Source organism: Pagrus pagrus (assembly GCF_965226575.1).
Source record: "Pagrus pagrus genome assembly, contig: HAP1_SCAFFOLD_47, whole genome shotgun sequence".
NCBI lineage: Eukaryota > Metazoa > Chordata > Actinopteri > Spariformes > Sparidae > Pagrus > Pagrus pagrus.
In genome coordinates, this window is record NW_028175416.1 from 268,968 (window position 1) to 395,000 (window position 126,033).

The following is a 126,033-nucleotide window of genomic DNA, read 5'->3' on the forward strand; positions in this document are numbered from 1 at the left end:
TGCTTCACAGGGGGGATGGTATGTTTGTGGTGATGTTCAGTGTTTGGTGTCTGCAAAACATAGCATCTAGTCTGATTCATTTTGGTCTCATCAGACCAAAGAAACTTCTTCCAGTTGACCTTGGAGTCTCCCGCATGCCTTTGGGTGAACACTAGTTGGGGTTTAATGGAGGATGTAACTACAGGTGTGTATCTATCGCGAGTCTCGTTGATTTTGTTCGGCACGGCTTCCGTAGTGCAAACGCTGTGAGGGAGACTCGCGTGAACGCGGGAGCATGCCTCCAAACAAATATAGTATAGTGACTGTTTAGGCTAGAAAAATGTACTAAATGACGTTGTTTTGAGTAAACTCTGGATGTCACCACTTCAGGACACTTGGATTGCAGCGGAAGAGCAGTATGGAGGAATATTACAAAGTTTTTCTGTAGTTTTATGGACCTTTTCATTTTAGACGCCATTAACGCTCGTTATATGGATTATTGCTGCCGGAGGGTACCCCCGCGGGTCTCCAGCTGCACTTTGAGGAATAAGAAACTACACCGGACTTAGAGTGAACTTTTCCTTTAAAGGTTTCAGTAAAAAGAAAGGAATATTTTTATCATCTCCCTAGTTTGTCAATGGACACACCATAATTAATAACTCATTAAACTGCTAGTATGGATATACGTTTGATTTTGTGATTTTCTCCCTAAATCTCCTAAAAAAGTTGGAAAATGGAAAATAACCGCAGAGTCTGACACTTAATTGCTCGACAATCTGCTCTAGGATTGTTGGACAAATGAAGACGAGCATACTGTGTATTTAACACTGAAACCATGCTTAACTGTAGCCATCATCCTTTGCAAAGTGTTGTGGTGCTCACATCACATGAGGCACCATAATATAGTGCTTCATGCAAGAGTTTTGGGTTAAATTTGGCTATCAATAATAATTAATGATTATCAGGGACAATTATTAATTATGATTACTAATAAGATCCAATTAACATTAGATCACCTTGGGGCACCACCCTTGAAGAAGGGAAAATATAGCCAATTCACCAAATCAGTCTCAGGAAAGGTACTAAACTGTTTGTAACTCTGATTAATAATTAATTTAATAACTACAACCAATATCACCATAACAGCTAGTAATGGTCGAAGGATTTTGGAGCTCTTGACAGAGTAGAGGTTGGCAACATTCACTCTTGTACAATATTAAATAGACAACATGTGGGTTAAAAAGTCTTTTATTCAACACAAAGATGAAAACACACTAACTAACATGTACTATATACAGGTGTGTGTGTATGTGTATGTGTGTGTGTGAGTGTGTGTCTGGCAGAACAAAGAAACAATGGTGGTCACTGATATCACATGTGGGTGTGATATGCTCCAGGCTTAAGGAATGTGTGTGTGTGTGTGTGTGTGTGTGTGTGTGTGTGTGTGTGTGTGTGTGTGTGTGTGTGTGTGACGTGATGCCAGGTTATAGAAGATGGTTTGTTGCATGCAAAGACCCTGAGTCTGTGTGAAGCATCATTCGACTAATGTCAAATTAGCCGTCTAGGAAAGCAAACTACCAATAACCTGACCTGAGATCACAATAGCACTCAAACAGTGGACACACATAAATTGCATTACATCAACCAGAGTTTAAAGTCCTGTGCTTAGCCGTGCTATGCTATGCTATCTAAGCCCAGTTCAACGTTACCAGTCTTTGAAGAAAAGGTGCTGGTGGTTGCAGGAGAACGTTGGGATTCCATTGTTGAATGTTGTTCTTGCTGTGCAAGGACTGATGAAAGTCGGCAGAGGAGGAAACGGTTCGCTCCTTTCCTTTGCAGGGATAGCGGCTCAGTGCTAACTTGCTTGATGTTCCTCAGATTGTGAAGTTAGCTGGCAAGCTTTGCGTCGCAGCTGCTGGTGCTAACTGATCAGGAATACTGGCAGGACCTCGTGTCGCTGCAGTGAGGAGAAGTTCTTTGGGCCTGCTGCAAATGAAGCTTGCAGCTCTCCGCAGCTGTTAGGCCCAGAAGAGATCTTGAGGGCAGGCAGCCCCGTGGGGGGGGGGGAGATGGAGAGGAGCCCTTGAGGATAAGAAGTTGGAGGAGAAGAGAGGCGCGAGGAGAAGAGAGCTTGTGGAGAAGAGAGAGAACAAAGGAAGGCGCTGGAGTTTTGACTCTCTGATCAGAGGGGGGTCTGTCACCCTGACCAATAGTAGCTCAAAGCTGAATTTTGCACCTAGGTGTGAAGAATGGGGAATTCTGGGACACTGAGTTCAGTTCAGAGTCCATTTTGAAATCCACAATGAATGACTTCATCTGTGGGTCCCAACAGTGTTTATGCAAGTATCTGTGCATTCTTAACTAAATTTGTTATTGCTGTTAAACATAAACATAGCATAAACATATAATTGTTCATGTAATGGGTCATATAGTCTTACTACGCCTCCTGCCCCCCTCTCTCTCTTCATAATACCTAACACCCTGTTGATGATACTGCACAAACTAACAAAGTCAAGCCTGTGCTTAATATGCTTAATACGAAGTGACAATAGAGAGGATTTCTTTTCCTCCTTATTCATCCTATCTCACCACCTCTCTCTCCAGAGCTTCCTGAAAATCCTTCTCTCTCCGCTCCTGGTACAGCTGCTTTCTGAACAGGCGTCACAGCCCTGACTGCTGCCAGAAAGAGCAAAGTCTCCAGGCAAGGGCTGACCACTGGAATAAAAAAGATTCTAATCAAACATAATGTCATGTTTCTAATGTATGATTGTAAATATTGCTATAAAACTCCTTAAACTAAATTAAAAAAATACATAATTCTACTTAAATGTTAACATGGAAATGTTTTTTTCTCTTTCGCCTTGATGAGGAAGCAAAGCCATAAGTAACCAGTTTCTTCCTGTTCATCTCAAACTGGGCTATTTAAGTCTGGACCATCTGCATGGACAAAGTGGACAGACTTTACAATAATAACAGCAAGACAAACAAACTCATGTCACTCATTTGTTTTCTTCTTTGTTTGACATGTGAAACAACTGTGCTGGGAGAAAAGTTTGTTAAACTTTAGTCAAATTAATCAATTTAGAGGGCCATCAGTTGGAATTCCAATTACATCCTGACAGAGAAAGTGACTCAGAAACAAAATCCCCTCTGTGAACAATGACAGGTGTTGAGCAATAACAAACTTGAACTTCTGCTTGCCTAGATTTAAGGTCCAATGTCAGTGAGCATTAGCCTACAAAACACCGTATATCTCTGTCATCAAGGCAAAAAATATAAACGATCAATATTTAATGTGGATCACACCTGAGCTTCTTGTGCTAAGCGTTGCTTCTGATGGTGACGCCTCTCTCGGTTGAGCTGTGAGGTGTACAGAGGAGGCTTGGGAACCTGGACAAGAGTGGCCTGGTTACAAGTCATGATGTCATTGTGCTTCCAGTGGCACACCTGCAGCTGCAACATACACACTTTCCAATTGTTGGTATGAGCTTTACTAATTCCATCATCATTATCTGTGGTTCAAGTGTAGGTTTATCACTCAGTACTGGTCCAGTATTATTATACTGGTTATACTTATTATTATTTTATTTTATCAATTACTGTATACAGATATCTTTCTCTAGGAAATTACAATTTCAAGGCCTTTCGGCATTCTGAGCACAACGTCATATGAAATATAATGACTAACAGGAATACACTACAAAACTCCACTTGTAGAAAAAGTAAAGAAAAACAACAACACAGTAGTCAATTGATCTTCTACACTCTGTGCTACACTAAAACTTTCAGGGTGATGTTCAGTTGAATAAATAACAATGTGGGATATAACAGTATATTTGAATTTAGATTATTTATATCAAACAGTTTATGATACCATGGAGTTATAAACTATGTTAGTGACAGAGGAGCAGCTTCAGGCTTTACAACTAAATAATACTGTTTGGGGAAACAAAACAACCTTTCCATAGAAGAATGGCACAACACAGGAGGGCCAACTCCTCAGGTCCAGACTCTGCTGTCCACTTACATCTGAAGGAGAAAAATCATTCCTTTGAGGACAACAATGTAAACATCCTGTCCAGAGAAGACAGATGTTTTGAAAGAGGAGTAAAAGAGTCCATCTATGTCAAACTGGAACAACCATCTTTGAACAGAGGAGGTGGTCTACGACATTACCTATCACCCACCTACAATGCAGTTCTGAGTTCCCTCCCTAGACAGCTTAACAACCGTTCACAGCAGAAGTGCATCCCATTTCACCTAAATTGCCAGCGCCGCCCCTCCCTAAACGCAGAACACGCGCTGTGCGTAGGGCCCCATGATCCGTGGGGGGCCCCATTTTGCACAAGGGGGCGCATTCTCTGCAAATGTGCAAAGGATGCGCATCGCTGCCATGAGGCACATAGAGCACCGAGTCAGCCCGAGGCAGGAGAGAAAAAAAAGAGACGAGTAATCTGACATGGCGCACGTTGCCGCAACGATTGACAGCACGCAGCATCTTACCAATCAGCGGTCAGATGCTCCAACAGGCAGTTGTATGCAGGTGGAGAGATGGCCTCCAAATGGCAATATGAATCGGGAGCAAGCAAAAGAAAGACAAAGTCTAAACAAGAGGAGGCTCGTGCTTCACTTGAAGGTGGGTATGTTGTTGAAATAAAAAAGAAAACTTTGTGGCATAAACACCCCAGCTGCTAGCATGCTAATCATGAGACAGAAGAGAGGATAATTCAAATCAAATCAAATCAAATCAAATCAAATTTTATTTGTATAGCCCAAATTCACAAATCACAGTTTGCCTCAGAGGGCTTTACAATCTGTACAGAGACGACACCCTCTGTCCTTCGACCCTCGATTCGAGTGAGGAAAAACTTGCCCCAAAAAAAGGCCCTTTTAACAGGGAAAAAAAATGCGGAAGAAACCTCAGGGAGAGCCACAGAGGAGGGATCCCTCTCCCAGGACGGACAGACGTGCAATAGATGTCGCATGTACAGAGCAGATCAACGAGATCACAATGTATTCAATTATAAGCGATGGTTGACAGGAGTGAAAGTACACAAAGATGTATTACAGCAATAATGATGAAATGCACATGGAAATGTGATTACTAGTGATAACAGTAGTAGTGATCAATGGCAAGGATGGTATGTAGCAATGCAGTACGATAATAGTAGTGTAATGTATGTAACAGAGATGTGACTAATATTAGCGACAGTAGTGGTGGGTGTCAGGCAGGGTCATGGCAGTAGGTGCATCCACGATCAGGCAGGGCCATAGCAGTTGGCGCGTCCACGATCAGGCAGGGCCATGGCAGTGGGCGCATCCACGATCAGGCAGGGCCATAGCAGTGGGCGCATCCATGATCCACGACCCGGGCGCGGCCAGGATCCAAGGGAGCCTGTAGGACTAGAAAGCACAAGGACTCCGGGGAAGAAGTAAGTCAGTGACATGCAGAGATGGGGCATGTATACAGGCATAATGTATACAGATGGAGAGGAGAGGAGAGGGGAGGAGAGAGAAGCTCAGTGTGTCATTGTCCCCCGGACTAGGCCTATAGCAGCATAACTAAGAGCTGGTCCAGGACAGGCCTGGGCCTGTCCTGGACCAGCCCTTACTATAAGCTCTATCGAAGAGGAAAGTCTTAAGTCTACTCTTAAAGGTAGAGAGGGTGTCCGCCTCCCGGACCAAAACAGGAAGATGGTTCCACATCTGTCTAGATGTGGACTGGAGATTAAATTTTCCAGCGGCCCTGATTATCATTCATTGAATGTCTTGTTAACTGCATCTACATTCACCTCTGTTGAAAAAGGAGCGGTTAATTGACCAGTTGGTGGTCATATGTTGGCTCAGGTTTATAGCCTATCAATCTATGCTATCAGTAGAAGTTTTGGGCTGTTTTTATGGAGGTAAAATGTCGCCATCTCTTGGTGAATTTAATTCATAACAGTATAAGATTAGATAAAATAAGATAAATTAAGATAATCCTTTATTTGACCCACAATGGAGAAATTTAAAGCGTTACAGCAGCAAACAGCAGTGTGAATATAGAACCTAATTACTAAATGTATAAATAAGTACATAAAAATATTTAAATATAGAAATATCATCAAATCAAATCATAATGCATATTATTATTAGTTGTAGTCGTATTTGCATTAATTGCATTTGGCTAGCACCATTGCAGTAACTCTCCCTGTTACAGTTGCCTTTGCTGAGCAAAAACTGAAGCTCATCAATGGCGCAAGAACGCTTGAGTGGCCTGGCTATCATAAGCATCAACTCAGAAGTGGCACAGCAGCTGTCATATGATGACCTCATTGATGACTTTGCATCCAGAAAATGCAGACGTGTGCATCTGTAAAAGGCTTGTTCCATTGTTGAAAGAGTCATTTTGTAATGGGGAGGGGGGGCCTCAAAATAAAATTCTGCTTAGGGCCCCAATTTGGCCAGTAAATTGCATCCACGTTTCACTCACTTGCGTCCTTTCTTGCGTCCTTTCCTTGTGTCTTAGTCCAGCCCCCAAGGATTCAGGGAGAGACCCGAGGAAACCACAGGAGGAGAGAGGACCAAAGAAATCTGTTTGAATACAAGTGAGACGTCCTTTCATCTGCAGCGTCACGTGAAGCAATGTCCGTTTCTGATGACGGCTGTTTTATGACCTCGACAGCCCAACACCGATTTCCTGCGGTGTCCATGGATATGGCCTACCTGTGATCAAATAGTAGTGACAATAGTGATAAAAGCAAACACGTGTCTGCAATTTAAGTGTAATCAGTTCAGACATTTATGTGATTAAATATATAGTGAATATAGTTTAGGCCTACTGTTGTGACCCTGAGTCATGATTGTGTTTTGTTTTTTTTTCATTTGCTGCTGATCTTAATCTCCTCCTCAGTGTTGTGTGTGAGCAGTCTCTGTGTGATTGTGTGTGTTTCTGATTGAGAGCAGGTTGGACCTGCTGATTGGCTTGCTCAGCTTGATTGCTGACATGGGATTGGTCAGAGGGAGGAGAGCAGCCCTTTTTAAACCACCGGCTTACTGCAATCTCCCTTTCCACCAATCTTCCACTTCCAACATGGACCAGTGTCTGGTTTGACCAGTGTTTTGTTTGTGACGTAAACCAGTTGTAAGTAACTCGGCTGCACTACAATCTGGCATTTCAGGGTGAAAACTGGCTTATGTCAATTTTGAGCGTTTCAGAGCAAGAGAAGCCTCTTTTTGCACTGTACAGTAGCATAAGCTGCATTTGACTGAAAAAAGGTTTTTCAAGCAAGTGGCCTGAACTGGCCTGAACTGGTTGAATTTGGATCCATTTCATGACAAACAAGGTTTTACCTGTCCTTTAATTCATTAAGGGTGAAAACTGGCTTATGTCAATTTTGAGCGTTTCAGAGCAAGAGAAGTCTCTTTTTGCACTGTACAGTAGCATAAGCTGTATTTGACTGAAAAAAGGTTTTTCAAGCAAGTTTCCTGGCATGAACTGGTTGAATTTGGATCTTTCATTGCAAACAAGGTTTTACCTGTCCTTTAATTCATTAAGGGTGAAAACAGGCTTATGTCAATTTTGAGTGATTCAGAGCGAGAGAAGTCTTTTTGCACTGTTCAGTAGCATAAGCTGCATTTGACTGAAAAAAGGTTTTTCAAGCAAGTTTCCTGGCCTGAATGTTGAATTTGGATCCATTTCATGACAAACAAGGTTTTACTTGTCCTTTAATTCATTAAGGGTGAAAACTGGCTTATGTCAATTTTGAGCGAGAGAAGTCTCTTTTTGCACTGTACAGTAGCATAAGCTGTATTTGACTGAAAAAAGGTTTTTCAAGGTTTTTCAAGGTGTTTCATAGCCTGAACTGGTTGAATTTGGTTTTACCTGTCCTTTTTAATTCATTAATAGACTACTTGTGTGTTAGCATAGTAGGAGGGAGAAGCCTTTTTCTTTTGATAACCCATTTTTCTCCTGTTTATACTGATTTAGGAGTGAGGGAAGATTTTGTCTTTATATTTTTGATTTGAGGCAGGAAGTTAGGGTAAACGGATTTTGTTTGTTGTATTAGCCTTGTTCTCCCTCTGAAGCAAAATAAATGCTTCTTTAATGTGACTCCTCTGTGACACTGACTTTTGGAGTGAAAAGAATGGGTAGATTCCCATCCAGTTATGTCCTGGGTTCCCCTAGACCAGGGGCATAACATTGCACTTGGAAATCAACTTGATTCAGGGATGGCTTAAAATATGATTTATTTTCCAGTTAGTACTTTGCATTATTTCAGCTACTGTCCTACATTACAATCCTGTTCTTTATACCCGTTTTTAAAAATCTTTGAAAAGACGACAAAGTTTTGCTTGACTGTTGTGCTTGCTGTGTATTTTGTGCTGCAGTCTGCATATTGTGTGCTATGTGCTGTGGGCTGTGTATTTTGTGCTGTGGACTTAATAGCAGCATAAGCTGTATTTGACTGAAAAAAAGGTTTTTCAAGCAAGTTTCCTGGCATGAATGTTGAATTTGGATCAATTTCATGACAAACAAGGTTTTACCTGTCCTTTAATTCATTAAGGGTGAAAACTGGCTTATGTCAATTTTGAGTGAGAAGTCTCTTTTTGCACTGTACAGTAGCATAAGCTGTATTTGACTGAAAAAAGGTTTTTCAAGCAAGTTTCCTGGCATGAACTGGTTGAATTTGGATCTTTCATTGCAAACAAGGTTTTACCTGTCCTTTAATTCATTAAGGGTGAAAACTGGCTTATGTCAATTTTGAGTGTTTCAGAGCGAGAGAAGTCTTTTTCCACTGTTCAGTAGCATAAGCTGCATTGGACTGAAAAAAGGTTTTTCAAGCAAGTTTCCTGGCCTGAATGTTGAATTTGGATCAATTTCATAACAAACAAGGTTTTACCTGTCCTTTAATTCATTAAGGGTGAAAACTGGCTTATGTCAATTTTGAGCATTTCAGAGCAAGAGAAGTCTCTTTTTGCACTGTACAGTAGCATAAGCTGCATTTGACTGAAAAAAGGTTTTTCAAGCAAGTTTCCTGGCATGAATGTTGGATTTGGATCAATTTCATGACAAACAAGGTTTTACCTGTCCTTTAATTCATTAAGGGTGAAAACTGGCTTATGTCAATTTTGAGTGAGAAGTCTCTTTTTGCACTGTACAGTAGCATAAGCTGTATTTGACTGAAAAAAAGGTTTTTCAAGCAAGTTTCCTGGCATGAACTGGTTGAATTTGGATCTTTCATTGCAACCAAGGTTTTACCTGTCCTTTAATTCATTAAGGGTGAAAACAGGCTTATGTCAATTTTGAGTGATTCAGAGCGAGAGAAGTCTTTTTGCACTGTTCAGTAGCATAAGCTGCATTTGACTGAAAAAAGGTTTTTCAAGCAAGTTTCCTGGCCTGAATGTTGAATTTGGATCCATTTCATGACAAACAAGGTTTTACCTGTCCTTTAATTCATTAAGGGTGAAAACTGGCTTATGTCAATTTTGAGCGAGAGAAGTCTCTTTTTGCACTGTACAGTAGCATAAGCTGTATTTGACTGAAAAAAGGTTTTTCAAGGTGTTTCATAGCCTGAACTGGTTGAATTTGGTTTTACCTGTCCTTTTTAATTCATTAATAGACTACTTGTGTGTTAGCATAGTAGGAGGGAGAAGCCTTTTTCTTTTGATAACCCATTTTTCTCCTGTTTATACTGATTTAGGAGTGAGGGAAGATTTTGTCTTTTATATTTTTGATTTGAGGCAGGAAGTTTGTTTTGTTTGTTGTGTTAGCCTTGTTCTCCCTCTGAAGCAAAATAAATGCTTCTTTAATGTGACTCCTCTGTGACACTGACTTTTGGAGTGAAAAGAATGGGTAGATTCCCATCCAGTTATGTCCTGGGTTCCCCTAGACCAGGGGCATAACATTGCACTTGGAAATCAACTTGATTCAGGGATGGCTTAAAATATGATTTATTTTCCAGTTAGTACTTTGCATTATTTCAGCTACTGTCCTACATTACAATCCTGTTCTTTATACCCGTTTTTAAAAATCTTTGAAAAGACGACAAAGTTTTGCTTGACTGTTGTGCTTGCTGTGTATTTTGTGCTGCAGTCTGCATATTGTGTGCTATGTGCTGTGGACAGCACCTGTGATTTTCTGTCTGTTACCTGTTTAACAAACAGCTGCACATGAAGAACAAGCTGCAGTCTGTGTTTATGCTGTGTACTCTGTCTTTATGCTGTGTATTTCGTAATGTGGTCCGCATACTGTGTATTTTGTGCTGTGATCTGCGTGCTGTGTACTCTTACTGTATATTTGTACTTTGGTCTGTCTACTGTGGTCCCTGGTCTGTGTATTTCGTGCTGTGGACTGTGTACTCGGTACTGTGTATTCGATATTCATACTGTGTACTAGTTCTTTGGTCTGTGTACTCGGTATTTGTACCGTGTACTTGTTCTGTGGTCTGAGGTATGTACACTGTGGTATGCGGTGTACTGTTTACTGTGGTTGGTGTACTCCTTCTGTGGTAGGTTTACTTGTACTGCGATTTGGTGTTCGTACCCGTGTACTCGGTCTGTGTAGTCATACTGTGGCCTGTGCATTTTTATTGTGGTGTGTATACTATGTTCTGTGGTATATAGACTGCATGTACTGTGGTCTGTGTACTCCTACTATGGTCTGCGTGTATGCTGTGTACTCGTACTGTGGTCTGTATGTATGCTGTGTACTCTTACTGTGTATTCCAGAGGCTCCGAGCCTTTGCCGCTGGCCTCCAGTGGGTTCCTGCCGGTTTCGAGAGGGTCCGCGCCTTCGCTGCCGGCTTCCAGAGGATTCGATCCTTTTTACTGTGGTATGTATACTATGTTCCGTGGCATGTATACTGTATGTGGACTGCATGTACTGTGGTCTGTGTGCTCGTACTGTGGTCTGTATGTATGCTGTATACTCGTACTGTGCTCTGCATGTATGCTGTGAACTCATACTGTGGTCTGTGAACTTGGTATTGTGTATTTGCACTGTGTACTCAGCATTCGTTCTATGCATTTCCTGCTGTGTATTTTGTGCTGTGGACTCGTACTGTGTATTTGTTGTTTGTACCGTGGTCTGCGTGTTGTCTCCTCTGTATTCGTACTGTATACTTGTTCTGTGATCTGTGTACTCATACTGTGGTCTGTATGTATGCTGTGTACTCATACTGTGTATTCCAGAGGTTCCGAGCCTTCCCAGCTGGCCTCCAGTGGGTTCCTGCCGGTTTCGCCGCCGGCTTCCAGAGGGTCCACGCCTTCGCTGCGGGCTTCCAGAGGATTCAATCCTTTTTACTGTGGTATGTATACTATGTTCCGTGGTATGTATACTGTGGTATGTAGACTGCATGTACTGTGGTCTGTGTACTCGTACTGTGGTCTGTATGTATGCTGTATACTCGTACTGTGCTCTGCATGTATGCTGTGAACTCATACTGTGGTCTGTGAACTTGGTATTGTGTATTTGCACTGTGTACTCAGCATTCGTTCTATGCATTTCCTGCTGTGTATTTTGTGCTGTGGACTCGTACTGTGTATTTGTTGTTTGTACCGTGGTCTGCGTGTTGTCTCCTCTGTATTCGTACTGTATACTTGTTCTGTGATCTGTGTACTCATACTGTGGTCTGTATTTATGCTGTGTACTCATACTGTGTATTCCAGAGGTTCCGAGCCTTCCCAGCTGGCCTCCAGTGGGTTCCTGCCGGTTTCGCCGCCGGCTTCCAGAGGGTCCGCGCCTTCGCTGCGGGCTTCCAGAGGATTCAATCCTTTTTACTGTGGTATGTATACTATGTTCCGTGGTATGTATACTGTGGTATGTAGACTGCATGTACTGTGGTCTGTGTACTCGTACTGTGGTCTGTATGTATGCTATGTACTTGTTGTATCTACTCTGGTTAAAGGAATCACTACTCTTACTGATGTGCACAACCAATTTATTTTCTCTCTTTGAAAGTTACGGAGCACTGTGAAAACTGCAACAAAACACATTTTACATACATCACTTTCAGAAATTATTTTCCCAAACAAAACGTACACAAATGTATAGAATAATTACCGTGTGCACCTGATTAGCCAGTAGTAGACAGTTTTCTCTCGTCTTTCTCTCTTCCCCAATTCTCACTCACAACTTCCAGCTCACATCTTATGTTAGTCCGACAGGAAGTAATCTCTCACCACTATTTTAACTTAAACATTTCATACATTTCAAGTCTGACAGCAGAACCATGAATTAAACTGCATTTAGGTTTCATCATATAATAATAATAATAATAATAATAATAATAATAATAATAATAATAATAATAATAATAATAATAATAATAATTCAGAAGTCAAATGTGATATCAACCCAACTTCGGTGTTGCCATGGTAACACATAGATGCTATGGCGAGCGTCAGCTACACTCCCACCAAATTACCTTTGATTAGCACAAATGGAGATGTGAAATACACTTACACTCTTCATTAGATGATTAATGGTGATTTCTGAGTACTGTTCTGTTGTGTCCTTTAAAGGTGACTAAATGGTCTAAATGAAATGATAGTAACATGCTTTGGTTGAAAAAAACGTAGGATTAAGCACAGCAGGGTTCTTTACACACCAGTTTCACAGCCCTGCTCTAAGCGGCCGGTTTGAGTGCCTTTCCCTACTGCATGCGCCTCCCACCTCTTCCTGCCAGGAGGAAGACGTGAGGATGGCATCGCATGACCATGGCAACGAGCAATACACAACGCAAAGCAACTTTTCTGTGTCCGTGCCTGCATATAACTGATAGTAGCACAGCAGACATGTAGCAGGTGTAACCCCTGTCTCCGGCTCCAAAACAAAGTAGTGATTGCTTTACTGCAGATAACGTTTTGGTGCTCTCAGGTCTGGTCTCTCATGCCAGCAGCTAAGATTACACACTATGCCAATTACCTTACAAGTAAGCGAGTAAGGTAGCTGGCATAGTGTGGGAGGAGATACCCAGCGCGAGGGCTGGAGTATTCAAATCAGTCCGGGTCGTTTAGAGACTCAATTCCTGACTCCGATAGGAAGGTAGGAAAGTCCCGTCCGGGCATGTAGGTTCACCAGAACCCACACGCCTTGTTGAGAACAGTCTGTCAATCGCATTCAGTGACCAGCTTAGCAACTCCATCATGGACCAATTGATTCTCCTTAGTGTCTCGATTTACAGGAGTCAGCCGAGTTCTTCACACAAGTTGACATTTGTGCTTTCAATGTCAGCTATTGTTTGGGTACAATTGGTTTATTAAATCATATAATTTGAGTATTTTTGATTTGATAAATAATTGATTTGTATGTTCCCTGTAATTGGCATAATGTAGAATTCTCAAAGCTCTTTTTTGGAGTATTAGCAGGGCATGTGTGTTGCCTTTATAAGTGTGTCCCCAAACCTCTGTACAGTATTGTAGGTGTGGAGAGACTAGTGCGCAATACAACAGATAAAGTGCTTTCTGATTTAGTAGTTTTTGTGCCTTCCAAAGTATGGACACACTCCTGGCCAGCTTACTTTTTAAGTGTCTTATGTATGGCTTCCAACTTAACATGTCATCGATAATCACTCCCAGCACTTTGTTCTCACTAACCCTTTCAATATTCACTCCATTAACTTGAATGTTAATACTCTTCTTGTAGCCTTTTTTCCCATACAGCATGTATTTAGTTTTCTCTAGATTTAGTGATAGTTTATTTATATTAAACCACATATGAAGCTTGGCCATTTCATTATTGACTGTTTCCACTAATTGGTTCAAGTCATCCCCAGAACAGAAAATATTAGTATCATCTACGAATAATATTAATTTCAGAATATTGGATACTTTGCATATGTCATTTATATATAGTATAAACAGCTTTGGACCCATAACTGACCCCTGTGGGACCCCACAAACTATGTCCAAGCAAGTTATTGTGTTATCACCCATTTTAACATATTGGGATCTCTTGTGTAGGTAGCTCTTGACCCATTCCAGTACTATACCTCTAATACCATATCTCTCCAGTTTAGCTATCAAAATATCGTGGTTAATGTTGTCAAATGCTTTTTTCAGATCTATGAAAATTCCTATTGAATGTAGTTTTTGGTCAGCAGCATCAGTAATGATTTCCACAGACTCAGTTAAAGCTAGAGCAGTCGAGTGGTTTCTTCTGAATCCATATTGGCTATCGTATAGCAGATTGTGTTTGTTGATGTAGTTGTCTAGCCTATTGTTAAATAGTTTCTCTAGAGTTTTTGACAGTTGTGGCAGTATTGAGACTGGTCTGTAATTAGTAATTTCGTGTATGTCACCTTTCTTGAACAGTGGCACAACTTTTGCAACTTCATTTTGGTGGGAAATGTCCCAGTTTGAAATGACAGGTTGCAGATGTGTTAGAGGTGAAATGATTCCATCTAATACTTTCTTAATTAGCTTCATGTCGAGGTCATTGACATCAGTGGATGTTTTTGCTACGCATTTGTTGACCAGGTGTCTAATCTCTATGTCCTTCACTGGTATGAGAAACATTGTGCTGGGATTTCTGCCTCTGTCCTTATCAAAGTGGTCCCAGTGTAGGGATGAGTCAGGAATGTCCTTGGCTAGATCTGGCCCCACATTAACAAAGAAGTTGTTGAATCTTTCTGCTATGATTCTCATGTTATCTTCCTTCATGGTATTATCCTTGAAGTAGGGAGGGTAGCTAGGTTTTGTATTTTTATTCTTGATCACATCGTTTAGAGTATCCCATAGATTTTTGGTATAGTTCCTGTTTTCTGCTAGTAGATTACTGTAGTATTCTTTCTTGTGATCATTTAGGATGCTATTTAGTTTGTTTCTATATCGTTTGTATCTCGTTTCTGACTGGTCCGTCCTTAATTTTATGTACTGTCCGTACAGGGTGTTTTTCTTCCTGCAGGCATTTAGCAATGTTTGTTAGCCATGGTTTCCCCTCCTTATTTTGATTTGTCTTTTTTTCACAGGACAGTGTCTGTTATACAGCGTTTTAAATACTTGCAAAAAGGAATCATATGCACCATTCACATCTGTTTCATTGTAAACATTGTTCCAGTTTTGCCTCAGTAGTTCATTTTTCAGTGTATTCATTCCTTCTTCAGTCCTGACCCTTCTATATGTGTTTTTGTTCAGTGTCTGTCTCACAGTGTGTTTCCAGTCATAGATGGCAAAGATTGGTAGGTGGTCACTTGTATCATTTATCAGTAGTCCTCTTATTATGTCATTCCCTATAATATAATATAATATAATATAATATAATATTAGTGAAAATATTATCGATTAGAGTAGCACTGTGTGTTGTGATCCTGCTTGGTCGTGTAATGAGAGGTTGTAAGCCCATCGTATACATCATATTAGTGAACTCATCAATCACTGTATTTTGTTTTGGGTTGAGTAAGTAAATATTTACATCACCACAGATAAAAACCCTCTTTTGGCTAGTTTCTGAGATTATTCCTCCCACACATTCATTGATATCTTCTATTTTTGAATCTGCTTACCACTATATTTCTACCTTTTGTCACAGATTTCAATTGTCACACATTCCATTAAGTGCTCAACAGCTTTAGACATATTTTGTACAGTCTCATACTTGATGTTATTGTCAATGAACAGGGCCACTCCTCCTCCACCTTTTGTTTCTTCTGTTAACACAAACAAGTTTATATCCATCCAGGCAAAAATCTGTGCCTTCGTCTTCATTAATCCATGTTTCCGACACCGCAATGATGAAAGGATTTTTGAAGTGATGTTAGGTATTCCTTGATGTGGTTGAAGTTGGTCTATAGACTCCTGCTATTAAAGTGAATTAGACAGTTTCCCATCCATCTCAATGCTCTCGTTGTATTGATCTTCAGTGTAGCACTGGCATTTCTCAGTCATGTTAAAGTAGAAGTGATTATCTGGGTCAATTCCTTCATTCGGGTCTGTTAAGGTGTGGTTCACATGTTGATTTGTAATCAGCTCCTCACTTTCATGCTCAGCAATCCTCTGATATTTCCATCATCTTTTTAGTCTGTGTAAAAACCCTTGACCTTTGCTGTGCTGTAGTTATGGAGTGTTCGTGAGCCATACCTTAATTGTTGAATTTCTCCAGTTCGTCCTCACTCCTGATTTGTATTATTATGACTTCTTCTGCTGAAGATCCATTTGTTTTGATGTGGATTCTGCAGTTTGCCGTCCAGGTGTGGTGAATCTTGCCCCCTTTCTTCAGTTGGCGAGCTTTTCTGGCGATGTCGGCATTCTTTTTGATGAGATTCTCGTTGATGTAGACATCCGAGCCTTTGAGCTTCCTGCCCTGCTTCAGCAGTGCTGTCTTGTATTTTCTATTGGTGAATCTCAGCACGACAGCTCGCGTTCCAGACTCTTTCCTCCGGGGTAAGAGGTGACATACTTCCACATTGTTGAAATCCACATCGATGTCTTCGTCAGCCAGGAACTCAGACACCTGCTTCTCCACAGATTTGGTATCCGATTCATCAGGCTCCGACGACCGGTTGGCCGCAGTCGCAGCCACCCTTGCGTATGTCTGATGCTTAATTTTGAGGCCAGTCACAATCACCTCATTGAGTCTTCCCTGCTGTTCCAGCTCCTCCACTCTGTTCCCCAGCTCCTTTAGCAGCTGGTCTTTTTTTGCATTCTCTTCCTGGAGCTGTTTGATTTCAGCTATCACCTTTTGGAGAGGTTCCATCTTCTTCATGATTTCGGTCATGCTTTCCTTAAGCTCCTCTCTCATCGCCGCCAGGCTTTCATTCATAGCGTCCAACATTGACTCAGCTTCGGCGCTATTCTCCGACCTGGTGTTTGTTCTAGGTTTCCCCATTTCCTCTCACTTGTCTTTTTCTCCTTTTTTCACTTTCCTTGTAGTGCAAGTTATCTCAAACTTGGCTCTGCTGCGCTCTGTTGCTGCTTGCAGCTCAGCCGCTTCAAGGGGACGTCCCTTGAAGCGGCTAATGACCACTTTTAGCTTAAAGGAGACATTTAATCAATGACTAATCTTTCCCCCTTTTAGCTTCTGAATGGGTCTTTGAACGATGGATGGCTGGTTGAGGCGTTCACCCCCTTTTCCTAACTTTCGTTCTCCAACTTGCACTGTCACTTTTTGTACCAGTCCACCATCATCTTCACGTGCTTCAACAACCTTAGCAATTTTCGATTCATTGCGAGGGACGTCCTCTTCTTTGATGATTACAATATCACCCACATCCATGTTACGGCTTGGCGCATGCCATCGCTGTCATAGAGCAATGTTTGATAGGTATTCCTTCCTCCATCCGTGCCAAAATTGCTCTGACAGGTATCGAACCCTTCTCCACCGTTTTTTAGTGTACAGGTCTTCCTTGATGAACTTTCCCGATGGAGGGAGTGGAACAGAAGATTTCATTGTGATCAAGCGATTTGGCGTGAGTGCCTCCAAACTTGTGGGATCACTGATGTTGTCGACAGTGAGTGGGCGGTTGTTTACAATGGACATAGCTTCATAAAGGAATGTCCTTAAGGATGTATCGTCCACCCTTCCAGCACTGCTGGCAAGGACTGTGCTCAGTACACTTCTCGCTGTCCTGATTTGGCGCTCCCAGGCGCCTCCAGCATGACTTGAGTGCGGCGTATTCATCTGCAAGTCACACTGATTGTCTGCCAGGTATGCAGCCACTCTTTCCTTATTGCGTTCTTTCAGAGCCTTTGCCATTTCCTTTCTTGCTCCCACGAAATTAGTGCCCTGGTCCGATCTAATGTGTCTAACAGTTCCACGGATAGCGACAAAGCATCGGAAGGCATTGATGAACGCATCGGTCGTCATATCCTCCAACATTTCTATATGCACTGCTCTGGAACAAAGACATGTGAAGAGGAGGCCGTACCGTTTTTGTTCCTTACGACCTTGCTTGGTATGGAAGGGACCGAAGCAGTCCATGCCACAGTAAGTGAACGGTGGTGTAGGATCAACACGGTCACTCGGTAAGTCCACCATCCGTTGTTCCTCTGGCGGTGCAAGCACCCTCCTGCACCATACACACTGCCTGATGTATTAGGCTACAGCTTTACTTCCACGCACTATCCAGTAACCGTTGGCTCTTAGTCCATTGAGAGTTTGTCCTCTGCCTTGGTGTTGTATTTTATCATGATGATGTGCAATGATGAGGTTTGTGACAGCGCCATCTTTAGGAAGGATTACTGGGTGTCTCAACTCAAAAGGCGCAGATGCCTTTCTCAGTCTTCCTCCCACTCATTATACTATCTTGGAGAAACGGGTCAAGCTGAGTTGGTGGTTGCAAGGCAGCTTTCCTGATTTCTCACTGAGCATGTCCAACTCCTCCTGGAAGGCATCTTGTTGCGCAAGCTTAATGAGTCAGTGCGGCTTGCCTTCTCTCTTCCACCTTTTTAAAGGTTCCGTGGTCTTGATTCTCTTAGCCAACCGCTAGATACAAGCAATGACATTGAGCGCTGTGGTCCATCTTGAGAACCTTGACAGGTGTCCTTGGATGTCAAACTGCCTTATAGCCTCAGTTTTCAGCACCTGTGTAATCCTCACCTCCGGATCTCCCACCAACAGCTCTGATGTGACCTGGTTTGTGGTTATCTCTCTCCCATAAAATCTTAGGACCAGAGAGCCAATTTGAGTTGATGAGGTCGGCCACCTTGAGGCCTCTGGAGGGGTCGTCAGCCGGATTCTCTCCTGTGTCGACGTAGTGCCACTGTCTTGTTAGTGGTTTCTCGAATTCTCTGGACACGGTTCGCAACAAAAGCATGAAACCTTTGTGCTTCATTGATGTAGCCAAGAACCACTTGAGAATCTGTCCAATAATATTCCTCATCGATTGTGAGCTCCAGCTCCTCCCTTAACATGTTGCTTACGGCTGCTGAGGTTACTGCGGCAGTTAGCTCCAACCTTGGTATTGTGACTATTTTGGTTGGCGCGACTCGCTTTGCCCATGACCAAGGAGCAGTGCACTTTCTCTTTGCTCAACAACCTGATGTAAGAGCACTGGCTATATCCTTGACTGCTCGCATCAGAAAAATGATGCAGTTCTCTCTGGACCTCACCAAAGCTATCCGGTATGAAGCATCTTGGAATCTTGATCTTCTCAAGGTTGTCCAAATCCTTCATCCAGTAGTGAATCGTCCCACCCCATACCTCTCCGACACATCTCCTGCAGCACTCTTTTTTTCCTTCAAGGATAAATGGAGCTAGAAACCCCAAAGGGTTGTATAAAGAGGCCACGATTGAGAGAATCCCTCATCATGTCGCTGATTTCTCATCAAGTATCACCTTAAAGGAGAAGCTGTCGCTTTCAATGTTCCATCTTACACCTAGCACTCTTTGCACTGGTAAGTCATCATGGTTGAGATCAACATTTTTTATCTCCACAGCGCGTTCTGCAATGTCAATGGAATCTAGTACCTCTCGGCTATTTGAAAGGAATTGTGAAGGTGCAACTGTCCTTTAGCACACACAACTTGGGCTTCCTTCACTAACTCAATTGCCTCACCAACCGATTTCACGCTTATGAGGCCATCATCGACGTAGAAATGCTTCCTGATGAAGCTAGCTGCAGAGGGGTACTCTCTCATTTTGACTAGTGAGGTGTTTCATGCCATAATTGGCGCAGCCAGGGGAAGATGATGCTCCAAATAGGTGCACCTTCATACGGTATTCTGTGGGTTCTGAGTTTGTATCCCCGTTTTCCCACCAGAGAAACCGCAAATAGTCTCTATCTTCTTTGCTGACATGAAACCTGTGGAACATTTTTTCCACATCGCACATGACTGCAATGGGATGTTTACGGAAACGGCACAGTACAGCTGTGAGACCGTTTGTAAGATCGGGTCCTGTTAGCAGATGATCATTTAATGAGGTGCCTTTTGTACTTTGCAGAGCAGTCGAAAACCACCCGAATCTTGTCTGGTTTCCTGGGGTGGTAAACCCCTTGATGTGGGATATACCAGATTTTCCCAGGCTCTGGTTGGGTGTCTACTTTCTCTGCATCCTCATCCTTAAACGCCTTCCATAAACCTCACATAGTAGTTTTTGAACTTGGGATCCCTGTCCAGCTTCCTTTTGAGGTGCTTCAGCCGAGCCAAAGCCAGCTTCTTATTGTCTGGGCGGTGAGGACGTACCTTTTAAAGGTAAGAGGCATCTCAAGGTGACCATGCTTGTTTTGCTTGATTCTTCCCTTTTAAAATCTGCAGGAAGCAAATATTCAGAAGATGGTGTTATAGGTGGTAGCTCTCTGACAGATACTCGATGACAAAGACCAGTCACCTCTTTAGCAGTCGCACGCTGTGGTGCGCGTCCCACAATGTTGCAACCAAGGTCAGTTTTAATAGCGTAGGGCTCATAGTCACCCCCAGTGATGACCTTCCTTGGAATTAGTGCTCTGGAGCAGTCACAGCCAATCAATAATCTGACACCACAGTCCTTTAATGGGGGTATCTCTTGGGCTATGTTGACCAGGTGTTTCCATTTGTTGGCTGTTTGACAAGTGGGGATATGTGCGCGGTCAAGAGGAATGAAGTCTCTCGTGTAGGCTGGAGGTAAGTTGATGGAAATGTTTGAGGAGAGACCTCTGACTTTGAGATCACATACTCTTTGACTCTGCACAATTGAATCTTTCCCCATCATGGTGGAGAGCTTTAGCTTTACTGGTTCCATTGCTGCCTTTAGCTTTTTAACACACCTCTTGATCAACAAATGTGTGACTGCTTTGTGTGTCCAGTAGGGCGTATAAAAGGGTTTCATTATCGGGAGTGTTAGGTGCTGAAATCCACACTGGCACAATCATAGATGTGCTCCCACCTTCTCATCCATTCACACAGCATGATAATGAGGATGTACTTTCTTTAACTGCACTTTGCTTTGATTCTGCTGTGAAACGATCTTCATGCAATGGAGTTGGGTGGCCCTTTCCGCATTTTCCACACATGGCTCTGTTTCTACAGTCTTTAGAATTGTGACCTTTTCTCAGACACGCAAATCACAGCTTATTTTCATGTATAATTTTTTTCTTTTCCTGCAGACATTTGTTAGCTTTTTGCATCTATGTATGGAGTGGTTTTCTCCACAGCAAATACACTTGCTTATGTTTGAGTTTTGTAGTGGTGTGCTCCATTTCTTTGATTTTCCAGCATCTTTCAACCGGATTTCATTGAGGTCTGGTTTGGATGTGGAGCTCGATGAAACTGGGGCCTTCACATTTGTTGCAAACTTATTCGCTTTTGAGCGCTTCATCTCTCTTGCTGGTGTCTCTGCAGAGTGCCTTTAAGCATGTAAGGATGACACTGGATTACATGCAATATGTGGCTTGGATAGTCACGGCCTTGATCCAGCTGCTCTGTGACGCGATTCCACCTGGATGTCACCCATTCAGGAAGCTTGACCAGCATTTTCTGGTTCTCCTCGCAGTCGTTCAGAACCTGTAAACTCTACATGGGACATGGCATTACTACATGTTTGGAGAAAATCACAGAATTCTCTCAGCTTGACACTCTTTTTCCACCGATCCTTGGCTTCTCTCTGAAAGCCCGTTGCACTGCAAAGGAATGGCCATATCTGGCGTTCGACCTATTCCATGCTTGTTGATAGGCTTCTTTGTCTTTTCTGTAGAAGCTGCCCTCAAGAAAAGATTTAGCTTCCCCTGCTATGTACTTTTGCAGGTAGAACAGCCTATCTGCAGGATTAGAGCATCGTCTTTCTATAAGAGCTTTAAAGCTTGTACTCAATTCTGTGAACATCAAAGGATCACCTGAGAATACGGTAGGTTTGGGGTTGGAAGGCGAGTGAGAGCTAATGACTCTTGTAATGCCTGGACTAGGGATGTCTCATTTTTTTACAGCTTGCTGTTCTTGGCCTGGGATGGAGTGAGTGAGTGGGTTCGTATCATTAACTTTGCTGCATACAGGACTGCATGATCCATCCTTTCCTTTTGTCTCTTCTTCAGTGTAAACATTTAGTTTTGCTTGAATAACATCAATGTCTCTCTGATTTTCACTTTTTTTCAACTGCTTCAATGGCAGCTTCCATATCAATTTCAGCTCTCTTTGCAGCCAACTGAGCAGCTGTTTCTGCCCTCTTAGCCGAAATGCTAGGTGACTCTGAGAGATGGTCAGAATGGTGGCAGCTGCGTGCAGTAACTCTGGAGGCTGCGGATCCATATATGGACCTAGCATAGTCATTATCAAGTAGCATGCGTAACCTTGATCTTTCTGCCTGAGCATCAAACTCATCTCCTCCTCCAGTGAGGCGTACTCATTAATTGCGGTAAGTCTGCTGTCACAGCTGAGCATGCATCAACTTTCCTCCAAATTTCTTGACTTGGTGTAGTTTGGAGTCGGATGGCATCGTACAGCTCCTTTAATTGGGAACCAAGCTTCTCAGCTCTATCCAACATATCACACATGGCGCCCTCAGAGCACTCTTGCTTCAACCTTGTACGAGTAATAATAATTTTATTTATATACCGCCTTTCATACATGAAATGCATCTCAAGGTGCTTTAAACAAATCATCAAACAATTAAAAACAGTATTAATCAACAGTCAGGCAGTAAAAATACACAGTGACAACAAAACAATAGCAGTGATAAAACAAAAAAACAATCATACAAATAAAATTAGGCCAAGTTAAAAACAAATCAAGTTAAGGAAAAAATAAAAAGATAAAAGATACCATACTCAGATCCCTAATTATATGCTCTATTAAAAAGGAATGTTTTAAGTCAATTTTTGAAAATAGAGTATCTGCCCCACGAATTTGAATTGGGAGTTGATTCCAGAGAAGTGGGGCCCGATAGCAAAAAGCCCTGCCTCCCATACTACTTTTTAATACTCTAGGCACAGCCAGCAAGCCTGCTTTTTGGGATCGCAGAGTCTTATTTGGGTGGTAGGGAACTATAAGGTCCTAAAGATATGAGGGTGCCTGACCATGTCGTGCTTTATATGTTAGGAGGAGAACTTTAAAATCTATTCTAGCAGTTACTGGGAGCCAGTGTAGAGAAGCCAAGACAGGAGAGATATGGTCTCTTTTTCTCGTCCCAGTCAGGACACGGGCAGCAGTGTTTTTGAACTAATTGGAGTGTCCTTAGTGACTTACTCGGACAACCCGACAATAAAGAGTTACAGTAGTCAAGTCGTGAAGTCACAAATGCATGAATTAATTTTTCAGCATCCTTTAGAGATGGAAGGGATCTGATTTTGGAAATGTTACGCAGATGAAAAAAGGCAGTTCTTGAGATTTCTTTAATGTGAGAGTCAAATGATAAATTCTGATCAAAAGTAACACCAAGATTTCTGACCGTGAGGGCTGAAGTTAAAGAGATGTCATTTAAAATAACAATATCATTGACTAGATGTTTTCTAAGATGTTTAGGACCCAGTGCAATAACTTCAGTCTTATCTGAGTTGAGCAGCAGAAAGTTACAAGTCATCCATATTTTAATATCCTGCGGACAAGCTTGAAGTTTAGAAATTTTGTTGGTTTCGTTAAGTATAACTGAACATCGTCCGCATAACAATGAAAATTAATGTCATATTTTTTAATAACGCTACCAAGAGGAAGCAGATATAAAATGAATAGAATTGGACCAAGTACTGATCCTTGTGGAACGCAATAGCTCACTTTGGTGTACAAAGAGGATTCATCGTTAACATGTACAAACTGAGTTCTGTTAGATAGGTAGGATCTAAACCAGCTTAATACCTCCTTTATATTTTTCCATTTCTCATGTTACTTTAAATTTCTTATTTTGAATTAACTGTTACTCTTTCAGTTCTTGCATTTTAGGTGTTAATCGTCTTTCACGAGAGGATTTTCCTTTTTTCCTCATCTAACTCTCCTGCATCTTGCCCTTGTGACATGACATTAGACTATCACCATTTTGAGACATTTTGAACTTTCACTCAAAAGTGACACCTTAATATTTAGTTAGTACCTGAAATTAACTTTCCCAACTTGATGAAATCAAGTAATATTGAGCAGTCTTTTCGGCAAAACAATAGCAGTTATTTTTAAAGCATTCAATAGACCCCTTTTTTTTTTCTTGATTTTCAGGATCCCTTTACTCCTGTTTGTCGAGATTAAACGGTAGTTTATGTTCTATCCATCGATTTCCTGAGGCATAATAATTGCAGTCTGACCTGAGGACTCACGTTGTAGCCCGAAACTGGTCCACGGAGTGTCCGCTGAAACCTGCAGCTGCTGCTGGATGTGTAGCAACAATGCCTGTAGCTCGCTGCAGGATGAGAAACACTGCCGCCCGCCAAAACCTGTAGCTTGCTGCAGGATGAGAAGCACTGCTGCCCACCGAAACCTGTAGCTTGCTGCAGGATGTGTAGCACCACTGCTCCTAGCTTGCTGCAGCCTGTAGCTTGCTGCAGCCTGTAGCTTGCTGCAGCCTGTAGCTTGCTGCAGCCTGTAGCTTGCTGCAGGATGTAAGCACTGCCACTCGTCGTAGCCGTAGTCGGATGAGAAACTCTGAAGCCTTGTGATGGATTAGGACACATTTTCACTGTATCTACTCTGGTTAAAGGAATCAATCAATTTATTTTCTCTCTTTGAAAGCTACGGAGCACTGTGAAAACTGCAACAAACACAATTCACATACATCACTCTCAAAAATTATTTACCATACAAAACGTACACAAATATACAGAATAATTAACGTGTGTGCCTGATTAGCCAGTAGTTTCTCTCGTCTCTTTTTCTCTTCCTCAATTCTCACTCACAACTTCCGGCTCACGTCTTACATTAGTCCGACAGGAAGTAATCTCTCACCACTATTTTAACTTAAACATTTCAATAAAGTCTGATGGCAGAACCATGAATTAAACTGCATTTAGGTTTCATCATAAACTTATGTAATAATAATTTGTTTTTTGTGCTGTGTACTTGTTCTGTGGTCTGTGTGTATGCTGTGTACTTGTACTGTGGTCTGTATGTATGATGTGTACTCGTGCTGTGTATTCGTACTGTGGTCTGTATTTATGCTGTGTACTCATACTGTGTATTCCAAAGGTTCCGAGCCTTCGCCGCTGGCCTCCAGTGGGTTCCTGCCGGTTTCCAGAGGGTCCACGCCTTTGCTGCCGGCTTCCAAAGTATTCAATCCTTTTTATGTGGTATGTATACTATGTTCTGTGGTATGTGGACTGCATGTACTGTGGTCTATGTACTCGTACTGTGTATTCTTTGTTGGTACTGGGGTCTGCCTGTCTACTCTGTATTCGTACTGTGTAGTTTTTCTTTGATCTGTGTACTAGTTTTGTGGTCTGTGTACTTGTACTGTAGTCTGCGTGAATGCTGTGTACTCGTACTGTGTTTTCCAGAGGTTCCGAGCTTTCCCAGCTGGCCTCCAGTGGGTTCCTGCCAGTTTTGCCGCCGGCTTCCAGAGGATTCAATCCTTTTTTACTGTGGTATGTATACTATGTTCTGTGGTATGTGGACTGCATGTATGCTATGTATTCGTACTGTGTATTGATACTGCAGTCTGTATGTATGCTGTATACTCATACTGTGGTCTGTGTGTATGCTGTATACTCATACTGTGGTCTGTGTGTATGCTGTGTACTCGTACTGTGTATTCCAGAGGTTCCAAGCTTTCGCCGCTGGCCTCCAGTGGGTTCCTGCCAGTTTCGCCGCTGGCCTCCAGAGGGTCTGTGTACTTGGTACTGTGTATTTGCACTGTGTACTCAGCATTCGTTCTATGTATTTCCTGCTGTGGTCTGCATGCTGTGTACTCATACTTTGGTCTGTGTATTCCAGAGGTTTCGAGCCTTCGCCACTGGCCTCCAGTGAGTTCCTACCGGCTTCCAAAGTGTCCGAGCCTCCGCTGCCAGCTTCCAGATGGTCCCTGCTTTCACCGCCGGCTTCCGGATGGTCCAAGCCCTCACCGCCGGCTTCCAGAGGGTCCGAGCCTCCGCTGCCAGCTTCCAGATGGTCCCTGCTTTCACCGCTGGCTTCCGGATGGTCCAAGCCCTCACCGTCGGCCCCCAGTGGGTTCCAGCCGGGTTCCAGAGGGTCCAAGCCTTCGCTGCTGGCCTCCAATGGGTTCCAGCCAGCTTTGCTGCCGGCTTCCAGTGGGTTCCTCCCGGCTTCGCCACCGGCTTCCAGAGGGTCTGTGACTTCGCCACCGGCTTCAGGATGGTCCGTGCCTTTGCCGCCGGCTTCCAGATGGTTCCTGCTGGCTTCCAGAGGGTTCCTGCTGGCTTTGCCGCTGGCTTCCAGAGGGGTTCCAGCCGCCTTCACCGCAGGCTTCCAGAAGATCCTCGTACTGTGGTATGTATACTATGGTCGGTGGTATGTAGACTGTGCTATGTCTATTGTGGTCTGTAGACTGTATGTGGACTGGACTGTTCTGTATACAACTTATGTAGACTATATGTATACTGTGGACTGTTATGTATACTTTGTATTCCTACTGTGAACTATTATGTGGACTGTTGTGTGCACTGTGGACTGTTGTGTGGACTGTTATGTATGCCGTGTGTGCACTGTGGACTATTATGTGGACTGTGTGTGGACTGTTATGTATATTGTGGATTTATACCGTGGACTGTTATGTATACTTTGTATTCATACTGTGAACTATTATGTAGACTGTTGTGTGCACGGTTATGTATGCGGACTGTTGTGTATACTTTGTATTAATACTGTGGACTCTGTTTACACTGTGGACTGTTATGTGTACCGTGGATTCATACCGTGGACTGTTATTTATATACCTTGTATTCATACCGTGGACTGTTGTGTATACTTTGTATTCATACTGTGGACTGTTGAGTGCACTGTTGTGTATACTTTGTATTCATACTGTGGACTGTTATGTATAATGTGGATTTATACCGTGGACTGTTGTGTATACTTTGTATTCATACTGTGAACTATTATGTGGACTGTTGTGTGCACTGTGGACTGTTATGTATGCCATGTGTGTGGACTGTTGTGTGCACTGTTATGTATGCCATGTGTGTATACTGTGGACTGTTGTGTATATTGTGGATTTACACCGTGGACTTACACCGTGGACTGTTATGTATGCCATGTATGTGGACTGTTGTGTATACTTTGTATTCATACTGTGGACTGTTGTGTGCACTGTGGACTATTATGTGGACTGTGTGTGGACTGTTATGTATATTGTGGATTTATACCGTGGACTGTTATGTATACTTTGTATTCATACTGTGAACTATTATGTAGACTGTTGTGTGCACGGCTATGTATGCGGACTGTTGTGTATACTTTGTATTAATACTGTGGACTCTGTTTACACTGTGGACTGTTATGTGTACCGTGGATTCATACCGTGGACTGTTATGTATATACCTTGTATTCATACCGTGGACTGTTGTGTATACTTTGTATTCATACTGTGGACTGTTGAGTGCACTGTTGTGTATACTTTGTATTCATACTGTGAACTATTATGTGGACTGTTGTGTGCACTGTGGACTGTTATGTATGCCATGTGTGTATACTGTGGACTATTGTGTGGACTGTTGTGTATACTGTGGACTATTGTGTGGACTGTTGTGTATACTGTGGACTATTGTGTGGACTGTTGTGTATATTGTGGATTTATACCGTGGACTGTTATGTATGCCATGTATGTCCACTCGGGACTGTTGTGTATACTTTGTATTCATACTGTGGACTGTTGTGTGCACTGTGGACTGTGTGTGGACTGTTATGTGGACTGTTGTTTATACTGTGGACTATTATGTGGGCTGTTGTGTATGCCATGTATGTGCACTGTGGACTGTTGTGTATACTTTGTATTCATACTGTGGACTGTTGTGTGCACTGTGGACTATTATGTGGACTGTGTGTGGACTGTTGTGTATACTGTGGACTATTATGTGGACTGTTGTTTATACTGTGGACTATTATGTGGGCTGTTGTGTATACTGTTATGTATGCCATGTATGTGCACTGTGGACTGTTGTGTATACTTTGTATTCATACTGTGGACTGTTGTGTGCACTGTGGACTATTATGTGCACTGTTGTGTATACCTTGTATTCATACTGTGAACTATTATGTGGACTGTTGTGTGCACTGTGGACTGTTATGTATGCCGTGTGTGGACTGTTGTGTGCACTGTTATGTATGCCATGTATGTGCACTGTGGACTGTTGTGTATACTTTGTATTCATACTGTGGACTATTATGTGGACTGTTATGTATAATGTGTTTTTATACCGTGGACTGTTGTGTGCACTGTTATGTATGCCATGTATGTGCACTGTGGACTGTTGTGTATACTTTGTATTCATACTGTGGACTGTTGTGTGCACTGTTATGTATGCGCACTGTTGTGTATACTTTGTATTCATACTATGGACTATTATGTGGACTGTTATGTATAATGTGGATTTATACCGTAGACTGTTATGTATATACCTTGTATTAATACTGTGAACTATTGTGTGGACTGTTGTGTGCACTGTTGTGTATACTGTTGTGTATACTGTGAACTATTATGTGGACTGTTGTGTGCACTGTTGTGTATACTGTGGACTATTATGTGCACTGTTGTGTATACTGTGGACTATTATGTGGACTGTTGTGTATACTGTGGACTATTATGTGGACTGTGTGTGGACTGTTGTGTGCACTGTTATGTATGCCATGTATGTGCACTGTTGTGTATACTTTGTATTAATACTGTGAACTGTTGTGTGCACTGTTGTGTATACTTTATATTCATACTGTGAACTATTATGTGGACTGTTGTGTATACTTTGTATTCCTACTGTGAACTATTATGTGGACTGTTGCGTGCACTGTTATGTATGCCATGTGTGTGCACTGTGGACTATTATGTAGACTGTGTGTGGACTATTATGTGGACTGTGGACTGTTGTGTATACTGTGGACTGTGTGTGGACTGTTGTGTATATTGTGGATTTATACCGCGGACTGTTGTGTGCACTGTTATGTATGCCATGTATGTGCACTGTGGACTGTTGTGTATACTTTGTATTCATACTGTGGACTGTTGTGTGCACTGTGGACTATTATGTGGACTGTGTGTGGACTGTTGTGTATACTGTGGACTATTATGTGGACTGTTGTTTATACTGTGGACTATTATGTGGACTGTGTATACTGTGGACTATTGTGTGGACTGTTGTGTATACTGTGGACTATTGTGTGGACTGTTGTGTATACTGTGGACTATTGTGTGGACTGTTGTGTATATTGTGGATTTATACCGTGGACTGTTATGTATGCCATGTATGTCCACTCGGGACTGTTGTGTATACTTTGTATTCATACTGTGGACTGTTGTGTGCACTGTGGACTATTATGTGCACTGTTGTGTATACCTTGTATTCATACTGTGAACTATTATGTGGACTGTTGTGTGCACTGTGGACTGTTGTGTATGCCGTGTGTGGACTGTTGTGTGCACTGTTATGTATGCCATGTATGTGGACTGTTGTGTATACTTTGTATTCATACTGTGGACTATTATGTGGACTGTTATGTATAATGTGGATTTATACCGTGGACTGTTGTGTGCACTGTTATGTATGCCATGTATGTGCACTGTGGACTGTTGTGTATACTTTGTATTCATACTGTGGACTGTTGTGTGCACTGTTATGTATGCGCACTGTTGTGTATACTTTGTATTCATACTATGGACTATTATGTGGACTGTTATGTATAATGTGGATTTATACCGTGGACTGTTATGTATATACCTTGTATTAATACTGTGAACTATTATGTGGACTGTTGTGTGCACTGTTGTGTGCACTGTTGTGTATACTGTGAACTATTATGTGGACTGTTGTGTGCACTGTTGTGTGCACTGTTGTGTATACTGTGAACTATTATGTGGACTGTTGTGTGCACTGTTGTGTATACTGTGGACTATTATGTGCACTGTTGTGTATACTGTGGACTATTATGTGGACTGTTGTGTATACTGTGGACTATTATGTGGACTGTTGTGTATACTGTGGACTATTATGTGGACTGTTGTGTATACTGTGGACTATTATGTGGACTGTGTGTGGACTGTTGTGTGCACTGTTATGTATGCCATGTATGTGCACTGTTGTGTATACTTTGTATTAATACTGTGAACTATTATGTGGACTGTTGTGTGCACTGTTGTGTATACTTTATATTCATACTGTGAACTATTATGTGGACTGTTGTGTATACTTTGTATTCCTACTGTGAACTATTATGTGGACTGTTGCGTGCACTGTTATGTATGCCATGTGTGTGCACTGTGGACTATTATGTAGACTGTGTGTGGACTATTATGTGGACTGTTGTGTATACTGTGGACTGTGTGTGGACTGTTGTGTATATTGTGGATTTATACCGCGGACTGTTATGTAGACTGTTGTGTGCACTGTTATGTATGCCATGTATGTGCACTGTGGACTGTTGTGTATACTTTGTATTCATACTGTGGACTATTATGTGGACTGTGTGTGGACTGTTATGTATAATGTGGATTTATACCGTGGACTGTTATGTATATACCTTGTATTCATACTGTGGACTATTATGTCGACTGTTGTGTGCACTGTTATGCCATGTACGTGGACTGTTGTGTATACTTTGTATTCATACTGTGGACTATTATGTGGACTGTGTGTACCGGGGATTCATATTGTGGACTGTTATTTATATACCTTGTATTCATACCGTGGACTGTTATGTATTGTGGATTTATACCGTGGACTGTTATGTGGACTGCTGTGTGCACTGTTGTGAATACTTTGTATTCATACTGTGGACTATTGTGTGGACTGTTATGTATATCGTATGTGGACTGTTATGTATACCCTGTATGTGGATTTATACCGTGGACTGTTATGTATATACCTTGTATTCATACTGTGGACTGTTATGAATACCGTGTATTCATACTATGGACTATTATGTGGACTGTGTGTACTGTGGATTCATATTGTGGACTGTTATGTATATACCTTGTATTCATACTGTGGACTGTTATGTGGACTGTTGTGTGCACGGTTATGTGTACCGTGTCTGTGCACTGTGGACTCTTGTGTATACCGTGGACTGTTATGTATATTGTGGATTTATACCGTGGACTGTTATGTATACTTTGTATTCATACTGTGGACTATTATGTGGACTGTATGTATTCTGTGGGCTGTTGTGTATACCGTGTATGTGGACTGTTATGTATATACCTTGTATTCATTCTGTGGACTGTTATGTATATTTTGTATTCATACTGTGGACTATTATGTGGACTGTATGTATACCGTGGACTTTTTTGTATACAGTGTATGTGCACTTCGGACTGTTTTGTATACCGTGGATTTTTACTGTGGTCTGTGTGTATGCTGTATACTATGTACTGTGGTCTGTGTACTCTACTCTGTGTATTCGGTGTACATACTGTGGTCTGTGTATGCGGCATTTGTACTGGGTACTCGTTCTGTGGTCTGTGTATTTCACGCTGCAGGTCGTACTTTCGTCGCCGGCTTCCAGAGGGTCCGTGTCTTGGCCGCCGGCCTCCAGTGGGTTCCAGAGAGTTCTAGCCTTGGCCGCTGGCTTCCAGAGGTTTCTAGCCGCCCTCGCCGCCGGCTTCCATTGGGTTCCAGAGAGTCCGATCATTGGCCGCCGGCTTCCAGAGGGTTCTAGCCGCCCTTGCCGCCAGCTTCCAGTGGGTTCCAGCCGCCCTTGCTGCCAGCTTCCATTGGGTTCCAGCCCCCTTCACCGCCGGCTTCCAGAGGGTCCAGGCCTTCGCCGTCGGCCTCCAGTGGGTTCCAGCCGCCTTTCGCCGCCGGCCTCCAGTGGGTTCCAGAGAGTTCTAGCCTTGGCCGCTGGCTTCCAGAGGTTTCTAGCCGCCCTCGCCGCCGGCTTCCATTGGGTTCCAGAGAGTCCGATCATTGGCCGCCGGCTTCCAGAGGGTTCTAGCCGCCCTTGCCGCCAGCTTCCAGTGGGTTCCAGCCGCCCTTGCTGCCAGCTTCCAGTGGGTTCCAGCCGCCTTTCGCTGCCGGCTTCCAGAGGGTTCCAGCCACCTTCGCCTCCGGCTTCAGAGGGTCCGAGCCTTCGCCGCCGGCGGTCGGTGCCTTTGCCGGGGGCTTCCAGATGGTCAAAGCCTTCGCTATTATTTCTGTTGTTTATTTCCTTTTATAGGAAAACCACACCTAATTAAGTTTGCAATCATGCTCAATCATCAATAAAGAATTTAATTGAAACTGAAATACTGTGTGTGTGTGTGTGTGTGTGTGTGTGTGTGTGTGACACATCAGTGACCATCTGCCAGTTTTTACAGTGTATGACAATGACTACAAATCAAATCAAATTTTATTTGTATAGCCCAAATTCACAAATCACAGTTTGCCTCAGAGGGCTTTACAATCTGTACAGAGACGACACCCTCTGTCCTTCGACCCTCGATTCGAGTGAGGAAAAACTTGCCCCAAAAAAAGGCCCTTTTAACAGGGAAAAAAAATGCGGAAGAAACCTCAGGGAGAGCCACAGAGGAGGGATCCCTCTCCCAGGACGGACAGACGTGCAATAGATGTCGCATGTACAGAGCAGATCAACGAGATCACAATGTATTCAATTATAAGCGATGGTTGACAGGAGTGAAAGTACACAAAGATGTATTACAGCGATAATGATGAAATGCACATGGAAATGTGATTACTAGTGATAACAGTAGTAATGATCAATGGCAAGGATGGTATGTAGCAATGCAGTACGATAATAGTAGTGGAACGTATGTAACAGAGATGTGACTAATATTAGCGACAGTAGTGGTGGGTGTCAGGCAGGGTCATGGCAGTAGGTGCATCCACGATCAGGCAGGGCCATAGCAGTAGGCGCATCCACGATCAGGCAGGGCCATAGCAGTGGGCGCATCCACGATCAGGCAGGGCCATAGCAGTGGGCGCATCCACGATCCACGACCCGGGCGCGGCCAGGATCCAAGGGAGCCTGTAGGACTAGAAAGCACAAGGACTCCGGGGAAGAAGCAAGTCAGTGACATGCAGAGATGGGGCATGTATACAGGCATAATGTATACAGATGGAGAGGAGAGGAGAGGAGAGGGGAGGAGAGAGAAGCTCAGTGTGTCATTGTCCCCCGGACTAGGCCTATAGCAGCATAACTAAGAGCTGGTCTAAGACAGGCCTGGGCCTGTCCTGGACCAGCCCTAACTATAAGCTCTATCGAAGAGGAAGGTCTTAAGTCTACTCTTAAAGGTAGAGAGGGTGTCCGCCTCCCGGACCAAAACAGGAAGATGGTTCCACAGAAGAGGAGCTTGATAACTGAAGGCTCTGGCTCCCATTCTACTTTTGGAGACTTTAGGAACTACAAGTAATCCTGCGTTCTGGGAGCGTAATGCTCTAGTTGGGTGATAGGGTAATATGAGCTCCTGGAGATATGATGGTGCCTGACCATTAACAGCTTTGTAAGTGAGGAGAAGGATTTTAAACTCTATTCTTGATTTTACAGGGAGCCAGTGCAGAGAGGCCAGTACAGGAGTAATATGATCTCTTTTCTTAGTTCCTGTCAGTACACGTGCTGCAGCATTCTGGACCAGCTGGAGACTCTTTAGAGACTTGTTAGGGCAGCCTGATAATAGAGAATTACAATAGTCCAGTCTGGAAGTAACAAATGCATGGACTAGCTTTTCTGCGTCTTTTTGAGACGGGATGGGCCTGATTTTTGCAATGTTACGTAGATGAAAAAATGCAGACCTTGAAATTTGTTTTATGTGGGAGTTGAAGGACATATCTTGATCAAAGATAACTCCCAGATTCCTGACGGTGGTGCTGGAGGCCAAGTTAATGCCATCCAAACTCGCTATATCATTAGATAATGCATCTCTAAGGTGTTTAGGACCAAGTACTATAACTTCGGTTTTATCTGAGTTTAACAGCAGAAAATTGCAGGTCATCCAGGTCTTAATGTCCTTGAGACATGCATGGAGTTTAGTAAGCTGATTAGTTTCATTTGGCTTTATTGATAGGTATAACTGTGTATCATCTGCATAACAATGAAAGTTTATGGAGTGTTTCCGAATTATATTTCCTAGAGGGAGCATATATAAGGTGAATAGTATGGGTCCAAGCACGGAGCCTTGAGGAACACCATGACTAACCTTGGTATACAGGGATGACTCATCATTAACATGTACAAACTGAAATCGATCCGATAAATAGGACTTAAACCAGTTTAATGCGGGTCCTTTAATGCCAATTAAGTGTTCCAGTCTCTGTAGTAGAATATGATGATCAATGGTATCAAATGCAGCACTAAGATCTAGTAAGACCAGGACAGAGACAAGTCCTTTGTCAGAAGCGATTAGGAGGTCATTTGTAACTTTCACCAGTGCCGTCTCTGTGCTATGATGTGCTCTAAAACCTGATTGAAAATCCTCATATAAACTATTTTTATGAAGAAAGTCACATAGCTGGTTGGCGACTGCTTTCTCAAGGATCTTGGAGAGGAAAGGGAGGTTGGATATAGGTCTATAGTTGGCTAAAGTTTCTGGATCAAGATTAGGCTTTTTAAGGAGCGGTCTAATTACAGCTAGTTTAAAGGATTGTGGTACGTATCCTGTTAATAGAGACAGGTTGATCATTTCTAGTAAAGATGTGCTAATTAAAGGTAAAGTTTCTTTCAGCAACCTAGTTGGGATGGGGTCTAGGAGACAAGTTGTTGGTCTAGATGAAGAAACCATCGAAGTTAGTTGGTGGAGGTCGATGGGAGAGAAGCAGTCTAAATATAAGTCAGAATTTACAACTGTTTCTGAGGTTCCTGTGTTTAAAGATACAATAGTGCCAGTTGAGGGCAAGCGATGATGGATTTTGTCTCTAATAGTTAAAATTTTATCATTGAAGAAGCTCATGAAGTCATTACTACTGAGCGTTGTAGGAATACATGGTTCAGTAGAGCTGTGACTTTCTGTCAGCCTGGCTACAGTGCTGAAAAGAAACCTGGTGTTGTTTTTGTTTTCCTCTATTAATGACGAGTAATAGCTTGCTCTGGCATTGCGGAGGGCCTTCCTATATGTTTTAAGGCTATCTTTCCAGGCTAAGCGGGATTCTTCCAAGTTGGTGGAACGCCATTTCCTTTCAAATTTCCGTGATGTTTGCTTCAATTTGCGGGTATCCGAGTTATACCAGGGTGCTAACCTCCTGTGCTTTATAGGTTTCCTTTTCAGGGGGGCAATAGAGTCCAGTGTTGTTCGCAATGAGCCTGCAGTGCTATCAACAAGATGATCGATTTGTGAGGAACTGAGGTTAGTGGAGGAGTCCTCTATTATATTGAGACATGGCATTGAGTTTAGTGCCAGCGGTATAATTTCCTTAAATTTAGCTGCAGCACCATCAGATAGACATCTAGTGAAGGAGTTTTTGCCTAATGGTGTGTAGTCCAGTAATAGAACTTCAAAAGTTATTAAGTGATGGTCTGATAAAAGAGGATTCTGTGGAGAAACTGTTAGATTTTCAATCTCGATACCATAAGCTAGAACAAGGTCAAGGGTGTGGTCAAAACAGTGAGTTGGTTTATGTACACACTGAGAGAAGCCAATAGATTCTAATAATGAGATAAATGCAGTACTAAGGCTATCATTAACGACATCCACATGAATATTAAAATCACCTACAATAATTACTTTATCTGATTTGAGGACTAGACTTGATAAAAACTCAGAGAATTCAGATAAAAATTCTGAGTAAGGACCAGGTGCTCGATACACTACAACAAATAGAACTGGCTGTAAAGTTTTCCACGTTGGATGTGAAAGACTCAGAACAAGGCTTTCAAATGAGTTATAATTTAATTTAGGTTTAGGAATGATTGACAGACTTAAGTCATAAATAGCTGCAACACCACCTCCTCGGCCGGAGCCTCGAGGAATGTGAGTATTAATGTGACTGGGTGGAGTGGATTCATTCAGGCTGACATATTCTTCAGGATGCAGCCAAGTTTCAGTAAGACAGAATAAATCAATATTACAGTCTGAAATTAAGTCATTTACTAGTACAGCTTTCGATGACAGGGATCTGATATTTAGGAGTCCACATTTAATTCTCTTGTCTTGTTTTGAGATTGCAGAGTTGCTGTTAATTTTTATTAGATTTTCATGCACAACTCCTCTTCTGTGGACTTTTGATTTGATTAATTTAATTAATTTAGGTGGTCGGGGGGCAGACACAGTCTCAATGAAGTTTTGGGTGTGCAACTGATCTAATGGAAGCTCAGAGAAGCGTGTAAGACTGCAGCTCTGCCTCCTGGTCTCAACTCTGGGTTGTCAGGCTGGTTGTTGGCTAATGAAATGGGTTAAATTTCTAGAGATGAGAGCCGCTCCGTCCAAAGTGGGATGGATGCCGTCTCTCCTAATGAGACCAGGTTTTCCCCAGAAAGTCCGCCAATTATCAACAAAGCCCACATCGTTTGCTGGACACCACCTCGACAGCCAGCGGTTGAATGATGACATGCGGCTGAACATGTCATCACTGGTTAGGTTTGGCAGGGGCCCAGAGAAAACTACGGAGTCCGACATTGTTTTGGCATAGTTACACACCGACTCAATATTAATCTTAGTGACTTCCGACTGGCGTCGCCGGCAGTCATTACCGCCGACATGTATTATGATCTTACTATATTTACGTTTAGCTTTAGCCAGCAGTTTCAAATTTGATTCGATGTCGCCCGCTCTGGCCCCTGGGATGCATTTCACTATGGTCGCTGGTGCCGCTAACTTCACGTTTCGTACTATGGAGCTGCCAATAACCAGAGTTTGTTTCTCAGCGGGTGTGTCGCTGAGTGGGGAAAATTTGTTTGAAACGTGAAGCGGCTGGTGGTGTAACGTGGGCTTTGGTTTGGTATTATGCTTCCTTCGTTCAGTCACCCAGCCGCCCTGCTGTCCCGGCTGCTCGGGAGTTGCCGAGGGACGGCTAGCTGAAGCTACGGTCGCTCGGTCCGCACTAGCTAAGTGGCTAGCTGCAGCAGTTACAGTCGGAGTTTCCATGCTGCGGAGCCGAGCCTCCAACTCACTGAGCCTCGCCTCCAACACTACAAATAAACTACACTTAATACATGTACCAGTATCACTAAGGGAGGCAGAGGTGTAACTGAACATCTGGCACACTGAGCAAGAGAAAAGAGGAGAGCGAGAGGGAGAGAGAGAAGCCATCGCTAGCTGATAGTGGCTAAGCTAGGACACGATAGATTAGCCAGCAGAGCTAAGAGAGCTACAAACAGCAGCAAGCCCGGCGACCAAGCTATAAACACAGAGTATTGTTGAATGCCTTAGTGGACCAGCAAGTGCCCGATCACAAGCGGGATCTCGGTCGCTGCAGAAGAAATACAACAATAATCTGCTTGGACGAGCCGGAGCAGCACAGTTACGCTATCAGTCAGTAACACAACAACAGGAAATGACGCAATGACGCAACACGCTTACCGTAGTACGTAGACTAATCTACCTGTGTGCTGTGGTCTACCGTCCGCCTCGGTTCAATAAGGATTTTATTAGCGACTTTGTGGCAGGACTGTCAGTGAACTATGACCAATTTGTAATTGTTGGGGACTTTAATATCCACGTCTGCTGCGAATTGCATCCCTTAGTACAAGACTTTCTGAACCTCATTGACTCTTTTAATATTACTCAGTCTGTATCTGACCCAACACATGAAAAGGGACACACACTGGACCTCATATTGTCATTCGGTCTGGAGTTAAATGTCATTGAGATTGTTGACACACACATCTCCGACCACTTTGCTGTTTTATTCAATATCACACTGCCTCATCCCCCGGTTAAATTGTGCGCCACGGAGCTCCGTGTGCGCACAATTAACCCTTCAACTGCCTGCGAATTCTCTGCAGCCTTTTGCGACTCTGTACTGCAGGATCACGACTGTGGTCTCACTCTTAATGAGCTCTTGGACATGTTTAATGGTACCTGTATTGACATATTAGAGTCAGTGGCTCCCTTTAGGTGCAAACGCTCTAAGCGAGTAGGAGAGCCTTGGCTTAATGACACCACTCGCACGTTAAGACGCACATGCAGACCTGCTGAGAGAAAGTGGAAAAAAGATCTACAAGTTTCCATAGAAATCTTAAATGAGTGTCTGATCAAATATCAAAATGCTGTCAAATTTGCTAAAAGTCAGTTTTTGTATCCAATCTTGTGTCAGCTAACAACCATAAGCCTCAGTTTCTCTTTAGTACTTTGAATAATATTTTGAACCCCTGTGATCACAGTGCTATTATTCCCTCATCCAAACTGTGTGAAGATTTCTTGAATTTCTTTATTGATCAAATTTCTGTTATTAGGTCCTCTCTTTTGCCGTCTGCATCAGATCCTGCTGTCCCTCCTATATGCCCTGCTGTCTTTGAGAATTTTGAGCAAGTCTCCCTCCCATCTTTAACTGATATTGTACAGCACCTCAGGCCTTTCTATTGTCCTCTTGACAGCATCCCCCCCCGCCTTTTTAAGGAGGTTTTCCATATCATTGGCCCTCGTGTTATGGACCTGATGAATTTATCTTTGATGACCGGCTGTGTTCCAGCTGCTTTAAAACATGCTGTGGTCCAGCCCCTCATCAAAAAGCATAACCTTGACCAAACAGTTTTATCAAACTTTAGGGCCCATCTCCAAGCTTCCTTTTCTTTCTAAGGTCTTGGAGAAGGTGGTATATGAACAGCTTCAGTCTTTTATTGATCAAAATGGTATCTCAGAGAAGTTCCAGTCTGGGTTTAAGTCACGCCACAGCACAGAAACAGCGCTTTTAAAAATGTTTAATGACCTTCTTTTGACAGCTGACTCTGGTAACTCTGCTGTCCTGGTCCTTTTAGATCTGACAGCTGCCTTTGACACAGTGGATCATAAAATTCTTCTGTCACGTTTGAACACCTGTGTGGGCATTAGGGGCACTGTTTTTAAGTGGTTTCAGTCCTACCTCTCAGACCGGAGCTTCTCTGTTCAGCTTGGCCAGCATTTTTCAGCCACTTCCCCTCTAAGATGTGGAGTGCCCCAAGGTTCTGTTTTGGACCCACTCCTTTTCTCGATATATATGTTGCCTCTGGGATCCATATTTAGAAATTACAACATCTCTTTTCATTGTTTTGCCAATGATGTACAAATCTATTTACCCCTAAAGATAAATGGGCAAGCCTCTGTTCAGACTCTACTAGACTGCCTTAAAGATATCCAAACTTGGATGGAAGTTAATTTTCTGTCTTTCAACAAAAACAAAACTGAAATCATTTTATTTGGTCAACAAAATCTGCTTGATGGATGTGACAGCGCCATTGGCTCCCTTAAGTTTTACTGTCATCCTTTTGCAAGGAACCTTGGTGTTATTTTAGAGAGTGACTTTAGGTTTGACAAGCAGATATCCTCCATAGTCAAAACAAGCTTCTTCCAACTAAGGCTGTTGGCAAAAGCAAATGTTTATCTCCCAAAAAATGTATTTGAGAGATTAATTCACACCTTTATTACATCACGTTTAGATTATTGTAATTCCTTGTTTGTTGGCCTTGACCAGAAAGCACTGCACCGCTTGCAGGTTGTTCAAAATGCGGCTGCCCGCCTGCTGACTGGAAAGAAAAAACGCGAGCGCATTACTCCTGTCCTTGCATCTTTGCACTGGCTGCCTATTAATTTTAGGATTCAGTTTAAAATGTTATTAATTGCTTTTAAATGTATGAATGGTCTGGCACCACCTTATTTATCTGAGCTTTTACAGTTGCACACCACTGCTAGGGCACTTAGGTGCTCCTGGCAGTACCCAGGTCCAGACTCTCCGCTCGTGGAGACAGAGCCTTCTCAGTCGCGGCTCCTAAACTGTGGAACAGCCTACCTCTCCATGTTAGAGCTGCACAGTCTGTTGAACATTTTAGAACACTCCTAAAAACGTATCTTTTCTCCTTGGCGTTCACTCCCAGCTAAGCAAGCAATCTTGGCTCTCTCTTTTTCTTTCCCTCTCTCTCTCTTTTTTACTCCTTTTTTATTCTCTCTTTTTAATCTAAATTTGTTTTAAATTGACTACTATCCCTTGTGTTGTTTTAATTATTTGTTGTAGTGTTTGTGATTAACTTTGTTGTGCTTTTGCAATTGTACAGCACTTTGGTCAACTGAGGTTGTTTTAAATGTGCTTTATAAATAAATTGTGACTTGTCTTGTGACTTGACTTGACAATAAAACTGTGTACAGGAGAGTGAGAACAGAAGTATCGATAACAGCATTCAAAAATGACCTAATGGTGCAAAACTGGGATATTGTATACAATAGCAATAATATAAATAGTGCATTTGATGAATTCTTAAAAATATTTAAAACACTATGATAAAAATTAATAGGAAACTAAAATATGCTGATCATCCTTGGATCACAAAGGGTTTGCAGAATGCCTGCAAAAAGAGAAATACACTGTACAGAGAAAGTATGAGACAGAGAATCAAGGAGGCAGAAAAAAAATATAATATTAGTTAACTTGTTTTTATATTTTTTATAAGAATAGCTCGGAAAGAATAGTATACAAACTATTAGATGATAAGAATAACATTAAAGGTATATGGAACATACTGAAGACTGTAATAAAAAATAGCTCTAAACAATTAAGTTATCCTAAGTATTTTATTATCAATAACACTGAAAAGTACGATATGAATGAAGTAGTTAACAGCTTTAATAAATTTTTTGTTAGTGTTGGACCTGACCTAGCAGAACAAATCTTGACCCAGTGCAGGTGGTGGGAGACAGCAGGATGATGGCCAAGCTATCATCGCTGCTGGTGAAGGAGTCCCACCCCCTACAGGCCACTATCACAGCACTGGTCAGCTCCTTCAGTGACAGGCTGATACACCCCAAGTGTGTGAAGGAGAGGTATCGCAGGTCCTTCCTTCCTGCTGCTGTCAGAGTCTACAACCAGCACTGCTCCCAGTAGACCTCACTGTGCACTGTACAATAAAAAACTCTGCACATATCCACACACTTTCTGGTTTGCACAAATTGGACAATTTTTAATATCCATATTTATTATTTATTGTTTGTAAATAAAAATACCAACTGTTTAAACTTACACTGTCCATATTATAAATAATAAATACTATGTCATATTGTAAATACCAATTTCATATTATAGATATTATGTATATACCAGTTAAATTCTATTTCTTATGTCTTATTATATTGTTTATTTTTTACTTTTATTACTGTTTAAGTGTGATACTGTCCTTTGGCTGCTGTGACAAAGAAATTTCCCCATTTGCGGGACAAATAAAGGAATTCTGATTCTGATTCTGATTCTGATTCTGAAATCCCAGATCCAGACATTTCCAGACAAAATGACAATAGCAAAGATCATACCTCTGTACAAAACTGGGAACAAACACCAATTCACAAACTACAGACCTGTGTCATTACTATAGATTCTCTTAAATTCTAGAAAAACATTTCAATAACCAACTGGACAGTTTCATAAATAACACAAATTACTCACTAAAAGTCAATATGGATTTAGATCGAACAGAGCAACATCACTGGCATTAATCGATTCAGTTGAGGAACTAACAAATTCAATAGACCAAAAAGAGTATACAGTTGAGATATTCATAGACCTAAAAAAAAAAAAGCTTTTGACACAATAAACCATGATATATTATTCAAGAAACTAGAACGGTATGGAACAGTCTGGAGGGGACGCTCAGGGAATGTCCAAACATAAACCAGTTTTTTAAAAAAAATGAGATGATTTTTACAAGGTACAGAAATGAGGCAGGTGTTTGATAATCAATAGGGGTATATTGTTTTTAAGTATTTCAGTGGTATTATTTATTAAAAGGGGGTGGAATAAAATAAGTTTATCCTTCCTCCCATTCCTTTTCGGATATGTAAACAGAATTTATAGTTTTCAGTTTATGTTTACTTTGTACATGATAATTTTGGTTTTTACATGTTCGAAATAAACTATCTATCTACACGGTACACTGTGGTCTGTGTGTGTATGCTGTGTACTGTATACTGTGCTCTCGTTCTGTGGTCTGTCCACTCGTACTGTGGTCTGTGTATTTCGTGCTGCGTGCTTGGTGCTGTGGTCCGTGCCTTCAAACGTAAATAAGTGTACATCATGCATGGTGTTACGGCCCCGCATGTGTGTGTATGTTATGTCTTTTTTTTGGTCTCCCTCTCCTGCTCAGTCGCTCCCCGGCCCCGGATCAGGCTCCTCCGTTCTCCCCGGTTTCAATTCATATTCGTACAGCTGCCATTCCGTCAAATTAATATCCGAGTAATTATAATGTAAACTAACGTCAGTTCAAGAGATTATACTTAGCCTAGCCAAATGTTTAACGACCTGTATTTTGGTTGATTTTTGTATTGTTTTAACTTCAATCAAGGGACAACTGACAAAACCGCGGCTCTCATAAAATGGAGAGCCGCTAACGAAGCTCTCTTCACCGGATGGAGGAATTCGTCTAAAACCGGATGGGAGTGAGTAAGCTTTTTATGTGTTTTTATACGAGGAGCAGTGGTCCGGTGGTGTGTTTGTTTGTGCCAGACTTCACAGCCTCTTAAAATAGTTTGATGCAACCTAAATAAATAAAAGAAAAATATAGTATAAAGCTAAACTAAATGTTTATAATACTACAAATCAAATAAGTAGTGTGAATTGTAACCTGGTGAACAAAAATGACTTAAAGTGCCACAAAGTACAAGTGAAGGGCAACAGCAATGGTACAGGTGTAGTTATCAACCTAAGTGATATACTAGTTTGTACTAACAATATTAACTATATATTATCAATATAACTATTGATGAAGTATTTGTATTTACACAGACATTCACTATATAATATGATTGCACTTACATGCATGCAAGGAAGAGAATAGTGATTCTCTATTCTCTTCCTTGCATGCATGTAAGTGCAATCATCCTAACTACATCACATTCAGTAGTCTCTGTCAGCTTGTGTGTTAGTCACTGTAATATCTTTGTTAACGTGTTCTCAATGTGTAATAATATGTTTAAGTTGTCCTTTTTTGTGTGAATGTGTGTGCTTTATCCAGAGTCTTTGTGAGAGACAGTGCTGTGCCTGTCACCCCCAAACAGGCGCAAAAGAGGTGGAATAACCTGAAAGAAAAGTACAAGGTACCACCATTCTATCTACTTTTCAGTAAACAAGTTGGACATGGCAACATTCATTCAGTGAATTGTTATTTTTTTAGGAGCTTAGGGACCCACCAACGGGGAAAGGGGTGGAGGCAGGAGGGGTGACAGCTGCCACCTGGCCATGGTATGGTCAGATGGATGCCGCACTCCAGGGGCAGCACTCCATTAGTCCGCCCCTGGTAGTTGCGGCCAATCTGACCCCCGCTACAGGTGGTGTTGTCACCCTCCCGTCCTCTGCCCCTCCCAGAGAAGGGGAAAAGCCACCAGGGCCCAAGAGGGCCATGGCCAGTGGGCAGCTGATGGACTTTCTGAGAGAGCAGGCAGAAAAAGAGGGAGAGAGGGAGAAGAGGGCAGAGGCGAGGGAAGAAGAGAGGGAGAGGGCAGCAAGTCAGAGAGCTGACAAGTATTTGTCTTTCTTTGAGAGGCTTGTGGAGAAAATGTAAATAGTGTATATACGTAGTAGTTGTAGGTAATTTTTAAATGTAGTTCTTTGTTGTTGTTTTATTGTTATTCTGTCAATTAAATAGTGTGAGTATTGAGTTGTGAATGAAGTGGTCTCAAAGAAATTCGAAACGCAACTGGACTTGGTTATCTGTCAAATCAAATCAAATCAAATTTTATTTGTATAGCCCAAATTCACAAATCACAGTTTGCCTCAGAGGGCTTTACAATCTGTACAGAGACGACACCCTCTGTCCTTCGACCCTCGATTCAAGTGAGGAAAAACTTGCCCCAAAAAAAAGCCCTTTTAACAGGGAAAAAAAAAATGCGGAAGAAACCTCAGGAAGAGCCACAGAGGAGGGATCCCTCTCCCAGGACGGACAGACGTGCAATAGATGTCGCATGTACAGAGCAGATCAACAAGATCACAATGTATACAATTATAATGGATGGTTGACAGGAATGAAAGCACATAAAGAGGCATCACAGCAACAACAATGAAATGCACATGGAAATGTGATTACTAGTGATAACAGTAGTAGTGGTTAACGGTAAGGATAGTATGTAGTAATGCATTACAATGATAGTAGTGGAACGTATGTAACAGAGATATGACTAATATTAGCGACAGTAGTGGTGGGTGTCAGGCAGGGTCATGGCAGTAGGCGCATCCACGATCAGGCAGGGCCATAGCAGTAGGTGCATCCACGATCCACGACCAGGGTGCGGCCAGGATCCATGGGAGCCTGTAGGACTAGAAAGCACAAGGACTTCGGGGAAGAAGTGAAGTCAGTGACATGCAGAGATGGGGCATGTATACAGGCATAATGTATACAGATGGAGAGGAGAGGAGGAGAGAGAAGCTCAGCGTGTCATTTGTCCCCCGGACTAGGCCTATAGCAGCATAACTAAGAGCTGGTCCAAGACAGGCCTGGGCCAGCCCTAACTATAAGCTCTATCGAAAAGGAAGGTCTTAAGTCTACTCTTAAAGGTAGAGAGGGTGTCCGCCTCCCGGACCAAAACAGGAAGATGGTTCCACAGAAGAGGAGCTTGATAACTGAAGGCTCTGGCTCCCATTCTGCTTTTGGAGACTTTAGGAACTACAAGTAATCCTGCGTTCTGGGAGCGTAGTGCTCTAGTTGGGTGATAGGGTAGTATGAGCTCCTGGAGATATGATGATGCCTGACCATTAACAGCTTTGTAAGTGAGGAGAAGGATTTTAAACTCTATTCTTGATTTTACAGGGAGCCAGTGCAGAGAGGCCAATACAGGAGTAATATGATCTCTTTTCTTAGTTCCTGTCAGTACACGTGCTGCAGCATTCTGGACCAGCTGGAGACTCTTTAGAGACTTGTTAGGGCAGCCTGATAATAGAGAATTACAATAGTCAAGCCTGGAAGTAACAAATGCATGGACTAGCTTTTCTGCGTCTTTTTGAGACAGGATGGGCCTGATTTTTGCAATGTTACGTAGATGAAAAAATGCAGACCTTGAAATTTGTTTTATGTGGGAGTTGAAGGACATATCTTGATCAAAGATAACTCCCAGATTCCTGACGGTGGTGCTGGAGGCCAAGTTAATGCCATCCAAACTAGCTATATCATTAGATAATGCATCTCTAAGGTGTTTAGGACCAAGTACTATAACTTCGGTTTTATCTGAATTTAACAGCAGAAAATTGCAGGTCATCCAGGTCTTAATGTCCTTGAGACATGCATGGAGTTTAGTAAGCTGATTAGTTTCATCTGGCTTTATTGATGGGTATAACTGGGTATCATCTGCGTAACAATGAAAGTTTATGGAGTGTTTCTGAATTATATTTCCTAGAGGGAGCATATATAAGGTGAATAGTATGGGTCCGAGCACGGAGCCTTGAGGAACACCATGACTAACCTTGGTATACAGGGATGACTCATCATTAACATGTACAAACTGAAATCGATCCGATAAATAGGACTTAAACCAGTTTAATGCGGGTCCTTTAATGCCAATTAAGTGTTCCAGTCTCTGTAGTAGAATGTGATGATCAATGGTATCAAATGCAGCACTAAGATCTAGTAAGACCAGGACAGAGACAAGTCCTTTGTCAGAAGCGATTAGGAGGTCATTTGTAACTTTCACCAGTGCCGTCTCTGTGCTATGATGTGCTCTAAAACCTGATTGAAAATCCTCATATAAACTATTGTTATGAAGAAAGTCACATAGCTGGTTGGCGACTGCTTTCTCAAGGATCTTGGAGAGGAAAGGGAGGTTGGATATAGGTCTATAGTTGGCTAAAGCTTCTGGATCAAGATTAGGCTTTTTAAGGAGCGGTCTAATTACAGCTAGTTTAAAGGACTGTGGTACGTATCCTGTTAATAGAGACACGTTGATCATTTCTAGTAGAGATGAGCTAATTAAAGGTAAAGTTTCTTTCAGCAACCTAGTTGGGATGGGGTCTAGGAGACAAGTTGTTGGTCTAGATGAAGAAACCATCGAAGTTAGTTGGTGGAGGTCAATGGGAGAGAAGCAGTCTAAATGTAAGTCAGAATTTACAACTGTTTCTGAGGTTCCTGTGTTTAAAGATACAATAGTGCCAGATGAGGGCAAGCGATGATGGATTTTGTCTCTAATAGTTAAAATTTTATCATTAAAGAAGCTCATGAAGTCATTACTACTGAGCGTTGTAAGAATACATGGTTCAGTAGAGCTGTCACTTTCTGTCAGCCTGGCTACAGTGCTGAAAAGAAACCTGGTGTTGTTTTTGTTTTCCTCTATTAATGACGAGTAATAGCTTGCTCTGGCATTGCGGAGGGCCTTCCTATATATTTTAAGGCTATCTTTCCAGGCTAAGCGGGATTCTTCCAAATTAGTGGAACGCCATTTCCTTTCAAATTTCCGTGATGTTTGCTTCAATTTGCGGGTATCCGAGTTATACCAGGGTGCTAACCTCCTGTGCTTTATAGGTTTCTTTGTCAGTTATATGCCAGTTCATGTTCGCATCTGACCAGGCTGAGACTGGTCCTCGGACCTTGGACCAGTCTCAGCCTGGTCAGCGAACATGAACTGATGAAGCCTCTTGGATGAGAGGTAAAACGTCTTCCTAGACAAATCGAGGCACCAAGGCTTGTAATTGTGGTCACAACAAAGAATGCTTCTGAAACTGAAATCTGATTGGGAGGTTGACTTTACTTACAGGTGTTTTTTTCTAACCATTGTTGTTTTTTTCTAACCACACACAATATAATCATTTTTAATTGAGATAAACTATACAATCATTTTTAATTAATCAACAAAACAATATTTACAATTAACCATTATGTTTAATTAATCAACAAAACAATATTTACAATTAACATTAATTAACATTACAAATAATTATTGAACTGATTATGAATTTGGGGTTTTTCCTTTAGTAATCATGCTCCCTCAGAAATGCCGGGAGCTCTTGAGGGGCAGCAATTCTGCCTCTCAATTCTGACTCCCGACAGCTCCTGACCTTGGGCAGCATTCCCCCCAGCTTCCTCATCCTCCCAGTCATCCTCCTCTGCCTCCTCCTCTTCCTGGATGTCACCAGCTAACAGGCAAAGGTTGTGGAGGATGCAGCATGCTCCAACAACCTTGGGGGCGAACAGAGCCCGGATCTCCAAAGCCCGGAGGAAGATGGCTCTCCAGCGGGTTTTGAGCAACCCGAAGGTGCGCTCAATAATGTTGCGGGCCTTGGCGTGATGCCTGTTGAAACGGGCCTCAACTTGGCCTGTTGATTAAAATACAGGTAATGTAGAATACATCCAGGAATTCAAATTCAAAGTAACAACTGTAATAAATAATTTATTCTCTCACCTGCTACAGGTTGACGGTAGGGAGTCCTGTGAGACGGTACCCCCCGTCTCACAGGAGGAAGAAGCCAGCTGGTGGGTAGAGGGACTGTTTGTACATAGGAGACCTCTGGAGGACAAGGGCATCGTGGACTGACCCCGTGTTGCCGATGTAAACATCCAAAAATGCAAAAATCCTCTTCTGCTCCGCAGGTGGGACAAGCCGGATGTGGCATCCATCTATGGCTCCAACTGCACGCCGGAAAAGCCTCATGCCCAGCCAGCCGAGCAAAACCTGCTCCCACCTCCTCCATCTCCTCAGGCTTGGGGAAATGGATAGCCTTGTGGAGGATGCCCATCATGGCCTCCAAATATGTCTGCCGTGACCCTGTAGGAAGTGCCACATGCCAGCCAGTACAGAGAGACAGCCACCTCAATTTCGTGGCTCCAGCCATGTGCCTTTAGCCGGGGCAACATCTGGACCAACAGATTGATGGTCTCCCTTGACAGCCTGAAGGCTGGTTTGAGGTCAGCCTCCTCAGAGAAGAAGGCGCAGAGGATGGGCACAGTGTTGTTAACTTGTGCATACATTCGAGGAGAATGATCCTGTAGTAAAATAAAAAATATTTTTTAATTAGTAAAACTATGAAATAATATTTGAATGTATTTATTTATTTATTACTTTATGAAATAATATTTGAATGTATTTATTTATTTATTTATGACTTGCTTTTAACTATCAACTATGAATATTTGACTAGACTGATGAATTTAAACACATGCTGTAAAAATGTATTTATAGTTCTTTTCTCAGCTCAGCTCTGAAACTTAATGTATGTTTTGTGTTCTTTACAAATGAGCTTCACTTGATTCATTACACAAGACTTATCAGACTTGTATCAGATATCAGAAATAAAGAAATTATACAACTTAATATGCTCCTCTATTTCACCTGTAATTGCTGGGTCCCCACATGATTTCACCAGTAGGTGGTGCTAGGTATCACATATCAAATGTCAGATGTCAAATTGTATGAATGAGTAGTAGGAAATTTATGAATGAAAGGGGTGGGTCTATAGCGTTACTATTACTAAACAGTTTGGGGCGGACCCTGTTAATCCTGTTTCATACATTAATATTTATAATAATACTTCTAAACCGTACCATATTTATTTTGTTAACTTTAATATGAATGGAAAACCAAGTGCTCCCGAAGAAAAGATAACTTACGAATCCAGCAAAGGCTAGGATAGCGCGACGTCTCTCCAGACTCCTCCTCCTCATCCTGGCTCATCCCCGCTGAAGACGCCCCCTCAGCTCGGCAGCTTCCTCCTCAGCCTCCCGGTAAAGAATACCGACCGCGACAGCTAGCAACACTTGCCGGTCCATATTTAACGGTGGTAATACTCTACTAACTACACAATCCACAAATCCACAATGGCGATCATCTACAAACAACAGCCTTTTCGCAGGGGTTTTTTCCCGCTGTTGGCTCGTGAGATTTAGAAGCACTTAAAAATAAAATAAATAACATACTTATGTACAACGAATGAAGGTTGTTGCTGCTTTATGTACGTGTGTATTTATTTATTTATTTATTTACATGTCACATACACAGGAGAGAGAGAGAGAGAGAGAGAGAGAGCACTTGTTTTGGATGATAACGCCCAGCTGTTTAATCAGTGCAGGCTGCATCTGGCACCACAAGAACGCATCGTCTCAAAACTGAAAACAGAGCATTCTGTATTCTTGTGATCTCCGGAGTTCATTCTTCGGAGAACGACTAGCAAGAACATTCTCCTCAAGAACACAAGTCCGTTCTTTGCATTCTTGGTATTGAGAAACGCTCATAGTCTGTTAGAAAAGAATGTTACAACAAAACTGTTAATAATGAAGTACACTGCTCTTAGTATCTGCTACTAGGGATGTACATTTTAAACAATTTCTTTAATTGATACTTTGCTGATTATCAATTAATCATTAATAATATATGAAATATGTTTAAAGTGTTTTCCATAAAACAATGTTCATAAGTGTTGTGCTCACAACACACGAGGCACCATAATGTAGTGCTTCATGCAACAGTAATAGGGAGTTTGGGGTTAAATTTGGCTATCAATAATAATTAATGATTATCAGGGATAATTATAAATTATGATTACTAATAAGATCCAATTTACATTAGATCACCTCGGGGCACCACCCTTGAAGAAGGGGAAAAAAAGCCAATTCACCAAATCAGTCTCAGAAAAGGTACTAAACTGTTTGTAACTCTGATTAATAATTAACTTAATAACTACAACCAATTACCATAACAGCTAGTAATGGTTGAAGGATTTTGGAGCTCTTGACAAAGTAGAGGTTGGCAACAATCACTCTTGTACAATATTAAATAGACAACATGTGGGTTCAAAAGTCTTTTATTTACAAAGATGAAACACACTAACTTCCATGTACTATATACAGGTTTGTATGTGTGTGTGTGTGTGTGTGTGAGTGTGTGTCTGGCAGAACAAAGAAACAATGGTGGTCACTGATATCACATGTGGGTGGGATATGCTCCAGGCTCAAGGAGTGAGTGAGTGTGTGTGTGTGTGTGTGTGTGTGTGTGTGTGACAGGATGTCAGGTTATAGAAGATGGTTAGTTGCATGCAAAGACCCTGAGTCTGTGTGAAGCATCAATCGACTAATGTAGAATTAGCCGTCTAGGAAAGCAAACTACCAATAACCTGACCTGAGATTACAATAACACTCAAACAGTGGACACACATAAATTGAACACACATGCATTACATCAATCAGAGTTTAAAGTCCTGTGCTTAGCCGTGCTATGCTATGCTATCTAAGCCCAGTTCAATGCTACCAGTCTTTGAAGAAAAGGTGTTGGTGGTTGCAGGAGAACGTTGGGATTCCAATGAATGCTGTTCTTGCTGTGCAAGGACCGATGAAAGTCAGCAGAGGAGGAAACGGTTCGCTCCTGTCCTTTGCGAGGGTAGCAGCTCAGTGCTAACCTGCTTGGTGTTCCTCAGATGGTGAAGTTAGCTGGCAAGCTTTGTGTCGCAGCTGCTGGTGCTAACTGATCAGGAATACTGGCAGGACCTCGTGCCGCTGCAGTGAGGAGAAGTTCTTTGGGCCTGCTGCAAATGAAGCTTGCAGCTCTCCGCAGCTGTTAAGCCCGGAAGAAGAGATCTTGAGGGCAGGCAGCCCGGTGGGGGGGACATGGAGAGGAGCCCTTGAGGATAAGAAGTCAAAGGAGTGGAGAGGCTTGAGGAGAAGAGAGAGAACAAAGGAAGGCGCTGGAGTTTTGACTCTCTGATCAGAGGGGGGTTTGTCACCCTGACCAATAGTAGCTCAAAGCTAAATATTGCACCTAGGTGTGAAGAATGGGGAATTCTGGGACACTGAGTTCAGTTCAGAGTCCATTTTGAAATCCACAATGAATGACTTCATCTGTGGGTCACAACATAAGGCTACATTATGAGTTAAAGGAACAGACAAGGTATACACCAAGTTACATGAAAAATAAACTAAATACGACAAAAAATTCTTAACGGTGTTTCGATCAGTGATTGATAATCAGCATCCCTATCTGCTATCCTACCGCTCAATATCCCTTGCTAGCCTACTGTATGTTGGTAAGGTAATTGTTTGTGTATCAACTTTAGCATGTAACCACCTTCTCAAATAGCTCTTACGTTGTCAGTTGTAAATTCAAAGCTGGGAGTTTTTCATTATCCAAATCAAGGGTCTGCGGACAGACGGTGTCCTTGACTGTATCTTGAGGGAAATTGTGATTTGTGTATTTTGAGCACATCTATTAGGGCAATCATCAGACTGTTAATGAAATTTCTTGTCACGATCCTGTGATTTTAGTTTTATTGTGTTTTTATGTTTTTTAAACCATATTTATTTACTGTGAATTACCTTCACAGCCCACCAGGGGCCACAGCCTGCTGCTGCCCACACTTTGGGAATCACTGTACAATGGGATAGAGGGGTAACTACAGTGTCATACTCAGAAGCATAGGACAACTGACCAGGCTGCTGTATTTGACTCACTAGTAGAGACAACGGCACAACATACCTGGAATATATCAAACTTAGAAAAGTATCAGTAAAATATCTTTATTTACTTTTAGCTAGCCCTAATTTCAAAAATTATTTTGGTCACTACTATTATATTATATTATATTATATTATTTAGACTATTATAATTTATCGAAATGATCCCCCAAAACTATGAAAATTAAACATTCATTCACAGATATTTTCCTTTGAATCCCAGCATTAGATTTACTAAATCCTCTTACTAATGATAGCAAAGTCAGCTGGGATGCAGATGTTCGAGCTGCGGATAGCATTATGGCTCCGCACTGTCTTTACTGGGCGTCTGCATCACCTGCAATGAAGGGAGATTGATTAGTAAAATGGAACGGGATACATTGCATAATGCAGATACAAAATAGAAATGCCCCGTACCTGAATCCTGGGGAAGGATGATTGGAACCGAGATGGAGGGACGGTTGAACTGCGCCTCGGCAAGCGCCAGCTGTCTCCGGTGCAGCTCCAACCTCTCCTGCTTTATCCGGACCATCTCTTCCTGCAGGGCAGTTTGTCGTTCGAGTCGGCCCTCTATCCCCCGCAGCACCACCAGCTTCTCCACCAGCATCTCGCTGCAGGCGCAGGTCGTTATTGTGGGCTGCCCTGTTAAGCCTCCCCGCATGCAGACAGCAGGCCCTGCTGGTTGGCACGCAGGGACAGGGCACAGTTGTGGGGGGTCGTCCTCTCCTGGGGGCGGGCACACCCCTGCTCCGCTCCCGGATGGCTCCTCTTCATCCTCACTTTCTGAGAGCCCCTCGTCCCCCTGAACATCGATGCCCCCACTAATGCGTTCAGAGGCCGTCTTCTCGATGATGGAGAGGACTTTCACGCAGGCCACATGGGCTGGAGGGGGAGATCTTTTCGGCTATGGCCTGCCAAACACTGTTCTTCACTGTGATGTTCTTTTTGCCCCTTGTTCCCCCGAATAAAACATCACGGTGCTGCCAGACCTCGTCCACTAAGACGCCCATCTCCTCCGCGGTAAACGACGGTGCCCGCTTGTTTCTTTTGCTGCCAGTTTCTTCCATTCTCACATGTGTGTGGCTATATCCACGGGGGTATATATGCGCTAATGGGCTTGATTACTACTTGGATACACCTGTTGGCACACACACACACACACACCCGCACCCACACCCCCCCCACACACACACACGATACATGCGTAGCCTAATTGCACTGTGTGGGGGGACCACGGGGCGCTGTGTGTGACTTTTGTGCTGATAAAGAGGTGGGTGATCAATTTGCCTGGCATCGATTGATTCAGTTTCAGCACCACTGCGGTGGACAGCTCCCACTAAGAGCTTCTTTTGCTTGATCTTAAGGTTCTCCTAAGAAGGCATCCCCGGCTAAATGATGGTCGAACTCTCAAACTGATGGTTCACAATGATTTACTCCTTGGACCATATTCAATGTAAACACACCGTAAGAGCTATGAAAGAAGAAAATAAAATACAGTAACCTTTAAATGAAATTACTTTGAACTGCTTTTATCCCATAAACAATCATGTAAGTTGACTCTCCTTTTATCTATTTTAATAAACTCATTGTAGACTCACAGGTTTTACTCCATGAATTTAAATATATATTTTAACTGCTACGATTGATGTTACAATCATGAAGGAAAATTCACATTTTAACTGAAGGACAACCTCCCATAGAGTGAAATATAAAACAATATTTAACATGAAATTAGCATTTTTAACCGTTCGTTTCTAACTCAATAAACAGTTTTTAACCTTAGCAGACCTCACATAAAACAGACAAAATACATCCTGTTGCATTAATAAAACAACCTACGAGTTAGCTTATAGCTTCATCTCATTTCCAATACAGACCGACACGGCAGCTTGGCCGTTGCTAATAGTAGCTACCGTTAACCACAACACGTTCTATACATGAAAATATCCACGGCAACCAAACTCGAGCCGGACATAAATATGGCATGAAAAGGTAACAAAACAAACCTTGTGCCCCTTATTAGCCAGGTGCTAGGGCGTTTCATGTGAGTTAGGCACACTTTAGCATTGAAGACAAACTCTTAGCCTTGCAGACACACTTTTCCTACTGCAGGTAAAGTCCGAAGCACCGGATGTGTACGAGGTCTCGGCGAGACGCTTTCAAAATAAAAGCACTGAATGTAACGTCTGCTTAATATATAAAAAATAAAAGCCTGGCTTTAAAGAATGTTAATAAGTAAACATAAAAACACATTTATAGAAATACTATGCTCATATTAAAGGTCATTTACAAGCCTTCTTAAGTCCTTAAGAATTATGGTATCTGGGAAACGCGGCCAATATCTGTGTGGCTACAACAAAATATGCAGATATGAGTTTTGAGCTCAGTGCACATCTTTAGGTGGCATTAAAGAAAAAAAGAAGCAATTTTTCAGGTCTATTGGGGTGAGGTTTACTGTGGAGTGTGCACCTCATAATCTGTTGTCCAGTAAGTAAGTGTATACTTTACATAAAAAAAAATTAAATTAGTGGTACATTAAAAAAATGCTGAGGATGAGTCAGTGGGTGTAAAGGCTGGGTGCTTCAATTGTTTTGAAAAATGTTCGAGAACAATGGCCATTGGACTGACAGTACACTGATGCTTTGTTGTTTGTGATCTTTGTCTCCGTGATCAAGAACAGCTGTCTATGGTTTCAGATTATATACAGCAACACTCAAAGCAATCCCAGTAGTACAAGTGCAGCTTCAGGTTAGGGTTGTTTACAAAATGTGTATCTTGATGATTCAGCTTGCCCATTTGAATCCATATTAACAAGTCATATAAAGTATGTGTTTGGCATAGGGCTGTCAGCTTTTCACTGCATGATTTACTGTGTGTTTTTCTCTTTTATGTCAAATGAATAACAAACGAAATACAACAGTGGGAGGGTGGAAAAAGGGTATGTGTAACCATAACTGTACAAAAACAACAATTACACTTAATGGGAGTGTAGTCATTCCCTACTTTAAGAATGACGCGACCCTATTTGTATTTGGAAATCATCTGGGGCCCGCCCTTATTTTTAATCACAACTCTGATCAGCACATGAGACTTGAAGTATGAAGTATTTCCCAAACTTTTTCTTATTTCATAAACGTAACAATTCTATGTGAACTTGAGCCTAAAGCAATGCAGTGCAAAATACTAATCCATCCACATACACATAACAATTTGTAATCTTGCACGCCTTTCAACACATGCCAACACATGCAGTTACAACCCCCTGTCGCTAATATAAGATACATTACAGTGTTATGTTGAAGTCAATTCTGCATTCATAATAATCAGAATCAGAAACAGATTTATTGCCAAGAGGGATTTTACACAGACAAGGAATTTTTCTTGGTGAATAAGGTGCATGCATTGAAGACAATAAACAATAAACAAACAAACAGTGACTATAACATATACAATATAAACAATATAAACGCTATCAACACACAGAGGCAAAAAGTGTGGGATGGCTGATAAATAAAGACGGAAGATAAAATATAGAAGATATTAAAAATACAGGATGTACAAATTCTGCATTAATGTAATGCAAAGATTCAAGGGCAGAGGTGGGTTTGAGTGCAGGAGTGAAAGAGTCAGTGTCAGTGTCAGTGGGGGTGGGGGACCCGGGACTTGTTGAGGATCCCAACTGCAGAGGGGAAAAAACTGTTCATGTGGCGGGCGGTTTTGGTCCTGATGGACCGCAGCCTCCTGCCAGAGGGTAGAGTGTCAAATAGTCGGTGACCGGGATGGGAGGGGTCGGCCACAGTCCTACCTGCACGCCTCAGAGCCCTGGAGCTGTGCAGGTCTTGAAGGGATGGAAGGTTGCAGCCAATCACCTTCTCGACAGAACGTATGATACACTGTAGTCTGCTCTTGTCCTTAGCAGTGGCAGCAGCTTACCAGATGGTGACGGAGGAGGTGAGGATGGACTCGATGATGGCAGTGTAGAAGTGCACCATCATCGTCTTTGGCAGGTTGAACTTCTTCAGCTGCCGCAGGAAGAACATCCTCTGTTGGGCTTGTTGTGGAAATTTGTCTTATTTGTGAGATATCTGAAACAAACTTGTAAGAAATACCAGTTGTCTTTTAAGGATTTTATTCTTTATAAAGAAGGTTCATTAGTCAACAGAGTGGCATGCGGTCTGCAGAAAGAAGAACAAGATGAGACAGTTGAGAACCCTTTTTGTTAAAGGAAAGGAATGCCCTGTTGTAGGAACACATGTCCATCGCCTCTACATTCCATTGAGGTTCTGCTCTTGCATTAATTACTCCTCTCATCTGCAAGCTGACTGTTTTCAGGAAAGAGACGCTATGAAGTCTCTCACCTCTTCACCTGACTTGTTTTGCTTCCAATGAAACCGTCAGATTGACGCATCACAGGAAAAACCCCTCTTCTTTATTTACAGCTTGAATAACCCTTTTTGCCCTCTTCCCCCACTCAAGATGAACACTCCTTTCTCTCAGGTAGGTCGAGTTCATCATCAAATGAATCTCCTTTCAGAGATGAAGAGGAACAGAAGAACTGTCATAATCATGTGTTATAACTTATTTCTTTGCAATTGTAAATTAGGTAACGACTCTGATGTTCTGTGTCTTCTTGTCTTCTTGTGACAAGAATTATCAAGTACACCCTCCAGAGTAAAAGCACTCTGGGCCTCTCCTCTGTTTTCCTAGCCCTCCTGCCCAAATGGTTTAGGACTATGCCTCTCTTATCACACATTCCATCCTATAATGGTTTCTGCACTCATCCAGATTTTAAGCAAGTTCTAATTGTCATTAAACCAGGAACCTATGCTCTTAATGTTAACAGATTAAGAAACAGCTAAAGAAGTTGATAACACTGAACTTTTCCCCGTGTCTCTGTGATGAAATTTGATTAAAATCAAGTTTAATGTTTAATGTGTCCTGTGTTCGGTGAAACCACAGCACCTCCTGATGATAAGCCCTGGTACGATTGGGACAGACCTTCAGGAGATCTTTTGTGTAATAAGTTCCTTGATAACCAGTAAATGTTTCTGATATGTTTTGTTTTAACAAGTATTAAGCTAGAACCAGGAGGAATAAGTAAGTGATCAATTCTACTAGTTCTACGGTATATTCAAGTGTGTTTTTATTTTGATCCTGTTTTAATTTCCTTTAATTGTTCAGTGATTTTTAATCATGACATAATCCTTTTTCATGATAGACAAAGTTCCTCTATTGAGCCATGGTGAGATTCTGTGAAAGGTGAAGCACGGTTTTGAAACGTTTAAAACTATAGTTTAGTTTTAGTGAGTTCCTGTGAAAGACAGCACGCTCTCAAGCGGTAACTCCCCGCTGGGCAGTGAGCCAGAATCGTCACCGGCTCGGTACTGGACCAGCCACACTCTTCCTAAGACATCTGACCGTGGTCCCCTCGGGCCATTGGACCGGGACTTCCGGCTAGAGTCGCAAACCACCGGAGAGAAACCCTCCGCCGCTGACTCCGCCACTCTGCTAAGAAAGTAGGCTCTCCATCACCCATAACAGCTGGATTCACACATGATAAATGAGTGGTGTCTTAGGGTTCTGATCTTTTAGTTTAAGAGAAATTTGGTAACATTTCCTGTTACCTGTTGCTATTCATTTAAATTGCCATTTCATTTATTTAATCTGAATTATTTAGTCAATAAACCTATTTAACCATATGTCGTTGTCTGTGCAGGTTTGTTTTTAATGTGGAGAACCGATGGAAACTGTGTAGAATTCACTACTTCATTTATGAGATTGAATAAATTGATTTAAAATTGATTAGAATTGATACAAGTTAACCTTGTTTAGTCGGATTTGATTAATTACCTCCGGATTATTCAAATAGACAAAACATCGGCGGTGGTGCCCCATTAACGAGTGTTTTATTAATCGCCAGTGATTAATAAATTACAATTATTACTAGTGTATCTCCTACACTGTGTCCTTCTCATGTCTGTACCAGGCTCCGTTCCCATAACAAGAAGCACATATCTCTCTTTGTGCAGACAGTACAAACATTCAAGGATGTGGGAAGAACACAGTGAAGACAATGTAAGACATAATAATGAATAAAAATGGTATAGTAATACAATTTCCAATTACACTCCTCCCTTTTGATCATTTATTGATCACTTTAAGTATATACAAACTACACACTAGACATCAAACTTAAAAATTCACTCAGGATTCAATTTAAGTTATCACATATTGTATAGTTGAAAATCAATAATAGCTGTGTTTGTGGAACATAGACATTACTAGTATTCATTGCAAGCTGGGAGGAGGCAAAACACATGTGAATTACTGATCATGTCATGTGATTATTTCTAACAAAAATATAGAACACTGCATATATTTGATTCTTAAGCAAACATCGACTAATAAAATAGACCAACACATCTTAATCATCTATGTGTCTTAAAGAATATTTTTCAATTTATCATGCTAAAATGGATTCAGGGACGCAGGCTTGCTCCTCTCCAGCCCCTGTGTTTTGCAAGCGTAGAGGGGGCCACTACCTTGGAGAGGTTACTAGCACGATCACAAGGTAGTATGATGTCGTCTTCTGCTGCAAATCCCTGATCTTTATTCATCACATATTTTTTGACTAGAAATGGGTAAGCAATAATCATAAAAGTATAGCTGTAAACATTTGAGAAAAAATGATTAGTGAACTTGTTACTAAATGTCAGAACTTTTCATAATAGTATAAGCTTGAGAAAAATAATACTGATATCACACACAGTGACTTCATTAGTCTCTGTGTGTTCTTTCAACTCACCACACCTTACACGTCTTCATCGTCAGAGTCAGGATAAGGAGGAGGGGACCAACCAGGGTGAGGGAACAGATCAAGGGAATTATCTTCTGAATATGGAGGTGGTTCCAGTGATGCCATTCCAGTTGACGTTGAGATGGACCTATCTATGGCTCTAACAATTAAGACTCTAATGCAATTACGTCTCTGGAATCAGCTACCCGACTATCTGAAAAAAATTATTCATTTAACATCATTTAAAAAGGCTCTCAAAAAGTACCTAATCAGTCAAACCATGTACCCTCAAACATAAGACAATTATTGTCATGATTTTCCTTTGTCTCTCTCTCTCTCTCACACTTCTTATTCTTTCCTTATCATCTCATTCATTATTTCTGTTTTGTATTATTCATTTATGTATGTATTTTTTCCCCTTACTTCCTTACATTTACTGTTTAATCACTTACTTTTCTACTTATTTTTCATTATTGTTTAATTATTTTCCTATGTTATTGTTTTTAAACTGTATTAAATTTGATCTTTGAATATGTGGGTGAGGTTTTCATATAAGCCCTTTTGGGTTTCATACCTCCCCTTTGCACATCCCTGTCATGTTGATTGTTCATGTTGTTTTTTTTCTTTATATGATATTGTTTGTGCTAAATAAATAAAAAAAAAAAAAAATGCAAGGAATGATGCAACAACCACACAGTCCCATGCAGCGCTGCCCCTCCCTAAACGCAGAACACGCGCTGTGCGTAGGGCCCCACGATCCGTGGGGGGGCCCCATTTTGCGCAAGGGGACGCTTTCTCTGCAAATGCGCAAAGGATGCGCATCGCTGCCGTGAGGCGCGCGTAGAGCACCAAGTCAGTCCGAGGCAGGAGAGAAAAAAAAGAGACGAGTAATCTGACACCGCACACGTTGCCGCAACGATTGACAGCACGCAGCATCTGACCAATCAGCGGTCAGATGCGCCGACAGGCAGTTGGATGCAGGTGGAGAGATGGCCTCTAAACGGCAATATGAATCAGGAGCAAGCAAAAGAAAGACAAAGTCAAACCAAGAGGAGGCTCGTGCTTCACTTGAAGGTGGGTATGTTGTTGAAATAAAAAAGAAAACTTTGTGGCATAAACACCCCAGCTGCTAGCCTGCTAATCATGAGACAGAAGAGAGGATAATTCTGTCTAGATGTGGACTGGAGATTAAATTTTCCAGCGGCCCTGATTATCATTTATTGTATGTCTTGTTAACTGCATGTACATTCACCTCTGTTGAAAAAGGAGCGGTTAATTGACCAGTTGGTGGTCGTATGTTGGCTCAGGTTTATAGCCTATCAATCTATGGTATCAGTAGAAGTTTTGGGCTGTTTTTATGGAGGTAAAATGTCGCCATCTCTTGGTGAATTTAATTCATTACGGTCATATAAGATTAGATAAAATAAGATAAATTAAGATAATCCTTTATTTGACCCACAATGGAGAAATTTGAAGTGTTGCAGCAGCAAACAGCAGTGTGAATATAGAACCTAATTACTAAATGTATAAATAAGTATATAAAAATATTTAAATATAGAAATATCATCAAATCAAATCATAATGCATATTATTATTAGTTGTAGTCGTATTTGCATTAATTGTGACAGGTTTGCTGTGTAGCCTTGACAGATGAGGCATGATGAGTTTGTCGTTGTGCGTGCAGTATAATTGACATACTGCATCCACAGATTCTTTAAGAGCCATCCAGGGGCCCTGTCTGGTCCATAGGGGTCAGAGGTCAGGTGTCTTTTGGTTCTGTGTAGAAGTGCAGTGTTGTTGTGAGTGGTAGTGTTTTGTGAGACACTTTTGCTGGGATGAGTCGAAGGCCATAATATGGGTACCACTATGATGACAGCGATCCCCACAAGACAGCACAAGGTGCCTCGGAGACCGCACATGCCTGGCTGCCTGAATGGATGCCACGGACGTTGACGTCTTTCCACGTTGCACACAGGTGAATCAGTGCTTCGATCAATCGGCGCTCCGAAAGTTGTTTCCTCCCACAGTATGTCAATACTGTGACCGTCTGCTTCTCTTCCTGGCGTTATGAACACTCCTGGTCCTCAGCGTGTTGTGGAGTTGGGACCTTCCTGCAGTGGCTGGCGTGTGCCCAGGTGGCTCTCTCAGCGATTTTGACGGCAGTGTGGGTGGTGAGGAGGACCTGGAACGGGCCGTTCCACTTTTTGGACCTCCAGTGTTTTTGCCTGAGGTCACGAATCACGATGTAGTCGCCTGGAGTAAGGCTGTGGAGAGGATGGTTGGCCGGAGCAGGAAGGGCGTCCTTTACCAGTCTGTGGATTTGAGATAAAGCAGAGGACAACGTCTGGCAATATTGCAACATATCATTTTCACAGAAACAGGTCTCAGGGAGTGGTCTATTAACAGGCCCTACTCCCAGTTCGGGAGGCCTGCCAAGGAGGATTTCAAAGGGACTTAGATTTGTGCGCGCTCTTTTTCTCATTCTCATGTACATTAGCACAATCGGCAGGGCTTTAGTCCATGAGAGACCTGTTTCTTCACAGCACTTTGCAAGTTTTGATTTCAGAGTGCAATTTTCTCTTTCCACTGCACCCCCACTCGCTGGATGGTAGGAGCAGTGTTGTCTCAAGTCAATCCCAAGAAAACCTCCTAGCTGTTTAATAGCTTCACTCACAAATGGTGTACCATTATCACTACTTATTTTCCTGGGGATACCCCATCGTGGTATCACACACGTCATCAGGGCCTTGGCCACAGCAGCGCTGTCCTGCTTTGAGGTGGGAAACACCTCAACCCATTTGGCAAAAAAAGGCAATATTTCTTGCCTTCACTTCGGGTTAGTTCAATGAAATCCATCATGACATGTTCAAAAGGTCCCTCTGGTTGTGGATGTGCTGCTTGTGGCTGTCGTGTAGTTTTACCTGCATTATGTGTAGTGCAGATGTGACAGGATTGGCAAAATCTTTGAGCATAGGCTGTAAAGCCTTTTGTGAACCAATGTTTTTTTATCAGATCAAACATTCCCCCATTCCCCCCCCAATTTGGCAAAATGTGGAAAAAAGTGTTTTGGTAAACATGGTTTACTGTCAGGTCCGTGCCAGATGCCGTTAGTGTATGTGCAGTCGTGTGATCGCCAGATTCGTTTTTCATCAGCAGAAGCGCTAATATCTGTGTGTGTGTGTCAGAGTCGGAAGCACTAGTGTCTGTGTGTTTTTCAGGGTCAGAGTGAAGCAGGGTGTGGGTGTGTCTTACTCCATGTTTTCCAGCAGCAGCTTTAGCAGCTGCGTCTGCTTGTGCATTTCCAGAGTGGTATTCCAGAAAGGAGGTTCAACAAACTCTGAGTCTATCCCTGAACTCTGAGTTGACTTACCCTGTGAAGTGAAACTGTGAGTTTTCAGTTCCAGGATAGCTGATCTGAGTTAGGTAAGTCGACTCTGAAAACAGGAAACAGACATTTTCTGTGGGGAAAAAAAGTAAAAAAAAAGTAAAAAAAACACGGCTGCGGCCGTAATAAAAATCACTGACAGAGTTTTAGATGCGGCCGTCTTTTCATTTTGAATTTAACATCACTTTCTTTTATATTAGCCTTTGAGGAAGTGGTTGAATGTTGTTCAGTGTTTTATTTTATTTTAGGCTATTTTATTTAATTCAAATCGGTGGCTCCTCACTTTGGTTTTATTTCACATATTAAACAAAGTAAAAGTTTATTCAGTGGATATTTTAACTTGTAGTAGCTTTTACCACCAACAGATGCTGTTTAACACACATCTGTGTCCTAACATCCTGCTGAGTAGATGAACATGAAGTGGTGCTCACCTCCACCACGTCCGCCAGAGACAGAGGAGCTGGTCCTGAGTCAGGTCGCTGGGTGACCAGAGGCTGAGGGCGTCACTCTCCCCCAGTACCCAACATTGGAGGCAGACACACACGTAGCCTACTGTCTACAGATTTAACTAGAAGTCATTTAATCTTATACTCAATGCGGCTGCAAACTAGAAACACGGACATTGAAATTACATTGTTGGAAAAAATACAATAGGCTCTACTGATGGTTACTTTTGTAGCTATCTGTGGGAAATAAAGAAAGTCAAATGAAATGTGAGTTATTTCTCTTTTTCTGGCTGCTGAAGGTGATTGATTAACCTGCGAGGGATTAAAAACAAACAAACAAAAAAACCAAAACAATGTTCAGATCTGAGAGCACGTCAGCGATGTGTAGCCTGATATTCGCTGTGCGGCCGGAGAATATAAATGACGGACTGATGAGAAGCGGTCTACTGTTCGGTTCAGTCCTCGTCGGGGAGTGAGAGCTCATCTAAATGAATCTAAATTCTCCTCCTGGTGTAAAACTATGTGAATTATTTCTGCTTCAACGTGATCGGACTGAAGGAAAGGACAGCTGCTGTCAGACAGCTCCGTCAGACTCAGGGTTTCTTCAGGTAAACCTGCCAGTGAGCAGGTTATGTTCACAGAGTCAGTTACCGCAGTAACAGACTCAGAGTTTAAGTTACCTCTCTTTCTGGAACTAAAAACTCAGAGTTTCTCTCATCTCAGGGTTAACAAACTCAGAGTTTTCACAAAACCCGCTTTCTGAAATACCCCCCTGTAGAAACTGAATCACTGTTGTTAGTGTGAGCCTGACATTTACACACAGCAATGGCTCTGGGCAATAACGCAGCATCCAATAATGCAGAAACTTTGTCACCATTCAGAATAGGCTTTCCATCAGATTTTATGAATTTCCTGTGCTTCCATAGAGCACCAAAATCATGCAAAACGCTAAAAACATAACGACTATCGGTCCAGATCGTTACTGATTTATCTTCTGCTAGTTTACAGGCCTCTGTGAGAGCAACTAACTCTGCAGCTTGAGCAGAGTAGTGAGGCGGCAAAGAACCTGATTTCAAAGTCTCATGTAGTGAGACTACAGCATAACCAACCTGTTTTTTTACCGGTTTCTGGGTTACGGGATGCTGAGCCATCAACAAACAAAACAAAGTGAGGATTAATCAGTGGAGTTTCAGACAAATCGGTGCAATGGGTGCACACCTCGTCCAACACAGCAACACAGTTGTGATCTTCACCCTCCCCCTGAATGGGAAGCAATGTAGCAGGGTTAAGAACAGTACATCTTTTGATCTTGATGTTAGGCATGTCAAGCAAAACAGTATTGTGTCTTAGCCATCGTGCTGTGGAGAGATGTGTGGTTTACTGTTCAAGCAAAATTAGAGAAACAGCATGAGGAACAAGGAGAGTCAGATCTGAATAACCTACAGTATCCCTTGAAGCCATAACAGCTTTCTCAGCTGCTGCTACAGCCCGGAGACAACGTGGCAACCCAGCAGCTACAGGGTCGAGTTTAGCAGAGAAATAAGCCACAGGTCTAAGTTTCCCCCCATGATCTTGGAGCAGCACTGATGTCATACATGCATTCCTCTCATCAACAGTCTGTGTGAATGGTCTGCTCGGGTCAGGTCGCCCTAAAGTAGGTGTGGTCTGTAGAGCTAGTTTCAGGTCAGTGAAGGCCTTTTCAGCCTCAGGAGTCCATGTCACTAAATCATGTGATTGTAGGCTTTTACCATGCACCGTGGCACCAAGTGGTGCTTCTAACACTGCATAGTTAGAAATGAACGTTCTGCAATATGAACACATTCCCAGGAACGAAAGAACTTGTTTTTTGGTTCTAGGCCTGGGAATGTTCTGAATTGCCTCAACACGATTGGGTGAAAGGGATTTCCCGTCGCTGGAAATCTCATGACCCAAAAATGTGACCTTTTGTCGGACATGTTTTAGGAGTCCGATCGTATCGCGTTCGCATTGTTCTTTTGTTGGCGCACAAAGCACAAGGTCGTCCACATACTGCAAAAGTGCAGAGCCCTCGGACAAAGCCAGAGGCTCTAGACTTTTCCGCAACGTGTAAACAGTACGGGACTCGCAAACCAGAACTGACTATCTGGATGAACAGGAACACTGAAAAATGCATTGACCAGGTCCACCACCGAAAACCACTTAAAGTCATGTGGGACTTGTGACAAAATTGTGTAAGGATTAGGAACTTGAGGAGCTCTCGGCTGTACAGCATTATTTACAAAACGCCATTCAGTTGGTTGACCTTTGTCTGTTATTTTCTTCACAGGAAAAATAGGAGTCCTCACAGGAGAAGTGCCACAAGGCACAATTACTCCTGCCTTTTTCAGGGACTCAAAAACTGGAGTTATTTCTTCAATAGCCTCAGGTTTTAATGGATATTGATGTTGGCAAGGTCTGTAATCAGATTTGGGGGTGATCACCACTGGTTCTGCTGTTTTAATTAGACCAACATCATGTTTTCCTCGAGCCCACAGAGTCTTAGGGACTTCCTGGAGGGCTGGGATGGCTGCAGCCTCAGTCTCTGACAGAAAAATGTGCGAGGATGTGGTTGCAGAAAAAACCTTTCTAAATGCATGCAGTTTTGGATTGTAAAACACATGTGGGTCATCTGTGGGGTCCCACTTAGTGGCTGATCTACATGCACGTGCAAAAAGACCCAAATCCTCCCATTTATCATTGTTTGCTTTTGCAAGTGCAATGTGCGGTGCAGAGTTATTTACATAGTACTGCTGTTTTTGAGTGGGTGTAAGTTGCACAGATGCAGTGCATTTGTTTTCTGTCCAACATAGGTGTGTGATACACAACCGTTCATTTTTGTATTTGTCATCATACCATTTCTTTTCATACTGTCTATCTGGACCCACTGAAAAAAAAGATGTACACTGAAGTGAGTCATTTGGCATGTACTGCACGTGTGTGTGTGGTGGGCCAGGGGGTGTGTGTTTTCTGGCCTCTTCCAAAAATAGACTGCTGATATCGCTCTGCGGTAGCTTCCACTGATAAGCATACAACAGCCGATCAGGGCAATATTTCACAAACAACTGTGCATTTTCATGAGGTTTTATGACTTGAACACCATCTGGTGTGGAAATAAGAGTTATTCCCAGTTTGCACATGAGATCTCTGCCCAATAAATTTATAGGGCAGCAGTCTGACAACAGAAATGCATGTTTGAAGTTGGTGCTGTTATCATCGGAACATTTAAGAGGTAAACAGTAAAATGTTCACGTACTACTACACCAGAAGCACTTGCAGAGTTGACAAAGCAGACTGACATTTTAGGAGAGCTCAGAAACTCCTTTCCTTTGATCACTGAGTGTGTGGCACCAGAGACAACAAGGAAAGAAACCATTCTGTCATTCACAGATAGAGAATATGTTGGCATTTTCTTAAAGGCATTGTTTTCATATTTCACATATGTACCAGCTGGAGGTGAACATTTTGTTTCAAGGAAGGTTATTGCATCACATAACAATTCAAACGTGTGATCTGTAGTGTGCGATGTGGGTGCGTTACCAGGCTCCAGATGCGTCGGGTGAGTCAGAGTAGAGAATGAGCTGTCCGGCCGCACCCCCCCTTCCCTTCTCTCAGTCCGCCTGGCTGGAGGTCGCAGCTAGAGTCTTGGTGCAATCCTTGGCCCAATGTCCTTTTTGTTCACATCGGAGACACACTTCTGGATCACAATAAGAGCGTCTCCAGTCACCGTATCCTCTGCGACCTCGTCCTCGATATGCAGCCTCAGTTTCACCTTTCGCCTGTACGCAGTCAGAGATCTTAGCAGAGTCCATCCGAGGTGGGAAGGCAGCTGTAATTACTGTATACAGCGCGGTAACAGCATGTCTATAGTCTTCATTTTCCACGTCGTCCCAGTCATGATGTGAGCGGCACGTGTCGCCACTTGGAAACTTTCTGAAAGCTTTGACCAATCTGCTGCTCCCATTTTCAGGATTAGCAGGCGTTTCAGTTCAGGAAGGCTTGGGCTGAATTCTCGACAGAAAAGTTCTAAGTCCTCAGCAAATTTCTTTCCACATGTACTCGGCTGTGGCAGGTATGCCATGGCCTCTTTCACATCAGTGTCAGACCTGGGGCGGAAAACCATTTGGACGCCCTGGGCTCCTGCCACCTCCACCATGGGATAGGTGCCGGTGGCTCCTGTACTATCTTCCTCGTTGGCCTTGCTTCTGGTGTAAGGTCGAGGAGTAAGAGGGGAATGTTCTCCAAAGTTTGCAGCAACAGATGTGGTTTTGGGTTGCTGTCCTTTGTTGGCACTGAGCTTCGCATCCCCTTGTTTGTGTCCCGCTGCGCTCATATCTGGTTGGGAAGCAGACGTTGACGGTTTCTGGTCGTCCAGGTATGGCGGTGGTGCTGGAGACCGTAGTGGCGGTGGTGGTCTCGGTGGTGCTACGGGTTGGACAGGAGGGGCGCCGTCGAGGTCATAGTCCACTCTGAGACACTGAGGCATAGGACCTGGAAGTGGGGGATACAGAGAAGAAACCCGATTCTGAGAAGACAACTCTGTTCTTTTCTCATCATTTGCACTCTTCTTTTCCTTCTCATTTTGACTAGCGCATTTACGTCTCTCCCTGCATCCACTTTCCTCTTTCCACATCCAAAAGGCTTTCAAATGCCTTTCGACCTCCCCAAGTTTTTTTATGTGACTTTTCTTTTTGCTTTTATCTCTTTTATTCTAAAATTAATCTTCTCCTCCAACAGATTCAGCTGTCAAATGCTGAATGTCCCTCCGCAGGGAAAACCAAACTCTCTCACCCAGACATGTAAAGGCTCCATAGCCTCATTACCATCATTAACCTTTATGTAATTTATGTTTGGGGCAGCCAGGTCTGGTCCTGCGCCAGCTTCCTGTTTTTTTGCTGGATTTGCCTCCCATTGTTCTACTTGTCACTTGTCCCAGTGCACTTTATATTTATCCTTAAGACCCGGTCGTTACCATGAATTCAGTTTAATTACGCTACAAATTCTGAAAAAAAGCACCCAACCAGCGGTGATAACCTTAAGAGACCCCTTGTCTCTGCTTGGTTTCACTCGGCCCTGATTTGGCCCCCAATCCAGCGGTAAAACAGCTTAATAGGATAAACACCTTTTCTTCCTATTAGCTCCGGTGTTCCCAGAACCCGGTATTACTCTGCCCTGAATTGGTTCGAGTCGCCCAACTATCACAATGATCAACAGAAATCCAGCAAAAATTACTAATTTACTTAATTTTTTTTTTTTTTTTTCCAAAACATAATTATAATGATTTATTCATTTATTTTCCCTCTTAAAGAAGTTTCGTTTCTTTCAGTATCTCACCGTTTGTTAAGCAACGTGGTCCTTTTTCCCTCAATAAGGATTCCAGTGATGACGGTCCGGGGCCGCAGCGGTCAGTCCTCTCGTCTCTTAAGATTTTTTCTCGAGGTAGAGGCTGGACGAAGTTTTCCTCCAGGCTGGCCGGTCACAGTCCGCTGCAGGCTCCAGATCCTGTCACACAAGGAATCCCACTTCTGACACCAAATTGTTGAGGAAATTTGTCTTATTTGTGAGATATCTGAAACAAACTTGTAAGAAATACCAGTTGTCTTTTAAGGATTTTATTCTTTATAAAAAAGGTTCATCAATCAACAGAGTGGCATGCGGTCTGCAGAAAGAAGAACAAGATGAGACAGTTGAGAACCCTTTTTGTTAAAGGAAAGGAATGCCCTGTGTCCTTCTCATGTCTGTACCAGGCTCCGTTCCCATAACAAGAAGCACATATCTCTCTTTGTGCTGACAGTACAAACATTCGAGGATGTGGGAAGAACACAGTGAAGACAATGTAAGACGACATAATGAATAAAAATGGTATAGTAATACAATTTCCCATTCCAGGCTTTTATGGTGAGGGATCTGATGTTCGGCTCCCATTTTAGGTCCTGGGTGATAATGGTGCCCAGGAAACGGCAGGACTCCACAGAGTTGACTGGGGAGCCACACAGGTTGAAGGAGGCGGGTGGGGCTGGGTTCTTTCTGAAGTCCACTACTATCTCCACTGTCTTTAGAGCATTAAGCTCCAGGTTGTTCTGGCTGCACCAGGTCACCAAATGGTCAATCTCTCACCTGTAGGCATACAGGTTTCCAGATGTTACCAGTTCTGGTCCCAAAGCAATTTTTTCAACAACTCAACCTTTGCATCACACAGTTTATATGGAGAAACAAACCACCCAGGATAAAGATGACAATATTGCAAAACCCTCTAGAAAAAGGTGGACTGAAAAGTCCCCAATTTTGAGCATTTCTATTGGGCAGCACAAATTACAGCAATATGGGTCTGGCAAACAGTGCAAATCCCATTCACCTAAGTGGAAACAAATTGAACAGAACCATTTAACAGAGTTCAAACTGGAATCAGTTCAATATAACAGCTCGCTTAGCTCTCTTTTGGTTACAACAACAAACCCAGTTATTGTCCATACTTATAAGATATGGCAGCAAATTTGGAAGAAAACGGGCTGTATTCAACCTATTTATGACAAATCCCCTTTCCACTCCAATCCCTCTTTACCTAAAGCCCTTAGAGATGGTATTACAAACCTATGGTTTACAAAAGGTATTACAACTTTTGGGAATTTGTTCAAAGATGGAACCCTTCAGACTTTTGAAGAGCTCTCATCTCAGTATGGACTACTCCACACCCATTATTTCAAATACCTCCAGGTTAGGCACTTTGTTATCTCCGAACAGGGTGGCCATCTTCAACCATTAAAAGAGCAGCCTCTAGATAAACTTGTGCGTAGTAAACAGCGAGTGGGGGGGGGTTTATCAAATCAAATCAAATCAAATTTTATTTATATAGCCCAAAATCACAATTCATTCTTTATTCTTCATTTTATCTTGAACAACAAGTAGCCATCAAAATGATATGTCAGACAAACAAAATAATCTGTTCGAGAGGGAACAGGAGGAAGCAGAAAGCTTATTTAGTCCTGTCCCTTCTTCACAACTTCCTCACATCATAAAATAAATACAACAAAAAAGAAATATATAAAAGTAAAATACGAAGTAATGACAAAATGATAAATACAACAAAACAATTAACAAAAAATCAAGGCATACTTAAACTAGCCTCCTACAATATCCTAAACTCGAAAAAGTTAATTCCCCAGTCACTCCCCATATACCACCAAAGTGAAGTACTGTATTCCATAACCCAGCCGTGATTGCAATTAGTTATATTTATATTATACATATTGCTTCGTATAAGGAACAGAAATGTAATAGAATAATTACATCCAGAAAATAGATAGTTGTTTTGAGGTCTTATTTTTTTATATTTGTCAAGAATTGCTTTCTTGTATCTGTTTTTAAACTGTATAGAGCTAGTACTTTGATTTCTTCTTCAAGACCATTCCACAATGTTACCCCATAGACTGATATGCACATGCTTTTAAAAGCAGTACGTACACAAGGTTTTTTAAAATTTAATTTTCCTCTTAGATGATATTTACCTTCTCTATCTTGAAACATTTTTTTAAATGTTTTCAGGCAGTGCATTATTTCTTGCTTTAAACATTATTATTGCTGTTCTAACTTTCACTAAGTCCATAAATTTCAAAGTCTGTAATTTAAAAAATAGACGATTCGTATGATCAAGATACCCAGCATGATTTATTATCCTTACTGCTCTTTTTTGCAATGTGCATATCCTTTTTAAGGTACTCTTGTAAGTATTACCCCAGATTTCAACACAATAGATCAGATATGGTAATATGTGTAATAGCGGATAAGGTCTAACGTCTCATTTGGAAAAGTCGGCGAACCCCTGGGTATCCCACACACTCAGAGTCTGGCAGAAGGTAATTAATATTTGTGAGATGCATAGAATGTTGAGAATTTTCAGATGGTTTGCCTATGACTCAGATTTTATTCCCAATAGGCACAACTCTAGTTTTAAATCATGGACATTGTATGGTCTCACAACACTCCTTTCACTTACTCAAAGAAACACTATGCACAGCTTTGAGACCTTGCGGGATAATCACGGCTTGGCACGAAACAAATTTCATAGAAACCTGCAATTACGATCATATATTGCTTATGAATGTAAATTGACTGACCTTACAGAACGTGAATCAGAATTTTTCCACACATATGGCATGCTGAAGACAATGTGGTTCGACTGTTGCTAACCACTATCATATCTTCTGGGATTGTCCCAAGTTAAATGATTTCTGGAGGGGTATCCAGGCTTCCTTAAGCACGTTTTTTAACACTCAAATACCTCTGGTTTTTGATGTTCTGTACCTGGGTCTTGTCTCTTTTTTGAAATGCAGGACCGAGATAAAGCTGCTGCAATTACTTTTGGTGGCTAGTAAGAAAACAATTACAAGGAGATGGTTAAGCCCGATTCAGCTTACCCTGGATGATTGGATTGGAATTACCCTAGAGATATTTAGGATGGAAAAATTGAGCTATCAATTAAGAATCCAAAAGGACAAATTTTACCAAATCTGGAACAACTGGATTTCATTCATAACCCCCACGAGAGCAGATTTCATTTGATCTCACTGGTAATATTACTTCCTAGATTACTTACTTAATTTCTGACTGGTTATTGTGAATTATTTCTATGACAGCAGCAGCGGGCGACCACCCTGGTTCCTGTACATAGTTCCATTTAAACTGTGAGATGAGAGATGAGATCTACAAGTAAGTTGTACCAGAGTTCTCTCTAAGTGAGCATGTAAATCTCATCTGGCTTTGTGTACCTCGCGCAAATTATCAGTACTGTCTTTTAAGAGGATAACCTGTATCCACTGATATTATTCCATTACAATTGCTGTGTAATTTAAGTTATTAGAGGAAAGTGGGTACTACAAAGGCCGAACGTAATTTAATCCACGACCCATGACTATACCTTTTTTGGACTCGCATGCCTGGACGGCTGGTGATGCGATTTTCCTGGACTCAAACAAACAAAACCGGAAGGACACTTGTTTTCACTCTTACCAGTGTTGATATGCTGGTGTATTTATGTCCATTCCAAATAAAGATATAATAATAAAAAAAAAAAAAAGATATTGTAATATGAGTGCACAGTACAGAAAGTGTAGTGTTGCTTGATTCAAGATATATCTACATTTACTCAGCACTCCAATGCTCTTTGCCATCTTAGTACACAGATATTTAATGTGGGCCTTCCAGCAAAACTAAATTAATACATTAAAAATTAAAACACTCCAAAATTTGTTTTCATAAACTCTTTCTATTGCAACATTATTAATTTCTACGGGAACATCTTCATTATCATTTATTGAATGTCTTGTTAACTGCATATACATTCAGCTCTGTTGAAAAAGGAGCGGTTAATTGACCAGTTGGTGGTCGTATGTTGGCTCAGGTTTAAAGCCTATCAATCTATGCTATCAATAGAAGTTTTGGGCTATTTTTATGAGGTAAAATGTCGCCATCTCTTGGTTAATTTAATTCATAACAGTCATATAAGATTAGATAAGAAAAATTAATATAATCCTTTATTTGACCCTCAATGGAGAAATGTAAAGCGTTACAGCAGCAAACAGCAGTGTAGGAATATAGAACCTAAGCACTAAATGTAAAAATAAGTATATAAAAATATTTAGATATAGAAATATCATCAAATCAAATCATAATGAATATTATTAGCTGTAGTCGTATTTGCATTAATTGCATTTTAATCTTTGTGAGGCTAGTATTTACATTAATTTCATTGTGTAATTTACCATTAAGACCAAAACAAATCTTAATAATCTGCTTGTATGGTGGATTTCTTGTCATAACAGGGTCAATGCTGAAGTTTGTTACTAAGGGTGACACGGAGCCAGCACCCAGTATGTCACAAGGGCCATCAGGCACCATGTCTACTGAAGCAGCCTGCATCTGTAAAAGGCTTGTTCCATTGTTGAAAGAGGCTGTTCATTTGATTTGTTCCTACTTATAAAAGGTTGTAAACCTAAATGGCATTCCGTGATACAGTCATTTTGTAAAGGGGGGGGGGGGGGGGCCTCAAAATAAAATTCTGCTTAGGGCCCCAATTTTGCCAGGGGCGGCCCTGGGTTCAATGATAATTTATTTATATCAAACCAACTTTTTAATTTATACATTTCTTCCGTGACCACTTCCAAGAGCTGCTGCAAGTCTTCCCCAGAACAAAAAATATTTGTGTCATCCGCAAAGACAACAAACTTCAGTACATTTGAAACTCTACAAATGTCATTAATGTACAAAATAACTAGCTTCGGCCCCAAGACTGACCCCTGTGGGACACCACAGGTAATGTTCAGGTTCTTTGACTTGTGAAGACCCATCTGCACAAATTGAAGCCTGTTTTTAATGTAACTCTTTATCCAATCCAATGCAACCCCTCTGATGCCATACCTCTCCAGTTTTTTAAGTAGCATCCCATGATCAATTGTGTCGAATGCTTTTTTTAGGTCAACAAATATATAGAAGTTAATCTGCCTGATCTGAACCCATACTGACTGTCCATGAATATATATTATTTTTTTTAATGAAATTATCCAGTCTTGTAACAAAAAGTTTTTCAATAATTTTTGAGAACTGAGAAAGCAAGGATACAGGTCAATAGTTGGTGAAAAGGTGTTTATCACCATCTTTATACAATTACTTTAGCAACTTTAATTTTATCTGGAAATGTTCCTGTTATGAATGATAAATTACATATATGTGTTAACAGACCCACAATTCCATTTATTATTTTCTTTAGAAGACTCATATCGATATCATTCCAATCTTTTGACGTTTTACTTATACACTTATTTACAATATCAATAATTTCCTTACTTTTCAGTTCCCAATATGATTGAATTTGGATTTCTCTCCACACATTTTTCCTCAACACATTTCTTCTCGGATTTATTTCTTTGGCCAGATTAGGACCCATCCATTAACAAAAAAACTGTTAAATTTGTCAACCACTTCATTCCTATCAGTAATTGTTATGCCATTGTCCGTAAACAATTCAGGGTAATCTGGTTTGGTTTGTCTTTTTCTAATTATATTATTTAAGGGAATAGTTGTCCAGTCCATCAGCAGGGCAGAGAGCCATTAGCATTGGGCTAAGACAAGCAACAAAAGTAGCTAATTTGGCTAACGTTACATATTTCATGAAAATAACAAATCCCCGAAGCAAAACAACTAATTACCTGTCCAACAGAAAGACAGCAACCTCTGCATCACTTCTGGAAGTGCTACTTTTGGCTTCATTTTCTCTGCCATTGTTCTCTCTTGGTAACTCTGCTGCTTCTTCTTCTGCTGCTGCTTTATGGCTGTTGGCAAACAACTTTTAGGTGTGCATTACCGCCACCTTCTGAACTGGAGTGTGGATCTCCTGCTAACTCCATAGCTGTGTCCAAATTCAGGGGCCGCATCCTTCGAAGGCCGGGTCCTTCGGAGAGTCCTTTGACGATTGCGTTAACCATAGTTAAATTGGACGGTCTAGCCTTCGGAGTATTTCCTGGTTTGTGTTACCAGATGTTCCCGCCCTTACGGTTATGTCACGATTGATGCCGCCCAGGCCCGCGAAAGAGAGTTGACTGAATGGATTTTATGGTTTTCTGAACGTCTAACATTTTGAAAGCGAAGGCTTTTATAGCTTTACTTCCAACGGCATAATGCTAATTTATGCCGTATGCTAATGCATTACCAGGGTCACGTATTTTAACTGAAAGTCCGCTGAAGTTTAACATATCTGGCAATGGATGATCAAATGAGTAAAAACCGAGTATGAACCCAGAACTTACATTTAAATGTCAAGTCTGCGCCACTTGATGTCGCCATTGTTCAGTTTTCCCTCTTCTTTTTCGTGACTGAGCAGCGGCGCGCAAAGGATCTTGGGATATGGGAGGCCGCGAAGGATAGTAGTAGTCCGTCCTCCAGAAAGCGGGAGAAGCAGGCTGCATTTGTGGGCTGCATTTGGAGGAGCCTTCGAATTTGGACAGCCTTCTCGCAGCGTTGTGATGTAATTGGCCTTCAAATCCGCACTTTGAAGGATGCTGCCCCTGAATTTGGACACAGCTCATATGGACTGTGCTGAATATATCCGGCAACAGTGACACGTGATTAGTGCGCGCAGGGTGTTTCTGAACAGGATTACCAACTATACCTTTAATATATTCCATATACTTTTTACATTGTTTTTATTATTCTCTAATATTTTATTATATCCCTTATTACATACTCTCATATTAGTTAATTCATTTTTGTATTTCTTATATTTAATCTCCGCCTCTTTTGTTCTATATTTTATGAAGTGCCTATACAGAGTATTCTTTTTCTTACAGGCATTTTGCAATCCCTTAGTCATCCAGGGGTTTTCAGAATACTTGTTCTTGTTACTACATTGTTTGCATATATATATACACACATATGACAGTTTTTGTCATATGCATTTTTGAATATGTCTAAAAATAATTAATATTATCAGTTTCTTCACAAACTTCTTTCCAATCATAATTAATTAAATCATTCCTAAATGCAACTATAGTTTCCTCAGATCTTACTCTCCTGTATTTAACTTCATTACACCCCCAGTTCCTATTGTAGTTACATTCATGAATCGCAAAGACAGGCAGGTGATCACTAATGTCATTAAATAATAATGCACTTACAGTACTACTCTCCATATTGTTTGTAAAAATATTGTCAGAGTGGCACAGTGAGATGTTATTCTGGTTGGTTTTGTAATCGTTGGAAATAAACTCATATACATTGCTTCCACAAATGCATCCGTCATTTTATGGTTGTTGGGATTCAACAAGGCTATGTTAAAATCCCCACAGACATAATTGACTTTTTTGCTTTTCTTTAGCGAATACCCTTTCCATATTTTCTATAAAGATTTCAATGTTTGAACCAGGTTTCCTATACACACAACTGACAATAACATTTTTTTTTTCCCCAATACATATTTCAATAGTAACACACTCCATTACATCATCCATGATTACTGACATATTGTCCACAACCTTGTGAGGCCTTTGTCAACAAATAGAGCCACGTCTCCTCCAGTTTTGCTCCCTCTATTAATGCAATTAAGTTCCTATCCCTGCAAATCAAAATCTGTACCTCTCTCTTCGTTAAGCCATGTTTCTAAGATGGCTATAATGTTAAAAGGCTTTTTGAACTGCATTAGATATTCTTTTATACTTTGGAAGTTTGCATATAAATTCTACTGTTAAAATGAATAATATTCATCCCATGTTCAACAGTAATATTGTTAAACTGTTTTCTGTATAATAACAGCAACTGGTGTTTGTTTTTAAAAAGATTATGTTCCGGATCTATAACCTGTTCATTAAGTTTTGTTCCAAGTTATCACATTGCCTCAATGGGCTTTACAGTCTGTAAAGTGAACGACATCTTCTGTCCTTAGACCCTTGATTCGAGTGAGGAAAAACTTGCCATCTTGATGGGAGGAAAAAAAAAAAAAAAAAAGACCCTTTTAACTGGGAAAAAAAAGACGACGGAAGAAACCTCAGGGAGAGCCACAGAGGAGGGAGCCCTCTTCCAGGACAGACAGTCATGCAATAGATGTCGCATGTACAGAAAGAACAGCAATCACAGTTTACAGGTTGCATTGACAGAAAATCTGATAAAAATTATATATGTAAAGTATGTGGATCCAGGAGACGACTGAGCAGGACAAGGCATCGTCAGGGGGTGCCCGAGCCACACGACCTCCTGTCCACCGTGGTGACCTGGAAGAGGGCAGGCCACACAGGATAATTAGTAGTAGAGAGAGATCAGAATGAGGAGGCCTCAAAATTTACAGGAATACAGTTATAAGGAGATAGCGAAACAAGGAGAGGAACGATCCAACGGAGCCCGGGTGTGACAATCCAGATCTGACAGTATGTGGGGCTGTAGGAGCCAGGAGAGGTAGATGGTCTCTGGGGCCTGAGTTCATCAGAAGGGAGCCTGAATGAAAAGAGTAGGAGGAGAAAGAGGGGGAGAAAGTGACACAGCTTGCACCTTGTGGGAACAGAAAGAAAAACAAGGTTATAGAAATGCAATGTTAATCAGAATAAGCAGATTATTACTCGTCAGCAGGACAATGTGGCGTCTAATACTATAGCTTACTCACTGAGACCGAGTTGACCCACCGAAGAAGCTAGCAGTCGATGTCAAGGACTAATTAAAGGCCAAGTCAAAAAAGTGAGTTTTGAGTTTAGATTTAAAGGCGTCAATAGAGCCAGATTGTCTAATATCAGCTGGGAGGTTATTCCAGAGGAAGGGGGCCCGATAGGAGAAAGCCCTGCAGCCAGTTGACTTCTTCTTAACCCTGGGAACCATCAGGAGCCCTGAATTTTGAGAGCATAATGCACGAGTTGGAGAATACAGTATAATAAGACAGTTTTGTATGTCATCAGCAGCACCTTAAAGTCTGATCTTATATGTATTGGGAGCCAGTGCAGTGAGGCTAAGATTGGTGTAATATAATCAAATTTTCTTGTACATGTTAAGACTCTAGCTGCAGCATTTTGAACCATCTGAAGACTTTTAGTGCTCCCATGTGGAAGACCCAAAAATAAGGCATTGCAGTAATCCAGCCTAGACGAAACAAAGGCCGTGGACAGGAAGGACCTAATTTTGGCCATATTGCGCAGGTGGTAAAAAGCGATCTTGGTAATTTCTTTTATGTGCTGATGGAAAGAGAGGCTAGAGTCAAAAGTAACACCTAAATTCTTAACAGCTGAACTTTGATCACGTGACAGTAACTCGAGACAATTGTGTTATTTCTCAAAGGGGTGTCTCTGTCGAGGGGGAGCAATGACCAGCATCTCAGTTTTATCCGAATTTAGGAGCAGGACATTTTCTGACATCCAGCTCTTCACGGCACACAGGCAGGTCTCCAATTTGGCGATTTGAGATTTATCATCAGCTTTGATGGGCACATACAGCTGAGTGTCGTCCACATAGTTCCACATAGTGGAAATGTATTCCCTAACTCTGTATTCCCAAACGCCGAGTATGGAACACCATACTTCACATCAGTAAATATCGATGTAGTACTTTTATAAGAAACACATTGTGTTCTCGGTCTAACAATATGCCGTGACCTGTGGTGTCAAGTGCAGCACTGAGATCTAGTAAGAGAAGCACTGAGGTAGAGTCTAAATCTAAATTAAGTAAGTAAGATGTCCTTTACCACTTTAGTAAGGGCAGTTTCGGTGGAGTGACAGGCTCTGAAAGCTGATTGAAAAGGTTCCAGGAGATTGTTATTAGTTAGGTAGCCTGAAAGTTGCTGGGACACAACTCTTTCTAAGATTTTGGAGAAGAAGGGAAGGTTGGATACTGGCCTATAATTATTTAGAGATCCTGGGTCAAGGTGGGGTTTCTTAAGTAGAGGCTCAACCACAGCAGACTTAAAACTAGCAGGGACAACACCTGTCATGAGCGATAAGTTAACAATATTTAACATTGTAGGTCCCAGTGCTGGCCATAGATCCTTAAACAGTTTTGCCAGAAGGGGGTCCACGATGCAGGTAGTTGGCTTTGAGGATGAGACAATTTTAATCAAATCAAATCAAATTTTATTTGTATAGCCCAAATTCACAAATCACAGTTTGCCTCAGAGGGCTTTACAATCTGTACAGAGACGACACCCTCTGTCCTTCGACCCTCGATTCGAGTGAGGAAAAACTTGCCCCAAAAAAAAAAGGCCCTTTTAACAGGGAAAAAAAAATGCGGAAGAAACCTCAGGGAGAGCCACAGAGGAGGGATCCCTCTCCCAGGACGGACAGACGTGCAATAGATGTCGCATGTACAGAGCAGATCAACGAGATCACAATGTATTCAATTATAAGCGATGGTTGACATTTTAGACTAGAATATCTCAGGGGAGATATTTTCAAAATTGTTTAGAGCCGGGGCTAACTGAGAATCGGCAGAAGGCTGTTTTATAATCAACTTTGGCGAGGAAGCCAGAGATGATGAATTAATTTTGGCTCTAATATCATCAATTTTATTGCAAAAGAAATCTAAGAAATCATTTGCATTAAAGGATGTACAGCTCACAGACTGTGGTTTCTGAGTAAGTTTAGCCACAGTGTCAAAGAGAAATCTAGGATTGTGTTTATTACTGTTTATTAGGCCAGATAAATATGCTGTTCTAGTGGCATTAAGAGCACGCTTGTAATTAAGTACACTATGACGCCATGCAAGATGAAAAACTAATTTAGATTTTCGCCATGCACGTTCCATTTTCCTGCAGGCCTGTTTGAGATCTCGGGTTTCATCAGTAAACCAGGGAGAAGATTTCTTTGGTCGTCTTGTCTTGGTAGAGACCGGTGCCACAGAATCGAGGAGAGAAACGATTACCGGGTTAACTTAATTGGTAAATTTTTCAACAGGCTTTGTCGCAATCGCAAAAGGGGCCAGGACCCCAGCCAATTTATCATCGAGTGTCGCTATGATTGCCGGGCTGATATGACGAGAGGTGGAAACATTTGTGTCATTGATACAGGGACAGGCTAATGACGCTTCAAATGTAATAAGAGAGTGGTCCAACACAGCAGAGGAGATGGAAGCAACATTCAGGGCTGACACATCTAATCCATGGGAAAGGATCAAATCCAGAGTGTTACCACTGGAATGAGTAGGTTCATGAACGAGCTGAGTAAAGCTAGAAATATCGAGCAGACCCAAAAAAGCTTTACTTAGAGCAGTGGTTCTCAACTATTTTCTGTCATGCCCCCCCTAGAGGACAGAAATGTTTTCACGCCCCCCCTGAATTGAAATATTATTGAGAACCTGATCATATTTATTCATTTATCTGTATAAACCACTGTATGAGTTGCTGGCACCAGCATTCTGCATACAATCACCTGATTATCAAAATAGATTAAAAAAATGAGCCGAGTTAACATCTTCAACAACTTAAAACAATTTCCAAGTTTAGTTTATTAACTCAATTTGTAACATTTAAACAAGACTGTGATTCTCAAAACAGAGAAAAAAGCGCAAATGATTCACTGGGATGTGCATTTTTATAGACTTAACACAGTAACATTCAAAACTTTAAACTGTAAACATTGGTCACTTGTCAGCTTCATCAGCTTATTCCTTTTCAAAACGACTTTTTAATTTTTTTTGTGCAAAATTTGCAACAATATTGCTTTTTTTTAAACGTTATTTTACTACGCACTGACAAATCTAAACATGTACACACTTATCATATGGATGCAGTTAATGTGTTGTGATTGGGATCCTGACCCACCAAACATCCTGGAAAATGACAAAGTTACATTTTTCTCATAATCACCATCAGTAAACGGGATGCTGTCTGACTGTCACTCACAGGGAGGGAGGCTGTTTTATGGAGGAAAGATCACTGAAGTCTCAGTCAGTAGGGCTGACTTAGCAGTGATTTTTTTCACCGCGACAAACACTTGCCGAGTTAAAGTTTTTTGCCGGGGACAGACGCTGTTTTTCGGGCAGCAATGTGACGAAGAGTCGGTTGGACCGACAGGCTGACAGACACTTTTCCACATATAATTGCTGTATTTTTTTCCTCATAAGTTGCCAAAGACACAACCAGTTACCACGTTACTGTTGTTTGGTCCTGTAACATTGCTTTGTGGGACATTTCTCTATATTTTATTGAGTGTCGGACCTGTTTAGTTATCACACAGTGAACACCATCAGATCGACAACCCCCCAGCTCCCCACCGTCAGCTTATCTGCTCACACTGGTTCGGTTCGCCAATACTGTGCCTCTGATACCTCCGTAGGAGCATCAGAGGCGGAGGGAAATTTCACCCCTCGCCGCATCTGAAACTTTCACACAGAGGCAGATGGGGAGAATTGGCGCAGGATCCCCGCATGCAAACAGCAGTGTGAATGGGGCTACTAATAATGACAGTGAAAAATGAAAATGAAATGAAAGTCCTGACCTGCCTCCACGCCCCCCCTGACACCTCTTCGCGCCCCCCACCATTTGAGAAGTACTGACTAGGAGAGTCAGAAGGCTTATTTAAGTGGATATTGAAATCCCCAATAATTAGGATCTTATCTGAACTAGTTACAAGATCTGCAATAAATTCACAGAATTCTTCTACTTGATGGAGATGGTTTTAACACCAGGGCCTCAAAAGAAGTAAATTTAATTTCCTGGTTGGAGCTTAAACTGAAAATAGATAGATGTAGATTAGAGCAACGCCTCCTCCCTGTTTAGAGGCCCGAGCAACATGGGCATAGTTATAATCAGGAGGGGAGGCTTCATTTAATGGCAGGAAAGTATTAGATTTCAGCCATGTTTCACATAAGCCAATCATGTCCAGCTTATGATCAGGAATCAAATCATTAATCAGTAAGGCTTTGGTTGACAGTGATCTAATATTAATAAAGCCAAATTTGAGGGTTTTGAGCTCATTTGAGCTGCAGTTCACAGTGACAGTGGCCTTTCAGTGGAGCTCATGGTAGATCATTTAGGAATTGGAACAAGGTACCTTTTAGTAGTTAGATTTGGCTGCCTGTGCAGGTAGGGATGACGGGATGCCGGGATGCCATTGTGATTAGCTTTGGTATTTTATTATGCAAGACTGTGTAAGGTGCTTGCTAAGACATTTCCCCACTGTCAGAGGTGGAGCTCAAGATTAAATTATTGTGGTTTATAGGGGTGTCAACATCTACACGTGTAAACGGGTACGCGGATAATAAATCATAACCGTTTAGAAAAGTTTACACGTCATTTTTCCTCCTCGTTTATTTCTCACCAATATATAGGCCTATAGTATTTTTAGGGGTAATAATGTTGCCTAAAAGCTTCAGATAATAACATTAACTAACTATACAATTAAATTTTCCCACTAGTGCAGTTATCCGCATACATAATAGATGCATAGGGCACAATGTTACGTTGATATATAAAAAAACCCGCGGCCACAGCCATTTGTGTTTTTCAGACCAGCGAGACCACTTAAAGGCAAGACAGCTGCTGTGTAGAATAGGCTGCGGAGGACTTGAGAAGAGCGCGGCGCTCATCTTCTCCATGCGCAAATGTCGTCCTGCTGAAAACAAAAACTGTTAGTTTTTTTCGATTGCTAAGACGCATTGGTCGAAACTGAAGCAACATGTTCAAAACTCTTAACACAGTCTGCAAAACAGAAATGTGCATTCAGTGACCACAGTCACCAAAATGGATGAAGTCTTTTCTCATTCACACGCTTTAACAGCACATTTTTCAAATGCTAACACACTTTGTTCAAAACAGTTAAAAACACACTCAAAACAGAATGATAGGGGAAAAAACACAGGGAATTTCTGCTGCAGCCACATTGAAATCTATTGAAAATGATATCAAAATATTGACAATAAAAATAAATAAAACGAAGATGCAATTCCAAACAGCTGAAAACTGATTCAGGTGATCTGCGTTTGGCCTCATTAGAAAGCATATGTTGGAGCCTATTGATTCTTTGTATTAATTATTTGGAAAATGGTATATGGTAATGGTATAAAATAATGCTAATGATAAGGATGACTATTCAGGATATATATTGTACATGAACTATTATTTATGATCGTTTTGCTGCTCAGGTCCCTCCTCCTAGTCAGGCCATCCTCCTCCTGTGATTAGGGAGAGGACAGCTGGTTTGTGCTTTTGTCTGTTTTTTGTGTTGAAGGAGTGAGGAGTGAAACAGTTTATCAACCACTAAATTACGTTTTTTATTTGCTCATTGTCTGAAGTCAACCCGGAGAATATTTCTGTTTATGTAAATAAATTCAAAACTTTTTGTTGAAACTGGAAACATCTCCGCGAGTGCTTATTATTTAGTGAGTCGTGGACCTCCTCCTCAGAAACTACTCTGAAGTTTTTTGACCGTTTTTGAATGCAAGAGTAGCCATAACAAGTTGATAAACTCCACTGAAGACTCGAAGGAAAGTGGAGAGTCGGCGGATCAAGCGGATCACTCGCCGACAGATGAAGAAAGCAGCCGGTGGGCCGTGAGTAAAATCAGCTGATCGACTTTATGAACGAATGCGCCGTTGCGCTACAAAGAAACAATCGAACACTATGGAAGGCAAAGTTGTGGATTGTGGATTGCAATAAAACGGGGACGTTGGAATGATGTTTAAGAATGAACTTAACGGAAATTAAAGGAATTTGTGTGGTTATTTGTGATGATGTCTGACACACCTGAGACCGCAACTGAGTCTGAGGACATGTTGAAATCGCACATTGCTTTGTGCAGAGGCAGATTGGGAGCATGCACGAGGAGGACAAATGAAATAAAGGCTTTGATGACTGACGTTGGAAATGTTGATAAAGTCAATGACACATTTGAAGCGTTTAAAGGAGCTGTGGATGAATTTAAAAATGCTCACAAATCTGTGCAAGAGCTCTTATCAGAGGAGGAAAGGGAAAATGATTATTATGACTGGTATGAACCCAGAATAACTAACCTGAATTATTTCATGAAAGATTTTAAAACAGCAACAAGCTGCTGTGATGGCTCGAGCTGCTGCATTGAAAGAAAAACACACTTTTCAACTGGAGGAAACCTCGCAGCATCAACTGCTAAAATAAAAATCCTTCAAAGTGATGAGGTGGATCAGGAAGCTCTGGGTGATGGCATGAAGGAGTATTATGACTCTCACCATGAACCAGAAACAGTTAGGTGCAATACCCAAAACTCCACTTCACCAAACCATCTTAAGTCTCCACAGACCTCCACCTACAAGGGGTACCAACACACCAGAAAATAAACCTCAAAACAAGAATTTAACTGAAAAACATAATCACACCATAACTAATGCTGCTCATGATAACTTGGATGTGGTTATTCAAAGACAAAGACAAATGACTTAGCAGAACTCATTGTCTCACAGCAAAACCTGTGTGTTACCTGCAAGAGAGATTTCTGTGTTTGATGGTAACCCATTGGCATATCAGTCTTTTATCCATGCATTTGAACACTTGGATTGAAGACAAGACTAAAAATAATCAGGACAGACTCTACTATCTTGAGCAGTTTATCTCTGGTTTACCAAGAGACTTGCACATGGATGGGAGCAGGGGCTATAGTGAAGCAAGACACCTCTTAAAAGAGCACTTTGGGAATGAAATGAAAGTTTCTGGAGCTTACCTGGAAAAAGCCTTGAACTGGACAGCGATTAAAGCCGAGGATGGGAAAACGCTGCATGCATATGCAATGTATTTGAGAGCATGTTGTAATGTAATGCAAGATTTACAGTATTTAGAGGAACTCGAGATCCCATCAAACCTAAGGCGAATAGCATCCAAACTACCCTACAAACTCCGGGAAAGGTGGCGAACCACAGCCTATGAGACACAACAGAGAACTGACAGGAGAATCAGATTTCAGCACCTTGTGGATTTTGTGGAAAAACATTCTAAGATGCTTTTGGATCCGTTGTTCGGGGACATTCAAGACCGAATGACAACAAAAAAGTCTATCCCAAGAAGCAAAAGTGAACCAAAATTAATAAGAGGCAAAAACAGCAGCTTCGCTACTTCAGTAGCAGTGAATACAGAGAAAGCAGGATGCGCTGTAAAACACACTCTGATCGACCGCCCACAATTCAAAACACAGTCACATGACAACAAGGTTGAATTCTTAAGAAGCCATGGATACTGCTTTGGTTGCCTACTAAAAGGTCATCTAAGCAACAATTGAAAAAAGAAGATTAATGTGTCAAGTTTGTCAAATTAAACATCCTACTGTACTTCATATTCAAAGTGCAAAAGGCCCAAAACAGGAAAATCAACCAAAAGCCACTGCTGAGACAGAAGATAACCCCATAAGCAGTGCTCGTTTCAGCAGGTGATGGAACTGGGGCCGGGAGAGACTGTGCACTTGCGATTGTTCCAGTCAGAGTTAAGGTGGCAAAAGGGAGCAGGTATATTCAGACCTATGCCTTCCTCGATCCAGGCAGCACAGCAACATTTTGCACAGAAAATCTAATGAACCTGTTGAATGCGAAAGGACGCAAAACAGAGATACTTTTGCGAACAATGGGACAGGAAAACCCTGCAGGGACCTATGAGGTCAGAGGACTGGAGGAGGGAGACTTGGAGGGCTGCACATATCTGGACCTGCCGAAAGTTTACACGCAGAACAAAATCCCTGTCTCAAAGGAAAACATAATCACAGAAGCTGATTTGGAGAGGTGGCCTTATCTCAGTTAAAGGAAATTGAGGCAGACATTGAACTCCTCATTGGGACTGATGTTCCTCGAGCAATGGAGCCATGGAAAATAATAAACAGTCATGATAATGGACCATATGCAGTCCAAACCTTACTGGGATGGGTGGTAACTGGACCACTCAGTGTTAATAGTCCTGCAGAACATGCTGGGCCCATTGCAGTGTCAAGTAACAAAATCTCTGTTGTTGAGTTGAAGGATCTACTCATCAGACAATATAACCACGATTTCTCTGAGAACATGTATGAGGAGAAAATTGAGATGTCAGTTGAGGATAAACGTTTTATGGAGATTGCTTCCAGCTCAGCATTCCTTAAAGATGGCCACTGTCATTTACCACTGCCTTTCCGGGATAAAGACAAGGTCATGCCTGATAACTATGATACGGTAAAGGAACGCACACTGCACCTTATGAAAAAATTTAAGAAGGATAAGACGTATGCCGAGGAATACACCTCCTTCATGGAGGACATTCTCAAAAAGGGTTATGCAGAGAAGGTTCCACCTCAGCAGCTTCGCAGAGGGGATGGACGGGTCTGGTATATCCCACATCATGGCGTCTACCACAAGCGAAAACTCAAACTGAGGGTGGTGTTTGACTGTACATCCTCATTTCAAGGAACGTCTCTGAATAAGGAGCTCCTCCAAGGTCCAGACTTAACAAACACCCTCATCGGAGTGCTATTAAGGTTTCGCCAAGAACAAATTGCAGTTATGGCAGACATTGAGGCAATGCTTTATCAAGTACATGTTGATGAAAAGGACAGAGACTTTCTGAGGTTTTTGTGGTGGCCAGAGGGTGATATCAGCAAACCCCTTGATGTTTACAGGATGAAAGTTCACCTCTTTGGCGCTGTACCATCCCCGAGCATTGCTAATTTTGCCCTGCGTCAAACTGCTGATGACAACCAGAAGCATTACTCTGATGAAGTTATGAAAACCATCAAAACTAACTTTTATGTGGACGATTGCCTCCGATCTGTGGCAACAGCAGACCGAGCTATAAAGCTCGTCAAAGATCTCACTAAAGCCTGCGATCAGGGAGGTTTCACATTGACAAAATGGGTCAGCAATAACTGTGAGGTGTTAGCAAGCATTCCTGAGCATCACAGAGCAAAGGCAGTCAAGGAACTGGACCTGGATAAAGAAAAGCTGAAAGAACAAATCACAGTCGAGCCTGCACTTGGAATCCACTGGAACACCCACAGTGACACCTTCAGCTTTAAAGTAACTGTCAACAGCCGGCCTGCAACCAGAAGAGGTATACTCTCCACAGTAAGTTCAGTTTATGACCCATTAGGTTTTCTCTCTCCTTTCATCCTGAAAGCCAAACAACTACTGCAAGAGCTCTGCAAATCCAGGTATGGATGGGATCAAGTTATTCCACAGGAATTTGCAATGCCCTGGCAGAGATGGATCGGGGAATTAATTCAGTTACGTGGGTTTCAAGCAGCAAGATGTATAAAGCCTGAGAACTACGACCCAGTGGCGACCGCTGAGCTGCATCACTTCTGCGATGCAAGCGAGTCAGGTTATGGTACAGTAAGCTACCTTAGACTAACAAATCACCAAGGCAAAATCCATATCTCCTTCATATTTGGAAAAGCCAGAGTCTCACCTCTCAAGCAGATCACCATACCCAGGCTTGAACTCACTGCAGCAACATTGGCTGTAAAAGTGGATCGGATGCTGAGGAAGGAGCTGCATTTACCACTCACAGATTCAACTTTCTGGACAGATAGTACACCTGTATTGAAGTATATTCACAATCAAACAAAGAGATTTCATACATTTGTATCGAACAGAGTTGCAATGATCCATGATCTCTCTCACACAAGCCAGTGGAGATACATAAATTCAAGAGACAATCCAGCTGACGACGCATCACGAGGATTGCACGTGGAATCTTTCTTAAGATCAAGATGGCTGAGAGGTCCTGAATACCTGGTCAGAGAAAAAAAGACATGGCCAAAGATCACACAAGGTCTACGAGAGATATCAGCAAATGACCCTGAGGTGAAAAAGGAGGTCACAGTTAACAGTGTGGAAAAGGAGATCACAGTTAACTGTGAGGATTGAAAACCAACATCCGATATGCACATTAATCAAGTATCACTCATCATGGAACCGACTTCAGAGGTCTGTAGCCTGGATATTGAAGGTGAAAAAACTACTTAAACTGCTAAGTGAGCTAAGAAGGAGTCAGACACACGTATCTTCAGAGAGGAACAAAAAACTGAAAGATGAGCACGGAACGCAAAACCTATCAGTGAAGGATATGCAAGAGGCAGAGAGGGCTATCATTCGTTTTGAGCAAAGACGCTACTTCAGCCATGAATTTAATTACCTGGAACATGGCAAAACCGTCCTTTCAAGAAGCACCATCCGCAAACTGGATCCAATTCTTGATAATGGCATCTTGAGAGTAGGAGGTAGAATAAACAAAAGTGCAATGCCAGTGCACCAGAAAAATCCAATTATTCTCCCTAAAGGTTCTCACATATCTAGCCTCATCCTACAACATATCCATCATCAAGTTGGGTACTCAGGAAGAAGCCATATGCTTTCCAGGCTAGGTCAAAGGTTTTGGCACCCTCATGCAAACTCCTTAGCCAGGAAAATCATCAGAAACTGTGTATTTTGCAGACGCATGCAGGCAAGACCTGGAGAACAGAAAATGGCAGATCTTCCTGACGATCGTTTGTATCCAGACCTTCCTCCTTTTAGTCACGTTGGCATTGACTACTTTGGTCCCATTGAAGTGAAGAGGGGCCGCGCTCAGGTGAAACGGTGGGGGGTCATCTTCACCTGCCTGGTGAGTCGAGCTATCCACCTGGAGATGGCAAACTTCCTAACCACAGACTCACGCATAAATGCTATACGCAGATTCATCTGCAGGAGAGGAGCAGTTATAAGTATCAGGACGGACTGTGGGACAAACTTTGTCGGGGCCCAAAGGGAACTACAAGAAGCTTTGAAAGAGCTGAATCATCAGAAGATTCAAAACACCCTTTTAACAGAGGGAGTAAAATGGACTTTTAACCCTCCTTTGGGAGCCCACCACGGCGGAGTCTGGGAAAGACTGATCAGACTAGTCAAAAAGATCCTCACATCTGTTCTAAAACAACAAACGCTGGACGATGAAACTCTATCAACAGCACTGTGTGAGGTAGAAGCCATCCTGAATGACCGACCGATAACTACAGTGTCAAGTGAACCCAATGATTTGGAACCACTAACCCCAAACCATTTGCTCCAACTGAAAGCGAAAACAACTATGCCACCAGGAGTCTTTGAAAAAAAAGATCATTATTCAAGGAAGAGGTGGAGACAAGCACAGTACCTTGCAGATATCTTCTGGAGGCGGTGGACAAAAGAGTATCTTCCGCTCATGCAAGAAAGAAGCAAGTGGAAGAGCATAAAAAGGAACTTGAGTCCTGGAGATCTGGTCATCATTGTTGATAACACAGCACCAAGGAACTCATGGATTATGGGCCGTGTTGTAAAGACATTTCCAGATGCCAAGGGCTTTGTGAGAAGTGCTTTGGTTAAAACCAAAAGCAGTGCGATTCAACGGCCAATAGATAAGCTCTGTCTTCTAATGGAGGCAGCAGGATAAATGGAGAGAGGCCGTGATTTTCCAGCCTTCACTATGGACTGTTTCAGATATTCTGACACGATTATGAACTTTGAGAAGACAGATAGTTATCATCAAGTAACTGAATGGACTTTGAATTTAAAGAGCATAATTAATTTCCCTTGTGTAATTTTTCTATTTTGGCTCCTTTTGAATCTTATTTATGTAATTGTTTTGCTAAAGCCAACAATTAGGGGCCGGGATGTTGGAGCCTATTGATTCTTTGTATTAATTATTTGGAAAATGGTATATGGTAATGGTATAAAATAATGCTAATGATAAGGATGACTATTCAGGATATATATATTATATTTGACCTTTTTTGAATGCAAGAGTAGCCATAACAGCATATACAAAAGGAGTGGCTTCTGATTCTTTTTCCTGTGCAAGTATGGATCAAAGAGCAGCGGGCGAAGTTGGTAGAGAGAGAAGAGCAGCCAGGAGAGGAAGGAGTTTAGTTTTATCTCTTACTTTATTTTTTATTCTACCCCTGGAATTCTGAGATTCTGCATTATTCTGTTTACGTAATCTTTATTTTTTGTATGGTCCTGAAGTACTTATGCAAAAGCACAAATGTTCTTGAATAAATCTCTGCATTCCTGATTCAGTGTTGTTGCAATATATTACAGCATATACTATAATTTAGAACCATTAAAGTGCAAAAGATCCTATATAAAATACTGATTTACCTGACAAAAATCATTCAAACTTGAAATATAAGATGTATTTGACGTAATGTTCTTTGTTGTTAGTATTTTGTCGTTCCGTTTGTTAAGAGTGATTGTGTGTGTTTCCAAAGTGAGACAATGTGCTAATGAGCTTCTCTTGAGACAAGTATGAAGTGTTTTGTTGGTGAGACACACTTTTGGGCATGAGATTAACTGTTGAGCTGAGCTGCAAGATGGAAATGCAGACTGTGTTAAGAGTTTTGAACATGTCGCTTCAGTTTCAACCAATGCTTCTTAGCAATCGAAAAAAACTGTAATGGCTTGTTATTTTAGCCTTTATTGTTACGTGTTGTTGTATACATTATATTGTTGGTTGGTGTTCTGTGTCTGCTTTTTACGACCTGATCACATATCCTCGCGTCTAAAGAGGAGGAAAAAAACATTTTTTTTCAGTTTTAGTTAATAATTGTGAGATCCCCCCTCTACTTTTTTAGCTTTGTGGATATAAAGGTGAAGTTTTTTCCTCTCACTTCAGCATACTTTGGCTTCTTTTTTAGTTTCTTTCTATCGCCAATTCCAGATTACTTTTACTATGAGACACTAAAATTTAGATGCAGCTTCCGTTGCGAGAGAGGGATGCAGTTTGAACTATAAGTTTAAAAACAAATTGTACAACTGTGAGAAATAGTTAAAACAATGATTAAAAAAGAAGGTTAAACCTTTTTTCAGCTTTCACTCACGTTTTCTTGTCTGTCAAAATGATAGATTTTATTTTCAACTCATTTTACTTTCTGTCATAAGTAGGCCTAAGCCTTAAAATGTTAAATGAAGCTCTGTGATTTATCTGTTATGTTGGCTTTAATTTAGTACCTATTTGAAATAGGTCTACAAGAATAACGTTGAATAAAAGTTTTTGTCTGATAACTACTGGAATGGCTTTGATTTAATGGGATTAGGAGGCGGTTGAATGGAGGCAACTGCGATAGAGATCATAAATCTCAGACGTGTAACCGGGTACACGTCGGTTAGAAGCCCCGTGTACACGTGTAGAAAAAATTGTAAACGTTGACACCCCTAGTGGTTTACATATTTGGAGCATGATTCAATGAGAGAGTGGCGAGGGAAGGTGACAATCTCAATGTTGCAAACTAGGGTATCAGTCTGGTACTCTGCACTATGTCCCTGACTAACCATGTTAACTAGACTCCACACCAGCATTGACTGTATCGCTAGCAGGCTCTCTAGTCACCTGTGACCTGCCGAATGCTACATCCCTGATGTCAAAACTGCATCAAACACCTGTCTATATTGCTAGACAAAGCAGCAGCGCCGACTCCAGTAGGATGAAGGCCATCTGCTCACAGACCACACAACCAGTGGCTTGCTCCTGCGCCTTCGACGCCGCGACCGAGCAGGGACAAATTCCACAGCAGCTGCCGACGAGACTGAGCTAGTGCTAAGGCTAGCAGGCCTGCTATCAGGCCTGGGGCTAACACTATCTGCAGTGCCCGTGTTTCTAACTGAGAGAAGCTGTTCTAGCTCACGGACACGTCTCTCTAATAGAGACACCCTATCTGCAACTGCAGAACAGTCAGCACAAGCCATCGTAACACTTGTTTGTCGAGGCTGTGTCGACTGCGGTGAAAGGCAAAAAGCAGTGAGCTAGGCTAAGCTGAGGAAGCTAACCGGGCAGTAACAGACTACCCGGTAACAGAAAAGCGGTTCGACAAAGTACGTACAAGTTATAAAGTCTAACGTTAGCTGCAGTACAAAACCAGTTTGACTATGAAATACTCAGAAATCGAAGAAAAACAGCTAAGATGGATAGAGAAAGAGGGAGACACAGTAAACAACAGCTTTCGATCTCACAGAAGTCCCGGTATGCGTCACAGGCAGCGTAAATATACTACTCTTACTCAGGAATTTCTCAGATTAGAGGTTGGGAAGAGCTAAGAGTGAAATGTAAACAGGAAGAAGACCTGGAGTGTAATTTTGAAGAAGGGGATCATTGTGTACTAGTAGTCAGTGTTTTTCTTTTAACTCTAGACATAAAATTACACAATACAATCTTATTCATAGAACATACTATACCCCTGACAGACTACATAAAATGTCTATACTCAAAGTGCTTAATGATATTACAGGACTAACCATCCCCGCAGAGCCAAGAGTAATTCTCCTGGGTGACACATCTATGTTGAAAGTCAATAAAAACCAACTCAAATTTATTAGAATTGCCCTTATTACAGCCAACAAATGTATAGCTATGCATTGGAAAGATGTATTAGAATCATGCATACCAGGTGAAAAGACTATGTATAATTTGAAGGGTAAACCTGGAGAGTTCCAAAAGATCTGGGGTGGTTTTCTACCATATGTGGACACGGAGTCCACAATACAGTAATCCTCTTATATTTAAACAATGTCATGTGATTGTTAAACATGCTTATTCATCATTTGGTGCTGTTTCTAGCTTTATTTTTATTTGTCTTAATTTTTTTTTCTACCTCTCCCTGCCATTTAATCCCTCTCTGCAACAGTTGTGTTTTAGGCTATATATGTTTGTTTGTTTCTTTCTTTCTTTCTTTCTTTTATGATATACTGAAGGCTTGTATTTATTCTTACTAATCTGACTTGGTACACACTCTGTAGGAATGTATGGTCGGACCTGTGGGGATGGGCTGATCTGGTACCTATTTGTCATATTGTTGTACATTGCCCTTTCATTCAGCTCTAGGGTTGTTAAAAAATCTAATAAAGATATTGTTGAAGAAAAAATTTAACAATGTATATAACTATAAAGCAGTATAGTAACTGAAACTCTTACCACCATGTTTTCCCTCTCCACTTGAATGCAAACAAAAATGTAGAGCATGAGGGGTGGTAAGAGCTTCTTCCCCTCTGGGCTTCGTCATCATCAATCAAATCTCCACTGCATTCAACTACAAAGTATCCTTTGCAGAATGAAACTCGGGTGAATAAACCACGTCCTGTAAGAAAAAAATTAAGGACAAAAAAAACAAATTATGTCCACTACAATTGTTTTTTGATCTGTAGCTAAATGTATAAAAAACACACACTGTAGATAAAGAACGAGAATTTATGAAAAAGTGGTAGTGGTGTGCTCATGCCCTGTCTTTATACTGTCAAACTAAATAAAATGCTGGAGCTCTTAAAGAATAGGGTCAACATGAGAAAAAAAAGCAATGGAGCAGGACAAAAATACTTGAGTTGGATTTAAATGCCTCTGTTCAAAACATGGCTACTTATGGAACGATAAAACACTGCCCTGTTTCAACCTAAAAGGCATTCATCAGGGTACAAAATGGTGAACAGAGGGCAAAAATGTTTATAACCTTGGTAAGGGGGGCCACCTAATCCTGACTGAGTGAATACCAGAGGTGGGAATTGTGGAGTCATCACATCATCTCCATGCCCTGTATTTGTTCTTTTCATGCACTAAACCAGCTGAGTCCAATCAGCACAGCTCTTCAGCCAGGAAGGTGAGCTAATTAGTGAATGCACCTGGTTCAGTGACTGAGCAGAACAAATACATGGCATGGAGATGACTTGATGACTCCACAATTCCCACCTCTGGTGAATACAGGAGGCTGACATCAGGACATCCCAATACAAGTCACGTTTAAGACGACACGCCTCCCCCACATGTTCTTCCTGTACAGTACATCCTACACTTATAAGAAATACCCAAACATTAAATTGCATCCATTATTATATCCATCACAAGAACACATTCCTGTACCTTGCCATGTTTTGAATAAAGGATTTTAAATCCATTTTTATCTTCCACTTCCTGCTTTTTCCCTTTTCAACATTTAAGTTCACTTCATGGCTGCATGATTGAGATGTGCTGCCAACTGCCAGCTATTAAGGTGACCCTGCTGGTATACGGTTCAGCCACGCAGCTGCTGCTGAGGTGATACATGCAGGCAGTGCATCACCTCAGCAGAGGGAGGAGGACAGGATGAATGGCTGTTACTGTATGACGTCTGTATCCTTTCTAAACTTTACTCAATATTACGATTTCAAGAATATGTATTTATTTTACCGACATTTTGACTAATTTCTAGTGATATATTAGTTTATATAGTGTTTTTTCCTGCTGTTAGCTTTACTGTTGCTGCTCTAGAAACAACATAATGTAACATAAAAATGAATTAAAAAATGATCATCATCTGTTTCTGAATCTATTCTTGGAAAAAGAAAATAGTAAGCAAAAGAACTGATAAGGAGTACTGATAAGAAACTTATCACCACTTGTCCATCTATACATCTAGATAGACAGCCAGATAAACAATAACACATTTAACACCATCTTACCTTTCACTGCATTGATGTACTTCACCTCCAATCTCCATGTTTTGTCAGTCTTTAAAACAACATGGTGACAGGCATCTTTAAGAAGACTGATCCTTGGTGGCATTTCAAACTGCAAAGATATTAATAAAAAATGAGATAGCTTAGGCATCAGTTCTAGTTAAATTAGATTACAGGGTTTTAAACAATATGCTACCTGAGTAACATATGGACTCTTCCCCTTAGCAAACTGAAAAACAGGAAGTGCAAACATTCCATTTTAACCATCTCTCTCCACCTGCCACTTTTGAAGCATTTAAACTGATGACGAGACTCAAACAACAGAGTACTTGGTCTTCTGTTCTTTTTATTGTGCTATGCCAACTCAATTTTTGTTAAATCCAGCCTAAACTTAGTTGTGAAATATTGAGTTTATTGTGTAATGAAATCAATCAGTACAGTCGAGTCTAGATCAGGCTAAACCTTTTCAGACGCACCTTCCAACAATCACCCAGTAGTCTATCTTAATTAATCCAAAACAATTTATTGCGATCCCAAACAAACTCCATAAATCAGGATGCACAATTCCAAACGATCAACCAATGGATAATCTACAAATGAAACCAAACGAAACTGATAGTAAACTGATGGTATTCGGTGGTTAAAAAACTGTATGATCACCCCGTCCATGTCCAAGCGAAAACACTTCCTGCTTTCCCGTTTAAACACACCTGACAATTAATCATCAAGCCACAGATGATACCATAAGCAAATCATAGGGGGAGCAATCATTCCAACTAACCAAGGCATAACACTATTTCATGAAAATATGTAGCCTACAATAATATAATAATTCTAAACATAAAAATAAAACACATAAATACCAGTATTCAAACAGAAACATTTCATATATGAGCAATATGGCTCCAACAGTAGGTTCCCTAAATCCTTCATTTAACATATTGCTCGTTTATTATTTTCTTCAATGATATAAAGATATATATTCTCTGAATTTGATTTCCACTGGCATGATTTAGGTTACACGTCCACTACATTTTTAATTAATATTCTAAGCAAAACCTGGCTTGCTACACTGCTTAATAACTATAACCAACCAACATTAAAATCGTTCGAAATTAACTGCGCCTTGTCTGAAAAGCATGGCTCTAAAAACTCTGCCTGCTTCAATATGGTTGGATTATCGTCGCCCACATAAGCATGACTTCAGGTTAAATTGTGATCGAGTCAAGTGCTGCGAAACCAATCACCCATCCCCCCACACCAGGTGTGATGGACTCGATGAATATGGCCGCTATACTCCTACCCTGGCACAGATAAAAAAGAAAAATAAATAAAATAACTGATACCCGAACATGCAAATGACCTTAATTTTAACGAGTCAGTCCACCATGGTACCCGAAAACTCTGATAACTGTCTTAATTAGCTGACTGTTAACTCTAGCAAGTGCTAATTAGTGATACACCTGTGTTCGGCTAGCGACCCTTAAACAAGAAAGCCGACAGTTTTAGTAAATAAATAAATGGCTACACAACGCATCAAACTGTCATGGCATTACGCTATATCTCAAGAAAATACTGAATACTTACTGAACACGCCGCTTGTTTACCCTGTTTCATCGACTTCAGCGGTGGCACGGAGCTGTTGCTGTGGCTCGGAGTTGTTACGCTAGCGGTTGTATGACAGCCAACTTCCGGTCAGATTTCACATTAAAAGCATACCGGCGGAAGTCACAATGTAATGGCGATTTAACGAAGGAAAGGTAACGTGCTACTCAGCAAATTTAATGAATAATATTTTTTTATCCAAAGAAACTTCTTCCAGTTGACCCGCATGCCTTTGGTTGAACACTAGTTGAGATTTAATGAGCTTTCTTCAACAGTGGTTTTCTCTTTGCCACTCTACAATAAAGCTTTGACTGATGAAGAACCCAGGCAACAGTTGTTGTATACCGAATTTTCAGCTTTTGCCCATTTCTGAAAATTTTTCTTTTTTTGTATATTTTTTTGTATTTAAGAGGAAAACATCCAAGGGGGTGAATAATACAAATCCATATACAGTATATATACATATTTATGTGCATAAGCGTGAGTTGAAACAAACAAAAGATCAAAAAACAAAATATAAAGGATTCATTTTACCACATACTCTCAGACAAAGTACATGCAAAGTACATACAGTATTACCTGATCCTTGATACTATCAATTAACAAGTATACATTAGGACAGACCTGGAATGTTAATGCTCAAGGAGAATTATAGTTGAATCTTAGCTTTATCATCTGTCTTTCTTATTAATTAACCTGATCAGGGCACAAGATGAAGAGTAACAATCCACAAAATTAAGCGTGTTTGGTGACTGAACTGTATCTTGTATTTATCCACTGTACAATAACACAATGCCATATACAGTCCTCTATATTTATTTTCATTTAGTTCTTATCTCTACTTTCTATTTTTAACCAAGAATGTATTGTTTATTGTTTATTTTTAGCTAAGAGTTTATTGTTCATTTTTTATCTTATTTTTATATGTATATATATATTTATACACCCGTTTGCAAGTAGTTGTTGTTGTTGTTTGCAAACTGCCTTGTGTGCTGCTTCCTTACTTTGTAAGCAGCTGGAAATTCAATTTCCCTGAGGGAGTCATCCGAAAGGGATCAATAAAGTCAAGTCTCTTTTCATCTTTATCCTTAATATTTCCTATATGATGATCATTACATCTTTTGACTTCCAGGGGAGCTATTTTGCCCTCAATACTGTCTTGAAGGACAGCAAAGTCCTCCTCACTCATGGTGCTGTAAGTTCCTTCAGTTACTGTAGACTTTTATCCAATCACACCTCACCTCACATCAGTGAGGTAAATTTTCTGTGTTTTCGGTTTGAATCCACGCCCTTTGAGTTCAGCCACAAACCTTGGTGAACATTTTTTTCAAGTTCATGTCTTTTATTTTAATTACACATTAATTCCAAGAGATAAATCTTTAAAAAGTTTGTAGTCTTACTCTCAAACTCTTCCATAATTCTTCAGAAAGAGTAAATCCACATTTTGGATTTTTGAGTTGGCCATGAACCGCAAAAACTGAATGATGTGCATTGCACGCTGTTTAGCGTTCTCCAGCATTTTCTTTGTGGGGTTGGCACCTGCAACGTGGCCTTGATAATCTCTGACCAATTTTTCTGAAGAGAAAGAATCCAGAAGCAAAATAATATCAGATAGTAGTTAACATCTAACTCTGACATCTACACCACTGACTGTGCAATGGAAATATATTGAAATATGGTATATTTACCATAAGCAGGGGTTCGTTATGGCAAATATGTCTTTAGGCGTTTGTCCTTAACAGCCTGGAATAAAATAAAAGGAAAGAGGCATCCAAACCAGCGTCACAGGAAAAAGCCATTTATAATTTAGCAGTAAAATCAGACAAATACATAGTCAGCTATATTCCTGATGACCCCCCTACAACTCTTCACATCTGCTAAAATAAAAAGGTCAAAAAAGTTCCTATAGGTTTGTTGTTTTTGTCAACACCATCATTTTCTCTGTCTGACAGTGGTGAAAGAAAGTACAATTTACATGATAAGTTATCTGTTGTACCAAATTGTTTAATTAAGTGGATGAGCAAAGTTAAATGTATTTGAGTGAAGAAAATCTTTAGTATTTTGCATGTATTTTTGAATACTTTCAAACTGTTTCTCTAAAACAGCCAAATTATTAAAGTAGTTGTTTCTTTAAATGAAATAATGTGTTCTTTTATGTCCAGAACTTTTATTCTTTGTATTAAATGCAAATGATAAGACTTTTGTGAGAGTTTTCAAAGAGCACATGTGACACAGCATAAAAATTGAATAAAAAGGAATATTCAACATTTAACATGTGTGTAGTCAAGGTGAAGACACAAGGGTTAAATCTATAGCAGACCAAACAAATAGGAATGATTAATTTTCTATTGTGTCTAACAGTGTTGACAAAAACTAAGTTATGACAGGAAAAACACATATTTTATGAACAAATGACATAAAACTTTATTTACATTACTTAATTGTTGAGAAATTGTTCTATAAACATGAGTTTAGATTTCTTAATTCTTTTGTTTTTTTCAAAGTTCAAACCAGTTTTATCCAAATTCTCAAGAATTTAATTCAAAAAGTGACAAAATAACAGAACACTAATGTCGTCATTACTTTATTGGAGGAAAGGTCAAGCGTGAAGTGTTGTCCTGATGCAGATATAAGTAGAAATATTTACCTGGTCTGTCTGGTTTCAAATGTGGTCAAAGTTTTGGCAAGGGTTCACTATCAATTATGTATTATGTCACCCATGCACTATTAATCAAAATACAAAAAAAATTGTACATTACACCCTCACAGATGAAAGTCTGGAAAATGTGAGAGTTGAACTTTTGAATGATGTCAGACAAAGAAACAGTGAGGTGGTGAAGCACAACCCAGCAGCCAGAGAGTTTAAAGTCAGGTGGTATGCATTCTTTCATATTGATGAGGTAAATACATGCTTGCCTTTTCCCCTCTTCTTATTATGCAATTTCAGTGTGCAGCTGTTAAAATTTAAAGTCTGATAAGGTAAAACAACCAACATTTGGAGAGAGAAAAATCTCCAGTAGAGGAAGCAGTTCTTTATTTTGGCCACTTGGGGGCAGAAGAACTCTATGGCAAGCTACTCTTCTAACTTCTAACAGATAAATGCTGAATTCCAGCAGATTACAACACTTCCACTTGAGACAAACTTCATGGTACAGTTGGACAATCTTTTACCCCAGTTGACATCTGTTTTCCAGAAGAAGGGAGATGTTTCTGGCCAGAAACTAGACAGATGTTAAAGTCACCCTAAAAACAGAACAGAATATGAAATATACAATGTTATGGAATTTTTTTTCATACATGTGTCATACACTGTGTAATTGTATTGTCCATATGAAGCCCCAGTTTGCATCATCAGTAACATCCTGGATTATTTGCAAGGTGCAAAAATAATTTCTAAAGAAATATTGTCTTTTTAAGGCAATAATACCATATGGGCGAGAGATGCAGCCATGTGATCAGACAGGTGCCAGTTCAATCCTGTTTTCTTAGGTGGTGATAAAAAGATCGGGCTGTAGATGTACTAAGCACCTATGTGTTAAGAGGACAGCATTGTTGTCGGTTGTACTGTATATCCCTTAATAGACAGGAGTTAAAACATGTTCATACCTCACTTTTTTTTTTTTGTTAAATAAAAACTAGGCCATGCTTCACAAATATTTTGTAATTAAAAAAGGATGACCTTTTACAGTATGTTTGACATAATTTTGAGCTATATAGATCAAACTTGACAAAGCTGATTGGAAGTCAGTGTTTGTAGGTTACCACAGGTTGGATATTGGAAAATGTCTTTGCAGTTATTTATGTGTTTCTGAATGTTTTAATCGGTGGAATCTCTTCACACAGGCTACAAGTGATGTTAATCTCAAAAAGGCAGCAGTTCTCAAGGCACTTTGCCTCTACCTCGGTGAGGATGATGGACTTGTAATTCGGGAGTATACGGTAAATCAGTGTAATTGCTTTTTTTCTCGTCAGATATATTGTAACTTGTAAAAGTACATGCTTACAGTAAGATTCCAAAGTCACTCGCACCTTATTTGTTAAAACCCATTGACTGTTTAACTGTTGTTAAAACCCATTTTGACTTCTTTGTCTCCATGTCATCCTCTTCTCCTCGGACATCCCGCTTCTTCTCCACATGGTCCTTTTCTCCTTGGATGCCCTCTCTCCACTTTGACTTCTTTGTCTCCATGATGTCCTCTTCTCCTCAGGCACCCTGCCCAATTCATCTGAGAGAAAAAAATCAAAAATAAACACTAACAGGTTCTCAAGTAAAATACACCAATACTGATTGTTAAAATAATTCTGCGTTCATTTAGAACTGGAGGAAGGAGATCGGAGTCAGCTCAAAGTTCAAACAAGGGTTTTAGTCTTGTACAAGAGGAGCATTCACAGAGCAACACGCAGATCAGTTACAAAGTGAAGACTGGCTGTCTAAAGAGGGAGTCAGGGTATTTATCTCTCTCTGTCACTCTGGGTGTGTCATCACTATATTCAAGCCTTCCTACAGAGAGGAGGATGTTTACCTTCAGTGTCTGTCGGTTCCTTACTTAGGTCATAAAACAAGTTTCAAAACAAGTAATAAAACAAGGTCATAGAAGAGGTCACAAGCTACAGGTCACAGTTCACACCCAACAGTCTCTCTCAAGAGGGCTGTGTAACATCAATTCACATTCTTCTACATGTAGTGCAAAATTCTCATCACACTGATCTTCAGATTTGTTAGTGTCAAGTGCACAGGAACTTTAAACTCAGCTGTAAAACCTGCTGTATACCTGGACAGTTTTTCTCCAATCAAGCTTCAACAATTAACCTCAACGATCTCTTTGTCAAAACCATCGACTTGTCTCCTAGACCCCGTCCCAACCAGTCTGCTTAAAGAAGTTCTTAATAAAGGATTCTGATTCTGATTCTTTCTTAGACGTGATCAAACTGTCTCTAGTTACAGGTTATGTACCTCAGTCATTTAAATTAGCTGTAGTTAAACCTCTTCTTAAAAAGCCTACTCTAGATTCAGGTGTATTGGCAAACTGTAGACCCATTTCTAACCTCCCCTGTCAGTTATGCAACTTTCTTCAAAACAATAGCTTGTTTCAGGACAATGTGGAATCTAATACTATAGATTACTCATCGAGACTGAGACCGACCCACCGAGGAAGCTAGCAGTCGATGTCAAGGACTAATTAAAGCCTAAGTCAAAAAAGTGAGTTTTGAGTTTAGATTTAAAGGCGTCAATAGAGCCAGATTGTCTAATACAAGTACACCTACCCGGGGAGGGACTTGTGCAGCCATCTTTGCCTTTTTTGTCATCTCCTACAGACAGAAAACCCCATATTATCAGAAACACAAAATAGTGAATGCCAAGTTTAAGCTATGTATCAGTGGCTTCAATGTGGACATTTTTTCAACCAAATTTAGGTTTACCAACACTTCCTCTCCCTAGCTCTGCTGTTGTTAGTTATCATACTTAAAAATGAAATGTTTATGTTGTTATCATATCATCATCATGAAATGCTATTGTCATGGCTATGGGCCATGACTGGGTGGATTAGAGAAATTCCAACTTTATTAAATTGGAGCTCTCACCGGACTGTTCCCGGGTGTGGGTGCAGGCCTTTTCTTTCGCAGCTGGGGAAGCCTTCGCTTCACACTGGCCTCCTCTTCCTCCTCCTCCTCTTCAGAATCCTCTTCTTCTGTTCCATTCTTTTGGGGCTGCCAATCACCTGACCCCTTATCTTCAGAGGAGATCAGCTCAGAGCTCTGTTTTAGATCAGAGAAAAAGTTATTTTTCTCAATTAAGACACAAACATTATTGTAAGCACAGAAACTACTTAAAGGGGAACTACAGTTTTTTTACAACCTGGACCGGACTGGACTGGAGTGTTCGGGGCACTGAAGCGCAGCCTCTATGAGCATTATCTGCCACAAAACTAGTTCATTTCACCAATATTTTGTTACTAGTGCTATTCCCCTCTGTCTGTTATCAACATCCGCGGTCTGTAGGTTGACCCACTACCTCCGACCTGGAAGATGTCATCTCTGAGCTGCGCGCGCACCCCCGACAGCCGGCTTGTTTACCTGTAGCTGCTACTGCTAGTTTGACCCCGTGTAAGTTTAAGTTTGAATGTATGTAAAACAATGGCAGTCAGAGCCCATCATTTTTCATCAATATCGCTGAGGTTCTTCTGCAACACAGGAATATATCTGTTATAGGGACTTCCTAACTCTGTTGTAGGCTACAATAACTAAGTAGTAACTGGTAGACAGAATAGAAACAAAAGCGCTACATAAATATATACATATACATACATCGGCCAAATATTACTGAAGCAATAATTCTGATTTCATAGAATTTCACTGTATTGTGTGTGGTGTCACAATTTTCAGAGGAGAATCTCGAATGTGTCAAAATTTCCCTTTAGATTTAGAACAGGGGTGTCAAACGTGTTTACGTGTTAACGTCATGAAGGTGTTAATTTCACATTTTCGTGACTCAGATTTGAAGGGCTAATTTGCCACAGCTGGCTTGGACATATTTTATCAGTATCTCTTGCCAGGTCACCCCAACTCGACAGCCCTTGCTGCAAAAGTGTTGAGCATGTTTGGAACCACATGTCTTTGTGAGCAAGTTTTCTCTGTAATGAGCATCAATAAAACAAAGCTGCGCTCAAGGCTCACGCACAAGCACTTGAATAACATCCTGAAATTGGCTGCCAGTCAGGATGTGACACCTGATATCGATGCACTTGCGAAAGCTAAAAGATGCCAGGTTTCAGGAGTAAAATAAACAATGGGTAACCCCGCTTAAAATGCTGCATGAGACACTGCAACCTGATATAGTTCTGTGAAAATTATTGTCTTCTGTGGGAATTTAAATTAAGTGAACAGTGTGTGATTTACTGTCAGTCACTTCAGTTCATCAGTTTGGTTTGTTGAAATTGAGCTTTAATTTTTCTATTAATAAATAGTGTAGCCTACAAGGCAGGGAGTAACTCAACCCTCTTGAATAGTTTCTACCTCAGTTTGTATGGTTTGTTGAGTTAGCACAGGATTAATATGTGGAAATGACAAAGAATTAGAAGTATGTTTTTGGATTAAATGCATACGTTTCATTAAGAGCCAGTTAACACAGATTTGGCAATAATTGCATGGAAATGATTTAAAACATGCCTTTAAGAAATGTGATGACGCTTCCCCTTTAAGACACTTGCCCGTGTTTACGCATAGCGCTCAGCTCAGCTGAGCAGAGCCGAGAGCGAGGGGGGAGGGGAGAGAAGCAGAGAAATTAACAGTGAAATAGTTACAGAGACAGTTGGTTTAACGCCTGGAAAATAATACCCATGTACTTGGTGTTTCATGAGGACCATGTTTGAATAAGCCACAGCGGTTTTGGTGAGTTTCAGCTCGTTTTATTGATGCTTCGTTGTACTGTTTGCACTTGAATGAGTGACTGGTCGCTAGCAAAGAGGTAATCGCCTTAGCTAAACCAGAGAGAGACACTCTTCCTCGGCGCGGGAGACAACACATAGCCTACGCACGCGACCGTGGGACACAAGATCGCGAGCCAAACCCACAGACTTGGTCCCTAAAAGACATCTTCATCTTCACCTTCATATTCATCGCTTCAATGAGGATTTGCCAGATGGATTACTGGTAAACTCGCTGCCAGAGAGGTAGGAGTGTTGGAGATATTTCACTGAACTTGAACTGAAGTGTTACAAGTTTACATTCTGTTTCATAATTGTCAATATTGTGATTTAAGGTGTAATATTGTTTTACTTTATTTGGATTTAGATGCTTTTAAATAGTGAAAAGGTTTTTCTACTTATGGAATTAATAGAAAAATAACGAAACCAAAATAGGTGCAACCTATTACCATAAATTGAGATAGTTGGTCACAGACCGGTCTAACATAATTTAAATCATCCTACCTGGATGAATTATTAAGGAAGAATATTTCTTATTCAGGAAAAGAAACCTGAAAAAGGGAAAGCGAATACCAACCCATACCTGCAGGATACGATAGACACTGTCTGAACACTGTTGTGTTTATTGTTCTTGTTTACTTTAAGTAAAGTACAGGCTTTAATTTTAAAGAACCTGGTCTCTGGTTTAATTTTAATCTGTCGCCCCACTCCATCAGAACCTAGAACTGGTCCAGTGGCTTTCACTGATTCTTGGGAATTTGAATAAAACGGGTTTTAATTTGGAAAATAAAAAGTTAGTTAAATAACAAAATCTGAAGGTATATCATTATAGACCAAGGTCTTGGCTGTTGAGCAATGTATCGGTGCAACCTCCTCATTTTGTATTTTCTTCATAAAATAGGCGTTCTTCCAGTTATTACTTTGTTTTTGTCCACACCGCAGACATGATAAAAAGCAAATACATTTTAATTTATTTTGTCTAATATGTATTTAGAGTTTTTAAATCATTATCTGGCATCGTTAGTAAACATATGCTGTTAAATGTCGAATATTCACTTTTGTTCATTTTTTATACTGTTTCACGTGTACTCCTTTTAAAAGATCTAACATCATACAACGTTTACTTACATACCATCAAATATCAAATCATCATAGTAAAAAATAAAGTAATTACGAGTAGGAATAATGTAAAATGCATCACTGACATCATCTTCAACTGTCATGTAGTGTCCCCTACTCATAAAATAATACATTATATTCTTCTGTAAACTGTATATTGGAAGTGAAGAACAGATAACAAATAACAATTGTGAGCAATGTGGCAAACAATCAATAAGAAACATGTTCAATTAGCAATAGGCTATCATTAATAAAAGTACCCCTTAATAATCATCATAAGTAAAAAAAAAAAATCCTTACCAGTAGCAATAAGATAGAATTCATCACTGACCTCATATTTAACTGTCATGTAGTGCCCCCCACTCATAAAATAATATAGATCATATTCTTCTGTAAACTAGACGTGAAGAACAGATAAATGAATAACTACGTCTTACAGTCTCTTTTCCATAAACTGAAATGTTTCAAATTAAAGAAAGCATTCTGTGTAAATGCCACAAAACACATCTGGCACAAAAATAATAATAATGATAATTCGTGAACTCCTGTGAGTATTCCCTGACTGTTTTACATCAACAAGTATATGGTGTATATGTTTCTCCTCTATGAAATCCATGACTTCAGCAGACAGGTTGTATATCTCCCAGGTTGTTCTCTTGAAACTTGGAGTTGGAGGGACACTGCAGAGGAGAGAAAAGTTCTTCTTGTTCTTGTATTGCTTGCTGGGGCCATCTGACCAAAAGTGAATAGTATCAACTTTTGGAAACTTTAAATGAATATCTGTCAGGACTGGTTCCAAGTGAGTCCAAATGGCAGACGCATCTTGTCGCTTGAATTCTGATACTGTGCAAAAGCCTGTCTTCTGTTCTTTTGTATAGTACATGCCAGTGTGCAGGTTGAGCTGTGGGAGATTCTGACCAAAATGGCATGACTGCACCTCAGAAGTATACTTGCATTTCCACGCCTCAGAAAAGTCAACACGCACACTTACTGTGCTATCATTGCACTTCTCGATCATGCTGCTGTACTCTCTGGTCTGGTTCTGAAATGAGCACACGTGTGTTGTTGTTTCTGTCTTCAGTTTGTCTTCATATCGTAGGAGAAGCTCTCCCAACAAGTCTTGTGTTGATCCTGAACTCGTTCCCATTGCTGGCATTCAACATTGGTCTGGTCTTGCTGTGGTGTGGGAAGTGTATGTTTGTGGAGACACCGGGTGCAGGAGCGCAGAAGACATGCCTCGCTTGTCTGTGAACAGCAGACAAGTTCAAAACTATCCTCCAGTTTGATAGGCTCGATGACACCATTTCTCTTCGGACTTCAAGCATCAGCTTAGCATTCTCACGGTACTTGGCGTGTCTTACGATCCGACGGTTTAGGTGCTGTGACATAGAATGGACGTAAGGCACAAAAGGATGAATAACTGAGCTTCACTCTTGGTTCCTTCTTGGTGAACTTCTTGTGGAGGTTAAATACTGTATTAGTCAGAATCATTCTCTGATGCTTTATTTTCTTGCGCGTGATTGTGTCCTGTATGTCAGTTGTCATTCGTGCTGCATTATGGTAGAAATCCTGAACCTTCTGAGTAGTGCTATATCGTTTGAACATCGCCATCGCGATGTGCGCATGCGAGATAGTCACATCGCATGACATGCGATATTAAAAGTCCCCCCTTCAAAGTTCACTCGTGCTAAAACATTTCAACTTTGGAGCAACGTTTCACCCCTTTCCCAGTAAGCCAGCATTGTGTATTTGGTGTCAACGGATTCATTAAAATCTCTAGCTTAAAAGCTAAGTCCACTTCAGTGTCAAAAGTGTCACTGTTGCAATTTTTTTTCTCTTCTGTGCATCATCTTATTCTACCTACGATGCACTGCACAACAGGCTGGCTAAAGAGACTTCCATCCCTAAGGCTCTATTTTGATCAGCTGAACAGATGATATGCCGCCCATTGATTGGATGCTAGACTCCAGTTTCTTTCACAGATGTTAATTAACACTGTAGAACGAAAGTTCAGGTAAACAAAATAAAACAAAATTGCCTTGTCTGGTGAAGTAGCCAATATTTTTTCAGAACCTTGCCTGACAGCGTCAAGTTCTTGTTCTTGTGGGCAGACTTCATGAATGAGTGCATTGTGGAACAGCTGAATTTTCTTGATGGAGGGGTTTTTGAGTTGGCTTCCCCGCAGCAGCTGCTCTGTTTTTTTTCAGGGTGATTCTTGTGTTTTTTTATTCCAAGCTTGTTCTTGTACCCAATGGTTTTTCATTCTGTTCCTTTCCTTTGTTACCTCTTGAAGTGTATTTTTCATAGCTTTCATCTCTCTAGAGTATCTGTACGAACAAGTTTAAGGGAAAATGGTAAACTTATAGGAGCTTGAGTGATCTTGAAGCATGCAGTAGAGCAGAAGGTTTGAAAATGGGGTCCTCAGGAATGTAGTTGACCTTGTAGTTGCCTGATTTTATTGCTTTTTATAAATATCTGATGTTGGTGACGAATATGTGGCAGGCCGCAGCACTGTGCAATTAGACCATGGCAAAAAGTTATCACACGTAGATTTTTCTTTATGGCTGGGTCATCATTACAGGTCTGCAGTTTTCTGAAGGCATCAGAAGTAATGCACCAGTTAACAAAATCATACACTTCTGCTGGTACATATTTACTGCACTGGAGAAGGGAAAGCGTGTCACCACCTGGGTAGAACTGAGGCTCATGCCTAACCTCTTCCATACTTCTCCTTAGGATACGTGCAGCCTTGTGTAGGATTTGATTGTCAGTGAGAGTCTCTGTTCTCAGTTGAGGCATTGGCTCCTTGTCCTCTGTTAGTTTTTCTCTTAGTATGGAAGCTTCTCTCATTGCGTGAGCAACAGCGACGGCACTAGAACAGATAAGATCTGATTTTCCAGGACGTTCAATGAAAATCAGTTCATCTCCATAATGCTGGATCAATTTCTCTTTGAGTTTCCATCAAAGTTTTCCAAGTATACATGCTTGGTCCTGCAGCTGCACTCAGTTTTGAAACATAGCTCTTGGTGACAGCATTCAGTGTTGTGACAGTCATATTCTCAGAAAAAACTTTGCTAGTTATTTCTTCAATTAGTTTAGTGAAAGCTTCTTCATATTCACTTAACTTTTTTTCAGACAGATATTTATGTCTGGCTGCTGAAATGTTTCTCTCTGAAATATAGTGTCCAAGGCAGCTTCTGTGATACCTGGCATCATAAGCAAAAAGATCTTGATTACAGTTGTTAGGACTGGAATAATTGGCCCTGCACGATCTGTGATATGAAACCTTAACCTTGAAGGACAGATAATAGATAAAAGATAATATTATTTAAATATATGAGTTAAGTTACACATTTGTATTACCTGGTATTTGCCATTAGGTTGGTGGTTTCTTTTGTTTGCAGCACAATCCATGTTTCTACTCAGGAGAGCTGTATGTTGTGATTTAAAATAACAGTCAAGTTCAACCCACAGCCCCTCTCCTCTGAGGGAGGGAGAGGGGGCGCCCCTCCCCCGCCCCCACACTTAATGGCAAAATAAAACCACGTCATTTATTAATGGAAATCTATTTTGATAAGATTCTCAAATTCAATATTCAGAACAATCTCTTCCACACATTCAAACAGAAAGTGTATTAATAAATTGATTTAGTTGGGAATTACAAGCCTCTGAATCCAGAGAAGCGCTGCACAAAATGGATTCCTATGTGAAGTTGCTTATCATAACTTGCCACTCATAATACTCAGGTTTAAGATGTTGAAAGTACTGCAATATACACATCTCAACCTTCTAGTAGAGATGCGCTTGGCATTTGCGAGCATCAAAATTGTCGAGGGAGACGCATGGAAAAACAACCAAACATTTCTTAGTGCAATTGAGTACGGTTCTCTATTTTGCTCATAACCACATTGCCCTTCAGAGGTAATTGTGGGTTCCATACCCCCAACAAACACTCAAGAATTAATAAATTTCTTTCAGGCAGGGCTAGACAATCTTAACTGAGAAGGAATTTTACTTGAAAACCTTTTAATTTTAAATACAAAAAAGTAAAATGTTATTTCACTATGAAAATTAATTTTCATGATTTATGCCTATTGTATCACTTCCTGCAAGTCTAATACTCTACACTCAATTTTACTGCGTTTCCTGCCGTCACTCATTTTCTCACCTTTCCAGCGTGTTGTCTCTGTAGGGGCTGTTCTCTCTCTCACGCGTGTCTTCCTCCCTCCTGTTTCTCTCTCTCTCTCTCTGTGTGCTGTGTCTGTAACCCCTGCCCCTCCCCCACTGCTCAGTGCGGACACATAGATGTCACCACACATCACCTAGTTGACCACGCACGTGCGGCTTGAACAGGACACCTTACAAAGTTGAAAAAAACAATTCATATTTACCTTAATCCTCGTGTTGTCCTGGGGTTCTTGATGTGTGGATTATTTTTATCTGCCTGGAGAGCACTTCCACATATGAAGCGTACCTTTTCATCCAGTGTCTGTGAGTGTGGCTGGATTGCTGACTGCGCTGGCTCTGTTGTCTCCATTATTAGAGTAAACTCTGGTAAATATGGAATAATACAGTAAATCTGTGTTACCAATTCTTGGCCCAAGTCTGTCTCTCTCTCCATCAAAAACACATACGCACACATGCAGTTATGCACACATACACACATTAGATTGCCTTTGCTATCTTATGCTTGTAGCTTATGCTAGTCTCTGTTTGCCTTGATCAGAACACCTGCCGCCAGTGATTAAAACTTACAAGTTGTCTTGCAAATAAAAGATAATATTATTTAAATATATGAGTTAAGTTACACATTTGTATTACCTGGTATTTGCCATTAGGTTGGTGGTTTCTTTTGTTTGCAGCACAGTCCATGTTTCTACTCAGGAGAGCTGTATGTTGTGATTTAAAATAACTATCAAGTTCAACCCACAGCCCCTCCCCTCTGAGGGAGGGAGAGGGGGCGCCCCTCCCCCGCCCCCACACTTAATGGCAAAATAAAACCACGTCATTTATTAATGGAAATCTATTTTGATAAGATTCTCAAATTCAATATTCAGAACAATCTCTTCTACACATTCAAACAGAAAGTGTATTAATAAATTGATTTAGTTGGGAATTACAAGCCTCTGAATCCAGAGAAGCGCTGCACAAAATGGATTCCTATGTGAAGTTGCTTATCATAACTTGCCACTCATAATACTCAGGTTTAGGATGTTGAAAGTAGTGCAATATACACATCTCAACCTTCTAGCAGAGATGCGCTTGGCATTTGCGAGCATCAAAATTGTCGAGGGAGACGCATGGAAAAACAACCAAACATTTCTTAGTGCAATTGAGTGCGGTTCTCTATTTTGCTCATAACCACATTGCCCTTCAGAGGTAATTGTGGGTTCCATACCCCCAACAAACACTCAAGAATTAATACATTTCTTTCAGGCAGGGCTAGACAATCTTAACTGAGAAGGAATTTTACTTGAAAACCTTTTAATTTTAAATACAAAAAAGTAAAATGTTATTTCACTATGAAAATTAATTTTCATGATTTCCGCCTATTGTATCACTTCCTGCAAGTCTAATACTTTACACTCAATTTTACTGGTTTCCTGCGGGCACTCATTTTCTCTCTCTCACGCGCGTGTGTCTTCCTCCCTCCTGTTTCTCTCTCTCCCTGCGTGTGCTGTGTCTGTAACCCCCGCCCCTCCCCCACTGCTCAGTGCGGACACATAGACGTCACCACACATCAAGTAGTTGACCACGCACGTGCGGCTTGAACAGGACACCTTACAAAGCTGAAAACAACAATTCATACTTACCTTAAAAAGTTAAAACAACAATTCATACTTACCTTAATCCTTGTGTTGTCCTGGGGTTCTGACCCCAAGTTAAATCTTTTCCCATCCAAATTGTTTTTTTATTCATCAAATGGTCTGAAAATAATGGGGGTTGTCCGATACTATGCTCTTTGTGATTGAAATAAATTTGATTGAATTATGTCCAATCAAATTACTTAATAATTATTAATTAATTATTAATCCTTAATAATTGTCCTCTGGGGTCAAAAAAGACCCTGCAGCACAAAGTGGTGCGATGGAGCAAATTGTCACACCATACTGCTTTCCAAAACATCTTTGATCTTGGATGTTTGATGTGTGGGGTCAAACAATGGTTATGAGGGTTAGGGTTAGCCTCCTCACAGCAGCACAATGAGGAGGCAGAGGCAAGTCAGTGACAAATAAGGGTTTGCATTATGAGCAATTCAAAAATGTTATAAAAATTGTTTTAAAAGCTTGCATCAGGTTTGCTAAAATGTATATTTTGTATTTATGTTGGTTTCATGTCTGCAAGTGTACTTATGAAAACAGTTAGTTAATTTTAAAATATCACATGAAAATAGATTTTATTAGGATTATTTTAAATTAAAATTGTATGCGTTTTTGTATTATAGAGCAGGACAAATGCTGAAAACACTGTTTTGTAAATAATATTTGACAAATTATGTATAAATTGTAAAAAACATGTTAATACATTGCAATAGAGGATTACATCTTATTCCACATGAATGTTCCTGTATATTATACAATTTTTATGAAAAATACTGGTGACACCAATTGACACAAACCAGTTACACCACTTGACTATGTTGCTTCTACAAAGGCCATTGTCTGTTGAAGAAACTGGCACTAAAAATCAAGCATGACAGTGAACAAGGTCAATTGAACTTTTTTTTATTATTTTCAATGACGAAAAAACATTAATTTTTACAAATTAAACATCCAAAAAGAGATCAGAGATTATGTGCAGCACATTAGACTCATAATAGAATAGGATGTCAGGTAGATGAGGCCAGGTGAAGACATTCTTCCCACCCAGTTGTTGCATGAAGCTCACTTTTACTCCTTCACCCACCACCTGGATGACCTGTCCCACGAAAGGCTTACTTTCATATCTGACCAGAATGAACTTGCCTTTCAGATCCTGCTGACAGTTGGTAGATTTTGAGGGGAGGTCTTCTGACTGCAGGTTGCGGAGATCTACTGCAGGTGGATCATAGCACTTGCAGATATCAGGTCTTGCACAGAAACATGAAATTTCCCTCTACTGAATCGCAGCTCGCTCTTCAGAGGTCACTTGTCGAATTTTCAGCGTACCTTTTACGGCCGGGACATTTGTTGGGACCGATTCGTCGTACTTGGAAACGACTTCCTCGGATATCCAAAAGTACTCGATGCTTGAGGGCTGATCCTTCAGGAAGTTCCTCAGCTGTCTGCAAGTCAGTGCCTCTTTGGACTGCTGTGTCTGCAGTACGCTTGACAGCCCCTCCCACTACATCAGGAGCTCCTTTCCCATGCGATTTCTCACTGTAATTTCAAGTGACCCTTTGAAACCCACTCAGAAAAGGCATTGTGTTGAGAAGAACATTTTTTTTCTTGTTTCTGTATTGGGTCACTGGTCCATCACTTATGATATGTAGAGTGGTGGGTGTGTTTCATTTGCCTATGGCATCCTTCAATACAGGCTCCATGTGAGCCCATACAGCACATTCATCATGGCGGGGAGAGGCAGAGAGAGCGGCATAGGAAAAGGATGATAAGGCTGTATACACCACACTTGCGTGGATTGTAACCTGCTAGCGGCTGCCCCCGAAGCGGAACGCCTGAATTTCACTGCTTGAGCTTACAGCCGTATTTCTCAGAAGTCTACACAAATGCAGACTTCATCCTCACGTAGTGTTTCTTTCAGCTCTCTGAGTGTTTTGACTTGGTAGAGCCAGTTGAATTGGTGCTTAGCTAGAGAATCTAGCTTCTTGTTAAGCAAAGCCAGCAGATCATCACACTTTCCACTTTGTGTGACTTTTGCAAAGTTAGCAAAGGTTTTGCCTTCTTCAGATGTGACTACACTGCTGCCATGTTAGAACAGTCTCCTCCAGAGGTCCTTCAAACTCAATCTCATTATAGCAACACTTGCACAGGTGCGATACATTTTGATGATAACATGCAACTATTCTCATCCCTACAGAGAAAGCTGGCCACTTCCTCTCTTTTAATTTGTGAGGCTCTTATTGCTTTTCATTTTGTTCTTTTCACTGACCATTTTCTTTTTTGTCTTTTGCCAATGCAGTTTCCTGTATCTTTTTTTGTCTTTTGTTTTGCTGCCGGGAGTTCCCTTTTAACTTTGCGAAGTTCAGACCTCAGCTTTTCCCTCTCTTTCAGCGCTGAGCTATAGTATTTGTTCTTTCTTTCCTTTCCTTTCCTTTCCTTGCAGGGGTTGAGGATGCTTGCAGCCTCTCTGTAACTGGCTGCTCATAGTCACGATCGTCCAGATGATTATGCATATGCTCTGGATTGTCGAGATGCTGAATTTGCTCATCTGACGTGTCCATAGATTGTTGGGTTAAGTTGAGAACATCAGCAGTCTCGCTGGTACTTTCTCCACTTTTCCCTCAACTTTTCCTGCTTTGTTTTGGAAAGCTCAGCTACTGGAGTATTCTTTCACAGTATTTCAAGTGTGTGTGTGTGTGTGTGTGTGTGTGTGTGTGTGTGTGTGTGTGTGTGTGTGTGTGTAAAAACCACCTTTCGCGCCCTTTGGCAAGGTAATTGGCCCTTGCAGCAGGATCTGCAAATAGCAGCTATAGGGGGAAAAGAGGCTCTATTATATTGCAATAATTATGAAACAATATAAAGTTAATAAATGTAATTTTACAGATCTAAATTTTAATCTTTGACTAACATTTCTCATATTATTGGAGTCTTTTTAAAGCTGCTGTTCATTTTCAACATTGTCACTGTTCACCAACTTCATTCTGCTACATTATGAAATTACATATATTGCACTATATATTGCTTAAAATTGGAAGTGAATGGAAGACATATATACAGCCATCCTCAAAATTATTCATACCCTTGCTAGTTGTTGTGATTATTTATTTTTGTGATGAAATGACTGCATTTTTTCAAGTTAGTTTGAGTTATATGTGACCAACAAGTGAAAGAATGACAACAATACACAATTCAAGATTCATTTCAGGGGTGTTTTATTCATGGATTCCCAAAAAATGCCATGTTCAAAGTTATACATACCCTAGTCCAATGTCTTTCTTTAATAGTCAATCGCATAGCCTTTGTTTTCTATGACTGCTTCGAGACGATTCTTGTATGTGTCCACAAGCTTCCTGCATGTCTCCTGTGAGATGTTTGCCCACTCTTCCTTTGCGAAAGCCTCAAGATGGGTCAGGTTCGTCGGTTTCCTAGCCTTCACTCTGGTCCTCAAGCGATGCCACAAGTTTTCGATGGGATTCAGGTCAGGACTCTGACTTGGCCATTCTTGGACGTTGACATCATTGTCCTTGAACCATTTCTTCACTACCTTGGCAGTATGTTTAGGATCATTGTCTTGCTGGTATGTCCAGTTGTGGCCAAGCTGGAGTTTCTCAGCAGATTCCTTCACATTTTCATCAAGGATCCCGATGTAATCCTCCTTTCTCATGATTCCTTGGACCTTGACAAGGTTCCCAGTGCCACTGGAAGAGAAGCATCCCATAACATTATGCTTCCACCACCGTACTTGACTGTGGGCACAGTGTTCTGCAGTTTGAATGCCTCTCCTTTCTTCCTCCAGACATTTTCAGCATCCATATGGCCAAATAACTCCAGCTTGGTCTCATCAGACCACAGGATAGTTGACCAAAAGCTGGGATCTTGCTTCAAATGACCTCTTGCAAAGGACAAGCGAGCCTCCAGATGTTTCTTACTGAGCAGCAGTGTCTTCGAGGCCTACGTCCATGGAGACCTCCTCTGTACAAGACTCGCTCAATGGTGGACCGTAACACCTTTGTCCCCGTCTGGTCAAGCGTTTCAATTAGGGCCTACGTTGTGGTCTGGGGGTTGTTGTTGACTTCTCGGCAGATTTTCCTGGCAAGTTTGGGGCACATCTTACACTTCCTGCCACATCCGCTGAGGTTTTTAACAGTATTGAAGCTCTTGTGCTTGTTGATTATGCTCTGGACGGTTGCCACAGGGACATCATACTGCTTTGAAATGGCCCTGTAACCCTTTCCTTCACTGTGGGCACGCACAAGACGTTGAGGTAGGTCTTCACTGAGCTCCTTCTTCTTGACCATGATGACCAGAAATGAAGAATGACCAGAACACTTTTCCTCTATTCATACTCTTCTGGGAAGATGCAATTTTTTTTAAAATCAGTGTTTAAAATTTGTTCAACAATGATAATGGTATTTATTCCATTGTAACATCTTAAAATAACCACATTTTTGTTGAGGTATTGTCGGGGGTATGAATAATTTAGAACATGGCATATTTTGGGAATCCATGAATAAAATACCCATGAAATAAAGAAATTCTTGAATTGTGTATTGATGTCATTATTTCACTTATTGGTCACATATAATTCATGAACAAACTTGAAAAAGTGCAGTCATTTTATCACAAAAATAAAAGATCACAACAATTAGCAAGGGTATGAATAATTTTGAGGAGGTCAAATGTCAAACGGTGTAACCAGTTACACCATTTGACATTTCAATTTAAATTCAAATTTAACAGGCATTATGATGGACACCTATGTAAGCACGTGGCCTCGGTGTGAAGATTTCAAACACATTTTTTAAAATAAATATTTATTTTTACAATTATTATGAATGATAAATGTTTTCCTGGGGTCATACCATTTGACATGTAACCCTAAGCACACCTGACCATACCCTAAAAATGTCAAATTATCAAGATTGCCAAGAGAGTTACTAGTCTCGTCATGCAGCAGTTTGGCTTATCAGGGGTCCTTCTCTGTGATATAATTTCCTGTCACGTGGTCTTTTTGCACAAATTAACAAAATGGCTCCTTGAATGTTGGTTACACCACCTTGACACTTTAGGAAGTTGACTTGACAGACACAATTCTCCAAATTAATTATAATATTCAGAACAATGGCGTTCCATTGATTTTATTCATTATTAAACAACACAAATGTAAGATTATGCCAAAGTAGCTGATACGGTGTTTTATTGAGAATTTCACCTTTTTTGAACAAGTTTAACTATTTGGTACGATGTTTTTACGGTTACACCACATTGACATTTGCCCCTCCAGGCACGACCCAGGCTCAGGCCATCAACTGCGCAACGAACCAGGCCCCTCCATCCTCTCGTTGAGACCCCCCGGTGTTCGGGTGCCCAACTGCTGGATCCGGCGTCTCTCCATTTTTCTTCTCTGGGCTGTGCACCACCTGGAGTTACATTGTAAAACGGTGGCGGTCAGTGAAGACAAATTATGTTGTAGGAAACGTCTGACCAAAAGAGTGTGTGTTTTTCTTTTTAGAAATGTTTGTGAAGAAATGGTTTGATGAAGAAATGGTTCTTTAGTGTAATGCATTCACACACAGGTGCATGCACACACTTCTCACACTGTAGTTGTTTGTGTTGTTTTTATGGTTTTGTTTGTTAATACAGTGTTGACACTGTTCCAGCTCCATTGTAATACATGCACACACAGACGTTCACTCACTCACACACATTCCTTGCAGTTATTGTGTTTTGTATATAATTGCGTCTAATATGTTAAGACATTGTTCTTTTGTGTAATGTATCTGCACACACACACTGCTCACACAGTTGTTTTGTTTCTTACAGTGTTGAGAGATTGCAGCAGAGTTTTATAGGGCTGTATGCTCCATTTGTAATACTTTTGCACACAGGCGTGCGCGCACACACACTGTATTGTTTATTAAAAGAAGTGATTGTTATTTCTCCCTGTGTTATGCTGGTATTCTTAGTTATTCTGACAGAATTTTTTTGCATTATTTCATAAATGTATGCCAGAATAGGTGCGAGGTTGGTCTTAAAAAGGTCTTAAAAAGTCCTAAGTTTGAGTCGAAATTTTCATATGTTTCCATTATTTTGGTTAACTATGGCTTTTTGTTTTTTGGTCCGTAGGGTTAGGGTTAGTAGGAGTTCTACAGGCAAGCCACCCCGGACAGGTAAGTAGATGTTGTTTCTTTGTTGTGTTGTGCCAAACTGATGTGTCTCAGTGTCATTCCCTTTTATACCCTCCTGTCTGTCTGAATTTAGTTTGCCAATCCTTATGTATAAGCCCCTCCCTTTTTAGAAATCCAATTATAATCATTTCTCCCAATACTTTGGTTCTTCTTTATCTAATATTAGGTTTAAGTTTAGAGTATAGGGATAGGGCTAGAATAGAAATAAGAATTAGGTTTTGTAGTTTTCCACCAATTAGGGTTTGAGGTGAGAGAAGTGGGTTAGGGAAGTGTCACTAAGAAAAATCAAAGTTCCAGAAAGTGTTTAGGAGCACGTTTCAGGCCATTCTGAGTCGATTGGGACACACATGCTGAGGTATATAATTTGTTGTCTGGACTCTTTAGTATGGCCTAAGTGGTCCCAGGGATCCCATAGAATTCTATTGGATCCCTGGGACCACTGTGGCACTCAAGCCTCCACGCCACGTCAAGGCAGAGTCCATGTGGAGGTACCTAACTATAACTAACTACATTTAATTGAACTAACTACATTTAATTATAACTACCTATGTCTAACTATATAACTAACTACATCTAACTATTTACAAATATTCCAAAACAAAAACGGAAGCCAATGCTTGTAAAAGGAGAAAAAAAAAACAGGATGCCACATGGGACTTACACTGCCTGCTAAACAAAAAGGGGTAGGGGTAAGGGGTTAGGGTGCCAGGGGTAGCATCCCCCTGCCAGGGGTAGCATCCCCTGGCACCTTTATCCAGCAATAGATTATGCCTTATGCTGTTTTGCCATCCCCCGGCACCTTCATCAGGCCTCTATTAACGAAAGGTTATGCCGGATGCTGTTGGGGTAGCATCCCCCATCACTTGCGACGCCCTTGACTTTTCCCTTCGGGCTGTTTTCAACAGATGTCTCCAGCATCCTCATTTTGGTGAGGAGGACATCTTCGGACCACTTCAGCCACGTGTTCGGTCTTTTTGTAAACCGCTGTGGCCCTGATGATGGCGCCCACAGGAGGCCCTTTGCTCACCAATACTTCCACTGGGCTGGTTTTTGCCAGCTAGGGTTAGAGTTAGGATAAGGGAGGGATAGGGAGAGTTGGGGCAAAAGGAGGGTAGAGGTAGGTAAGGGATGAGGATGAAGTAGGAAAACTTCGTTAGGATTAGGGGAAGAGAAAGGGGGGAGGGTTAGGGCTAGAGAGAGACAAACAAATAGGGACCAGATCCAGATGGACTCCCTTCCCATACTGAAGCTTTTATCAACAGTCTGCTGATGAAGTATGCACGAGGGACATCAATGTTGATTTGAGCAATGTCCATATAAAGGGTTAGGGTTAGGAACAAGGTTTTTTATCAACTAACGAAACCCAAAAAAAGAAAAGATCTGCATTTTCTCCCAAATTTCATTCTAACAAACATGAATCCTAATAGTAGACGAGTTTACACATGTATCAGTAGTGCAGACAAGTTATGTATATCACATACAGAAGGGTTAGATAGGAAATTGATCAATAAAGACATTGTATTCTACTGTGTTGTAGTCTCTTGTAATGGTATGTATGAGCCCAAATGAGGCTAGGGTTGCCTAACCCTGAGTTTCTATCCTAAACCTAACCATCTAAGCCTTATGTGCCTAACCCTAACCACTTGGCATCCAAGTCTTGTCAATAGTCATGACATTTGATCAACCCTAGGTGGTCAAGTGTGACTGTAAGTGGTCAAGTGTAACCCTAGTGTGAGCCTAGGGTTGTGTGAGCAAGTGTTGGACTCTTTAGTCTGGCCTCAGTTATCCCAGGGATCCCATAGAATTGCTGCACCCAGCATAGCTTATTCTATACGATACCTAGGACCACTGTGGCACTCAAGCCCCCACGCCACGTCACGGCAGAGTCCATGTGGAGGTAAGTGTAACCAAAGAAAATATATGGAATTATAACAAATGATATGCAACTATAATGAACTATAGTTATGATTTCACTTTCCTCATTTTACATAAAAAGAATAAAGATTTTAAAAAAGAAAAAAGCAAGCTCTGTTGCAATCATGATGATAATGAACCAAGTGCCGAGGGAAAAGCATAGAGTCTTGGGTGACAATAAATCAACATTTCACCTTCCTTCTGTCAGATAAAGTCAACATAGATTGAAAAAAGAAAAATGCAAGCCTTGTTGCAATCATTATTGTAATATTTAAAAATGTACATGAACAAAGTAAGAACTACTTTGTTAATTATTTTTGTGTTTTGTTTAGGGTTTTATTATTTTTTTTTTTTAGTTTTTGTGTTTTTTTAATATTTTTTTTGTTTTTTTTGTGTTTTTTTTAATTTATTTTTTGTTGTTTTTGTGTTTTTTTTATATATTTTTTGTTGGTTTTGTGTTTTTTGTAGTTGTTTTAGTGTTATTTTGGGTTGTTTATCACCTTCATTTTCTTTTCTTTCACTGAATTGTCAGTGCAGTTAAGAAGGTTGCTCTCTCAGTCTTCTCAGCTTCATCCAGAAAGCAGAGAAAGGTCTGATGGCAACCTTCTTCTCCTTGCACTTTTGGCAGTACTTCTCGTATGCTGCCTTCGCCTTCATGTGCCTGTTTGTGGGAATAAGTGACACCTCCTCATGTGTCCAATCCTTACCTGTCTTCGCAGGCATGTAGACTGCTTGAGACCTCTCCATTGGCCTCAGGTCGTCCTGTGGTTCCACATCCTGCACGTCCTCCTCCATTTCCTCAGGCTCCTGTCTTTCCTCCCGGGCTGTTTTTGGGACTTTGAGAAGAGGGTGTGTTGGCTGCACTGGACGGTACGGGATGTCCTCGTGCAGCTTCCAGATGATGATGTTGTAGAGCTTTGGCATTGTGAACCTTGACAGGATCTGGAGCTTCTGCAACTTCGCCTGGGGGAGTACGTAGCTCATCTCCGTAATCAAGTCCCTGAGGTGGTTGTAGTCCACTTAATCCCTATTCATCAGCATGCCGACACAGGTCAAAAACGTGACTACCTTCAGGCGACTATTGGGAAGTGCCTTCATTTCAGATGGAAGGCGAGCCAGGACCTTCTCCATCCATGGCATGCCATTTTCTCTGTATTTATCCAGGTTTTTGGAGTAGGTCAAACCTCGCCTCTCCATCTCAACACAGACTTCCAGGGTTAGGGCAGCCTCAGTGGAAATGGGAAAAGGGTCTGTGCCGCTCCGGTGGATCTGGACATAGTCCCTGAAATTCCAGCACACCCTTTTCGTCCCCTTGAAATCCCGGAATTTGAACGCTGGGAAGAAGTTCAGCTTGGATGCCACAAAGCCTTCCACAAGACACTTCTTGACATCTTTGCCAGACTTTACCACCAGCATCCGAGCCCTGGCAAAGGTGTTTGGCCCTGGGAAGCAGTCCTTGACTGAAAGATCCTCGCAAAGAGTGTCAAGAGGCCAGGCACCAATCAGCCTTGGAGGTGGGTTTGTGGATCTCAGAGCAGCCATTGGAATGTCTGTGTTGCGCTTGTAAAGATCCCCCAGAAGAACTTTCACAAGCGCTTCCCCAGTGACTGATGGTGCTGCTTCCAGTGTCTGACAAAGTGGAAACAGACGCTCGATGCGCATCTTCTGCAGGCTCTGTTTTGTCCAGTGATAAAGTGGGGGTGGAGTTTCCTCAGAGCTTGCATTTGTGTGAGGTGCCAAGCCAATGAACCCTCGCTGTTTGCTCAGGCTCTTGTCACTGACTGTATTTGTGCCTAAGCAAACACTGAGTTGGTTATCCAGTGGCGAGATGGGATGCCCATAGATAACCTCCTCAAGTGCAAGCTCGTATTGGAACGCCTTCCATCCTGCATCGTAGCGTGCCACTCCCAAATTGTCACTGTACAGCTGTGTCAGTGCGTCCACCAAAAAGCCCAGCACATCACTGAGGATTGTCAGCAAACCCACAGTTGGGGAGTCCTTGAATGGGAGAAGGACGGCAAGAGAACTTCAATCTGGACAGATTGAAGTGTCTCTTGTGCGTCCAGAACACACGGCATGCTACCGTCAAACCTCACCACCTGCTCAATCCTGCAAGCCAGCTGACCCCCCATCCTCTCTTTAAGGTCCCTCATGTGCCTCAAGTAGTTCCCTGCCCGTGAGAGAAGGGCAGTTTGGTACTTGGGATGAGACAACCCACACGTCACAATCACACCGCTGACGGGATGCTTGTACGGCATTTGGATGTGAGCATGTGGAGAGTCAACGTACAGCTGTACAAAGGTGAGTTTTCCGTCTTTTGCAAGCACAGAAAGCAACTCCTTGCTCACATCCATTTGTCTGTTGTCCAGATTGCTCTGAAAATTTGTTGCCTCATGCATCCCAAGTGTGGTGAACAGTGCACCTTTGACACCCACGAGATCTTGCAACCCATACCTGGAGAAAAGGAGATGGGTGTCAGGATCTTTAGCCATAATGTTGCAGGCAAAGTGGACAAAGACAGACCTCACACCAGAATGTTCCATGATGTCAGTCACGTCGAATGCTGCCAGATCGTTCTGTCCAAACTGATTCAGCGTGACTGGCACTTGCATGAAATGACATTTGTTTGACTCCTCCATTGATTTGTCAAGCAAAGACATTATGAAAGTGAAATCTCGCAGCAAAATGTGGAACCGGGAAGTGTCAAAGGTCGTCTGCTTTTGAATGGGCTGAGACTTGTCCTTGGTGGGGAGGTTGCGTAGCAACCCCTTGAATTTCTCCGTAACATCATTCAGGAGCTCTGATGCCATCAGGACGTACAAGTCCTTTTTGAGCAACCTAGTGTCCGGTTTGGTCTTACTGGCTGGGACCACTGTCATCAGGAGATGGTAGCCACCATCTACGTAGCCCAGCGTATGACCCACAGCATTCTTCAGGGCAGCGAGCCCATCAGGGCTGTACGTAGTGAGATCCACATGTATTTTAAGGAAGGGGTAATGTGGTTTCATTAGTGTAAAGTTGAATTTTGGAAGAATCAGGTAGTGAAGCCCACCTTGAAGTGAGATCATATATTGAAATTCCACTACAATCCCGTCAATGTCAAAAGTAAATTCAACAAAAGAATCCGGGTCAGTCACAGTGGTGGAATGTAAACCAATTTCAACATCTGCATGCAGAAAGTCTCCAACATTCGCATACTCTTTGAAGGCACGCACTAGAGTGTTGGTGTTGCACACCCCAGCATCCAGAATGTCATCAACATCAGCCATTGTGTTGACTGTGTTTCAGAGGAACTCCTCTCCTGATTGGGTGAGGATAAGGGTTGATCTATGTATTTGTTTATGTGTTTGCGTGCGTGTGTGTGTCTGTGGTGTTAGGCAAGTTAAGAATGAAATCAGTAAATGGGATACAGCTGGCGTACTTAATTTTCTTTTTCAAAAAAATGTCACAGCAGTTGTTGTACAAGTAAACCCAGAATATCTTCACTGATTACAAACAGAAGCAGATATAAAGTTAAGCCAGCTCTAGTGGCAAACACCGAACAGCAGTACACCAGCTGGGTAGATTAGATTTTTATTTTGTTTTTATTTTGCAATGTACACGAATTTGTTGTGAGTGGGTGTATGTCAAAATGTCAGTTTTAGCTTTTTAACAAACAGGATTTTTAACTTTTTAACAAACATGTATTTTAATTTTCCAATGAACATGAATTTGTTGTGAGTGGGTGTATGTGTTATGTGAGTGGGTGCAGTGTTTGTGAATGTAGGTATTTAAGTATGTAAGTAAGTGTGAGTGTGGGTCTGTGTGTGTGTGTGTGTGTGGAAGAATACAAAGATGCCAACAGCATTACATTATCAATGAACATGTGTTTTAAACAATAAGTGACATAAGTCAATGATGAACTTATTTAGTTTTGGGGAGACAGGAGAGACTTCTAGTCCTCTTCATCTTTGATGACAGGAGAGACTTCTAGTCCTCTTCACCATTGATGCGGGGGTCGTCATCATCATCGTCGGGGGCGTCATCATCATCGTCGGCTTCGGGAGGTGCGTCGTCGATTGGACTGCCATGTCCGACAGTGACAATGACGAGCTCCTCACGTACCCCCGGAGGTGTGGAAGAGCTAGGACTTTCTGGTGCGGTGATATATTCCTCCCCTTGTTCCTCTTCTCCATGCGGGAGAGCAACGGGACTGTTGGGAGGCACGCCGACAGAGATGTCATCATCACTTTCGTCCTCGGTCAGCTCGCTGGGGTTCAAGATGATGGTGTCCGAGTCTGAGACGTCCTCGAGGGTTTCCCATCTGGAGAACTTTGAGGGTTGTGGTTCGTTGCTGGCTGAGTCGTGCTCCCCAGCATCAGGAGGTAGGGGGTGCTTCCCGTCTGCAGCCATGTTTGTGGGTTAGGGTTGTGAGTGTGTGTGTTCTGTGTTTGTTTGTGGTTGTGAATGAGGTTGTGTTGGGCAAATGTTTTTATAGTGTCTGAGGCAACTTTCTTATGAATTGTTTTTATATCCAAATATTAGTGTCATCTAAAGTGTTTTTAATGTAAGGTAATTGAAGTGTGAGCATAGGGTTGTGTGAGCGTAGGGTTGTGTTAGCATAGGGCTGTGTGAGCGTAGGGTTGTGTTAGCATAGGGCTGTGTTAGCATAGGGTTGTGTTAGCATAGGGTTGTGTTAGCGTAGGGTTAGGGTTAGCATAGGGCTGTGTTAGCATAGGGTTGTGTTAGCATAGGGTTGTGTGAGCGTAGATTTGTGTTAGCACAGGGTTGTGTTAGCATAGGGTTGTGTGAGTGTAGGGTTATAGGGATAAAAACCCCTCACATGACCCCCTCACAAGAATTTCATTGGCTAATAACTTTTGATAGGAAGGTCGTAGAGACTTGAAACCAAGACCTACCCCCCCATCTCACGGGGTGGGCTTTCCAACGGTACCACCCCCAAGTCTCTACGACATTGTTAAAAATTTTCCCATAAGAAATGCATGGGAGCGAGTGAAAAATGACTAAGTGTTTTGGAAAAATCATACTTCCAGAAAGTGTTAAGGAGCAGGTTTAGGGTTAGGGGAGTCCATAGGACCATATATTAAGGGTTGAAATTTTTGTGAAATTTGGTGAATTTTTGAAAGTGAAAGTGTCACTCTAGGGGTGTGTGAGCCTAGGGTTGTGTGCCTAGGGTTGTGTGAGGCTAGGGTTGTGTGCCTAGGCTAGGGTTGTGTGCCTAGGGTTATAGAGATAAAAACCCCTCACATGACCCCCTCACAAGAAATTCATTCGCTCATAATTTTTGACAGGAATGTCATAGAGACTTGAAACCAACACCTACCCCCCCATTACATGGGGTGGGCTTTCCAACGGTACCACCCTCGACTCTCTACGAGCTTACGTTCCCGAGATACGTCACTTCCGGTTCCGGTTTTCTGTATCTCGGGAACCGTACGTCGCAGAGACTCGGAACCAAGACAGGCGTGTTCAGCACCCTCCTAAACCATCCGACGGATCTTGGTTGCAAGTCTCTACGACCTTCGGTTCCCGAGTTATAAGCGTTTGAATTTTCCCATTCAAGTCAATGGGAGTGAGTGAAAAACGACTAAGTGTTTTGAAAAAAGTTGTCTCCAGAACATGCATAGGAGCATGTTTCAGGCCATTTGGAGTGGAGGTACCTATAATAAAAGTTGACTTTTTAGTGAAATTGATCAATAAAGACATTGTGTTCTACTGTGTTGTAGTCTCTTGTCATGGTATGTATGAGCCCAAATGAGGCTAGGGTTGGCTAACCCTGAGTTTTTATCCTAAACCTAACCATCTAGGGCCTATGTGCCTAACCCTAACCACTTGGCATCCAAGTCTTGTCAATAGTCATGACATTTTATCAACCCTAGGTGGTCAAGTGTGACTGTAAGTGGTCAAGTGTAACCCTAGTGTGAGCCTAGGGTTGTGTGAGCCTAGGGTTATGTCAGCCTAGGGTTGTGTGCCTAGGGTTGTGTGAGCCTAGGGTTGTGTGCCTAGGGTTGTGGCAGACTATGGATCCAAAGTCAGAACTTACTTCAGACCTGGGTTAGGGGTAGGGGTAGGGTTAGGTGCCAGGGGTAGCATCCCCCGGCACCTTCATGAAATACTCATTCAGTGACAAATTATGCCGTATACCCCTATCCTCATTTTGATGATTTGACAGGGGTTAGGACGTGGGGCTGCTGACGATTTCCTTGATTAAGGCAGCCATGATCGGGGGTCAGGGTTAGGGGGTTGGGGATAGGGGTAGGGTTAGGTGCCAGGGGTAGCATCCCCCGGCACCTTCATGAAATACTCATTCAGTGACAAATTATGCCGTATACCCCTATCCTCATTTTGATGATGGGGACATCTGCGGACCACTAAGGGTTAAAAAAGGGTTAGGGTTAGGTGCGATGGGGTTATCCCGTCTCCGGTCGGAGCCGGGGAATTGACCCCGTCCCCTATTGGGGACCGGGAACTCCACCCGACTCCCGTAGGAAACGGGGGGGGCCCTCTCCGTCCACCCTCCTCTACTCTCTTCACCTGGATGGCGCGCCGGCCGGCGTCGCCCATCCCTCCGGACCAAAGTCCAGTCTCCTTCCTCCTCAAAAAAATCAGCCATCCGGCACAGTTTAACTTTTTATTAAAATAAATTTTTTTTACAAAAATAAAAAATAAAAAATAGAAAATACAATAAACAAAAGAAGGTGTGTCCAAAAAGCGACGTTTCAACCACCAATGTGGTCTTCCTCAGGCCTTGAACACACAAAAAACGTGAGCTGTGGGTGTAGCTGGCTGAGTGGTGTTACCTCTTCGAGCTCCAGACTCACAATGAGCTTCTACCCTGGAACTCCCTCTTATATACCCTCTGCTGGGTATCTAATTTAAATATTATTTTGCAGATAGCACTAGACTGTTAAATGAATTATACCATTCCCATCATGAATTACATATAAAGACTATATTTTTATTATATGAGCCAAATAGATTTAATATATTACTAAGTTATATTTTTATTATAATTATGAACTATATGAAATATGACTATTTATGAATTGAATGAGTTTTGATGAATAAAATTATCCCTCATAGATTAGTCAATCTAGACTATATTTTTTTTAAAAAACAAAATTATATTTTAGTGTTATTTATTAATTGTTAATTTTTATATGATATCCAATTAAAGCCAATTAACCCTTTTTTTAAATTAATTATTAAATGAAATTAATACAGTCTATGCTTTTTAAAAAAAATCCAAATTACATTAATTAATTTATAACTTGCCATTATGAATTATTCTGTTTTAACCTATTTATTCCGTCCCCATGTCCATAAATCTCCCAATTAGGGTTACGATCAATGAGGGGTGGGGTTAGTCAAGGGTGGGATTGGGGTATAGAAGGGGGAGAAAGAAGAGGGGGGGGGGGGGGTGGAAAGGAAAGGGATTAGGGTTAGGGGATAAAAAAGGACTGGAGTTAGGGTTAGGGAATAGAAAGGGGGAAAGGTTGGGATTAGGGTTAGGAAATAGGAGTGGGGAGAGGTTAGGGTTAGGAGGGGTTAGGGTTAGGGGTTAGGGTTAGGGTTAGGGTTAGGGGGTTAGGGTTAGGGTTAGGGTTAGGGGGGTTAGGGTTAGGGTTAGGGGGTTAGGGTTAGGGTTAGGGTTAGGGTTAGAGGGTTAGGGTTAGGGTTAGGGTTAGGGTTAGGTATAGTGGATAAGGTACTCAGAGCCTCTCCCTACATTGCCCAACGACAACATAGGTTTGTGTGAGAGACAACGGCAAGGCACGGGCCGACGCATGTTTGTCCCCAGGCCACCGCCCGCGTGCTTCCATGAACCATATAAGAGGAGAAAAGAGTTGAGAGTAGAGAGTATGAGAAGTGAAAAAGTGAACTTGGGATGTCCTATTTATCAAAGCACAGACCAAAAGCTAGTTTAGAAGCTAGGCTAGTATATTCAAACCAAAGTATCCTGATTGGAATTATTATTACAACCACAGCGACTTCAAGCAGAGTGAGTGAGTGAAAAGAGAGCAAGACAAAATAGAAGAGAGCGACTGAGCAGGTAAGTCAACAATCCAAAGCAGCGAAGAAGAATAAGAAGAAGAGGAAGAGGAAGAGGAGGAGAAGACCAGAATTGTTTAGCTGAGTGATTGATGTCTATGAATTTCATGTGGAGATGATTGTATGGAAATTATCTTATAGGCCAATTTTACATTGCAGCCCAATGCCGAATGCAGGTAAGTAAGTAAGTACAGTGAGATGAACAAAGCAGGGTGCGTTCCCCCGCTATAGCCATCCTCTCCATGTGGTCCGCACCAGTGGAGTCTGACAACTACAGCAGAAGAATAATAATCTGAACCGAGCTTAAGCGCAAGGCCCGTGAAACAGTGCTCAAAAGGTAAGTCAGCGCAGCTTGTAAGTCCACACCCGTGCCGCTTATCACAGACCTAGTGGCCATTACAGCCCCAGGCACCGCAGGGATTGAGTGAGGACCCCAGCATTATCAACCGACAAACCCAATTCGCAAACTGGATCACAAGCACACTTGCAAAAAGCCCTATGTTATGTCTGTATTTAAGAGCACGTGGGCAATTTCTGCCCGCGAAACTCCAATCGCGGAGAAACAACAACAGCGGAATGTTATTTCCCGATCGCAGCCCTGCCAAGTCTCATGCTAACTGGACCACCCCCACAATTGAGTGTCAGTTAGAATCATCTAGCATGTCGATCACTGAGCACAAATTCCAAGCACATTGCACAAATTCCAACCACATAGCACAATCAGCAGCAAACACAAAGAAAGAGAAGAGGATCAGAATTCTATAGTAAGTGACTATTTTTGGAAAAATGTAATGTCATTTGATTTTGAGTTGATTACTTTGAATGAACATTATCATAGCTGAGTGAGGTGTACAGAGCTGGGCGCGGTCCCCCGCTATAGCCATCCCCTCCATGTGGTCCGCACCAGTGGAGTCCGACAACTACAGCAAAGGATCTTAAAAAGGCTTAAGCGGGGTACTCTGAACAGCGGCGGAAAGCATCCCTGTCAGATTCCATCA

General features: G+C 41.4%; 2 protein-coding genes and 1 long non-coding RNA gene across 11 annotated transcripts; 1 reads left to right on the forward strand and 2 right to left on the reverse strand.

Moving 5' to 3' along the window:
* Nucleotides 1-46,941: 46,941 nt before the first annotated feature.
* Nucleotides 46,942-48,619, reverse strand: LOC311253812 (uncharacterized protein; the record flags this gene model as incomplete). Its single annotated transcript, XM_084384280.1, has 3 exons — nucleotides 48,571-48,619; nucleotides 47,366-47,946; nucleotides 46,942-47,279 (listed from the first exon to the last, which is right to left on the reverse strand). The coding sequence occupies exons 2-3, from the start codon at nucleotides 47,793-47,795 to the stop codon at nucleotides 46,942-46,944; spliced, it is 768 nt and encodes a 255-aa protein (XP_084240406.1). The 5' UTR covers nucleotides 47,796-47,946; nucleotides 48,571-48,619.
* An 8,215-nt stretch (nucleotides 48,620-56,834) lies between these two features.
* Nucleotides 56,835-94,579, reverse strand: LOC311253815 (uncharacterized protein). 9 transcript variants are annotated; one of them, XM_084384283.1, is made up of 9 exons: nucleotides 94,502-94,579; nucleotides 92,918-93,026; nucleotides 91,404-91,566; nucleotides 76,185-76,401; nucleotides 73,246-76,072; nucleotides 67,638-68,161; nucleotides 67,379-67,546; nucleotides 65,585-66,535; nucleotides 56,835-60,510 (listed from the first exon to the last, which is right to left on the reverse strand). In XM_084384283.1, the coding sequence occupies exon 8, from the start codon at nucleotides 66,528-66,530 to the stop codon at nucleotides 65,880-65,882; it is 651 nt and encodes a 216-aa protein (XP_084240409.1). In that variant the 5' UTR covers nucleotides 66,531-66,535; nucleotides 67,379-67,546; nucleotides 67,638-68,161; nucleotides 73,246-76,072; nucleotides 76,185-76,401; nucleotides 91,404-91,566; nucleotides 92,918-93,026; nucleotides 94,502-94,579; the 3' UTR covers nucleotides 56,835-60,510; nucleotides 65,585-65,879. The 9 variants fall into 9 exon arrangements, 8 of the variants coding, with proteins under 8 accessions (XP_084240409.1, XP_084240411.1, XP_084240408.1 ...); XM_084384285.1 differs by lacking the exon at nucleotides 76,185-76,401 and having other exon boundaries at nucleotides 73,246-76,018; XM_084384282.1 differs by lacking the exon at nucleotides 76,185-76,401.
* Nucleotides 94,580-101,781: 7,202 nt separating this feature from the next.
* Nucleotides 101,782-118,197, forward strand: LOC311253804. Its single transcript, XR_014621923.1, has 4 exons — nucleotides 101,782-102,189; nucleotides 114,166-114,328; nucleotides 115,008-115,051; nucleotides 117,703-118,197. It is a non-coding gene; the product is annotated as an uncharacterized lncRNA (long non-coding RNA).
* Nucleotides 118,198-126,033: the final 7,836 nt, after the last annotated feature.

Coding starts and splice junctions, on each gene's coding strand:
- LOC311253815 (XM_084384287.1), bottom strand. CDS start 66,530: ATGCCTCAGTGTCTCAGAGTGGACTATGACCTCGACGGCGCCCCTCCT.